General features: G+C 40.3%; 1 protein-coding gene and 1 non-coding gene across 2 annotated transcripts; both read left to right on the plus strand.

Moving 5' to 3' along the window:
* The first annotated feature begins 16,702 nt into the window (after nt 1-16,702).
* LOC131220930 (probable LRR receptor-like serine/threonine-protein kinase At1g56130) lies at nt 16,703-108,028 on the plus strand. Its single transcript, XM_058215878.1, has 27 exons — nt 16,703-16,880; nt 24,834-25,005; nt 25,212-25,283; nt 26,936-27,007; nt 28,607-28,678; nt 31,900-31,971; nt 32,417-32,488; nt 34,056-34,127; nt 38,615-38,686; nt 39,220-39,291; nt 39,630-39,698; nt 40,066-40,137; nt 40,462-40,533; nt 40,657-40,728; nt 47,565-47,636; nt 47,721-47,786; nt 68,459-68,524; nt 69,021-69,065; nt 69,905-69,969; nt 72,737-73,131; nt 74,119-74,317; nt 76,026-76,172; nt 76,767-76,885; nt 77,316-77,526; nt 105,120-105,351; nt 105,667-105,817; nt 107,536-108,028. The coding sequence occupies exons 1-27, from the start codon at nt 16,748-16,750 to the stop codon at nt 107,923-107,925; spliced, it is 3,324 nt and encodes a 1,107-aa protein (XP_058071861.1). The 5' UTR covers nt 16,703-16,747; the 3' UTR covers nt 107,926-108,028.
* On the plus strand, nt 100,357-100,463 carry LOC131222009 (small nucleolar RNA R71). Its single transcript, XR_009159719.1, has one exon. It is a non-coding gene; the product is annotated as a small nucleolar RNA R71 (small nucleolar RNA).
* Nucleotides 108,029-144,179: the final 36,151 nt, after the last annotated feature.

The following is a 144,179-nucleotide window of genomic DNA, read 5'->3' on the forward strand; positions in this document are numbered from 1 at the left end:
TCACGTAGTGGCCATGATGAGATGGGCGCCTTATTCTGGCGGGCTCGTGAGAGTTATAATTGTTCCCACCATGTAGAAGCACCAGATTTTAATTTAAACGCTACCAATTTTACTCTTTTATGATCTGGCACGTCCATATAATCAAAATATTTCTCTACTTCGGCTAGCCAATTGAGAAAATCTTCTATACGTAATAAACCGTTAAAACTAGGAAGTTCAGCCTTACCTCGATAGTCTCTTTCAACACGATCTAGATGATCACCTCCATGGATTGGTCGTCGGGCAAAACCCTCATTAAGGTCCTCGTCGCTAGAACTTGAATCATCTAGTGTAACCCTATGGTTTACTACTGGTAGTGCTCTACGAAAATCGGGATTGCGTCGTACAGCAACCATGGGTGGTGGAGCAATTAAAGGTGGTGGAGCACCGCCTAGGGCTCGGGGCGGAAGTAGCGCATCCGCAAGACAGTCGAGAGTTGCCTGCAGCCCTTGCATGGTCAACTGACTCTCTCGGTGGAAAGCTTCCATTCTTTCCGAAAGATAACGAATCTCTAGATCACCGTCCACAGGATTTTGATTCATACCTTCATTGTTTGCCATCGGCCCGAGGAGAATCCTCGTTTTGATACCAATTGACGCAGAGATGAATGTGATGAAGATAACTACTCCGAATCTAGGGAGCTTCTCTGGACTCCTCACAGAGACTTCTTGAATCCACGAGGAAAGAAAGCAGAAAATAGAAATAAATTCTAATAAATTCGAAATTGATTAATTCATCAATAAAAACGAGTTCACAAACCTTTAAATAGGGGTACCAAGCAATGTGAAAGAAATCAGAATCAAACTACAACTCAAACTCCTAGAATCCGCGACTTACTATAAATAGAAAACTTACTATTTATAGATAGTCGTGATGTCTACTAGTGCACAAGGTTTTTGGCCAAAAATAGTAAGTGTCCTATTTGGCTTCACCAAACCGTTCTCCTAATTATTCTAAGCTCTTTTCACGTTGGGCGCAACTCCTAAAGCCCGACGGATGAAGAGTTACAATCAAACTAAGACTTACTATTTATAGTAAAAGCGAAATTAAAACAGGGAAACGACCATCGATCCAGGGGTTTTTCGCAATTTCGGGCTGCGCAACCCGGCATAGCAGGGTTGGTTGATTAAAGTAGCTCGTTCTACCCCAAAATCATATATTTTACATCAGATAACTCATTCTGGATTGCGAGATACGCCCGATCTAAGGTCCAACGGTCCCGATCACTTCTGTCGTCCACCAGGCCTTTTCTTATCCATCTTGGCCATGAAACTGTCCGCGACCCGCTCTACATCAGGATCTTCTCTCCGGTCGACAGATGAGACCAGAATCACTTGTCAGACTGTGACACTCGTTTTACACAGCTTGTACAACACCCATGTGATTGATGTAATGAAGTGTGACTGTACAACCAGACTTTGATGACTTAGATAGGACAGTCTATCGTAAGGATACAAAGACAAAGCAAATGCCACTTTCTTTGCTTGCATGGAAAATGAGTATTTGATGACCTTTTTTTTTTTTTACAAAAGGTGGGGTCACGCCTATGTGATTCATGTAATGAAGTGTGACTATACAACCAGGCTTTGATGACTTACATAGGATAGTCTACCGTAAGGATACAAAGACAAAGCAAATGCCACTTTCTTTGCTTGCATGGCAAGTGAGTAGTTGATGACTTTTTTTTTTTTTTTTTTGTACAAAAGGTTGGGTCATGCCCATGTGATTTGACTGTACAACCAGGCTTTGATGACTTAGATAGGACAGTCTAACGTAAGGATACAAAGACAAAGCAAATGCCACTTTCTTTGTTTGCATGGAAAATGAGTATTTGATGACCTTTTTTTTTACAAAAGGTGGGGTCACGCCCATGTGATTCATGTAATGAAGTGTGACTATACAACCAGGCTTTGATGACTTACATAGGATAGTCTACCGTAAGGATACAAAGACAAAGCAAATGCCACTTTCTTTGCTTGCATGGCAAGTGAGTAGTTGATGACTTCTTCTTCTTTTTGTTTTCTTTTTTCTTTTTTTTTTTTATACAAAAGGTGGGGTCATGCCCATGTGATTCATGTAATGAAGTGTGAATGTACAACCAGGCTTTGATGACTTACATAGGACAGTCTATTGTAAGGATACAAAGACAAAGCAAATTCTTTGCTTGCATCGAAAGTGAGTAGTTATTTTTTTATTTTTTTTATTTTTATTTTTTATACAAAAGGTGGGGTCACGCCCATGTGATTCATGTAATGAAGTGAGACTGTACAACCAAGCTTTGATGACTCAGATAGGGCAGCCTATCATAAGGATAAAAAAACAAAGCAAATGCCATTTTCGTTGCTTGCATGGAAAGTGAGTATTTGATGACTTAGATACGACAGTCTAGCATAGGATACCTCCTCCGTAAGAAAAAAATTATCAGGCCTAGCCAATTTGAGTCAACCGAGACAAAGCAGTTGCCACAATTTTTTGACTAACCAAACTATCACGTGTGGAAAACTAACAGGTGTACAAGATCTAAGCTACTCATCAGGTAAGTCTATTGTGTGGATGTTGGGGATTCTAGGTGTACTTGCCCATCGCATGAGCCTGGTGCGAGGATCTTCTCTCCTGTCGACAGCCATGACGATGAGACCAGAATCACCTGTCAGACTGCGACACTAGTTTTACAGAGCTTGTACAACAACCAAGCTCCTTAGGCCCACTACGTTGTATATGCAACATGCACTCTGTCCATCAGATTCTATCCTCAATTATGGTCCATAGAGAAAGACATCAACTAGAACCACAGTTGGGCCACATCACAGAGAATAATGTGGATGGAATTTCAACCATAGGTTTGTGTTCGAGGCCACCATATTGCGTATCTTTCATCAAAACTGTCAATTAATTTTAAATCATGCGGATGCAGTTAAGATATGGAAGTAATGCTGATGGAATTCTCAGACAAGTCACACCTAATGAAATTATAAGTTTTAGGGGTGATTTTACATTGATTCCATTGGTGTGGCAATTATCAGTTTTCTATCGATCTGAGTATGTGCAGTTCCAAAAATATTGGTTCTCACCCGATGGACAGATTGGATTTACATATATGTATATTGGTAGCCCTAGGTATCCCATTGTTGTAAATGAATTTGGTCCATAACAACGGTCTTAGATATGCATATCTACGTTGAGGATTGCTAAAGTACATCACAACATGTTACAGTAGAATACACAGTGACTTTAGCATTTGGATCGTGGGTCCTCTTTCAATAATCAAAACCGTTAATGTTATGGATCTCACCTTGGATGAGTGATTCACAAATATCAAAAGCTCATGGATTAGTCCTTTGATCATTTGGGTCTTTCTTTTCAAAAGTGGACCATTACTTAACTTTTAAATAATCAAACAGTTTTACTGGCATGCCCTTTTGTTAACCTGAATCTGCATTATGGCCCATCATATAAACCGTTTGTAACAATTGAAAAGGACCCTGATTCAACTGATAAAGTCGCGATGTATCCTATTTTACTGCATTGGGCTGTCTACGAACGCACGCGAGGTAGAAAGTGCATGTAGCTATTTTGCTACAGGTGATATGATGAGCTTTGCTACGCACATGCCTGTGCGAAGGCAGGTCATGTGCACGGGAGCAGATTACGTCTGACCGGGGCTGAGTGAGCCCTGGAGATATCTAGGTGCCCTGGGCTGTGTGAGGCTCACAGAGATGTCCGTGAAAAATCCACTCTGCCCACCTGTTTTGAAAGGCTACAATAGAATAAGATTCTAAAATTCAGGTAGATCCAAAACTCATGTGGGCCATACCACACAAAACAGTGAGGATGTGGCGACAGAAGTTTCGTATCAGGATGATTTCTTTTCCTACAGTTTATCTGACTGGTAATAATTATATAAATGACTGAGATGGCATATAAACATCATGGTCAACTCCTGAAAGATTTCAACAGTGGACGTGGTCTAACTGAGTATTAGATCTGCCTGATTTTTAAAATCATCAATTTCGGTCTTTCAAAACATATGAACGGAATGTATTTTCCAGGGTCATTTCTCTGGACCCATAGAGCCCCGGGCATAAAGATATCTCTCCACTGGAAGACACGAGAAAATCCGTGTGCTGTGTGGGAACACACCATTCGGCCTGGCCTGTCCCTAGCTAGGAATAGGCGGAGGCTTTGAGGAGCCACCGTGATGTACGGGGTTTATCCTCAAAATCCATCCATTTTAGCGTATTATCTTAGAATACGAGCTAAAAAAGAAGCAAATCCGAAGGTCAAGTGGACCACACCACTGGATGAAATTGTGATAATGACACCCCAGTTGAAACTTTATTAGGGCAGTCTGTGATGGTTAGTTGCCGTCTAATCTATTCACAAGGTTATATAGACTTGGATGAAGGGAAAACATAAATATGGCATTCTAAAAGTTTTAATCCCTAGTATTATGTACTCTTTTTTACACCGGCACACACACCCCCACATCCCTAGTATTATGCAGTCTACTTGAGACTTAGAACTACTTAATTTTTGGGCTTCTACCCTAAAATGATTTGGCAAAATGGATGGACCATGTGGATAAAAGCCATACATCGTGGTAGCCCTGTAGATATCCCAGTGGCACGACATGGCTAAGCTGGCAAAATGGAAGGGTAGTGAAGTGCATGTTACTCTGCAACAATGGTGGTGAAATTATTAGGTGCAAGTTTTGATCGGCAACGTAAATTTCTTACGGTCTTTCTTTTGTTTTGGGGGAAATAAGAAAACTATGTATAAATTCAACTTAAATTGTTGTAAGCTTAAAGGAATCCCTCAATTAGCCTTAGATGCAAACACTAGATAGATTTTAATGTAGGAAACCTTATACATGAATCACGGCGTTGATCGAGTAAGAGGGAGAAACCATACGTGTGGAGAGTAAGAGAATGGATGAACATGCAAGCTCTCTCTCTCTCTCTCTCTCTCTCTCTCTCTCTCTCTCTCTCTCTCTCTACCATGAACGTTGGAAGGTGGGTTTTTGAGTAGAGAAGGGATGCATACACCCTTTTGTAAAGCGGTGGGCGTGAAAGGGGGTGTCACATCCCACTTGAATTGGGTTTCTTCAATTTGTCTCTTATGGCAATCTTTCTTTAAAGCTAATTTGTTCATGGTGATGGGGTCATTTTTGACACATTTTGGCAGCATTTTTGACATTCCATATAGCACTAATCAATCGATTGAATCTATGCTGAACTCCTGGTGGAACTCCTCCCTCTTGAGTGACCGTTCCTTCCCCCTCCTCAGGCTCACTCCCTGTTTAATTATGTAGGAAATCTGGAAATCTAGAATTTTCGCTAGATTTGACGGTAAGTTTGTTCAGGTGGCTGATATTCCGAGCAAGGTTAAAAGGTGGCTCTCCTCTCTATCTAACCAATCTTCAGAAATTCTTTGCCCTCCGCCAAGTCCATCGACCGCGTCCAAGCTGGGGTTGACTGCAACAACCTGTTCCTGAAATCCTCCCACATTCGTCAAATGGCAGAAACCACGATGGGTTGGGCCAAAATTAATGTTGACGGCTCGATAAGAGGTAATCCAGGCCCTTCAGGTGGAGGAGTCTGTAGAGGTGAAAATGGTGATTTCATTTTTTGCGTTTGTGGAAGGCTATGGAACAGTTTCCAACATTTATGCATAACTTTGCGCTATTCATGACGGGCTTTCCTTTTGCTTCCATTTTGGTTTAACTAGAGTTGTGGTCGAATCCGACTTTAAGCTCGCGATGGAATTTTTTAACTGGATTACCAGTCCAAGCTGGAAATGAGACTATTGGGTTGCCCGAATAAAAAGGTTTGGTACTCTTCTATAGCTGAAATTTGTCCACATCTTTAGAGAGGGAAATGGACCTGCAGATGGTATGGCCTGAATGGGCAGCAACACTCAACCCTCCTCCTTGATTCACCAGATTTCTCTACTCCCAAGACACGTCAGAGGAAGCCTTTTCCTAGATAACGTGGGCCTGGGGCCGCTTTGGATTAGCCCAGGAAAAGTTTTTCAGCACTTTCAGTATGCCATGTGAAGCTCGGTCTGGCAGTTGCTACTGAGGAGCTGCGGTCCTCTAGTTTTCTCCCTCTCTTCAGGCTCTCTGTCTGCTCGGATTCGGGGTGGTAGTGTGGAGGCATGTGTTGCTTTCGGGTGTTGCAGCTATGCATTGATTGGGCCTTTTTTGCAATGGGAAAGCCTTCTGGGCTTAGGTTCCTACTGTTTCTGCTGGTGTTGCTGTTATGTTTGAGGTGTCGCCAGTCTCATGCATATATTCGATCTATTTTCTCTTGTGTTTTCTCCTCTGTACATGTTCCTTTGTTGGGCTAAAAGATAGGTGAGGCATGATCCTTTTTGTAATGCTCGCCTGAAATACTTGTAACTTCCCCTTCTCATCAACAAAGTTGGGTGGTGAGCATTTGTGCTCCCACCTTTTGTAAAAAAATAAAAAAAAACGGAGTCATCGAATAGGGACATGCTATATAATTTTTCTGGTAATCCAAAATTTAGATTCGTTTATCTTAAAAATTCTCCTAGTGGATGTTAAAATGGACTTAATCTCAATTAAAGGTCCACGCTTAATGATCAGGGCCCAATTTTGTGGTTAAAATAGGCAACCGATTGAACAAAATTTGATGGTTGATCGATGGTGAAAAAGACTTAAATATGAAATTTCACCTGCTACGCCAAAAGGAAGAAATTGGCTTTAAGGCGGTCAACATTCAACGTTGTAGGATCATATATCGGGACTTAATTTTTTTTATGATCTTATAGTCACATGAGGCTAAAGTGTGGTCCAAATTTAAGTTGCAATTGACAGTATAAAGTGGGTTAATCAGAAGCTCCAGATTTAGAAAGAATTGGTAAGCTTAAAACGGCTAGCTTCGTGCCTAATAAAAGGCCTACTAAGGTGGAGTTCTTACATTTCACACTCGGTCCATATGATGGGCAATCTAAGTCATTCATATGAAGAGAAATATCCTATTATGAGTACCCACGAGCTTTCCTCCTTCAATTGACACCAAAATCAGCGGTTAATGGGTTGATTTGTCAATCGGGTCACTTTTACAATGATATAAGGGCTGAAATTCGACATATATAGTTAATTTATGATACATAATCATGGTATAAAATTTAACATCAAACAGATCATAAGAACTATGTGATCTAGAATTTAAGGATCTAAGTTAATGGTATTTTCGTAATTTTTCTGATTTGAGAAATTTAATGATTGTACATGATTGTACGTGATAATAGGAACGTTTCTAAGCAATTCTTATAAAAATAAGTCATATCCAAATCATTACAAATAAAAAGTTATTCACCAAATAATTTAAAATAATCATTAACTAAGGCAAGTGTTGAGGGTCAAATTTGCATATTAGACCCCAGTAATTACATGATTTTACGAACATTTTTATTCATCTTTTTTTTTTTTACGCGCGCACACACACACCCCACACGCGCATGCCATAGTGGAATTTCACCACCTATGGGTACTTGAACCCTTGATCCGGTGTTGAAACTCTAGAGAGTCTACCACCCGAGTAAGAGTAAGGACCCGTGATTTTACGAACATGATACTATTTAACGGCCTGTTTTAATTATGTTTATGTTGCAAGGTGGATTTATAAGCGTGGACTGAAAAAGATGCTAAATGCATGGAATTGATGCTCCACAATCATCAAGGCAAGAGACGAACTCCCAGGGGACCAAAATCGATGGATTTACATGCCAGAGATTTGAGAAAATCGAGAAACTGAAGCTCAAGTGGCCTAAAAAGTGAGCCAGAAGGCAAGATCACAGGGTTTCCACCATCCGTTCGGCTCGAAACTTCATATATGGCTTGAGGACCATAAATTAACCGTACACGTCAAATTTCAATCATTGGATCCTTGTGGAAGTGTCCCAACGACAGATCATTCCCTAGAATCCTGATTTGGGGGCTGTCTAGTATCTGGAAATGCTTCAATTTCGGTCTCAACACCTTAAATTATGCGGAGAAATGAATGGACGGAGCGGAGTTTTGATACACATCACAGTAGACCCCACCCGATATGGCATGTGCATAGTGCACATGTGCACTAGCCGTGCCCTGTAAATGCTATGTTGGTCAAACACCTTTGACCGACAGAATATAAAAAAAAAAAATTTAACAAGGAAACTTTCGGTTCTAGCGTTCACATCGAGATTTTCGGGTGAACATTGTGGGCCACCATTTTGATCCAGATGATGAATCTGGACCGTCCATTAGAATTCCACGGCCCATATTACCAAGACCTAGGTGACAAAATTTGAATAAATAAAAATGATGGGATCCCAGCCGCTCAAACGGAAGACGGACGGTGGCTTTACAGATTTTGTGGGCCGCATCAAAGGATGACCAAAAATATCCTTTACCAACTGAAATTTCGAGTATAAGACAATGGACGGTGTGGATTTCCTAAAAGACGTGGATCATGGGCCCCACCAACGTCACAGCGTAAGGCCTGTTACGCAGGCTCTGTTTCAACGTCCGAAACCGAAATTTTTTGGCCGATTGCACGATCATGGTCATTGATCAGATGGTAGATCTGATCCGTTAATCATGTATGCCACCCCAAAACGTCCCGGGGGACGTTATTCTTTTAGGGAAGAAAGCAAGGAAAATGGGCATTTTTGGCGCTGTCTTCGTGACTGCGTAACAGGATTTACGCAGGGGAGTTCACAGCTGCGTAAAGGATGATACGCATAGCCCAGCCGACCTCCCTTTTGCGTAAGGAGAGTTTTTTTTTCACTGACTCCATCAGCCTATAAAGGAAGAGAAGAGAGAGAGAGAGACGGGGATCCAATCTTGAGCCGTGAGCATCAAGCGGGCAGCCGTGGAGGCCATGCATGTGGAAAGAGAGAGAGAGTTAGGGGTTTTATTCTTCTTTTCTCCTACTTTTTATTAGTTTTTGAGAGTGATGCAGGGGAGGACGTGATGTCGAGAACCGTCTTCCTCAAGAGGATAACTATTCCGAATTGACGGAACTTCTCTGGACTCCTCACAGAGACTTCTCGAATCCACGAGGAAAGAAAGCAAGAAATAGAAAGAAATTCTAATAAATTCAAATTTGATTAATGAATCAATAAAAACAAGTTCAAAACCCTTTAAATAGGGGTACCAAGCAATGGGAAAGAAATCAGAATCAAACTACAACTAAAACTCCTAAAATTCATGACTTACTATAAATAGTAAACTTACTATTTATAGACGGTCATGATGTCTACTAGTGCGGAAGGTTTTCGGCCAAATATAGTAAGTGTCCTATTTGGCTTCACTAAACCATTCTCCTAATTATTCTAAGCTCTTTTCACGTTGGGTGCAACTCCTAAAGCCTGACGGATGAAGAGTTATAATCAAACTAAAACTTACTATTTATAGTAAAAACGAAATTAAAACAGGGAAATGACGGTCGATCCAGGGGTTTTTCGCAATTCCGTGCTGCGCAACCCGACATCGCGGGGTTGCTTGGCTAAGTAGCTCGTTCTACCCCAAAATCATATATTTTACGTTAGGTAACTCATTCCGGATTGCGAGATACGCCCGATCTAAGGTCCGACGGTCCGGATCACTTCTGTCGTCGACCGGGCCTTTTCTGATCCATCTTGGCCATGAAACTGTCTGCGACCTGCTCTATATTAGTCCCCTCCACTTCAAAAGAACTCGTCCTTGAGTTCTCATCCTGTACTGGTTCATGATACTCGGTCAGGTCCGCGACGTTGAAAGTCTGTGAGATCGCTGTCATCTGGAAGATCAACAATATAAGCGTTATCATTGATCTTTCGGATGATTGGTACCGGTCCAATCTTTTTATTCTTCAACTTGTTGTACGTTTCGGTCAAAAATCGTTCTTTGCGCAGATGGACCATTACTTGGTCGCCCACCTCGAATACTTTTTGTCGCCGATGCTTGTCCGCTTGCTCCTTATACTTTTCGTTCGAGGCATGTAGCTTGGTTTGTACCTCTGCATGAATGCCCATGATCTTGTCAGCCATATGTTCTGCTGCAATGCTCATGCTTGAGAGTTTGGGCAGAGGGACTAAGTCAAGTGTGTGGTGAGGTACTTGTCTGTAAATAATTTGGAACAGGAATTCCCTGTCAAGTGGTTCACCATATTGTTGAATGCAAACTCTACTTGAGACAAAACCAAATCCCACTGCTTCAGTTTTTCTCCTGAAATACATCGAAGGAGGTTTCCCAACGTGCGATTCACAACCTCAGTTTGACCGTCAGTTTGTGGGTGGTAGGCGCTGCTAAACTGAAATCGTGTATTGAATCAAGTCCACAAAGTCCGCCAAAAGTGGCTTATGAACTTCGTATTACGGTTAGAAGTAATAGTCTTGGGAACTCCGTGTAGCCGCATAATTTTTCTGAAGAATAGATTCGCCACGTGTGTTGCATCGAGAGTCTTCTTGCATAGAATAAAGTGCGCCATCTTGGAGAAACGATCTACTACCACGAACACCGAATCCATGCCGCATTGTGTTCGTAGGAAACTAAGTACGAAGTCCATAGATAAATCCTCCCAAGGGTCGTCAGGTACGGGTAACGGAGTGTAGAGGCCTGTATTATGAGATTGCCCCTTTGAGATCTGACAAATATAACAACGTTGGACTGCATTTCCCACATCACGTACCAATTGCAGCCAGTAATACCGTTCTTCCATAAGAGCTCGCGTCTTGTCTCGCCCAAGGTGTCCACTGAGGCCACCTCCATGTAGCTCTTGGATTATCTGTTCCCTTAGCGAACTGTTCGAGATGCATAATTGATTTTCCTTGAAAAGGAACCCATCTTGCATGTGTAAGTCGCTGGGGTGACCTTCTTGGCACCTAACCCATGCGTCCTTAAAGTTGTCGTCATCGGCTTATATGTCTTTGAGGCGCTTGAACCCGACAACCTCATTGCTCATAGTGACTAATAAAGTTGCATGGAGACTCAGTGCATTAGCTACTTTGTTCTATTGCCCTGACTTGTGTTTTAGTACGAACGTGAATTCCTGCAAAAATGAGATCCATCTAGCATGCACACGGTTAATGTTAGCTTGACTATTAATGAATTTGAGAGCTTGATGGTCCGTGAAAAGTATGAATTCCCTCTAAATCAAATAATGTCGCCAGTGTCGCAGTGCCTGGACCACCATGTATAACTCGATCTCATATGTAGACCACTTCTTGCGTGCATCGCTAAGTTTCTCACTGTAGAAGGCTACCAGCCTACCTTCTTGAGACAAAACTCCCCCAATTCCGACATATGAGGCATCACATTCGACTTCAAACAGTTTGTCGAAGTTGGGAAGTACAAGAATCGTGGTCGTGGATAACCTGTGCTTAATTTCAGCAAAGCTCCTGTCGGCTTCGTCAGTCCACTGAAACTATCATTTCTTCATGCAATTTATGATTGGTGACACAATGGTACTGAAATTTTTCATGAACTGACGATAGAATGTCGTCAGTCCATGAAAACTTCACACTTCGTGAATATTTGTGGGAACCGGCCATTCTCTGATTGCCTTTACCTTTTCCTCATCCACCCGAATGCCCGTGAATGTTACGACAAAACCCAGGAACAATAGGCTATCAGTCATGAAGCTGCACTTTTTCAAATTGAGATACAGTTTATTTTTAATGAGCACTTGAAGGACCTTCTTGAGGTGTTCCATATGAGTGGTTTCGTCTTGACTGTATATCAAAATATCATCGAAATAAAGCACAACAAACCGTCCAATGAAAGGTTTCAGAACTTAGTTCATCAATCTCATAAATGTGCTAGGCGTATTCGAAAGACCGAAGGGCATGACCATCCATTCGTATAATCCTTCCTTGGTCTTAAAGGCCATTTTTCACTCATCACCTGGCCGTATTCGAATCTGATGGTAGCCGCTCCTTAGGTCCAATTTAGAGTATTTTTGCACCCTATAGCATGTCCAGCATATCGTCCAACCGTGGTATAGAAAACCTGTATTTTATGATTATTTTGTTGATAGCTCGGCTGTCGACACACATGCGCCAACTCCCATCTTTCTTTGGAGTTAATAGAGTTGGTACAGCACATAGACTCATGCTTTCTCGATAAGACCCTTACGGATCAACTTCTCTACTTGTCTCTGCAGAATCTCGCACTCATTCGGACTCATTCGATAATGAGATCGATTAGGTAAACTGGACCCAGGGATAAAGTTGATATGATGTTGGATATCCTGCATGGGGGTTAACCCATCAGGAAGATCATTGAGCCAAATTTCTTTGAATTCATGTAGCAAGGGCTTTAGTTTTTCAGGGATGATGGTAGACTTGAGTTCTTTCCCTTTTACAATTAATGCATAAGTCTGTCATGTTTCTTTGGATTCTTCCACGAAGTCCCGTATGGTTAACAGAAAATGACCCTCCACTTTAGAAGTTTCAGGTGGTCCCCCTGGATCCATAGGGGCCAATATTGTCTTCCGGCCGTCCTTGACAAAGATATATATGTTATCTCGCCCTTTATGAGTGGCGTCATGGTCAGATTGTCAGAGTCGACCGAGTAGTATGTGACATACTTCCATGTCAACTACATTGCATACTACTTCATTCTTATAATGTTTGCCAATTGAAAAGGATATGGTGCACCGTTCAGTTACCTTTGTTTCGCAGACATTCTTAATCCAACCTATTGTATATAGAGAGGGATGACGCTCCGTTTTCAATTACATTTTTTCCACCATGACCTTAGAGACAATGTTCTCGCTGCTCCCATTGTCAATGATCACGTCACAAACCTTTTGATTCATCGTACACCTAGTGCGGAAGATGTTATGCCGCTGTGGATGCACTTCTTTTCTTGGCGCATATAATAGTCGCCTCACGACGAGCGACTCATTGTGATCTTGCTGAACCCAACCTGAATCATTTGCCTCATCCTCGGTGGTATGCTCCTGTTCTTCAATATCTAGATCTTCATAAGCATTATCAGCACTACCATCATTGATGGCGAGGTTTGCCACTTTTCTCTGGGGACAAGTATTTGATAGGTGGCCCGGTTGGTCACAACGATAGCAGTTATTGGGCCTTGGCCGAGCATAGGAGTTCGGGATTCTACTTGGACCAACAGCAGTCGATATGCCCCTTTGGGGTCTAGCTTGCCCGCTTCCCTAATCTCGGTTCTCAAACATAGGAGGTTGAGCGCGTGCTCCTATGGGCTCCTTCCCCTTCGGCTGTGAAGTTCCCTGGGGCGGACCTGCCACAGGAATCCTTACAGTAAGATAAGTCTGTGTGTTAGGACGTTCAAGTTGCGCTTCTGCCCGAGTAGCCAACTTAATCGCGTCATTCATCGTCTAGATGAAATGCATCTTGACTTGATCCTGGATAGCCATGTGTAATCCACCGTTGAATCGGGCGACTTGCTACAATTCAGTCTCGACCAAATCGTTATGCACCGCCAGGCGGTAAAATTCTTCTGAGTATTCTCTTACGGACCAACTATCCTGTCAACAATTTTGGTATTATTGGAATAGTAGCTGATCGTAATCGCTAGGGAGGAATCAGACACGTAGTAGTTGCTTCATCCGCTGCCAAGTGCAGATTGGTGCTTTCATCTACCTGGTTCGCGCGAGTTGCAATTGTTCCCACCAAGCTGAAGCTCCTCCTTTCAACTTATAGGTCACAAGCTTGACCTTCTTTGCTTCATGGATGTCCATATGTTGAAAAATCGCTCAACTTCAGAAAGCCAATCGAGAAAATCCTCAATGTGTAGTTGGTCATTGAAGCTAGGAATATTAACCTGCATCTTGAATTCTTGATCATTTGATTTACTTGATCGCCGCCATGTCTGGGGTGTTGGAAGATGATGTCGTCGATTTCCTCCTCACTGGAGCCCCATTCCTCAGGAATGACCCTTGGATGCACTGCCGGTACTATCTTGCGATCAGGGCGATTACGAGTTTCAGCACTTGGCGATGGAGGATTACCATCAGGAACATGGAGTTGCCTTAGGTTTTCTTTCAAGAGATCCGCTATGCGGTCGATGGAAGCCTGCAGCCCTTGCATGGCTTGCTGATTCTCTCGTTGCGCTCATTCGAAAGCTGCCGCCGTTAAAGGCAAATTTTGTGGAGCACCGCCCATGAGATTATTGTCCGACCCGTCGTCAGAAGCCATCAATCCGAGGGGAAACCTCGCTCTGATACCAAACTGACGCAGGGGAGGACGTGAGGTCGAGCACCGTCTTCCTCAAGAGGATAACTATTCCGAATCCACGGAACTTCTCTGGACTCCTCACAGAGACTTCTCGAATCCACGAGGAAAGAAAGCAGGAAATAGAAAGAAATTCTAATAAATTTGAATTTGATTAATGAATTAATAAAAACAAGTTCACAACCCTTTAAATAGGGGTACCAAGCAATGAGAAAGAAATCAGAATCAAACTACAACTAAAACTCCTAGAATTCACGACTTACTATAAATAGTAAACTTACTATTTATAGACGGTCATGATGTCTACTAGTGCGCAAGGTTTTCGGCCAAAAAAAGTGTCATGTTTGGCTTCACCAAACCGTTCTCCTAATTATTCTAAGTTCTTTTCATGTTGGGCACAACTCCTAAAGCCCGATGGATGAAGAGTTATAATCAAACTAAAACATACTATTTATAGTAAAAACGAAATTAAAACAGGGATATGACTGTCGATCCAGGGGTTTTTCTCAATTTTGGGCTGCGTAACCAGGCATAGCGGGGTTGGTTGGCTAAAGTAGCTCGTTCTACCCCAAAATCATATATTTTACATCAGGTAACTCATTCCGAATTGCGAGATACACCTGATTTAAGGTTTGACAGTCCGGATCACTTCTGTCGTCGACCGGGCCTTTTCTGATCCATATTAGCCATGAAACTATCCACGACCCGCTCTACATTAGAGAGGTTTTAGTTAATCAAAACTATGGTTTGCTAAACCTCTTAGCTAGGGTTAAGAGGTAAAGCTCGTAGCGTGATTAGAATGTTAGCTTTGCTTTGATTTATGTTTATTGAACTCTCATGGATTCTAGTTTGATTATAAGAAATATTTTTAGTTTTTAATGGTTTGTTGTGACTCAAATTACAATAGATTTGCGATAGCTTAAGATATTCTCTTTTTATGTATTGAGATTGTCAACTTGAGAACTCTGTTATTCACCATCGTCTCATGGGCATGGTTGGGTGATGGAACCCTTCCTAACTTTCACAATTCTCTCATGATTGGCTGCGAGATTGATAAATTGCATGTTGTTGTTTGCCATAGTCTCCTGGGCATGGTTAGGTGACGGAATCACTTCCAAATCTTCACCACTCTTATCTATTGATGATTAGATCTATGAGAAGTTCAGAGATCTGACAAATCTCTTCTTACCAATTGGATAGGATAAGACTCTGATTCCAGTTGTGTTCTTGAATCATTGCAAGGTAGCTTCTCAATTGCTACAAGTGGATCCTTGGCAAAATTCCAAAATCGGATCGAATTTACCTGGACTGCGTAACACCTCCGATGTCATCGAAGGGGTTTGAATCCGGAAGTCGCGCCTTTTCTTCTTTCGCACTACATAAGTCTCTATTTCATCGAGTCGTCCTTTGATGTCATCGAGCAAAGCTTCGATCCAGCGAACGTGTCTTCAAGTCATTGAAAATGGGTCTAAAACAGTCCAGCGAGTTACTTTAATTTCTTCACTAAATTCGATGTTATCGAGCACCTTCCTTCGAGTCATCGAACATGACTTCGATTAATTGGTAAAAGCACCCAATATGTCCAGCAACCAACTCAAATTTTCCTCATAAATTCCACGTCATCGACCAATGTTCGATGTCATCAAATGAAGCTTCGATGTCATCGAACGGTTCTCAATGACACAGTCTTTGTGATTCATGCGCTTGTTCTTTCGACCTCCTTCCTTCTCTACCTGGTTTTCTTGGATTCTAGGGTCTTGAAATCTTCAATCTTGGTCTCCACAGGTCCATTCTTTGCTTTGATGACTTTTGAGCACTAAATCCATACTTTTAGCATTCTTTTCAATCCAAGCTCTTAAATTCACCTTGCAACACAAACACATGTAAAATATACCATTAAGTCATATTATGTTTGTAAAACCAAGAAATAAATGGGGTCTAATATGCAATGTTTGACTTTCAACAGTTCACTTCTAGCAAACATAACAGCGAGCCTGGAAAGTTTTAATAGTGGGTGACATTATCACCATTATTTTCTATTATGTGGCCCACACGAGTTTTGGATCAGGATGATATTTGGGCCCTAGCCCTAAAATGACCTGGCAAAAAGGATAGGCGGCATGGATTATACACATATATCAATGTGGGCCCCATGTGTTGGGCCTTTCCCATGCCCAAAAAGGCTTCCGTCCACATCACTTTCCCAGCATTAAATACAATGTAACTTCTTATTCACTCAAAAACCATACAACTCCGAATCAATGACAAGGGTATTTTGGTCCGAAAGTTTTTCCAAAGTTTGTCAGAAGGCCACTGTCGGAATATGTGGAAGATAAAACCTCTTTCGAGAATTTGACCATACAACAATGCCAGCAAAGTCAAAATCCCTTTAAAAAAAGATATTACAGGGGGTGTCTCTTGTAATAAAAGGAAAAACGCATCTATCATAGGATTCTGGGATTTCAAATTCTATAGCTACGGTACGCCCGTGCCTAGAGTGATGAAAAGGTCCACGCTAAAATCTCCATCTCATATACTGCTTGCCTCTTGCTTCTGGTGCATACACCTCTTGTGTTTGGTGGAGAGATGCAAAGTTCATGCTCAAACTAATTTTACAACAGACCCAGATGAAGGTATGCATCCTTAGAATTTCAATCTCTATTATGAAAATTTAGAGTTTCATCTTAACATGAACTCTATTTTCTCTTGTTCTGTATCATTTAATTGAAACCAAGTGTCACATGGTTTTGATATATTTTCTTTTACTTAATGAAGTAGAAATGTGAATTATCTGAGAACTCAGCCACTGGGAGCCTTGGCTCTTAATGCTGGTTCCCAACCCCAGAAAAAGGACAAGGTTTCTGTTGGGTTGGCAGCTGGCATTTCTTATTAATCCTGTCCTGAACAGGATACCTCGTGTAGCCGACTTCAATTAATTGGAATGAGGCTTAGATGACAAGAAGGCAATCAAGTAAATTGATTTTTTCTTTTTATTTTTATTTTCCCCATGAGTCAAGGCATCATATGGAGCAAAATGCAATCATGACCATCCATCTTCTAGGCCATGGACCAAAAGTCGTCTCAATTGGACAACTGGAAGTACCAAGGGATTGCACTTCTACTCAGTTGCCTATTATTTTTCATCATTTTTTTGCCTGTGACAATTTGTTTGTAGATCAAGCGGGTGGTGTAATTTCTTGGGTTGAGCCCCATCGATGCTGTGGGCCACCCGATAGATGTTTTGTATCTTAGTTTCATACACCACATGCATAACAGTGGAATCTAAAATTTTATTTTTCACATATATATATTTTTAATATGAAAATGATGCTTAGGGCTTTTTTTTTTTGGTTAAATCTAAAGTTTGAAACCTGAATTTGAACTCTCAAAATTTATTTGGTAACTATTGGCAAAATGGGCTAAAGTCTAAAAATTAAGTATTGAATCTAGAACAATTTGTTTGTTAAGAAACGTGTGAAATATGTTAATGTGACACATTTGCCCATCTCCTGTTTGATGGATCCCTAACTGTGGGCCTACGACCATAATTTATTTTCCCTACATTCACACCGTTCATCCATTTTGACAACTCATTTTATGACATGACCCTAAAAAATGAAGCAGATCCAAATCTTAGGTAGACCAAACCACATGAAATAGAGGTGATTAACCATTAGAAACTTATTGTGGGCCACAAATGTTTTGGATCAAGCTGATATTTGTGTAATCCCTTCATCCAGGTCTATGTGACCTTACTAACAGGTTTGATGGAAAATAAATATTACTTCCCAAGATGTACTTAATGATCGGTATTCAATCACCACTCTTTCTTGTGATATGATCCACATAAGATCTGGATTTACTTCATTTGTTGGATCTAGGTATAAAATTCCTTAGGTGTGGTCCACGAAATAAACGCTCCTGACGACTTCACATGTGGGTCCATCATTTTATACCAATTTCAGCCCTTGGAGAGTGGTGACCCCACAACTTGGTGACGCCAACACATCACCGAGGTCGTATCTGACAAACCACAAAATCCGCTTCCACTAAAATCAGATGCGATTCCTGCCAAAGGATTCAACTGGAATTTCATGCCGGAAGCTAGGTGGGCCCCACCATAATGTTTGTGAGAAATCCACTCCATCCATCCATTTTTATAGATCATGTTATGACATGAGCCTAAAAACAAGGCAGATCTAAGACTAATGTGGGCTGTATGGTAGGAAACAGTGAAAATTGGCTGTTTACCATTGAAAACTTTTTGGCGCCAGATAAGGCTCTAATCAAGCTGATATTTGTGTCTTCCGTTTGTCTAAGTCTGTGTGACCTAGTCAACAAATGCTAAATAAACAGAATAGTGAGCCCCCGATGTTTTTTATGGTGGGCGTTCAATCACCACTATTTTCTTGTGGTATAGTCTACTTGACATGGAAAAATAAATGGACGGTATGAATAAAACACGTACATCGTGGTGGGCCCATTGGATATGCATATCAAATCCAGTCGATATGGTATATACAAACGTATATGTCTTTGGCATGTTTGGGTGTCCACGAAATTGCGAGTGATCACATCCATAGTATGGGGAAAGATGCTTAGGCTGCGTTTGAATGCATTATAGGATTGGATTGCAATAATTACTTGAACTGTCCCAATGATCCAATTGGTGGAAATCAAATGAATGAATGGAAATAAAACATCAACGGTCCAAATTGAACTAGAAAAACAAAATGATAAAGTTGGTTAGATCAGCTCTAATTTCGACCAATTTTAAATCTAAGTGGGACCAAGAATTGAATGGTCCAGATGGGAAAATATGGACACTTTGTACGGTGAATGAGATACCAAAACTTAAAAATGGTCAATTATCACGTGTCTGAGCGTGATTCGGCTTTTAAAATATACTTTCCATCATCTTAATCAAACAAATCGTGGGGCCTACCCGAGTCCAAAATAAAGCTGTGGACTGCATATCTTCCGAGTCTGTGATGCTGACCTGGTGCACTGGAACTGGTCAATTGGACTGTGGCCCACCTACATGACCATAGCTGATCTCGATGTTTTAAGAACGGGACGAGAGGATCAATGATCCACGCGCATGTGCAAGGAATCTCACCTACACGCAACCACATGAGCCAAAGTGGCACATGGACATGCTATCCTAGCCATCCATGGAATTGGATTACTATTTGGACGGTCTGGCGCGAATCTCATGCTATTCAGTTGATCAAGTTGACTACACTTAAAAAATGTATGGCTAAAAAACTTAAGCCTACTTTTACGGAAACAGCCTAATTTCTTCACCAGGGAAAATACATGTTGGGGCCCACATTATTTACGGCTTGGATCTTAAAATCTACACTGGAACATGCTGGTGCATGCACATCAACCTCAAGTGCATTTTACATGCGTGGCGGGCCAAGGATACTCGTGGAGTTGGAGAGAGGTCTGCTACACCACACCTCCACCACAACCCACACCATCGGGATATGATTAGTTGGGACTATAGCCTTTGAATCTTGGACATGTTCCGATTATCTAGACCGTTTATATCATAATTTTTTCTTTTTACTTTGAATGGATAAATCTGTTGTATTTTGTTTCAAAATTTATATATATTAAAAAAAATTCAAATATTTTGGTTTCCCACTAAATTTAAAATTCTCTTGCTTTTGAGTTGTAAGTTTAGTCCACATCATATTGCCTAAGAAAATTTTCTTATATAGGAGAAACGCTTTTTACCTCGGGACTTGGTCCTTATTCAGGGCTCATGTGAATTTGGTCCTATATGGGACCATGCCAATATATATAATCTATGTCATTGACTACGCGCGCGCGTGTGCCGAGTCGAACCGAGTCCAAGATCATACACATATGTGATGGGTCAAGTCGGGCTGTAGGTGTGTGCATGCGTGTGTGTAAGTACTCGCGGGACTTTATTTGTGTGAGCGTATACTCGCATTTGTGCCTTTTCGTTTTGAACCAGAGATATGTGACCAGTCGATTAGTCACACCTATTGAGTTTAAATCCAACGGACCAACTATATTGAAAGGGTACTTAATGCACCATTTCAGAGTCTATATAAGTACTTCCATTCTGTTTTCAAAATCACAAAAATCTCTCTAATCTTGTAAGAACTTAAAAATAATAATAATAATAAAAATTTATGAATTTTGGTTCCTGAGTTCTTTACTAAGTTAATTCAGCACTTTCGAGTTAAACTACAAGTGGTTTGAGCCTACACTATCGGGACCGGGTTATAGTTGTTGTATCTTGGAACTCAATTGCTCTGGAAACACGTTACATTTGAGACGCTAAGGGGAGCATATTTGATTTCAAGCCGAGTGACTCATGTCATGCTTCGACTCAACTCTATAAGTCATCTATCATAATTTTAATTTCTTTTTGGTTTTCAATTTTAAATAGTCTATTTGATTCAATCAAATATTTCAACAATTTTGAAATCGAATTTTTTGAATTAAATATAGTATGGCTACCATAACAGTTAATGCTTCCACTAAATTAGTCAAAATCAAACTATTCGTTAAACAACACTTTAAACGGTAAAAACAGAAGCTTATGTTTGCATTGACCACTCTTTAAGTTTCATACATATTGTTTGAATCATTTACTATAGATTTAGCAAATCAAACTGAAATAGTAGATAAAAATAATTACAAAAATTATATTTTAAACTCTTGTTCTAACGAATTATATGATGTGTATGCTTCTTATGACTCTGTTAAAGAAATATGGGCTGCTTTAAAAAAGAAGTACGTTTTAGAATATGCAGGTGCTAAGAAACATGCAATCGCTAATTTCCTTCACTGATGAACCAGACACAACTACTGTGGTCAAATTTGGTATAAACATTAATCAGTAATTACAAAATTAGTTTAATGATGTTTACATTTTCATAGAAATTGTTTATTTAAAAAAAATTTTAAATGATAGATATGGTAGTCATGACTAGGTTAGCTCTCCCAACACCTTTGTGGTCGAAGATTCAGCGCTTTTGTTTCTCTGGGAAACCCAAACGGGTTGCTTTCAAAAGTAGGATCATGACGGGGAGCAACTCATCTTTCAAGAAAATCTACACAATTCAAACTGTTTCAAGGGAGTTCCAGCATTTCACTCTATCAAGGATTGTATATTCAGTTAAATCATAGATCATTAAGTCTTTTCTTACCGTTTGAACTCATGTTTTTTTGGGTTGGCTTTCCTTCGTTCTTTTAGAAACTTCAACTTAAATTAACTCACTCTTAACTTTTGTAGTACTTTATTTTATTTTATTTTATTTTTATTTATTATTATTATTTTTTTACATATACCCACACCCGGGGCACTTACACACACCCACACCACATGCACTCAATCACATTATCACAGTATTGAAACACACTTTATCTACCACTAAGCCATAAAGCTGGACCCAACCGTTACAACACTTGTCTCTATTGAACGCTGCCAAACCATCTAACTCGATTTTCTATCCGTGTTAGGACATGAGCCTAAAAAGCCAAGCCAACCCAAAACTCAAGCAAGGGATCATTGAAACCTCCCGGGGCTCAGCTTGATGTTTATATTCAATTAGATCCATCATGTGATACTAAAAATCAGCCTGATACAAGACTTATGGCGGCCCTGAAAGGTTTCAGTGGCAGGCATCTTCATCCCCACCTTTTCTTTTGGTGTGGCCTACTTGAGTTTTGGATCGGTCTTATTTCGGCTGACTTCCAAACATGAGCTGTACAAATGATGGATGGAGTGGATGCCACACACGCAACCAAGTAGACCCCATGGAGCATTTTGGTGCACCCGCTTCCTACAACAGAAATTCATGTCCCATATTTTTTATAAGTTGGGGCCATCTTTGCCCCAATGAGAGGCCGAAGAAGGTTTCCATTTAAGAGAGCAACCATTGCGTTTTGTTTCTTGAGACATTTCGCATACAACCATTGGATGCAAACTTTATAATACAATGCTTCATTTTCTGCTAATGTGTCACTTGTTTGCCACATCTGAGCCGTGCAAATGGTGGGAGACATCGTAAAATCTTTAGAGGCTAAAAGAAGGATGGCCCATTCATCATGCAGGCTACACCATCAGAATCAGTGGAAAGCAAGTAGTCTGACCCAATGAACAAGTGTGACCTGCCTGATGAGTGGATTTTGCTTCAGTTACTTTGCATGACCCACCATTTTCACAGCTAAGATTTCCCATACCTTGTTAAAAACGATGTATGTTAAACGTTGTATGCGTACATTTCACTTGTTAATGGGGAGGGTTTGAATTATTTATTTTGTTTGCTTTTTTAACTTCCAAATATTTTGGCTTGAATATGAGGGTCTACTTAACTCGTACATTTGAAGACAATCAATAGAAGGGTTTGGATCTTACAATTTTAGAGATTTTTAGGACATCTCCCATCCACTGTTCATGATACTTGATGGACGGTCTTGATCATCCAACCATGGCTCAGCATTTATAGAATCATGCACGTGCTGTTGAGCAGGAGGTACCATGGGGTCTTTCTCATGAAATCGGACTGCGGACTGTTTTTTTGTTTTTTTTTGTTTTTTGGGTTAGCTTGTTAGTACACACCCATGTCATTACACACACTCCACGTTAGCCACGTAAGATCCTATGGTACTGAGTAAACTCATTTGGGCCCACCATGCATGTACGTGGTTTATCCACGTCGTCCATTAGTTTTTAGTTTTTTGTTTTTTTTTTAATAAATATCATTTTAGGGTTGACTCTAAAATTGAAGCATATCCAAAGTTCAAGTATACCACACCACAGGTAAGACTGGGAATAATGATTAAGACCGATGAAAACTTGCTCGGGCCCACAGTAATGTTTATTTGTCATCTCACCTGTTCATAATATCACAAAGACAGAAATGGATTGGCTACTCCCCTGCCACCAGCCAGGTGGCTGGTGGTCGGTGCTCTGTGAGCCCCACCATGAAGTATGTGTTTCATCCATTCCGTTCATCTATTTTTATAGATCATTTTAGGGCTTAATCTAAAAAATGAGAGGTATATAAATCTCAAGTGGACCACACTACAGGAAAGCAATAGTGATTGAATATCCACCATTAAAATCCTCCTAAGGCTCACTGTAATGTTTATTTGACATCCAATCTGTTGATTAGTTCATACATACCCAGATGAAGAGAAAAAACAAAGATCAGCTTGATACAAAACTTTTATGGCCCGCAAAAAGTTTTTAATGGTCGGTATTCATTCAACACTGTTTCCTGTAAGGTGGTCCAGTTAAGATTGGGATATACCTCATTTTTTATCTCATATGATAAAATAATCTATAAAAATAGATGGACGGCATGGATGAAACACATACATCATGGTGGGGCCCACAGAGCACCGACCACCAGCCATTGGCTGGTGGCAGGGGAGTAGCCAATCCGTTTCCCACACAGACATGGACCCACGGAGTTTTTGCAGTAGTTACTCAGTACGCAATCCGCTTCCCTTACTCATCAGCAACCGTACCAGCAGGGAAAATATACACACCGTACATATGAAGGCCCGCCATTGATGGGGAAAAAAACACAACATTATAGCATGTGGACCTGATTAGAATTTAGTTGTGTTCCGGAAATGATATCATGCGGTGGAATGTTAGTTACCATGAGTTCCAGATGGTGGGACTCACTATTATGTGCGAGTTCCATCCAACCAGTCCATTATATGCAGCCCCCAACTGTAGGCTTGGTCACAAAATTCAGCCTGATCCATGACTCAAGTGGGCCACAACAAAGGGGAAAAGTGGGGGATGATGGGGATGCCTGCCAAATGGAATGTGGGGTGGAGGATGTTGTTTATATGTCATCCAACCCAGTCATCATGTGAATCCTACTAAGATAAGAGCCCGTTTGGCCGGTCGGATTGGAAGGGATTGGAAGTTAAGCCCAGTGTGCCAAACAGAGTCGGTGATCTTATCCCAGTCCCATGGATCTTAAGACAATCCACTGACAACACCATTATTACCTTCAAATCCCATCCAATTCACCCTAATCCATTCAAATTTACCCGGGACGTGTTTGGTTCGAGGGATTGGAAGGGATGGAAAGGTTTAATCCTGAAATTAGCCAGGCGTGCCAAACAGACTTAATGTAGCAATTAAGAGATATAGCAATAGCATGGATCTCAACACAATCCGCTGACAACACCATCATTACCTAGAAATCCATGCCAACAACCCTAGTACCATTCAATCCCTTCCAATCCACTCAGCCAAACAGGCCATAAAGGGATAATACGGATACCAACCTATTCTTAAATTTAGATGGGCTGCAATAGGTGAATAGATATGTTTTAAGGGGTGATTGTACATTCCTCTTTTAGCATATCCCACCTGAGTTCTTGTCGTAGATGATTCTTGGGATGTATAGTGTCCACAAGGAGGTACACCGGATTCACTTTCTCTATCCCACATGCACATCACAGGTGGGCCGGAACATACGGCTGTTTATAACTCCTTTCTGGAATTTTTGCCCCTGGGCTTATTATAACATTTATTTATTATTATTATTATTTTTTGTGTGCATGGACAGCTAGAGCTCTTAATGCCATTTTCCAACGTTGGGGTTTTTCTGTTACTGGTGAATGGAACATAAGTGGAGACCCATGTAGTGGGACTGCCGTTAATTCATCAACAATCAGCAACCCTGGGATCAAATGTGATTGCCAATCCAACGGTGGAGGCACCTGCCACATAATCGAAATGTACGTACACACTCAAGTGGATCATCTGGTGGGTTTTGCCTGTTTAGGATTTCGTGATCGATTTGATGGTTCATCCATAGAGCGAACCACCATCGGATGAATGGCTTGGATCATTGAGGATATATGCCATGTGTACATAAAGGGCAAGGGACTACCAATTCAGGTATTCCTTCGCCCCTACTTATATTTGCTCTCCTTAATTTCAGGAAAGTGTATAATCAGGGGGTGCAAGGGGCAATTCCAGAAGAGCTCTCGAACCTGATATCGCTGACAAAACTGTACGGATCCTCATCTCTTTTCCCGTTGTCATTACTGGAGTACTAGTATGAGAAACGGTTTCATGGCAGAACGCTGTAGTTTAAACTCAGGCATTAAGATTTTTGTAAAACTGGGGTATGAGTAATTAAGATCAACCGCCCAAATGTTGGGATCCAGTTTAAATACATTTTAGATTAAAACATTAGGCTTATTTAGCTTCTTGAGTGGCCGCTTGGTGGATATCTGATGTAGTGCTGAAATGAAAGCCATTCAATGGTCTGAATTTCATGGAAAAGTATTCATTAATCAAAGGTTATGATCATTCAATTAATCCAATTTTGGAGGAGAAATTATCTTCAACTGGGTATTTATTTCTGGGCCATTTTCATTGAGTTAATACATTCCAAGTATACACATTCTAGGTGCCTGAGTATGGGTGGTCACAATGTCGTAGAGTGAAGTATCGGACGGGACGACTGTGCCATCCAGCCACGAGTCCAATCGCGACTCTCCTAAGTATTGAGTGAATAGGCCTGACTCGCGCTAGTGAGGGGCGACTCATGGTGTGGAGCAGGATGGGTCGGACCGAATCCAAATCAAACGAGACCCATTTATCTCATCTGATTCATTTAAAGATTGAGCCTGGTTGGTTATTGGACTGGGTAGGGTTAATCACATTGCTCTTAATATCTGAAAGGGTTGAGCCAGGGATGTTCACGGGTTGGTCTTGGGTTGACTTGGGCCCAGATTCTGAACTATTGTGGCAGGCCTGATAGTGGGCTCAGCCTATTAGTCAATCAGGCCCAGATTCTGCCCTAGGCTTTTTAAGCTTCTTGAGTGGCCGCTTGGTGGATATTTGATGCAGAGCTGAAATGAAAGTCATTCAATGGTCTGAATTCTAAGGAAAAGTATTCATTAATCAAAGGTTATGATCATTCAATAAATCCAACTTTAAAGAAGACGTTATCTTCACTGGGTCTTTGTTTTAGGGCGTTTTCTTTGAGTTATTACATGCCACATGTACACATTCTGGGTGCCTGAGTATGGGTGATCACAATGTCGCGGAGTAAAGTATTGGACCGGACTACTGTGCCATCCGGTCTCAAGTCGAGCCGTGACTCATTCAAAAAATGGAGTGAATAGGCCTGACTCGCGCCACTCATTCAAGTATGGAGTGAGTAAGCCTGACTCACGCCACTGAGGGGTGAGTCATGGTGTGGAACTGGATGGGTCAGACTGAATCCAAATCAACTCAGACGAGACGCGTTTATCTCATCTGATTTGTTTAAAAGATTGGGCGTGGTTAGTAATTGGACCGGTTAGGGTTAAGCTCATTGCTCTTAATACCTAAAAGGGTTGAGCTAGGGATGTTCAGGGGTGGGTCTTGGGTTGGTTTAGGCCCGGATTCTGAACTGTTCCGGTCAGGCCAGCCTATTACATGCAAACCCAGGCTAAAATTCTTAACCATCGCCTCCTGGGCCTAAGCTCACCCAATCAGGCCCACTATATTATTGGCCCAGAAATTCAATGGATCTACTCCTGGGGTGGCCCACACATGTAAAAAAGCTCTGTTAGTTTACCTAGGGAATCTACAAATTGGGCCCCCACCTGATGAATGGCTTTGGTCTTGTACACGTGTCATGCTTCACCAAGTGTTTTTTATGTATTGCAGGGATCTGTCATACAATAACATAGAGGGTTCCCTGCCAGCATTTATCGGCAGTTTTAGGCACCTGCGCTACCTGTAAGTATCCAATTTCTCTGGCACCAAAATATCTGCTGATTTTGTTAGGTGGACCACTGATCAGCTCTATTCTAGATATATGCTCCCATTTGATCAGCTCTCCCATTCAAAGTTTCCCCACAATTTGGATGGTCTGGATCGCTGCACACGAGTGCCACCGCCACTTTCCTAAGTTAATTTACTTGTAACCGTTCATCTGATAAAGCATCAATTGCACTGTTAGAATAACTTGATCAGCTCTATTTTAGATATATGCACCCATTCAAAGTTTCCTCACAATTTGGATGGTCTGGATAGCTGCACACGAGTGCCACATGGTAGGTGGATAAGTCACCACCACTTTCCTAATGGCGGATAGTTTGTATCTGGTGCAACCAGTTGTATCTTATAAAGATTTTCACTTTCATACGCGGTGATAAGTCCGATGGTTGATCTGTTGAGCCTGGCAGGGAATTTGCCGCACCAAAAAGTACTGCTCCTGTCCGGATAATCTTAGCCATCGATTTCAAGGACTTTTGAGGATGGTAATGAACAGTAATAAATAAAAGTCCACCAATGCCTTCAATTGGTGGCTAGGATGCACCCAATGCAACGTGTCTTTTACAAATAAATCATCTGCAGGCCGTTCTAAACATGGACCACTTCTGGATAGCTCATACGGTACCAAAACTCACCGTGGGGGAAATCATATCTAATTGTGCAACCGTTGAATATGGAAATCGGACCAGTTTCTTTCTAACCGTCAATTTGTAGCCTCCAGTTGGATGGTTAGGATTATCTGATCAGCATCATTTGGATATCACGATTGATCTCTATGGGACGTCAAATGAACAATACAAATCTTATCCATCTATATGCAATTGCATGTACCACAGAGGCATGCATTTCGTCCGCTGATGACTTTGTGTAGATCTTCTAGTCTAAAAATCAGGCCCTTTCACCGTTGGGGTAGTTACGCAACAAATGGATAGCAGGAAAAAAAATGCTTTAGCTATAAGTTCAAAAATCAGGCCCACCTTATGGAAAGCTCAGATCTGAGCACCTGTGCCATATTCAAAGCTCAGATCTGAGCACATCTTGTCGTGAAGCCACATCTTTCATCCCAAGATGCCATTTCTGTGGGGAATCCAAACCATTCAAACTTATAGGCTCCACCCTAGATACACCTAGCATGAAAATCAGGCCAAACCTTTCATTAGGTGGGTCGCACTGTTGGAATGAGTAGATAACGGACGGGCTAACTCAACATCCAGGCATGGCCAATTTAATGATCAGACCTGCATAAATTTCGAAGCTAGATGATCTTCATCATGGGACCTAACATTGGCATGGTACGGATTTTCTACACAAGTGGCATATTGATAGGAAAGGTTTCGCTGCACCACAAGTAAGCTTATTTCCAACTGCACCTTCGCTTCTCAGATGATAGAAAAATGACGAAGGCTATTGCAGTGCTTCCAATTATTCTTAGGATTAAATAAATAATTATTAACTTTTACGGCTATAAGCCAAATAACTACTCTAGTTTGCTCCAACTTGATAAATAACCACAAATTTTAGCCATTGATAAATAACATAATTAATTATTCATATTTACAGGGATATAAGGGACAATAACTTCAATGGTTCGCTCCCACCTGAGATAGGGACTTTGCCAAGTCTGGAGCACTTGTAAGTTCTGTTATTTATTTATTTAATCTTCTTTGGAAGTGCCATGGATATGTTTGGAGTTTTTAATTTTCCAACCAACTTCATAGTTATTAATAGGCATCAATTTTTATTTTCTTCTTTTCTTTTTGAGAAGGTTTTAGTCCTACCAGTTAGACAATAAGCTATTGTCTACGGACTGAATTATTTCCATCTCATCATGTCCTTATAACATCCAACCTTACTAAGAGGTTGGCTGGAGGATAGCCTTGTACGAAAATCATTCCCATTGATTCATTAGGTGGGCTAGAACAAAAACAATTTTTAGCGTTGGTAATAACAAAATATAATTAGTTAGTTATTTTCAAAAATATTAAAGCTACAATATGTTGAAAGGTTACCAACAACAGTTAGTTTTGGTCCTTTAAACAGTTAATAACAGCCATAAGTTCTTTTTATTTTTATTTTTATTTTATTTTAAATATATATATTCTTCTTCAAAATTGCCATATGATGTGTTGGTAATTTTTTATTTTCCACCCATTTTGTAATGATTAATATGCAGTAGGTTTTCTTTTTCTTTTTCTTTTTGAGAAGATTTCAAGTCCAGCCGGTTGGACCATAAGGTGGTCTCTAGTTTTTGTAAATAATAATAATAATAATAATAAAATTAATAAATAAATAACAATCTTTAGTTTTATTTGGTTTTCTATAAGCAAGTGGTACACAAATCACGGTGTATGTATATGTTAGACTGAACTTCTGTTGAGATGGTTTAAGCATTCCTCTAGCTTTTAATCACGCAAGAAATATCTACAATTGGATTGGTGATCTATGCCTGTTTTTCACATAAACATGAGGAGCAGCGGGCTAGGTGGCGAGATTCCTTCAACATTTGCTAAGTTGAGGAGCATGAAGATCTTGTAAGAACTTATGATTATACGAAGAATCATAGGCCCCCAACCTCGATTGCTCTTAATGGGCATTAAAATGGAAAAAACTTCATAATTGTCTTAATTAAACAGATCACTAATGCCCATTATCCAGAGCTTAGGATTGTTGGATCCATCTGATTTTGGGGTTATGACTCATTTACTGTGGGCCCCATAATTTCGGACAGTTCAATTTTAGTTACTTATATGGCATGTTTATCATTTCTGATCCCTTAATTTATTAATATTTATGGTGGAAAATCTAATTGGATTTCAAGTTGGCAACTGGTAGCCAGTTGACAAAGATACCTAATTTCATTGGGAATTGGAATCTTACCTATTTGTAAGCTATACTTACGAGTCCTGAACTCAACATAACTCATATGTTTTCATTGTGTATGCATGGGATTGACGATACACTGGTGGTGGACTTGAATTCTATCCACCTTCAAAGTAGGTTTCCTGCCGCATCCTGCTGTAAATGTGGATAGGGATTCCCGCAATGTTCAAAGCTTGGCCATCCAGTGGGCCACACATGTACGTCGAATGGAAATGGGATTGTGTACTGAGTTACTTGGTACTATTAATCATACTAAGTAAGCTCCGTTGGGCCTACCATGAATTTATGTGGTTTATCCATTTCCCTATCATCAATTTTTTCAGCTCATTTCAAGGGTGGAGCCTAAAATTGAAGCATATCCAAAGCTCAAGTGGACTACACTGGAAGAGATAGTAGAGTAATGATCTCCATTGTTGAAACTTTCTTAGGGCCTCCAATGAAGTTTATTTGTCATCCAACTTATTCATAAGATCACACAGACATGGATAAAGGGAAAACACACATATCAGTTTGATACAAAACTTCTATGGCCCTCAAGAATTTTTCAACGGTGGACGTTCAATTCACATTGTTTCTGGTGGAGTGATCCAATTAAGCTTTTGATATACATCATTTTTGGGCTCAAGCCCTAAATTTTTTAGATAAAATGGATGAACAAAAGGGATGAAATACATAAATCACATGGTGGTCCCGTAGGGTTTACTTAGTAGGCTTATCATACTCAGTTACTTAGTATGCAATCCGCTTCCTGTTAGTGTGGATAACTAGTCTTTTTTTTTTTTTTGGTTTTATTTATTTATTTATTTTTGTTTAGCTGCAAGTGGAACCTATCATATATATGAGTAGCTTGGCAGGTCCACTTAGCAGACCTCTTTTTACTTGATATGCCGTCGAATAACGTGAGTCAAATGTTTTGGACGGTCTGCTTTGAGTATGGATATTCCTTATTTATAGCTAGGGTTGTACAATTAACTGATTGAGTTGAGGTGGTCCAAGCTTGGCTTAACTCATCCGTGGTCTCTTTGAATCAAGCTCACCCCCAAGTTTACCATTAGAGCTTGTCTTGTTTGACAAACCTTTTGAGGCAAGCTTGAGACGAGCTAGTAAATCGAGTTAAGGCGAACTTGCTCCTGACCCAACCTAGCTCCGACCCAACCCTCAAATCAAATCTTCAAAATCTCAAATCTCAATTTTGATATTTGTAATTTTTCTATTTTCAAACAATTATATAAAAATAAAAAATCAAAAATTAGATTTAGATAGAAGTACATTACCGTTGAAAGAGAGAGATAGGAGCTTAGGCGCGGTTGGTTGGATAAGAAAAGAAAAATGTAAGAAAGTGACTAAGAGAGTGTTTATATATATACCCATGTGGTATATGTGAAAAATGGTATAAAATCAATACTGGGCTAGACCACCATTCCAACTCATCTGCTTTTGAGTTGAGTCGTAAGTCACCTGAGTTGGAAGTGAATCAGCCTGACTCGCCCCAGTCCGGGGTGACTCATGGTGTCGAACTGGATGGGTTGGACTGAGTCTAAATAACTCAGACAAGTCGCATTTAACTCATCTGATTCATCTATCCATAGGCAGAGTGCAAGTGAGTCGGGACTCAGCACGTGTTTGAAAGATTGGGCCTGTTTAGTAAATGGGCTGGGTGGTCAAGCCTAATGTTCTTAATATCTGGCCGGGTCAGGTCGGGCTGTCAATGGGCCAGGCCTTGAGTTGGCTTCAGCCCGGGTTTTGCAATGTTTGGGCCAGGCCTGACCCTTGAGTCTATTACATGCAAAGCCAGGCTAAACTTATTAACCATAGTCCTACTGAGTCCTACGTTCACTCAATTGGGCCACATTTTGTTACCTGGCTCAGAAATCCAATGGATCAACTCATGTGGTGGGCCCCCACCTGATGAGCGGCTTTATCTTGTACACGTGTCACACGTGATCACCTAGTGTTTTCTATATTTATTGCAGGGATGTGTCAGATAATAACATAACGGGTCCCTTTCCAGCGTTCATCGGCAACATAACGAGCATGCTCCACTTGTAAGTATCTAAAATTTTACCACGGCGTGTTGCTGTTATTTATCACTCGTTAACAGTCCACGTGGCATGGCTGTAGGGTAATCCAGACCATCCAAATCTCTGAAACATTTGTGGATGCAGCATACACAAGGAAAAAGAAATTATACCATGAGCTTGATAGGAGTCATCTGACTTTTCCTTTAAATTTGGAACATCCATTAATTTACTTTTAATCGTTCATCCGGTGACCATCAATTGGATGGTTAGGATTACTTTATCAACTGGATTTTAGATATATGCTCCATCCACAGTTTCCTCACAATTTGGATGGTCCGGATAGCTGCACATGAGTGCCACATGGTATGTGAATGAGCCACCACCACTTAACTGTAACAGTGTTGACCCCTTGAAGTCGGTGAGATCTAATTTTCCGACCGTTAACAAGTGTTCTCTGTATATATTGCAGGAATGTCCAAGAAAATTACATGACGGGTCCCTTGCCAGCATCCATCGGCAATTTAAGGAACTTGAGCTTCCTGTAAGTATTGGAATTTCTCCCACAGTCTAATATCTGCTGTTGCTATTACTTATCACTTGTTAACCGTCCACGTGGCATGGTCGTAGGGCGATCCAGACCATCCAAATCTCTGAAACATTCATGGATGCAGCATACACGGGGGGAAAATTACACCAAGAGTTTGATAGGATCCATCTGACTTTTCCCTTTGAATTTGGAACACTCGTTAATTTAATTTTAATCGTTCACCCGGTGACCATCACTTGGACGGCTAGGATTACTTTATCATCTGGATTTTAGATATATACTCCATCCACAGTTTTCCCACAATTTGGATGGTCTGGATAGCTCCACATGAGTACCACATGGAATCCGAAGGAATCATCACCACTTTCAAAGGGGCGGTTAACTGTTACAGTAGTTTGAATCCGGTGCAATCAGTTGTATCTTAAAAAGCTTTACATTTTCATACATGATCTATCCTATCTGTTGGCCCTCGCATGAAATGTGCCGTGCCAAAACAAACCATAGCAGTCTGTATGATCGTAACCAACGATTTCAAGGACTTTTGAGGATGGGAATAGACGGTTATAAATAAAAGTACAATCAATGCCTCCAATTGGTGGCTAGGAACTGGTTAACCATCTGCTGACCGTCTTAATTATGGATTCCTGAAGTCGGTGAGAGGTAATTTTCCAACCGTTGAACTTTGAAAACTGAGCAGTTTCTTTCTAACCGTCCGTTGGAGGCCTCCAGTTGAATGGTTAGGATTATCTGATCAGCCTCATTTGGCCTGTCATAAACTGATCTCGAGGGCACAACAAACGAAGAATACAAATCTCATCCGTCTATATGCAATCACATGTCCCACAATGGCATACGTGTAGGATGGAAAGGCCTTTTACAGCTGGGGCCGACACACAACAAATGGATGGCTGGATAAAAATTGATTTAGCTAGAAGTTTGTTTTGTACACTGGCCACTTGAAGAGTAAAGGTACCTGATTTTTGATCCAGAAGATCTAATCAGTAAGGTCCACCTTATAGAAAGGTCGGATCTACGCACCTATGCAATGTTCAAAACTGTGCTTGTGTAGAGATGGACATGGCTCTATACACGTGTGGATGTTCAAAATTATGGTTTGGCAAGTCCAGCTAGGTATGAGGATAGTCAACCTTTCATTTTGTGGGTCCCACTATGGGCTGACAATCGATTTGATCATATGATTGGATAGTTGTATTTGTTAAATAGCAACTCTCACATAGTCTGAAACTATAGCGTGGGACCCTCACATGAAAGACAAGGATCATGCCCGCACCATTTTATTGGTGCAATCACCCTAGTATTTATCGATGAATTATAAGATAATCTACATCACATGGTAGGTTATATTTGCAACCAAATTCATCCCACACACACACACACACATATATATATACCTTATTCTGCACCATCAAATTTACATATAGCCTGATGGGGCACACTTTGGACTGTCCGGATTGAGATATATGGGTTTGATTTATGGTGCAACTTACTATGACTCTAACATTTGCTTTGAATTTTTATTTTTATTCTCTCTCTCTCTCAGTTCCGTTGGAATGAATGCCATATCAGGGAGCATCCCCAAAGAGCTGGGAAACCTTCGGAATCTAATCTCCTTGTAAGATATCCTTCATAATGAAGTGTGTGATGATCTGAACCACTTATTCATCGTAAGGCTCCATGAATGGACTATAGACGAAAAATTACAATGACAGGATGATCCTAACCATTTAAGGATGTAGTGCAGAAATCATTGATCAGATTTTAGTAAATTTTGTGCACCATTTTTTAGAAAGGGGAATGCCAGTATGTAGGACGTGGCAAAGATGTTGTGATCGGAACCATTGTCCTATCGGGCCATCCCATATATGGGGGAGCGGACTGTCTTAGCTGTCTGACTAGTGGCCTATAAAAGGAATGGTTAGCAGTCACGTTTAACCATTATGCAATCACTCTGAAATTTGGCTTATAGCTCATCCCCACGGATGCTTACATGATCAACAGTACTGATCACCACATGTTGGTCACGTGTACTCTAAAGAGAGAACCGTAGAGGCAGATAGTATACTGAGTAAACTATGTGGAGCCCACCATTATGTATATGTCTTATCCACAGCGGCCATCCATTTTATCATCTAAGTTTAGGGCAAGATCCCAAAATTTAAATATATCCAAAGCTCAAGTAGACAACACCACAGTAAACAGAGTGAATTGAACGCCGACCATTGAAAACTTCTGGGGAGCCATACAAATTTTAAATAAGTTGATATTTGTTTTTTCACTTTCATCCATGTCTCTCCCTGTGACCTCGTGGAAAGTTTGGATGAAAAATAAACATCCCTGTAGACCCTAAAAAGGTTTCAACAGTGGAAATGATTATACCCACCGTTTCATCTGGTGTGGTCCAATAGAACTTTGGATGTACTTCAATTTTGCATTGATATCCTAAAACGATTTGAAAATATGGATGAATTGCATGGATAAGACACATACATTGTTACAAAAATTTACAGAATAGTATTTTTTCTGTAAAATATGAAAACTGAAAATCCAAATGATATGAAATAAGGACATGATGAAGCACGTTTGGGACGTTGTCCTTAAAGCGTTATTTGCCCCTACTCAAGTGAATTGAGTATGTTGAAAGGTTACAAGCAAATCGCTTGTAGGATACGACGAGCCTGATGTGGGTCTGCGTTTAGAAAACACGAATGCCCACTACTGGAACTCTATTACAAAGTCTGGCAGAAATATAGAAAAAAAGAAAAATCCTAAAAAGAAAGAAGATAAGAAGATTTCTGAGTAAAACCACCGCACTGGTTTATTCTTCTAATTCTTCAGCCATTGGTTTAGTTGAACCGTTCTAAATCACACTATTGGTTTGTTTTTCAAGCAATGGTTTAACCTTACTATTGTTGTTGGAGTCACTGGAGTATACGAGAGGAGTGGCTATAGCTCAGTTCATATGGGTCTGCTGGAGTGGGTTGAGTGATGGTTTAGAAACCCATCCAAGCCCTGTTTATATAGGCTTTTGTGGGTGGGGGCTATGGTCTATGGAATTAACTCCCATTAAGCCAATTCTAGCTATTGAAAAACTAGTTGTTTTCTGACTGTTGTGCATAACTCATAACAGCAGCTGCATGCTGACCGTTGTGAGAGCTGGCTAGCCATTTTCTAGCTGTTGAGCTATCCATGCAGTAGTTATACCATGATTTCTGCACTTATGGAACAGCTGTTACACATCTACTGCAATAGTCATATTTCAACATTTATATATACTGAGGGACTCTCATTCAGTCCTTTAGTTTTTCTTCCAAACAGCCATCCGCCTTAGCGACTCGCACACGTCTCGCTCCGGTTCGCGTAAGGTCGCGAAGGAGCGACCCTCTGCGACACGATGCGGACGTGCGCCTCTACAGCCACACTGCCTCACTTGCCCATACCCACACCCTCACACCGAACCCGTGACTGAGCGCGAGTGCACGCACGCGGGTGTTCCAGACGCAAGTTCCATGGTCCATGGACTATGTAGGCAAATAATAAAGTATTCCATTGTTTTCATTTAAACTACAAAATCTTTTTTTCCCTTTCCCATGTGGGACTATTCTCAAAACCCCCAAAAAAACTTTTTTACAAAACTTTATAATATATTATATTATATTTTATTTGAAATATATTTTATAAAATCATTATTTTATTACATACATCCATAGTAGCCACACAGAGTTTACTCACTATGCCATAAGGCGTTTACTCTGCACGCAATCCGCTCCTGAGAACTGCATAGAACTCTTATACAGGAACGGTTAGGATTCATCCCATCACTATGATCTCTCGTCGGAGATGAAATTTTCATCGTCTCGGGTTTAATGAATCTCTTTCCATTTATCCATGCTAGAAAAATAAGTATACATGACTACTTAAAATTATACTAGATCACCATTAGTGATCGGAAGTTCATAAACATTCGTCCGTGCCTGAGACACTACAAGGGCCATCGATGCCTATGTTATTGACCTTACCAAACCGCTTGGAAGGACTTTCTCTATCTTCCTCAGGCATTGTGATGATCATATGCATACACACCACCATGGGACATGTGGCATAAATGTACGTCAAGCATCATGGGCCTGCTTTATATGGGTCATCGAAAACCCACATTGGACAGATGATTCTCACTGGCTGATTGATTGATGAACACTAGTAGATGGTTGAGATTGAGATGAAAAATAGTCAATAGTTTGAAATGAAAATACAAATTGATCAAAGGTCAGGATGATTTAATCAATCTGCTTAGAGGGATGTATCTTTCGTCAGTGGGTCTCACTGTTTGGACGGTTTGGATTGAGCTACCTGTAAGTTATGTTGTAGAGTTGCTGGGCGCATGCCCATAGCTCTCAAACTCTCTTCCCAGCTGTACCTTCTTTCTCCTCAGCACATGATGATCCAGAACGTTCATCTAGAATCTTTCATAGTATAAGCTGGTTATGAAAATAATTTCATTGGTTGGGGATCATCATTGCTGATATGAATGGGCGAGGACATATATATATATATATATTTTTTCTCCAGATGGGCCATCTACGGTGGGAGCTTCTAGATGAACGGTCTGAATCATTCAGGTGGTGTAGTACATCTTGTTATGAAGCCACGTCTTACCAGCCAACATATCACTGGGGAATCGACACCATTCAAAATGGTAGGCTCCACCATGAAGATACGTGGCACAGAAATCAGGCCAGACCTGTCAACAGGGACGCGGATTGCGTCCTACCCCGCCCGGACGATTATCCGTCCGGGCAGGGCTCTGTGGGGCCTACCTTGATGTAAGTGTTTTATCCACGCCGTTCAATGATTTTCTCAGATCATTTTAAGTTGTTATATTAAAAATGATACAGGTAAACAGCTCTAATGGACCACACCAAAGGAAGCTGCACTGATAATGACAACCACCGTTGAAACCTTTCCAAGGGCCAACGTGATGTTATTTTACCATCCAACCATTCATAAGGTCATTTAGATGCGGATGAAGTGAAAACACAAATATCAGCTTGATCCGAAACTTCTCCAGCTCTCAAGAAAATTTTAATGTGGACGTTAAATCCCCACTTTGTGGTCCATTTAAGCCTTGGACCGTCCTCATTTTTTGGTTCATGCCTTAAAATGAGCTGAGAAAATAGTTGAACGGCGTGGATAAAACACTTACATCACGGTGGGTCCCTCAGAACCCTGCCTGGCCGTCCGAGCGGCAATCCGTGTCCTGTCAACGGGTGGGCTGCACCGTTGGAATGAGTGGATAAGCGATGGCGACTCAACATCTAGGCATGGCCAACCTAATGACGGACCCATCTGATTGTTTGAGCTAGATGATCATCATCATCAAGGGGTGGATTAGGTGTGGCCCCAGCCTCACCCAGGACAGTGCGGCCCTTACCACAGGGCCCACCTTGATGTATGTAATCTATATCCACACCATCCATCTGCGGATTAGGATCATTTTAGTCATGAGCCTAAAATTGAAGAAGATCCAAATTTTCAAGCAGACCACACCGTAGGAAACAATGATGATTAAAGGCTCCACTATTAAGAACTTACTAGGGCCGCTATAATGTTTCCATAGTGTTCATTTTCCATGTAACCTGTTGATAAGGTCACATAAACCTGCTTGATCCAAAACTTATGCCGCCCATTAATGGTCAATCATAACCATTTCCTATAGTATGGTCCACCTCAGAATTGGATCTGCTTCATTTTTAGGTTCATGCCGTAAAATGATCTGTCAAACTGATGGATGGCATGGATGTAGAATACATACATCAATATGGCCTCAGGGTAAGGACCTCATCATCTTGGGTGGGGCAGGCCGCACCCAATCCGCTCCCCTTCATCATAGGACCTGACATTAGCATGGTACGGATGTTCTGCACAAACAACACGTTGGCGGGAAAGGTTTGGCTGCACCACAAGTTAGCATACTTCAATCTGTGTGTCCAGTTCTCAAATGACGGAAAATTGATGAAGATTATCGTTCTGATTTCAGGCCAAAACAGGGTGCTTTTGGTTATGAAATGATTAATTAATTAATTATTATTTTTTCATTTTCAGGAATATAGGCTCAAACAACTTCACTGGTTCGCTCCCACCTGAGCTGGGGAATTTGACAAGTCTGCAAATACTGTAACTTCTCTTATTATTATTATTATTATATTTAATTATTCTTCTTCAGAAATATCATATGATGCATTTGGAATTTCAAATTTGCCACCCAATTTATAGAGATTAATATGTAATTTTTTTTTTCCGTTTATTTTCTTTAAGTTTTCTTTCTGAGAAGCTTTTTAGTCCAACCAGCTGAATCATAAGTTACTGTCCACCCAGTGAATTACATCCAACCTTCTTACAGGTGGGATCCACCATGAGAATAGTGATTATTTATTATTATTATTATTATTATTATTATTATTATTATTATTAACGATGGTATGGTAGCAGCAAAATGTTAGCCTTGAGTGGTTGTTGGAATGAGTAATATTCCCTTCCCTGGACGCTTTGTTTGCATTTACATGGCTTTTCAAAGTACCCTTTCAGCCATTTTAACAGCTTTGACCATTTGAAAAATTCAACTCAATCGTCAGCTACTTTTTCCTCTAACTGATAATAGCATAAGAAATTGTACAACTGGATTCATGATCTATGCTTGATTTTCACAGATACATTGATAGCTGCGGGCTAAGCGGCCAGATTCCTTCAACATTTGCCCGCTTGAGAAATCTGAATGCCTTGTAAGAGCTCATGATTATAAGCCCCATGGAAGCCATCAAAATCGTAGGCCCCACCTTTGATTTCTCTTGAACTAACACTAGTACAACTTATGGTGTGCAATCCAATGGGCATTAAAATGGAAAAATTCACAATGGTCTGAATACAACAGATCCTAATGCCTATTATCCAGAGCTCAGGATCATTCGATTGATCTGATTTTTGGATTATGACCCATCTACTGTGGGGCCCATGATTTCGGATGGTTCAATTTTTGTTACTTGTATGCCATGTCTATCTTTTCTTATCCCTTGATTTAATAATATCCGCATTTGCGGTGGAAAATATGATTGGATTTCAGGTCGGCATCTGATAACAACTTCACAGGAATAATACCTGATTTCATTGGGAGTTGGGCTCTCACTTATTTGTAAGCTAGTACTTACGAGTTCTATACTGATAATAACTCCTATCTTTCTCATTTGGTACGCATGGGATTGCGTAACAAAGTCTCCCACCATCCATTGGTGGGTGGACAGGAATTCTATCCACACTCAAAGTAGGTTTGGTGCCACATGCTGTTCTGAATGTGGATAGGAATTTCCACCATGTTCAATGATCGGTCATCTAGTGGGACACGTGTACGTTAAATGTGGACAACTGGCCTTTTTTTTTACCTGCAAGTGGGACCTACTATGTGAGTAGCATAGTGAGTGCACTTAGCAGATCTCATTTTCTTGATATGCCATGGTATGCTTCTTTAAAGAGTATTTGTAATGCTGAAAATGTTGATGCAGGGGTATGCAAGGCAATGCTTTCGAGGGTCCCATACCATCCAGTTTTTCTAATTTGACCTCACTGAACTATTTGTGAGTGTCAGTGTTCATTAACTTGTAATAATCTTCTTATAGTCTTCCTTCACATTACTAAATTTTGATATTGGAATTTGTGCTCTAAGAGTGTGTTTGGTTGCACCAAACATTGTGAAATTTCATGACATTTGGCGAAACTAAACACACCCCAAGTAGAATTTCCAAAAATCACGGAGTGGGATCTCCTGTGTTCTACAGGAAAGAAGTAGCTCTTTTGTATCCAGGCAAATATCATTTTGATTTTTAAAGTAAAACTCTTGAAAATCGTGAATTGTTTTTCTCCAAACGTGGCCTTAACTAACCATGCATGTACTCGTACAGGAGCCTCAGTGACGTGTCTAATGGGAGCTCCTCGTTGAATTTTATTGTGAATATGACATCTTTACGCATCTTGTAAGGACATATGATCTCAGCATGTGTAGTAATACTAATCTGTTAGATTATATTTTTCTTTTTTCATTCATGCCTAGAAAGTTAAAATGACATACTCATATTACTTTTATGCTTTCTCTACAGAGTCCTAAAAAACAATATGCTTTTTGGCACTATCCCGTCCACCATTGAAAATCTTCAATCATTGAAGCATATGTGAGTTTTTCTAATTATGTTTGGTTCAATCATTAAACATTTGCAGTGTATATAACGGGAGTGGAACCAGTGCCTTTAGTCAATGGATTACATGGGGCATAAGTGAATGAGATCAAAACTGTTCATTTGGTAGTGAATTGTCCATAGTCCAATAATCACACTGCTTGCATCATCATAAGTTAGTAACTATTGACGTTTAGTGAGAAGAGGGTTCATTTTAAAGATGGTTAGGATAGCCCAATCACAACAATTTTGTGCAAGTGGCCCATCCATGGAAGAGCAGATGAGATGTTGGTCCGGTGTATGGTGCATGCTATACGGGCATGAAGTTCATAAATGCTTGATGTGTTGGACGTGGCCTATGGGGCCCACTAGTGATCAACCACTAATGGATGGGTCCCATATAAGTTTTCCTCATTTATCCTTTCTGATTTCCCTTTGCGGTTTAAAATTGAATTTCAAACTCTGAGGTTTAAATTGGACTTCAAACTAGAGATTGTGAGGTTCGGATGAGACTGGATAAATTTTCAGCCTTACCCAAACTCCAGCCATTCTCTTTAAATAGGGATGGGATGGTATCTTGTAACTCCAAGAGTTTTAGAGAGAGAAATGAAAAAATAATAAATTATAGATTATGTCCATCTGACCTATTCTTTATATGATCCAAACCATCGATCATGATTTAGGGCCATCTTAACCATAAAATCAGATGGGTGATAAGACCTCTCTACTCCGGTAATGGTTAGGAGGACCTTTGGACGTATATCGTAGATCTTTGGCTTTTGCAAAGGTCCTATATTATTTCCTCTTCCTTTTTTTATTTTTTATTTTTTTAATTTAACCCTTTATTTAGATCACTTTTTGTATTTATAGCATGCTGCAGACCATTAGACGTACATCGTAGATCTTTGGCTTTTGCAAATGTCCTATATAAATTTCATTTTTAATTTTTTTTAAATTTAATTTAATTTAATTAATTTATTATTATTATTATTATTATTTGTTTATTTTCACTCTTATTTGATTTGACCCTTTATTTTCACTCTTTATGACCATGATACTCACTTTGAAGTTTCTCTTTCGGACTCTCTTGTTGCAAGCCCAAATGATCTTTTTTCTGATAGCATTGGGAGTGACTTAGTGCACACATGTGCTTTTCGTCTGCAATGTACAATTGATCGTATTTGACTTGTTGCAACTCCCATTCCTCAACTCTACTTTCCAACAATACTCGTAGTGATGGAATTTCTATATCGACTGGTAGAACTACCTAGATTCCGTATATAAGCTTGAAAGGAGTTGCGCATGCAATAGATCATATAGTCATTTGATAGGCCAGAGTGCATATGGAAGTATCTCTGACCAGTCTCGATATGTTTTGACCATTTTCTTGAGTATTCTGACGAGTGTCTTCTTAGCTATTTTGACCCATCTGAGGACAATAAGGGCTAGATCGATGTCATTGAATCTTGAATTTATCGAGAAAATCATCCATCTTCTTATTGACGAAGGGTGTCCCATTGTCAGTGATAATGGTATGTAGAACTCCATATCAGTTGATGAGATTATTCTTCATGAACTTGTATGAGATGTTGTTATATTGGCATAAGATGTTGTTTCTACCCACTTGGTGAAGTAATCGACTGCCATGAGTCTATACTCATGGCCATTTGAAGCTTTCGAGTTCACCTTTCCAATGATATCGAGACCCCACATAGAGAAGGGCTAGGGTGTAGTCAGGTTGTATAATTCTGATGCCAAGACATGAATTTGGTTTGTATGTTTTTGACACTTAAAGCATTTCTTGACATGTTAATAGTAGTCTATCTCCATTGTCATCCATTAGTAGCCGAGACGTAAGATCTTCTTTGCCATCATATGCTTGTTCATATGTGGGTGACACACTTCGTCGTGGAGTTCTTCCATGATTCTTACAGCTTCGGTTTCTTCCATGCATCGAAGAAGGACTTAGTTGAAGGATCACTTATAGAGAACTTTGCCACTTATCGTAAACTGTCCCGCCAAACGTTAGATGGTTCGACAATCGGTTAATGTAGCTTCATTCGGATATTCCTGGCTTTTGATGTAACACTTAATATCGGTGTACTAGGGTTTACTACTTGGGGCAGCTTTAACTTCTTCTATTTGTAGGCAGAAGATTGGCTCTTCTTGGATCTCTATTGTGAGCTCCCATTCTGAAGCTCCTTTAGGAATGTCTAGCATTGATGCTAGGGTGGGGAGCGAATTGGTTATTCACTCTTGACATGTGTGAGAAGGTGATTTCTTCGAACTTCTTGACTAATTTTTCGAGATATATGTGATACAGTATAACTTCTCATCCTTGGTTTTTCTAATCATCATTGGTTTGGTTAATGATAAGATGTGAATCTTTGAATACTCGTAGCTTCTTTATACCTAAGATTGTGGCTTCCCTCATTTAGGAAAAAGGTCTTCAAAGGCTGGTAATCTAGTAACAAGTGGCCAGATACATAATTGACAAGAGTTTGTCCCTTAATTGCCTTCTGAGTGACATAGGTGATGTTAAACCTAGACAGAAGTCATATTCACTTTTCTATCCTTCCTGTGAGTGCCAAATTTTTGAATAAGTACTTGAATGGGTCCATACGAGTAAAGAGGATAGGATATGCAATCATGTATTGCCTAATTCACTAAGTTGCCTAGACTAGGGTGAGAAATGTTTTTCTTGAGTACTGAATATACCGAGTCTTGTAGTCGGTGAACCTATAACTAAAATAATATATTGCTTGTTCCTTTCTTCCCGTTTTGTCATATTGACTGAGGAATAGCTAATGGTGTATGTTGCTACTAATATGTATAACAATAGATGTCGTCCAGGAGTTGGTGGCACTAAAACTGGGGGATTCATTAGGTATTTCTTGATTTTATCAAAAGCAGATTGGCAATATTCATTCCATTCTTTCAGCAAATTCTTCCATAGGAGCTTGAATATTAGCTCATAGATGGGAGTGATCTGTGTGATGAAGCGACTGACGTACTGGATCCTTCTGAGAAAGCCTCAAATTTCTTTTTCATTCCTTAGAGGAGGCATTTCCATAATAGCCCTTGTCTTTCTCTCATCGACCCTAATGCCTTCCTTACTAACTATGAAGCTGAGAAGTTTACCTCTGCTCGCACCAAAGACATATTTTTTAGGGTTTAGACGGAGATTGACTTTTCTAACCTACTAAAAAGCTTCTTCAGGTCTACAAAGTATCCTTCAACCGTACGAAATATGACGATCATGTCATCTATGTACACTTCCATTTCCTTGTTCATCATGTCATGAAATAAGACCGTCATTGCTTGTTGATATGTAGCCCTGACATTCTTTAGATCAAACGACATAACCTTGTAACAGAATGGCCCCCATGGTATGATGAATGAAGTCTCCTTACAGTCTTCTACAACCATCTTGATTTGGTTCTAGCCCGAGAATCCATCCATGAATTTAAGAAGATCTTGTGCCTTATAGTGTTGTCAACCAGCATGTGGATATGTGGTAGGGGGAAGTCATCTTTAGGACTGGCTTTGTTGAGGTCTCGGAGGTTGATGCACATTCGAACCTTGCCATCCTTCTTTGGTACTGACACAATGTTGGCGAGCCATTCAAGTACTTGGAGTCTACAAAAAATCCCTCATTGTATTATTTGATGACTTCTTCTTGGACCTTAAGAGTCCATTCTGGCTTCGTTTTTCTCGGATTTTATTTAATTGTCTTCATTTTAGGCTTAGTAAACTGGTAATGCACTACAAGTTCTTTATCAAGTCCAAGCATGCCTTCATATGGGAACGCGACATTGGACAACCTCAGAGCCAGGAAGTCTACCATATTCTACCTGTATTATAGAGATAACAATTGTTCGACACGCACTTCCCGAGGAACTTCAGAAGTTCCCAAGTTTATAATCTTGAAGTCGTCTACGATAACGTTAGCCTTGGTTTCAAACTTTTTAAGGAGATCATCTAGCTCAGAAGTTGTGTCATCATCTTCCCCATCCTGGACTATGTCTAGAGCCATGAGTTCAAAGTCTAACTTGATGTTGAAATCGTATATATCAACCATGAATTCATGTGGCTCCATAGACGAACTAGCCAGATTATTGCATGTAGGTTTTGAAAGATTCATGGATGTTTTGATGTTTTGTAAAGCTGAAATATTAGATGTTTTTGGATTTTGAAAGTTATATATATATATATATATATATATATATATATATATATATATATATATATATATATTGAAATTTTAGCTCCAAGGGATTCAGAATAGGTCGGCATTGCAAACCAAGATTGAGGCTGACTTAGCTTTGGATCCCGAATGCTACTTAAATTGGCATTTTTTTTATCGCACTGATGCCCTTAGATGACTCACTGGCTGATTCAATTGTCATGGGTTCTAAAGTCCAACTAAGACTCCCAACCCTTCCGACTAAAGTTGATGAGATGGGTGGAGGATCATGGACTAAACTGATGACTATTTCCTTCGCCTAGTTGGGGTCAGGATCAGGGTTAGAGTTGTACTTTGTCCCTCCTGGGTCACTTACCATGCATTGGAGTTCTTTTAACTCCTCAGCTGGTTGTGACACTTGGATATCAAACAAATCTAGGACTGGTCATTTCCTTTTCATGGTCCAATGGATGGACTCCATTTGCTTATGGTTGGATGCATGATATCATTGCTCTTGGTGGTGGGCTACTGATGTGGACGTGTTGCATCCCTGGCTGGAAGGCTGAGCAGGCAAATCATGCCCTTGGATGGTGAGAGTGGGTAGGTTGTGCCCTTGGTTGACTACGGGTGAGATGGGGAAGTTGTCTTCTTGATTGGTTAAGGTGGGCAGGCTATGCCCTTGGTTGATTATGACTGAGATGGGGATGTTGTCCCCTTGACTAGCTAGAATGGGTAGGTTGTGCCTCCTAGTTGACTATGACTAAGATGGGGAGGTTGTCCCCACCAAGACCTAGGTAGTGACGAATGGTCAAGCCCATGGAGCCCACCATGATCTATATGTTTTATCAACACCTTCTATTTATTTTGAAAGATCATTTTAAGGTGTGATCCCAAAAAGGAGGTACATTGAAGGATCAAGTGGACCAACCACATGAAGCTGTGGGGATTGAACTCTCAACGTTAAAAACTTCCTAAGGCCTAGGGTGATGTTTATTTTCCATCCAACCTGTTCATAAGGTCATATAGACCTGTATGAACAGAAAACATAAATATCAAATTGATCCAAAACTTCTGTGGCCTGTAACAGTTCTCAACGGTAGGCTATAAATCCCTGTGGTGTGGTCCAATTGAGGATTTGATCTATCTCCTTTTTTTTAGCTCATGCAGTAAATTAATATGTCAAAACAAATGGACGACACAAATAAAACATATATATCACGGTGGGGCCCACAAAACCCTCTGACATGACTGACCATCTCTAGCGAGGTCCTAGTTGGGCAGTACCCAACCCGTGCCCGTGCTGCAGGCAGTTCCCTCCCAAAAATCTCATCAAACAATTGTGAGAGGGATGCAGACCAATTTTTTATGGGGCCCACCATGAAATCCATTGACCACAACCAGAAAATCAAGCTTACTGATTTAGATGCACCATATCAAAGAAAATAGTTGGGAGAAAGGCGTCCACCATTGATTTCTTAGGAAGCGTACCATGATTATTATGTGAAATTCACTCAAACCATTAGATGTTAAAATTACATTTAAAGCTTGGGGCTCAAAAGTCATGACAATATATAATTCAGGTGGAGCATATTGTGGGAAGTAGTTTGGAGGGTGAGCATTTCTTTATACACTATTTCTAATCATATGATCCACCTAAATTAGGGATGGGACTGGCTTTTGAGTAGGGCTGTACATGAGACAAGCTAGCTCGAAAAGCTCGCTCAACTCGGCTCAGCTCAGCTCGGATTGACTCTGCTCGAAAGGCCGACTCAAGGCAAGTCAAGCTTGTTTACTAAAGCTCGAGTTGAGTTCAAGCCAACTTCGATCGACCATGGTGTATTTTAACTCGACTCGACTCAAAGCTAGCTCGAGCTTGACTCGAGTATATATATATAAAAGAAGTTAAAACTTAAAAGTTTTTACTAAAAAACCCTACCCATCCCCATTCCCTCTTTTTCTTTCCCTTACCCTACCGAGGTAAACTCGACTTGACTCAAGATAAACTCGACTAGACTCGAACCACTAGCTCGACTCGAACTTGACTCGAAAGCTTTAGCAAACAAGCCAAGCTTCAATGATGAGCTCGAGGGCGAGCTCGAGCTTGAGCTCAAACTCGAGTATAACATGGACAAGTCAAGCCGAGCTTGGTCCACCTCGACTCAACTCGGCTCGATTTACAGCCCTACTTTTGAGTAATCGAATCGGTTTTCAGAAACATATCTAGTTAGGATAATTTTTGGTAGTTTTCATTATTCTCCGCACTATCTTTAATTTGTTCTCCTAATTCCATATAAGAGTAAATTAGACTTTTTACTCACCATTGGTATTGTCACAAGAATGCTTTGATAAATATTAAAAGTTAAAGGATGTTATTGGAATGTCATTAATTTGAATTTTTGGATAAAATTTAGTTTTTACTTTCAACTTTTGGGGAAGGCTTCAACTTAATTTTGGTAGCACTGCTCGCCATTTGTTGCTTTGCACACTCCTGCTCACGTCTTGTGCCTCACCACACTATAATCCGGTCCATTCATCTAGTAGGCCATGCAAAGGACTTGTCACATGCCTTTGATCTCTAAATCTTCTTCTTAACAATTCCATCTTACTTTTGTTTTTGTTTACCATATTAAGTTGTTTACTTTTGTAGGGATTTGAGCTTCAACAATTTAAGTGGCCCAATTCCAGCATCGCTCTTCAATATAAGTTCACTTGCTAACTTGTAAGAATCAAACGGTCTTTCCTCAATAAAATGTTCTTTACATAAGTCTCTTTGATGTATGTATTTCATCATCACAATTTTCAGGTTTCTTGGAAACAACAGCTTATCCGGTACATTGCCGTCCCAAAAAAGAAATACACTTCTTAATATGTATGTTCATCTAACTCATTTGTATTTAGCTTATAGCCTTAGGCATGTTTGGATACAGTATTGAGTTGAATTCCAATCCCTAGCTCTGATAGTAAAAGAGAGAAGAGAAAGAATAGAAGAATAAAACTAAGGTTAAAGCAAACTCTAACTCTGGTACCATGCAAAGGGGAGAAGAATTTTTGGGGAAATGTTGTGTTCGGGAGCAAATGATTCCCCAACACTTATTTTATGAAAAGAGTATTTGCAAAAGGTATGGTCTCGTGGGAGCATTGAAGTGTGTGTGAGTAATGGTCACATGGAACTAGTTGTATGCCCAAATAGTTTGCATGTGAGGCTCACCATGGAGTTTATACAACATCTTGCCCCTTCATTAAACTTTTTCCATCATGAAAATTAGATGCCCTAGAAATCAGGTTGATCCAACTATTAGGTAGGGTACACCATAGAAAACTATGAAACATCATATAAAAATTTCACATTCATGTGGAACATCCCATTTTCATGCTTAGATCATCTTGATTTTTGTGGCATCCTATTCTTATGGTGGGACAACCTTTCTGGATAGACGAGATGTCACACAAACATCATGGTGGCCCCCACAAGTCAACTAGTTTTTTTCTTTTTCTTTTTTCCAGAAAGACTGCCCATTTCATTCAGCATTCAAAATGTTCCAAAATATACATTCGGACTTCCTCGGGAGAAAAAGGACCTAGGGGAAGTCTATCCTAAGGAACTCAATGAAAAGGACAACCAGAAAAAAAGATAGGGACCAACAGGACATTAAGGCACCCTAAGTGCTCCTAGCCCCACCTTGTCTAGGAAGAGGAGCCCTCTAAGGTGGGGAGGGAGGTTAGTGATACAGATACAGAAAAAGGGGGATTGGCAATTGCTACCTAGGCACACTAAGGTATTAGCTGGGGCGTTTCCTTCCCTGAATATATGTTTAAACTCAACCTACCCTCTAAGCCGAAGCTTTCTATCTTGGTGAGCCAGTATTTCCATTTTCACCCCATATTTGCGCCATCATTCATGACTTTAACTGCAAGGAGAGAGTCTGATTTGACCACCACTTTGGAGTAACCCAGGGAGAAGCAGTGATAGAGACGTCTCTCTCTCTCTCTCTCTCTCTCTCTCTCTATATATATATATATATATATATATATATATATAGGGAAAAGGTACTATGCGCTCGACCTCATGATAAGCTCTCGTGAGGTCGAGCTGTGTGGGCCCCACCGTGATGCGTGTCGACCATCAACACCGTGCATTTGATGGGTCCCCTCTAAATTATGGGATATCCCAAAAATCAGCCGTATACGGAACTCAGGTGGGCCATACCATCTAAAATCATGTGAAGACATGCCAAAAACATATAAAAGCACTTGGTGGGGCCCACTGTAGTTTTGAATGCTGCTGAAACTTGGTGAACCCTCATCCAAGTGGGACACACATAATGGATGGGCTGGATTTGCAAACCACATCTCGGTGGGCCCAAAAAATGATTATGAATGTTTTAATGGTGGCACGGCCCCTCCCCACTTCTGTATGTGGTGTGGCCCACACAAGTCACGGATTGACTTGATTTTTGAGGCCTAGGTCCACGATGGAATGGTGCATCTGACAGATGTGGTAGATGTTCAAAACACATCACGGTGGGGCCCACACAACTCGACCTCATGGGACGGTCTTGTGAGGTCGAGCGCATAGTACCTTTTCCCATATATATATATATATATATATCTCAATAGAGGGTTCAACTGAATGTGCACGATTCTTTTTTAGGTGAGAAGAATCAGTTCCACAAATTAAAGAGGTCTCATTTCCTAGCCTAACATAAACTGTCAATTTTCCCAATTTAATATGTGATCCAGTTGGCATACTTAACAAGTATCAACTTGGGTGTGCCAACAAACATGGCCTAATAAAGGGAAATGAAATCAATTTTCATGGAAAAACTGCATTTTCTCCATTTAAAAGAATTAAAAAAAAAAATAGTTTTGAAAACCAGTCCCCATTTCCCACTTCATTTGGATCGTAGGTTACTTCACATAAGCTATTTACATCTCTAGTATCTTATCTTGGTTTCTATTTTTTTTTTTCAACAAATAAGTGTTGGGAATGGAAGCAACCTTAGAGATGAATTAAACACATAATAGAGAAGAAAAGAAACTCAAGTAAACACAGAGAACACACAAATTTTACATGAAAAACTCTTGCGGGAAAAAACCATGATGCAAAGTGATGAACAATCCAAAATAGTCAACAAGTTACAAGAGATGGAACCCATGTCATGAGACAACTCCCTTCAAAAGCCTCAAAAACGTTATGTTCATTGCCTTAATCGCAATTAGAGATATATATTTATACCCCTGTATAAATTTAGAAAACAAACCTACACTTACGCATTCCATCAATTTGTTTATCAATTGAATCGACAAGACTCGACGCATCATCGATCGAATCGATAACGTCCAAAAACATCCAACAAACAATCTAGAATTTCAAAGTTAATTCAAGGTTTTCTCGATTTGATCGATAGATCCTTCGATTAAATTGAAAGCACTGTTCTAGCATAGATTAAAGACACTCAATCAACAATCTCCACTGTGGCCTTTGCTCATTTTTTTGGTAGTGGGCTTTAATCCTCAAGTTCCACTGCTCTAAGCTTATACCATCTCTACTCATCTTCATAGTAACACCATCATTGCTTCTCTTACACACTCCATCTTCATTTCTTCTTCGTCAAGCCCAAAGAAATCAATAAAAACTTGAACTTCTCTACAAGAACAACTTCGTAAGCATGTTTGCGAGATTCTCATTTGTGTGAATCTTCTCGAGAGTAACACCATCTTCCTTAAGCATCCATTGGATAAAATGATAACAAATATTAATATGTTTAGTACAAAAATGATGCACCAAGTTTTTTTTTACTAAATTGACGGTTCCCTCGCTGTCACAATGCATAGTCACAACTTCCTTGAATACTTCCTTTACTGTAATATATTCAGCTTCAGTTGAGAAAATTACAACTACAGATTGAAGCTTTGACATCTAAATGATATATCCACCCACTGATACAAATGAGTAACCGAAAGTTAATCTTCTATTGTCCGCATTCCCCGCATAATCTGCATTCACATAACTTATAAGTTCTTCCTCATATTTTTCGAATGTCAAAATGTAGTCTATCATACCTTGTATATACCTAAATAATCATTTCACTACTTCTTAATCTTACTTGTCGGGGTTTGATATATATCTACTTACAATACTTAGCGCATGTGAAATATTTGGTCTTGTATAGATCTTGACATATATAAGATTGCCTGACATAGGATATAGCTCCAAAGAAAGTCAGAAATGGGTAGCATGGGGTGTGTTAACTGGTTTAGCATTTTTCAGTCTAAACTTGACCGAGACCTTCTTAAGATACTCCTCCTGAGATAACCATAACATGCCCCTTTTCCTGCCTATGTGTATATCGATGCCGAGAATCCTCTTTGCAGCCCACAAACCTTTCATCTCTACTGTCTTGGATAATTAAACCTTCAATATATTAATTTCAGACATGTTACTGCTAACAGTACGCATATTATTAACAAACAATACTAGAACAATGAATTCCCTATCACCCAGTGCTCTAACGTAGACACGATAATCAAATCCGCTCATGATAAATCATTAACTCAACATGAAAGAATCAAACTTCTTGTAGAACTTCTTAGGAGATTGTTTAAGGCCGTACAATGACCTCTTTAACTTGTAAATCATATTCTCATTTTCCTGTACCTCGAACTGTTAAGGTCGTTTTATGTAGATTTGCTCTTCTAGTTCTTTATGTAGAAACGTAATCTTCATATCTAACTGTTCTAGTTATAGATTGTATTGGGCAATCAAAACTAATATAAATATGATATATATTTATCTTACCACATGCACAAATATCTCATTGAAGTCGTCACCCTCCTTTCGAGCATAACCCTTTGCTACTAATCTAGCCTTGTATCTATCCAATTTCTTTTAGAAAATTAACTTACAACCATATAACCAATTGCTTTCCTCTTAATAGGCAGCTCTACCAACTCTCATGCTTTATTCTTGTATAGAGAGTCCATTTAAGCATGCATCGCTGCTATCTACTTCTCTACATCTCTTTCTTTTAATCATTCTTGAAAAGTAAATGGATCCCCCTCATCTGTAATGAGAGTAAATACAATATTTGAGTTATCCATGTATCTCAACGGTACTATAAGATTCCTTGGTGGATTTCTCCTGATAGGTGGTCCAACTACGTTTTTCTATACATCTATTTACAACTCAGGTTCTTTAAGTGCGCTACATTTGTATATTTCAGCATCAATAATTGATTTTTCTGTTTTCTTATCATCATCCTTTCGAAATAAGGAACCTTCATCAAATTTGACGTCCTGATTAAATATGATTTTTCATGAAACCCGATAGCCGATGAAAGTACACTTCTTAGCTATTTAGTCTAGTTTATCTCTATCAAATGATGGTACATGAGGGTAAGCATCACAACCAAGGATAAACAGCCACGAGTAATCAATTACTTGACTACTTCATATTTCTTCTGAAATTTTACAATCAATAGGTATATATCGAGATCGATTTATTAAATAGTAAGCCATTGAGACGGCCTCAGCCCATAGCCCATTGTCTAATTCAGAATTACTCAAACATACTAGGGCCATTTCCAAAAGTGTCCAGTTCATACATTCAGCTACACCATTTTGTTCTGGTGTATGCCCCACTATGTTATATCTCACTATCCCCTCACTCTTACAATATTGATTAAATTCCTTAGAAGTAAATTTTCCATAATTATGTCCTTAGAATTTTTACCTTTTACCCTTTTTACTTTTCAACCATCATTTTTCATGTCTTGAAAGTGGTGAAAACATTGGATTTATCCCTCATAATATAAACCAAGACCTTTCTAGAGAAATCATTAATGAATATGTAACAAAGTATGATGACCCTCGAAAAGCAACGGGTGAAGGCGCACACACATCCAAATGCACATAATCTAATTGACATTTACTAACATATTTTTCAATTTTAAAACTTAAAGTTGATTGTTTCCCATTTAAGAAATGCTCATATATATCTAAATGAATACTTTTAAAACTAGGACTTAAATTGCGATTAAGAAGTACATTCATACCGTGCTAGCTCATGTTGCCTAGCACGCATGCCACAAACGTGTTAATGTGGACTCCGCTATAGACGTTGTAACTCCACCTGATATAGTATTCATGATCAACCAATAAAAAATTTCGCTCCTATGTGCCTTCATAACTGTGAGTATCCATTTTGAAACCTCTTTGACACCTTCATAACTGGTGAACTTGCACTCGAGTTCATTTAGAGCTCGTAGAGAGATTAGACTCTTTTTCAAATTCATAACGTATCTCACATCGATCATAGTACACTCCACCCCATCAAACATTCTAATGTGAACTAAACTAATTCCTACCATCTTACAAGTATGTTCACTGCCCATAAGAACCAAGCCACCATCATACTCGCTATATGTGGTGAACTAATTCCAATGAAGACACATATGGTATGATACCCCTATATCTAAAATCCACTTATGATAGACCGATATTCGACATTGACAACACGTCACAACCACCTGAGCCTTCACTAGCTAGATTCCACTCAATTGGCCTCCTTCAATGAATCAACCGATTTCTCCTCCTTTTGTGTTTCGGTATATGTACAATCATTTTTCGTATGTCTCATCCTTTGACGTTTTAACACTTCAACTTTTCTTTGCCTTTTGACTTGTACCTATATCATAACTTCTCCTTCTCTCACTCAAATGATCTTCCCCGAGCAAATAGTACTGCACCTGTAGAAGTACTTTCGCCTTCATTATTCCTTCTTAACTGCTTCGATTGAAGGGCTGAGATTACGGTCTCAATAGTTAAGGTATTCCTACCATATCATATAGTATCCACTAAATACTCGTATGACTCTAGAGAGATGTCAACAAAATTCAGGCTTTGTCTTCTTCATCGATCCTTACCTCCACACTTATCAATTTGTAAACCAGTTTGTTGAATGCATATGTGCTCAGAGAGATCAGATCTTTTAGCCATTTTCAAAGTATAGAAATGTCTCTTTAGATATAGACAATTAGTGAGCAATTTCGTTATATAGATGATCTCTAACTTCACCCATAATCCTGTGATAGTGGTTTCATCAATGACATTGTAAAAGACTTCATCGGCCAAGCACAATTGGATTGTGCTAATCTTTCTCTGATCCAGTTGATGCTAATCCTCTTCCTTCATTGATTCATGATGTTTTACTTTTCCAAGGAGTGAGTGTTATTACCCTTGCTAAATTAGGAGGGCTTTGATCTTCAACCTCCATAGTTCAAAATTGATTTTACCTATGAACTTCTTTGTCTTGAATTTTACATTTGATCTCCTCGATGTCATGTTCTTAGATTCATTATGATAATCCAACCTATGCTTTAATACCGCTTGTTAGGCGCAGAAGCAACCTTAGAAATGAATTAAAGACATAATAGAGAAAGAAAAAAATCAAGAATATACAATACATGAATTTCACGTGGAAAACCCTTATGGAAAAACCATGACAGAAAGTGATAAACAATCCACTATAATAAGAAAGTTATAAGAGATGGAATAACTTATAGATGGAACCCACGTCTTTACAGACAAACCCCCTTCAAAACCATAAAAATGTTCTGCTCATTTCCCCTAATCACAATTAGAGATACATATTTATACCCCATATAAGATTAGGAAACAAAACCCTCACACATTCCAACAATATGTCTATCAATTTTATTTTTTATTTTTATTTTTTTAAATGGATCCTATTTTCATTAATAGAAGGAGAGATGTACATCCATTTGGGCGGGGCCCAACCCGAATAAGAAAGAGCCCGCCTATCATATCGACAAAAGGAAAAGACAACCCGGGAAAGACACCAACGGGAAACCCCTGCAGCTCCACAACCACCAAAAAACTGACCAGGTGCCCCTACTAGAAGAAGACCTAGGTAAGCTCCCCTATACAAAGAAACCAAAAAGCCTATTAGATAGGCATCGACACAACCCGAGTGGACCCCATGCCAATCCTATCAGGGAACACCAAGCCTCTAATCGACCCAAGGACAACACACACCCGATCAAAAACTTGCGAGGATTAGCTGCCACTACCCATTCGGGCCAGCCCATTTGCTGACCCAGTTCCTTCTCTCGAGATGAGCTTGATCAAAACTGAGCCTCACCTCCTAAGGGATTTAATCCTGGACACCTAGTACCTCCAATGCCAAGAGCAAGACATTTTCCCCAGGATTGTATCCACCACAAATTTGGAGTTTGACTCTATCTTGATGCGGCTGTGCCCCTTACTCAAAGCATGACTAAGCCCATCGTGGACAGCCCTCATCTCAGCCTTGTTGTTGGGGGTAGACCCGTAACATGCCACAAAAGCGAACAGAAACTCCCTCGTGTGGCTTTTAGCAATACCTCCCTCACCTGCTAGGCCAGGATTCCCCAAGGAGGAGCCATCAACATTAATTTTCACCCAGTCCCTGGCGGGAGTAGACCACCTGACCGATTCCACTTTATTCCTAGCACACGAAGGAGGGGAAAGCCCTAGAATTTTCTAAACTCGGGCCCTAGCGGGAGAAGGCTAAGAACAGGGCCTGGGAGATGAGAACAAGGAGAGCAACCCTCCCTTGGTTTTTGCTATACACGTAGCAGCTGAAACAACTATCTGGTTGAATTTGGTAGAATTCCTCGCACGCCAAATCTCCCACACGATCAAGCAGGGAGTGACCTTACATAGGGAGATGGGGAGGGAACCACCAGCCGTGACTGTCCACCACTATTTGATCCTATCTTCAACAGATTGGTCGGACATAAACAAGATACCAAAAATGGCGCCGAAATGGTCCTAGACAGACTTCGCCAGAGCTCCATTCAGGAGGACATGGGGGATCGATTCTGAGTTGGGCCTAATCCCATGCTCCTCCACACAACAATAACACCTGGATACAGTAGGAATACCCTTCGCCTGGATGCCCACATCAACTGGGACGACATCCTGGATCAATTGAATTGACAAGACTTGATGCATCATTAATCAAATCAACAAGACCATTGATCAAATCGATAATGTCAAAAACGTCCAAAGAGCAATCTAGAATTTCTAAGTTAATTCAAGGTTTTCTCGATTTGATCAAAAGATCCTTCGATTGAATCAAAAGCTTTGTTTTAGCATAGAATAAATGCACTCGATCAACAATATGTATATTTCATAACATATTTATTAGCGAAAGAGTAATAAAATCACATAAGAACTTATCCCTCAAGTTTGTTTGATCCACCCTTAATATCCACCATCTATATATCATGTGGAGGTAACATTTGATATGGAATGTTCATTATGTTGGGCCCACCTTGGCCCTATCTTCAATGTGAACCATCCATCATGAAGGGCCTACCTATAATGTGGACCATCCACCATGTGAGTCCCTCTTTAGGTGTGGGCTATCCATCATGTGGGCCCCACCTTGGACATGGACAATCCATCATATTAGACATTGTATGTGGACCATCCATCATGAGGGGCTTGGATGTGGCCCATTCATCATTAGGGGCTGAACTTCTATGTGGATTGTTCCTCATGTGTGGCCCATTCATCATTAGGGGCTGAACTTCTATGTGGATTGTTCCTCATGTGGGGCCCATCTTGATATGAGTCATCCATCATGTGGGGCCTACCTTTAATATCCACCGCCCATCGTATGGATCCCACTTTTGATGTGGATCGTCCCTCATGTGGACCCACCTTCATTGTTGGTCACCCATCATGCGAGCACCTTGGGTGTGGGCCATTATCATTAGGGGGCGTCCTTTGATGTTGATTATCCATTATGTGTGGCCCACCTTATTGTGGGTAATCCGTCATGTGGGGCCCACCTTCAATGTCCATTGCCCATCTTATGGAATCCACCTTTGATGTGGACTGTCCATCATGTGGGGCCCACCTTTAATGTGAGTCATCCATCATATGAGGCTTGCGTTTGATGTGGACCATTCATCATTACGGCTATAGAGTGCCCATTATGTGAGGCCCACCTTGACGTGGATCATCCATTATATGGGTCTGCCTTCGATGTTAATTGTCCCTCATATGGCCTTAACTTCAATGTCCACTGCCCATCATGTGGAGCCCACTTTGATATGAGCCATCTATCATGCAGGACCACCTTTGACATGGATTATCCACTATGCAAAGAAATGAAAAAGAAGAAGGAGAGAAAAAACAAAAAGTTGAAAAGTAATTTTTTGATACCAATGAAGTTGAGTAATTTTGAGTGTTTAAGTTACTTTTGAAAAAGAAGAAAAATAATACTTTTGAAAATGTACTTATCAAGTTAATTTAACTTTAAAAAGCAACTTTTTTACTGTTAAAAAATAATAATTAAAAAAAAATGGTTACCTATGGGATGGTATCCAAATAAGCCTTAAATCTTCATAATGTCATTGTTCGAGGTGATCATACATGGAATCCATATAAAATTGCAATCCCAAGCATACAAATGAAGGGAAATTGGAATCCATGGTTTTCCATTTTCTAAGGATTCTAGTTTACTTTTCCACATCCACCTCTTGGTTTTAAACCATCCAAATACCCCTTACTTTCTATGGTATCTATGACGAATAACTAGTTTTTGGCCCCACATTGAAATTACATTATAACTATAATTCAATGTTGAAATTTTGATTTAAGAAAAAAATCACAAATTCAGAATTTTTGTTTTGATGCCAAAACATTGTTGTAAATTTTCAAATAACAAAGTGCAGTTTTACTTTAGTCCTACATCTGAAATTAGAAAACGTGTTTTGAGGTTTATTATGGAGATGTGTGTAGTATTCTTACTTGGAGTCTTGGAGGTTGAGATCTGCTTGGGCTCGGGCATAGGCAATGTGGCTATATTCTGGTACAATAGAAACCTTTAAGGCAATATTAGTTGCTAAGGGTTTCCGATAGAAAGAATGAATCGATAATTTTAACACATATTCACCAGTGGTTAGAATTACTTCGAATATGATTTTTTTTGCTTTAGAATCCATGCATCATCTTCATATCCATCAAATGGACGTGAAGACCATATTCCTGAATAGTGACCTTAATGAGGAGGTATACATGGAGCAACTGGAAGGGTTTTGTTGCGCAGCACGCCAATAATGCAGTGAACCAAGATCCAATCTCCGGTCTCACCCACAAATGATAAACAAGAAGAAATATAAACTAGAAGAAGAATCAAAACATTCCAAATAAACCAAAAACAAGATATACGTGGAAAAATCCCAACAATGGTAAAAAACCATGGATGCAAACTTCCACTATGAAGAAAAACGAAAATTACAAGGCAATATAAATATACTAACCTTTCCCTTAGAAGTATAGAGAAAACTCGTTGCCCATACCTTAAAATTATTTCTCATACTCTTGAAAAGCCCTAGGGACCCCTATTTATAATTTAGGCAACTTCCCTTTCACACCCTTGCGAAAACTGACTCAAAAAATCTACAGTCTGCATCAAATCTGGAAATGAATCTGCATAACCTCGACTGGTTGAGTACCAAGGAACCAAAAAACCTATGCTCCCTGGACTTTGAGTCGAGCCAGTCCATGACTAGTCGAGTGGGCCACTCAACCGGTCGAGCAGGGCACTCGACGCGGCCCCCAGATGTGGCTCAACATCTCAATAGTATCCCACTTGGAGACACATCATCACAAACTTTCATCTTCTACATTCGGAGTGCACCACCTCCCCGTCTTCAAGCTTGAAGACCAATCAAAGCTGAACAGAACTTTAGCTTCTTCTGTGTGACCGCCTTGGTCAGCATATCTGCAGGATTCTAACTTGTATGAATCTTCTCTAGAGCAATCGATCCATTTTCCAGTAACGAACGTATGAAGTGATATCTGATGTCAATATGCTTAGTCCTTGAATGAAATGCTAAATTTTTAGCCAAGTGTATTGCACTCTGACTGTCACTGTATAGCTTGCAATCTGTTGGCTTCTTACCCAACTCTTCCATAAAACCTTGCATCCACACCATCTCCTTACATGCTTCTGTAGCTGCAACATATTTTGTTTTTGTGATACTGATAGGTACTATCTTTTGTAACTGAGAGACCTAATTGACTGCCACACTTCCCAGAGTAAAGACATAACCTGTAGTGCTTCTTCTGTTTTTAATATCTCCTGCTAAATCTGAATCCACATAGCTTTGTAGCTTGATTTCCGATCCACCATAGCACAACCCTACATCCTTAGTACTTACCAGGTATCTAAGAATCCACTTCACAACTTCCCAATGTTCCTTTCCGAGGTTGTTCATGAACCTGCTAACAACTTCTACTACTTGAGCAATGTCTGGCCTCGTGCTCACCATAGCATACATGAGACTCCCAATAGCTGAAGCGTATGAGACTTTAACCATGTAGTCCTGTTCCTCCTGCGTCTTTGCACCTTGCTCCTTAGATAGCTTGAAGTGGTTGGTTAATGGAGTGCTAACCGGCTTAACACCTCCTATATTGAATCGATTAAGTACCTTGGCTATGTACTCTGCATATAACAAAACCAGTTTCTTGTTTTCCTTATCACGCTTTATCCTCATGCCTAGGATTTGTTTTGTAGCTCCTAAATTCTTCATTAAAAATTTTCTCGATGGTTGTCTTTTGAGATACATCTAACTGCTTTATATATAAGTCCTCTATAGCCACTATACTCAAGACCATGCGAATCGTAGACATTTCACCATAGGTGAAAATATTTCAATGAAATCGATATCTGCATTTTTGTTGAAACCCTTTCTCAACCAATCTAGCCTTGTATCATTTTGAACCATCATGCTCCTCCTTAAGTCTGTAAATGTAACGCCCTGAAAAAATCGAGTTTCTCAGGGATGAGTGAAGAAAGCAAGCGGAAGACTTATAGAAACATATGTGTACAAGTGTAAATGTACATTCACCAACTAGGTCGTATGAAAGTGTTACTTAACAAAATTACAAGTATCAAGATTTGCATATAAGAGAAAGCGGCCTCATCATCATCCATCCTGCCTCCGAAGTCGCATCCACATCTGCAACATCGGAACCTACGAAAGAGTCTAGTGGGTGTTTAGCGTGGGAGTGAGTGATCAACTCAGTGGAACAATAAGGCACTGGTTAACATGTTATCAGTTCAATCAAACAGTAATGATAAAACAGAACAATTAAATAAATCCTAAGTACTCTTGTTAATGCAAGGATGTATGTAAAATGATACGTGCCCTCACGTGTACACCCTCAGTGTCTTCATCTTACGACTTCATACAGCAGGATTGAGAAGCTAAGATACCTTCCTCATGTCACCATCCAAACAGTGATTCATTCTAGGGTCGTCAATCCTAGTCGTCTCATACAATCATATATTTGAGGTCATAGCAAAGGGCTCGTCACCAATTAATGCATGCCTTTCATACCTTCGTTACTACACTAAGGCTCGTCACCTCAATGCGGTATCCAGGTATGCTCGAGGTCACTACAAAGGGCGGGGAGGCTCGTCACCCCAGCGTAGGCCAGCAGCTCGACCCCGGTGTCCCATACCACCATGTCCGGCTCATGAGTCTTAGCGGATCAAACTACCTTAGGTTCAAGCGTAGCGTCCATACATGGTGAACATACATCGACAATCGGGTTACTTGACGAACGTACGTTGAGCTGAACGACATAGAGTGCGCAAACCTCTGCGTGACCAACCGACAACTCTAAAACGACTCGGGTTCATCTAATACGTCCTACGTGGCTAAAGCAACCTCGATCCGACATGAAAGCTGTTCAACTTCTTGAACCAACCTGCTTGCCTTGATGCACATCTTGCTCTAAGCCATATAGATCATTCATTTTCTCTTAGTCTACACATTGTTTTCCTTTTCTGGTACTGTACTTTATACATACACATATAATACATATCAAGAACGCAAAGAAAACACAACATTTGGCATGTGAAATCTCATCCATAACAAGAATAAATCACTCACTGGCATACACTTAAAGTCGGCACCTTAAGCCAAAAAGAAACACCAAACTGATTTCAAACAAGGATAGACATGAGATACAACAACACCAAGACTAATCTAAGCTCTAATGCAGGTTAGGGTTAGGTTAACTCTTATCTCTCTTTTCCACTCTCTATCCAAGCTAGGGTTAGAGAAAATATATATGAGGGGAGTAAAATAGATATTTCGGTGGGCCTAAAACCACGAAAGGTCGGACTTAAGCGAGTTTTCAAGAAAATTCACCGATCATAGGTGAAAATTGACTCAGATTTCATAAAACCTTATTAAATATCCAACCATTCTCACACTCTTCACTTCATACAGAAATCACATGGACTTGATTTTCAAGGTGATAGTCAATTTTGACTTTCGACGCGCGGTCCAGTTCCGATCCAGAACTTTCAAAACTACCAATCTAGCCTTGTACCAATTAAATTTCTTTCAAAAAATACACTTACATCCAAAAACACTACTAAGGAAAGATTAGCACAAAATTTCCAAGGTCGTTACAGTAAACCCACTTATTATAAAGAGCTTTTTTATCCTTGGGTAGAGTCACTAGCTCCCATGTACGATTAGACTCGAGAGAGTCCATCTCATCATTCATGACCTGCTCCCACTTAACCCATGTATCCGACTGTAATGCCTCTTTAAAACACTCTGGTTCACCATTATCTGCCAGCAGTAGATAATGTAAGGTGGGAGAGTATCGGACTGTGGGTCTCTTCCCCCGAGTAGACCTCCTCACAACCGGTGTATGTGGCTCTATCTCATAATGCTCCTGTGCATGATCATCCTATGGCGCTGTAACACCCGTGTCCGGTAACTCTCCCAACTTTACGAATTCTTTCTCCCTGGCCTTATTTTCCTGCACAGTCCTTATACATCACTTTTTCATTGAAGACTACGTCCTTGCTTCTGAAGATTTTCCTGTTTTCTGCATCCCAAAACCTATAGCCAAAATCTTACTGCCCGTAGCCTATAAACGTGCACCTCTTGAACTTCGCATCCAGTTTGTTACTGTGCTTTACATCAATGTGAACATATGAAGTGCAACCGAATACTCTGAGATGTGCAAGGTTCACTTCTTTCTCAATCCACGTTTCTTTTGATAGCCCACCATTCAATGGTGCTAAGGGACTTCTATTAATGAGATATGCGGCAGTATTCACAGCATCTGTCCAAAACGTCTTGAGCAACCCTACATGTAACCTTATACTCCTAGCGCGCTCAAGGATGGTCCTGTTAATGCGCTTAGCTACACCATTCTGTTGCGGTGTCCTTGGAATCATTTTCTGATGTTTGATTCCATTTGCTTCACAATACTCCTTAAATTTTTTATCACAGTACTCTCCCCCATTATCAGATCTGAGACATTTTACTATTTTACCTGTCTCATTTTCTACTATAACTTTTCACTTCTTAAATACATTAAATGCATCAGATTTGTGCTTTAAGAAATAAACCCACAATTTTCTACTAGCATCATCATTAAAGGAAACAAAATAACGTGAACTACCAAGAGATGATACTTGTTCCGGTCCCCACACATCAGTGTGTACAAGCTTCAATAGATGCGTCTTTGGAGCGCATCCTGTCTTCTTGAAACTTACCCTCTTCTTCTTGTCATACACGCAGTCCTCGCAAAATTCCAAGTCAATAGACTTCAGCCCTGGTAGCTTCCCTTTTGACAATATCACTTTCATCCCCTTCTCACTCATATGTCCCAACCTCTGATGTCATAACTGCCCATTCACTCCAGTTGATGCGACGACGAGTGAACTATACATTCCTGAAGTCATATACAAGGTACCTTCCTTCTTGCCTCAAGATACCAGTGAGGCACCTTTTGTGATCTTTTAAGAATCACTGGTGAATGTTGTCACATAACCGGTCGGCCAACTGCCCCACTAAGATCAAGTTCCATTTCAAACTCGGTACATGTCTGACATCCTTCAATTTCAAAGTCGTTCCGTCTTTCTGATTTATATGAACGTCTCCCTTTCCAACAATACTGTACGGCTCATCATCACCGAGGTAGAATTTTCCAAAGTCACCTAATACATAATTACATAGAACTTTCTTACATGAAGTGGTATGAAACGAAGCACCCGAGTCTATAACCCAAGACTCATTCCTCGCATCAAGAGACAAGATTAACACCTTTGTGTCTCTCTCCTCAGATAGATTCACTTAATCCTTCCTGCTTTAAGAGCTTCCTTCTAATTTCTTGAGCGCCCTGCAATCACATTTCATATGCTCCTTCTTCTCGCAATGCCAACACCCATTTTTGTCTTTCAGTCCTTTGGACTTCTTCTTCGACTTAAAACGTTCATGTTTATTGCCTCCTTTGTTCAGCGATTTTCCTCTTCCTTAAACATTTAGAGCATTCTCTGAATCTCCTGAAACTCCTAATGCCTTTCTTCTAGATTCTTCGCTAAGAATTAGACCGGCCACATCATCAAATTTCAGCTTTATCGACTCTGAAGAATTGCTCACAACAATCACCAAACCATCCCAACTGTCTAGTAAACTGGATAAGATCAATAACGCACTGACCTCGTCCTAAAAAATAATGCAAACGGATTCCAACTGACTCGTGACTGTATTGAACTCGTTTAGATGTTTAGCCATGCTCCCACCATCTGACATCTTCATATTGAATAGCTGTTTCATAATATGTACCTTGTTAGACACTGAGGGTTTTTCATACATGGTAGCTAGGGTTTCCATTAATTCTTTGGTGGTTTTCATCTTCGATATATTGAAGGTGATGCTCTTAGATAAAGAGAGTCGGATCGTTCCTAAAGCCTTCCGATCCAATAAAAACCATTCATCATCTGTCATCTTTTCTGGTTTCTTCTCTTTTCCTCCAATAGGAATATGGAGGTCCTTTTGATACAGATAATCCTCTATCTGCATCTTCCAGAAGGTAAAGTTTGAACCATCAAACTTCTCAATTCTAATCTTCCCTTCTTCCGTCATCGCTCCTAATAGAACTAAACCAATAGCTCTGATACCAGTTGTTGCGCAGCACGCCAACAACGCAATAAACTGAAATCCAATCTCCGGTCTCACTCACAAACGATAAACAAGAAGAAATATAAACTAGAAGAAGAATCAAAGCATTCCAAACAAACTACAAGACAAGATATACGTGGAAAAACCCCAACAAGGGTAAAAAACCGTGGATGCAAACTTCCACTATGCTAGAAGAGGATTATAAACTAGAAGAAAAATGAAGATTATAAGGCAATATAAATATACTAACCTCTCCCTTAGAAGTACATAGAAAATCCTTTGCCCACACCTTAGAATTATTTTTCATACCCTAGGAAAGCCCTAGGGACCCCTATTGATAGTTTAGGAAACTTCCCTTTCGCACCCATACGAAAACCGACTCAAAAATTTACAGTCCGCATCAAATTCAGAAACGAATCTGCGTAACCTCGACTGGTCGAGTGGACCCCTCAACTGGTCGAGCAAGGGCCTTGACTAGTCGAGTATTGCTGAACTAAAAAACCTATGCTCACTGGACTTTGAGTCGAGCCAGTCCACGACCGGTCGAGTAGGGCACTCAACTGGTCGAGCGGCCCCCAGATGTGGCTCCACATCTCAACAGGTTTGTTCCACTAGGAAATGATAGAAAAGTGTGTAGACTTGTCAAGTCTTTATATGAATTAAAATAAGTACTAAAACAGTAGTATGATAAATTTGATTCTAAAGTATTGTCTGATGGTTTTGCACATAACATTGCTGATAAATGCATATACTCAAAATTTTGTAATAATTATATTGTAATCATATATTTATATGTGAATGATATGTTAATAATCAGCAACAAAATGGAAGGTGTAACTAAAACAAATAGGTTTCTCTCCTATGTTTTCAAAATGAATGATCTTGGACAAGTGGATACTATATTAGGTATCGATCGAAATTAAAAAGCATAGTGGGGGTTATTCATTGTGTCAGTCTCATTATATTGAAAAGATATTGAACAAGTTTAATCACTTGAAAATCAAAGAGGCAAAAACCCTATTTGATCTAAGTATCAAATTAAAGGAAAATAATGAAAGAGCAGTTGCATAATAGAGTATACTAGTGCTATAGGCAGTCTTATGTACGCTATTCAATGCACAAGACTAGATATAACATACACTATGAGTAAACCAAGTAAGTTTATTAGTAATCTAACTATAGAACACTGGAAAGATATAAGTAGAGTTCTAGTTTAACTAAAATAAACCAAATAACTAGGGCTATTTTACTCAGAATTTTTGACCGTGTTAGAAGGATATACTGATGTAAGTTGGATATGGAGTGCAGGTGACAACAAGTCCACTACAGGGTAACAGAAGCTCAGGCCATGCTTGATGGCCTGAACATTTACTCAAACTTGGGCCTTGTCAATGTCATAGTTGGCACTGACTCTAAAGTCATTGCAAATATGGCGGAGGATCCGTTAGTCTCTAACCCCTGGAACATTTGGTACACGTTGGGAGATATTCAGTCCAAAAGGCAGAGCCTAAATCTAATTTGCAATCACATCTTCTGCAAGGGGAATACGGTGGTTGATGCTTTAACAAGAATGGCGAATGATGGGTGCCCAGACAGAATATACAGGCACAACTCTGATCTTTCGATGTTAGTTAGAGGAACGTTATAGTGTTGGATAACGCAGGTAATGCAGGCCTAGGTAAGATTAGATGTCCTTAATTAGGGATCTCTCTTCTTAGCTGTCCTTTCTTTTACTCGGCGATTTTGTTTGGTTTGTATATGGTTGAGATGAGGACCTCTTGGGGGTTCTCTTCTGTCTTAGTGTCTAGTTTTCTTATGGAGATATGATAGGTGTGGTATGTAGTCTTTTTGTTGGGACCCACCCGAATGTCTGTATATTTCGCAGATTAATGATATTCTTGTGGCATGCGTCCACTTTCTAGGAAAAAAAAGTCCACTACAGGGTGGCTATTTACCTTAAGAGGTGCAACTGTATCTTTGGGATCCAAGAAACAAACTTGCACGACACACTCAATAATAGAATCTGAGCTCATAGCATTGGCTATAACTAGAAAGAAGGATAAGTGGCTGAGGGATCTTCTGATAAAAATGACATTCTATGCGAAGCCTATACCAGCTATCTCACTTCATTGCGATAATAAAGCCACGTTAGTGAGAGCCTACAATGATACATATAATGGTAAGTCCAGATACATAAGTTTGAGACATGATTATGTTAGGCAATTGATTCAAAATAGAATCATTGCGATCTCATTTATGATGTCAAGTAATAATTTGACCAATCCCTTTACTAAACCTCTGACGAGAGAGGTAGTACAGACAACATCTAGAGAGATGGGGTTGAAACTCTTCAATCAAAGTTCCACCAGTGATAGAAACTCAATCTAAAGTTAGAAAATTTCTAAAAATTGGGTTTAATGGGTAATAAAAAATCACTGATATGTGGAAAGTTTCGGCACTAAATTTAAAACATAACCTCATCTTAGATGGAAAGTGCTGGCTGTTATATCGAGAGGGCTAAGTCTTAGAACTCTTAATGAAATCCAGTCAAATAGGACAAGCGTGTTGAGTAACGGAAACACTAGAAGGATTTTACCTACGTGAACATAAAAGTGGTGTTGTTTCTCATGAGAATTAGAGTTATCTTGGGATTGTTCATGAAACAGGATAAGCACATGGCCCTTAAAAGTACTAAGCGAGTAATGTAAAGGAATTCACATAATGCAGAAACTATTATGTGTGTAGTATTTTTGGTTATGTCATTATAGAATAACTGGTTCAATTCTACGGCAACCAGGAATTTTGACAAAAGTTTAAAATACTTACACTAAAGAAAGATTCAACTCGTGAGATATATTTCTTTATGCATAATAGTTATATTTTTATCTCTAGTAGAATTTTTACAGTTTTTTTTCTAAAACTAAGTGGGGAATTGTTGAAATTTTGATTTCGAAAAAAACATAAATTTAGAATTTTCTTTTTGCTGCCAAAACGATGTTGAAAATTTTCAAATGAAAAAGTACGGTTTTTCTTTAGTCCTACATTAGAAATGAGAGAAAAAGTTTTGAGGTTTATATGTGGAGGTGTGTATAGTCTTCTTACTTAGAGTCTTGTAGGTTGAGATGCTTGAGTTGCGTGTTCTAGTGCATAGCATTGGAATGCACGCACACATGCGTGCATGCGCTCAGGTGTGGGCAGTGTCGTTGTAGTAGCGCTAGTTGGTGCACTTTGTACTTTGCACGTACACAATGCGAGTGGTCTGATATGAGCCTGGGTGCGAGTGGTCTGATATGGGCCTGGGTTTTATAGGCTTCATAAAACGGTCAGATTATTAATCTGGTCAGCCGTTTTGAGAAGGACTATCAACCTTTAAAGCCACAATGGCCCGAAAATGGACGGGTCTTGAACATCCAATGGTCGGATCTTTCTATCCAACGATCTGAAATGACCCAAATTAATGACCAATGGTCAGAAACATTTTTCAAATGTTCTGAACCATTGATGGCCACCTAGCAACAATCCACTGCCCTGGTGCCTATATAAACTGGACCAATCCGGTCCAAAATTTAATCGACTCCAATAGATTTCTCCTCATCCATTAGATCTTATGGAAAACATCTTTCTCTAAGAATATTGCAAATACGTCCACTGTTTGAGTCTACCAGAAGATCAGTTGCATTGAATAGTTCCTAAGTGAACTCTTCGTGATTGTTGCATGCAGGATCTAGATATGCTTGTCTTATCCTAGAAGCAATTCACCTATAACCCATCAATTATTGATAAGGAGGTGAATCACACTTTAAGGACAACATAATTTTTTTACGTGATTCAGCCTAATGAAGCAAAGGAAATAATTTTACTTTTATTTTTTTAATTTTTTTTTGGTATTTCCAACATTTCTCTCAACACTTGAGGTCTTATTGTGTTACTAGAGAGGAGCATGGGAAAGGAATTTGGGAAAATCGATAGTTAGGAAACACTAAAAATTAAATATACAATATTTTCTTCTCTCCGACGCTATAAATTTGAAGGTTACTACAATTTGGTTATTTCCCTTCTATTGAACTAGTAACTTGAATTGAACTCGTTTTTTCATTTACATGCAACCTTAGATTTCATTGGTTCATTTTGTTACCGTCAAGCACCATGATTTCACAGAGGAACCCATTTTAATTTTGAACATCAACAGGCTACTGCTAATTCTGGCCCATGGCTCCACATCATCATAGTTGTGGCCTTATGGGGACGAGATCCCACGAACAAGATTTATTTTGCTTTAGTGCATGTTGTGGCAGGTACCGTGTCATCACAAACTTTTTGCAATCAAAATCAAACTAGCTTTCTCTGGAAAGACAGGCATTATGGTAGTTAAATTTCCATTGTTCTTCAACAACAGGGATAATGTGTTATGTATGGCAAAGATAGGCATTTTAATGATCACAATCATATAACGTAGTGCCTGTTTTTCTGATAAATGCTATCTTACATAATCTCTGATATATATATATTTTTAAATTTGCAGAGATTTATCATACAATTATTTATCAGGAAGCTTTCCATCTTGGGTTTCAGAAGAAGTCTCAAGCTTGTATGTCTGAGCAAGCACAAACCTCCCTCCTTTAACAACCATTTTTTGTACTTGTAAAACCATGTTTTACACTTAAATGTTGACCGCGTAACATTTCCGGGGCTAGGATGGAAGTCTTTCTTTCTTGTCATAATATAAAAATGGTTTTAAAGTTTTGATGTCCAAAATATTCAAAAAAATCTCTAGGGTACATTTGGAATGTGTGTACACCAATCAGGACTGATGATTTGGTGGGCCCCCCAAATGATAAAGTGACTGGATTGTGGTCTCAAAAGGGATGATCTGTCAGAAGGTAATTGTTAGGAAAAATGAAAAATGTAGAGCTGTCGGATAGTCAGAGCTATCCAATTACTGTAATTTTGGTGCATGACCCATTCGCATGATGGCCCACTGGATCAACAATCTTGATTAGGACATACATTTTCAAATGCACATAATAAGAGCACTTCTCTTTCTACTTTGTCGATGATACTAACACTGTGCTCCTTGTTTGCAGGAACTTGGTATTTAATAATTTCATATTCAATGATTTTAACAGCAGGTGATTATCAATGTCATTAATTTTTTTTTTTAAATGAGTCAAGACAATAAAAGCATAGTGATGTAGGATCAGTCAACCTTTGTGATTGACAGGTCAAAATTCTGTCAGAAATTCTAAATTATTTGCTGGTTGATTTCTGTCAGTTTAAACATGTCGAAATAGCATTCAATAGGTTGAAATATTATTCCAGATTGCTTGCTCGCCGATTTTTGCCAGTTTAGAAAAATTAACAGATCTTGTTGACTGGAATTGAAATCCAAGTCGACAGGTTGATAGATCAGGTCGACAGGTAGAAAATCACAGAATTTATGATTTAAATTTCTTGACTCTTTTTGGTGGACAAACAGCGGAAATTACATGTTTTTCGGAAATAGTTTCCTTATTTAATTAGGAATCTCTTCTTTACGATTTTATGATTGGTTTAGGATTATTTAAGGCATGTTAAACTCATTTTTTAATCTATCAATCAATCATTCAATAAATTAATTCCTTAGAAATGTTTTTCCTTCTTCTCATGGATTCAAGAAAGCTCTAGTGGATTCAAGAGAGCCATGTGGATTCAATGCATATATCAATTGAGGAAAACATTGATCAACCTGATCACTTCCTCCCATGTGTCACATGGGTTTACTAAAAACAAGCATTGGTACACTAAGAAAAAGCATTGGTACACAACATTATATACCCAGCCACCTGAATAATGCCTATTCCTGCATTGATTTTATCCATGCTGCATTTTGGCTTCTCGGTTAAACAAACTAAATATCCTCTGTAATTAATGGCTGTCGTTCCATCAGATAATGGCCATTATTTAACAGTCATTTTTCTTGTGCATTCAGTGGTTTGCCCTTAAGCTTGAATTGCCTTCAGCGAAGCTTTCCATGCAGTCAGAAATCTCCAATCCGTAAGCCATCCATTCCATTTTTATCGATAGATAATCTTCTTCTTCTTTTTTTAATTCAACATACATAATAATAAAATGGGGTAGTGGTCCTATGCCCCTATGTGCATTGGAGCTATCCTTTGTCCATTATCTGTACTGACGTGTGGCATGTGTGCATGGTTATCTGATACATCCATTATTTAGTTGTTGAAGGTTTAGCATTTTTATTTTTTTTTTGCTTTTGTTTTTTTTTTTTTAAAGAAAAACTTTTCATTAAAGGTTACTGTGCTGTACAGCCCAAAAGGAACCTTCGGGGAACCCCTCTGCAGCAAAAAAATAGAGGGGCTCCTATCATAACGGCAGCCGAGGTTGACCAACCCTATCAACAAAAAAAACCTAGGGTCCCATAGGGACAACTCTGATGGATCCTAGGCCCACTTTATCTAGAAACCATACCCTGAATCTGACTCGGGAGATCTCGCTCATGGAGGAAGAGGAAAGACGATTGGCGCTCTTTTCCCATGCGGGCCAGGCCATCAGCCGAGCTATTACCCTCTCGACGGATGAGACGGATTGACACCCTGCTTCTGGTCATAAGATTCCTAATCCTGGAAACCCAGGGTCTCGACTGCCAGAAGAGAGACGCCCTCCCTGAAAGCATGTCAGCCACTACTTTCGAATGAGATTCAATTTCGATGTTAGAGAGACCTCTGTTCAGCGACAGCAAGATCCCATCATGCACTGCCCTCGATCCTGTTGCCCCTTTTCCTTTCCATATTGGTTCACCGTAAAGTTAGTCGTTTAATATCATCCAATCAATGTGAAGCAGATCTAATACTCAATAGGGCCTTCCCAACAGAAACGGGGGGACCGAATGCCCAGCATTGTGACCTTGATGAGTCCCACAAAAGTTTTGGATCAGGCTGGTGTTTGTTTTTGGCCTTCATCCTGGTTAGAATCACCTTATGAATGGGTTGGATGGCATATAAATATCACGGTGAGCCCCGGAAAGGTTTCAATGGTGGGCGTTCTTATCCCCGCTGTTTTCTTTTTTTATTCTTTTTTATTTTTTTAATTTTTTATTTTTTGGGTTAGCTTGTTAGTACACACCCATGTCAGTACACACACTCTAAGTTAGCCACCCCCACTAGGGATCGATACCAAGACCTCAAGCGTTGAAACGAGGTATCTCCACTCAGTCTGCCAGTTGAGCTATGGATCTGGGTGTGGCTAACTCGGAGGTTTCCTTTGGTGTGACCCATCTGGGTCTTTTATTCACCTCATCTAGGGCTCTTGTTGCGGTTGTCTACAGGGCTTGGTGTTGCAGGAAACTGGCGTCTATATTTCTGTACTTGACAGTAGTGTAATATCAGTATCTTCCGTAAATTTTAAAAATAAATAAATAAATCAATGTCATGCTTGGTCCATGCCACATTCACTACTGCAACAGCTGAACCAACAGTTCAGATCTCATCCACATTCGCCACATGTGCACTGTACAGTGGCCCCCACGGCATGACATGGCTGTCCTGTCAAAAGTGGGAGCTTTCTGCTCTTATTGTTTCTTTACATGTATATTGTTTCAAAGCGGTTAGCCTGTAAACCTGGGCACAGAGAAAGACCATAATAGGACAGGAAAAAAAATAATCTAGCGGATCAAAGTCTCAGGTGGGCCACACCAAAAGAAAGTGGGAATGGAAATGTCCGCCACTGTAATATTCCTTGAGCTGACCATAATGTTTCTATTCCATCCAAACCATTCATGGAGTTATTACCACTCAGATAAACTGTAGACACAAATATCACCCGATACAAACCTTCTGTCACCCCAGGCATCCAATCCTTACTGTTTCGTGCGGTATTGTCCCCATGAGCTTTTGATCTGCTTGATTTTTTAAATTCATGTGCTAATGTGGTATTAAAAAAAAGGTTGACGGAGTGGATTTGTAACCAACATTCCTGTGGGCCCCACACAACCCAGGAACAAGAATATCTCCATGCCCCGAGTCACAGGCAATCCACTTCAACTTGATTTATCTAAAATTATAATATAACACTAAAATCAATCGGATGTTTATTTATTTATCAATTTATTTTTTAGAAAGATAAAAGCACACCACATGTAACGTTTTAATTTAAGAAGAAGAATAAAAAATCCACGGTTATCGAATAAAGCAACCTACCCTCTTAGGTACAATCTGGGGCTGAACCGGCGAAAACACAAAACTCTAGACTGAAAGCTAAGAGCTCAATTGGGAAATTCAACAGAGAAGCATGAACTATGACATCCAAGTCATGTATCAAGTTGGCACGTGTATGACATTCAACGTCAACCTGGTTTGACGTGTCAATTTGGCACATGTTTATGACATCCAAGCCATGTATCAAGTTGAACCCACCATATAGATCATCATGTGTTACTCACCATAGATGGGCAATAGCCTCAAAATAACACCAGTTGGATGATCCTAATTGCTCGAATGGAGGACATTCTTATCATTATGTTTTTCTGTTCAAATGAATCTTAAATGGTATTGTTATTGGGTTATGGCCCACACGTTATAGGGTCCATGTTGGACAATTAATCACGTGTAGTGTTATGTAAACACATTAAGTTTCAGTTTAATGATATCAAATTTTCATTTTTCTGCATTGGATCTTCCATGTTCATTGAAAAGATCTCTGCAGATCATAATCTAACAGTGACCATCCAATGAGGCGATGATCCCCACGATCCTTCAAACATGCTATGCACTGATCAATGTTCCATTGTTCCATTGATCCACAGAGTCTTCATTCGCGATAAGGTGTGGTGGACCCCCATTGAAAACTAACGACACAGGGTATGAGGGGGACAATGAACCTCTGGGCCCATCAACCTTTAAGGCCAGCACAGATAAGTGGGCCGTCAGCAATGTAGGAATATTTGCTGCACGCACCAACGGAGATGACATTATAGGCAACAGCAGCGAATATAACAGGCACACTGAGGTTGTATTTCGGAATACAACAGACTCGAAGCTATTCCAATACGCAAGGCTATCACCAGGATCGCTGAGATATTATGGTCTGGGGCTTGAAAACGGGAACTACACTGTAAATCTGAAATTCGCAGAAACGGAATTTCCAGATTCAGAAACTTGGAAGAGAGTTGGAAAGCGTGTTTTCGATATTTATCTTCAGGTATGTGTATTAAGACATTTTCCTGAGTTTGTAAGTTCCTGTTTTATACTCAAAATCCCATATGTTTGATCGACCCACAAAAAGTACTTCTACATGCAAACACGTGCCAGTATGGCATGTGTAGGACATTCGATGCGTCCATCAGGCGGGACTCAAGGTGTAGATCATCTGGCCCAAATTTGGAATGCCAAACATTTAAGAAGAGTGAAATGATTGATAGGTTTCTGAAAATTGGCAACAGCTCACGTTCGAAGGATGGGCTGGATCATCTAAGAAGCAGGGCCTACTTGTTTCATGTCTTAAATGGATGGGAATTGCCTGTGCCTCAGCCTAAAACAACTTCCGGGAGGCAGAAGCTACGTGGGCCCACTGCAATGCCCATGAGAAATCCACTCCGCCCATTGGTTTTGCCCACTCACGTTGCTTACAAATGAAGTAGATCCAAAACTGAAGTGAGGCATGCACACCACATGAAACAGTGGGGATTGGAAGTCCACCATTTAAACCGTCATGGGGCAACATAAGTTTTAGATGATCAAGGCATAGAAGTTTTCTTGAATTACATGTAACTTCAAAGAATTCTAAACATAACGAATTACCATCTGCTACAATCAAAATTCTGTTTTTCAAAATTTGATTTTTTTTTTATTTTTTTATTTTTGATTTTTTTGATTTATTATTATTATTATTATTATTTATTTATTATTTTTTATAAACCCCGCACACACACCCTCACACACTCACACCGTAGTGGGTTTTCACCACCTATGGATACTTGAACCCTTGACCGGGTGTTGAAACTCTAGAGAGTCTTCCACCTGAGCAAGAGTAAGGATCCTTCAAAGGCATTGAGAAGACACGGTGGGTTATGGTATATGAACATATTCTTGAAATTCATCTTCTTTGGGCTGGAAAGAAGATCCTTCAAATTTTGATTTCATTGTGACAACCATTTCGATTAGTTTTGAAGGTAAGTTAATGGTGCAGGGCAATCTGGCATGGAAAGACTTTGATATAAAAAAAGAAGCAGGTATTGCCTTCAAAGGCATTGAGAAGACACAATGGGTTATGGTATATGAACATATTCTTGAAATTCATCTTCTTTGGGCTGGAAAGGGGACTTTCTGTATACCTTCTGGGAGCACTACTTATGGACCCGCCATCTCAGCCATCCATGTTACTCCTAGTAAGATTTAAAGATTTTTTTATTTTTATTTTTATTTATTTATTTATTTATTTTTAATTGAAGTTTGATTCTAAATAGGCCTAATAGAAATGCTGTTATTGCCCAATGCTCTTCATAGAAGTTCTATGTGGTGTGATCCCAATAATAAATGTGGCGATTGTGGGTGGTAATTGCAACTGGTTGTTTTGTGGCTGTCGCAAAGATGGATCATTGGCCAAAAATCACCGTCATCATCTAAGCCCTTTTTTTTTTTTTCCATCTAAGCCTTATTCCAACTAATTGCGGCCGGATGCATGAATCCTTTTCCACCATTCCACTTCATCAATGGCCATAACATTGATCACGTAAAATTCTAGTGGCATATCCTTTCATATTTCCTCCAGCCTATAGGTTGTCTAGTCTTTTCTTTACTCCATCTACCCACATACTTTTAGGCATTTTACTTTCCCTTTTAGAGACTCTTAACTTGTACCGACTCACTTCATGCAATTTTTTTGTTTCCATTGCACGGAACCAAATCATTTAAATCTATTTTTCTCATCTTATTACCAATTGCTGCTACTCCTAAATTCCAATGTATGCATTCATTTCTAATTCTATCAATCATTGTCTTGCCACTTATCCATCTCAACATCCCTTTTTAAGCTACACTCGCTTTGAACATGTTTGGTGAAGTATGGCTGATCTTATAATTATGATGTAAATTTTACCCTTTTAGTTCACTGGTACACAACTATAATATAAAACTCTAGAGGCACATTTCCATTTCTTCTACCATATTCTTGAATTCTAAGGGTAGCATTCTTCTAAATCTCTCCACTCTCATGAATTATCAACTTAAGTATCAAAAGTGGTCATTTTGAAAGATATTTTGGTCAGCAATCTTAATTAATTTCTACTTCTCACTCCTATTGTTGTCAAAATTACACTCCATATATTTTGTGTTAGTCCAACTAATTCTAAATTCTTTACATTCTAAAGCACCTCATAAATTTAATTAGCTTTTGTTTACACCCTATCTCATATCTCAGCTTGTCAATCATGACGGTCATTTGCAAACAACATACACCATGGGAATATTTGCTTGCAAATGTGTTGTTAACTTGTCTATAACGAAGGCAAAGAGATATGAGCTTAATGCCAACCTGTGGAGCAAGCCTATAGTAATAGGGAACTCGCTTGTCTCTCCATTGGTGGTCCTCACACTTGTGGCTGCTCCCTCATGCATATCCTTGATCAGGACAATATACCCTCTTGAAATTCTTTTATTTTCTAGCACCCATGAGATTAACTATCCAGGGACCCTATTGTAAGAATTCTCTAAGTCAATGTATAAAGACCATGGGAGATCCTTCTTCTTCTTCCTATGTTTCTCAACTGATTGTCTAACTAGGCAAATAACTTCTATGATAGACTTCTCTGCCATGAAACCAAACTGATTTTTTTGATACACTCGTGCTTTACTTATTGCTCAATGGCTCTTTCCAAAAGTTTCATAGCATGGTTCGGAAGTCATGGTGAATTAGTGAATCGACCACTACTACTTGGATGGCTACAAGAGTCCTATATTTGGACTATCAATGTGATGATTTACCAAATCAACAGTACTAATAACCCCTTGCAAGTCCATTTGTAGCATTCCTCTAAAAGTACATTTTATCACATGTACAAGTTCAACATTGACTAATCATATTGAGTTCTTGTCCAGATTTCGAACCGGTTGTCGGGACTCGACGAAAGAAGAACAAGATTGCTTTGGCTGCTGAAATTTTGGCTTCTGTTGTTCTAAGCATTGTATCTGTTTCTGTATTTTTGATTTGGAAAAGGAGTAAAAGGTCGAGTGTTGATGAAGGAGGTAATTCCAATGTTTGTAAATAACTAAAAGATAACAAAAATGAAATTTCAGAAATGTTCAAGTAACATAGTACAGTTCAAGAGTACATTAAAAGTTGTGTTTGGAAGTACCACTGAATCATAGTTGGGTGTTTTTCCAAACCACAAGATTTGGTGCTAGCCTATCAAATCGTCTTCGGTAAGTGGGGAAATCCAAATGTGGCCTAATTCGGTGTTTGGATGCACAAGTCAACTGTTGCAAGAGTTCCATCTTATCAAGAGGAAATGAGAATTCAAAGCCCAGATCCTCAACATGAATGTTAAGGAAACTAAAATATGATGCTTTCCACTTTATTAGATGATCGATGGCAATTCAAATTGATAATGCATCCAAACACAAGCTAAATGTGCCAATCCTATTCATTGGGTTCAACATTTTTCAACTGGATTTATTTTTATTTTCTTAATTTTTTCTGTGATTGCTAAAAAAGACATTCAAATCCAATGAACAATTAAAATAAATAAAACATGGACCGCCAAATGGTACAAATGTTTCTAAGCCCATGTATGGTATTGAAGTGAACGTATAAAGTTGCCATTTTATGTGTATCTGCAGAGCTTTTAAGAATGGGTCCCAGACCAAACACTTTCAGTCACCGAGAACTGAAGACCGCTACCGAAGACTTCAGTCCGGCAAATAAGCTGGGACAGGGAGGATTTGGGCCCGTTTTTAAGGTCAGTTTTCTTTTATTATATGTAAACTACAAAGATCAGAAGATTTGAATGGTCCTTGGCCTTTGTGGGGCCAAGCTGCGGATGAGGGACCCACTCCCTGATGGAACAAGCCTTTGATTGGTAACCTACGAAAAGACGGTATGGAGAAAACACAACTATTGTTCACATTCAATGGAACAAAAGCCAATGATCAAATGGCTGGGATCTTCTAATTTGAGAGATATTTGAGTCATCAACCATGTTTAATGCTGCACATGAAATAAATGGTCTGGATTACATCCAAATCATTCATTCCTTAAGTTGAGACCCATTTTCCTTTTCATTTTCTCCTCCTTGTTTTTTTGGCAAAGTTTCATACATTTTTATACTACTACAATTCCCAAATTGAAAATGCTTTTAAGAAAACTAATAGATCTCATTTGCACTGCAGGGCACATTACTCGATGGGCGGATGGTGGCTGTAAAGCGACTCTCGGTAACATCTCGGCAAGGAAAGAGTCAGTTTCTAGCAGAGATTGCCGCTATATCTGCCGTCCAACATCGAAACCTGGTGAAATTGTATGGATGCTGCATCAAGGGAGCTAATCGGCTCCTTGTTTATGAGTATCTAGAAAACAAGAGCCTGGATCAAGCACTCATCGGTGCGTTGCTACCTTCTCCCTTCTCCATCAAACTATACTTGAAAACCAACAGTAGCCTTATTATATCACATATGATTTTGGGGTGCGTTTGGTTGCACTATTTGTTAGAATTTAAAAAATTACGGGTGTTGGGCTCTCACCTTTCTAGAAAAAACATCAATCAGGATTTTTAGAGTGCAGAAGAATTTAAGATTTTTCAAAATCTAGATTTAATGTTATTTTGCCTAAGGATGCCCATTTGATATTTGTCAAACTTTTTATAACAAAAAATATAATTTGAAGAACTAAAATTACCTTAAATTAATGAGTCAATTTGCTAATTGATGTGGAGTGGGTGGCGGACACTTTTGTGGCCAAGATGGACCAGAGAAGGCCCGATTGGAGTTGGAAGTGATCAGGACCGTCAAAACCTTAAAAAAGGCATATTCTGCAAAATAGAATGAGTTATTCGACATACCATATATAATTTTGGGGTAGGAGAAGCTACTTTAGCCAACCAACCCGTTATGTTGGATTGCCCATGTCGAATTTGTGAATTCCATCGGATCAACGGTTGAAAGTCCTTTTTAATTTCGTTTTTACTATTTATAGTAAGTTTTAGTTTGATCATTACTCTTGATTCTTTGAGATTTAAGAGTCGTGCCCAACATGCAAAGGGCTTAGAAAAATTATGATAATAACATGGTTAGGCCAAATTGGATAGTTACTATTTTTGGCCGAAAATCATGAAGTCTAGTAGAAAACATGACCGTCTATAAATAGTAAGTTTACTATTTATAGTAAGTGATGTTTTTAGGGAGTTTGAGTTGGAGTTTGATTATAAAACTTCTTCCTAGATTTGTATCACTATTTGAAGGATTGAAAATTGGTTTTTATCATCAATCAATTTATTTTCAAATTTATTAGAATATATTTCTATTTTCTATTTTTCCTCGTGGATTCAAGGAATCTTTATGAGGAGTCCAGAGAAGCTCCATGGATTCAGAGTAATTATCCCTTGAGGAAGACAGTGATTGACCTAATCATGTCCATCCCCGCATCAATTAGTATTAGAGCAAGGACTCCCCTTCGGATGATGTCAAATAATGAAAAAATTGCCAAAATCCCGTGAACGCTGATCCAGGGGTTCATTACCTCTCGGATAGAAAAGAAGTTTTCTAGTAGGAAAGTCAGTTGACCATGTAAAAGCTGCAGGCAAACCTCGACTGTCTTGCAGATATGCTAATTCCGTCCTGAGCCCAAGGCAATGTTCAACTACCCATGGTTGTTGTACGGTGCACAACCCTGATTTCTGTAGGGCACTTCCAAAGGTGAATCGTAGGGCTACCTTAGGTAAGTCAAGCTTTAGCGATGAGGACATCAATGACGGCTTTGCTCGCTGGCCAGTTTATGGAGGCGACCGACTACATCATGTTAAAAGAGATTACAAAGGTAAGGCCGAACTTCTCTGTTTTAATGACTTATTGTATATAAACGATTTTCTCGATTGATTAGTCGAAGTAGAGCAATATTTTAATTACATAGGCATGTCAGAACATAAAAATGTGAAATTAGTAGCATTTAAATTAAAATTCAGTGCTTCTGCATGTTGGGAGCGATTACAACTCTCACGTGCCTGATAGAACAAAGTGCCAATCCGATCATGACCACGGATGAGACGACTTCTTCGATCAGGATTCCTCCCTAGTGACTATGAGCAGGTATTGTTCCAGGAATACCAAAATTACCGATAGGAAAATCAAATCATCACAGATTACATCGAAGAATTCCAGTGGTTGGCAACGAGGAATAACCTGTTAGAAACCGAATCGCAGAAGGTAGCACAATTTATCAGCGGGTTACAATCAAACATCCCACACCTAGTTCAAATGCATCGACATGTGTGGGACATTTCTCCTGATCCGAGGGTGTATTTGGGTTAGATTCTGATGGTCTGAATCCTTATATTTGGCCCACAAGCGACACGACTCAGATTACTTAAATTCGAATTTTATTCTTAAATATTTTTACGTTTCTCACCCTCTTCTCTCCGGGCTCAAGTTGTGCATTTCTAGACACAATTAGGACTTGATTTCTGAGGCGGTTATCAAGTACAGTAATGCGGTCATATCCATATAGTTTTGGGGTAATCAGACTTTCGACGTGCGGTCCAGGTCCGATACGGAGTTTCGGTGTGCTCCCGAGAGCATACAGATTTAAGGATGGATTCTAGATTTCAGGGTAATGTAGCGTCAATGATTCTACACGTTTTGGGTCTTGCAGATTATATTTAAAGTGATTAGTGCTAATTTCATAAGTACTCTAGTTTAGCACTTGCTAATATTAACCTAATTTCTAAAGGATTTGGTCCTGGGTGATTTCTGCCTGAGGTGGTACTCTGGTCCTTGTACGGATTTTTCCGAGACGTTACACTGATCTGGGACTTATCCTCATCCGGTGAGTTCTCCATTAAATCAACGTGGAATGTCATCAGACGGCAGCATGAAAAGACCCCCTGGACTGCATGGATTTGGAACAAATTCCTCCCCCCTAAGCTGGCTATCTTCGCGTGGAAATCAGTAAAAAGGGCGGTCCCTGTTGACACTACTGTCAAGAGGTTTGGAGTGTCTTTAGCCTCGAAGTGTGAATGTTGTAGGTTTTCTCAATCAGCCAATTCAACGCAAGCCCCTTCGGATCCAGCAGATCAGCGCCTGCATCAGCCTCAACCGGTGCTCTCCCCTCCCTGGTCAGCGGCTCGTTTGGAACTCTGTTTTCCATTACTCATCAGCCTGTTTCCGTTACTCTCATCACTCAGGGAGCTGAGGAAAGTGTTGACCACCTGTTCTGTCAAGGCCAGATGGCCAGCCAGGCCTGGGATTTCTTCTGTAAACTATTTGATATCCCCTTAATCCAAGGTCAGCCCATTCTACATCGATTGAAGTTTTGAACAGCATCAGCTAGCCACCATTCTTGTTATGCTATTCTAACAGGCCTCCTTCCTAGTATCCTCATCTGGGAGCTCTAGATCAGCAGGAACGCTGCCAGATTTGAGGGTCTCAAAATGTTCGTCTCCTAAATCATCTCTCGAGTTTCCTATTGGCTGTGGGAGATTGGCTCCTCCGTTCCAATCTCAGCCAATCAGTCCTTCTCTGAGAACGCCTTTCTCAACTCTCTTCAGATATCAAATCCTACTACTCATGCAGCTATTCCAATTATAGTTCGATGGTCCAAACTGCCAAAGGGCTAGCTGAAGCTTAACATTGATGGTTCTTCAAGAGGTAATCTAGGAGAGAGTGGAGGAGTTTGTAGGGATCACTCAGGTAACCTCATTTTTGCGTTTCATATATACTACGGCCATGCTTCCAACACGGTAGCTGAAGCTCAGGCCATGCTTGATGGTTTGAACATTTGCTCCAATCTGGGCCTAGCCAACATTGTGGTGGAGTCTGACTCCAAGCTTATTGTGGTCACAGCGGAGGACCTATCATCATCCTTTCCCTGGAAAATATGGTATATTATTGGAGAAATTCAGTTTAAAAAATCAAGCCTCAATCTGTCTTTCTCCCACATCTTCCGTGAGGGGAACTCCATGGCGGATGCCCTAGCTAGGCTAGCAAGTGACGTGTGCCCAGATAGAATTTTTAGATGTCGTTCCTCTCTCCCGCAGCGCGTGAGAGGGGAGCTTGTGCTGGACAATGTTGGCTTGGGCGTAGTTAGATCCCCCTGACCGATCACCCTCCTTTGCCTCGGCGTTGAAGGCTTTTCTTTTTTTTGGTTCTTGTGCAGTGTCCCCTGTGGACCCGCTTTGGTCTTTTCCATTCTCGTTTGTGGATACACGAAAGGTGTGGTCCCCTCTATTTTTGTACCCGAAATGGCTGTAAATCTTGCTGATCAATGAAAAAAATTCCTGATTCTTCCAAAAAAAAAAAAAGACGTCAACAATGCCTTCCTCCATAGAGACCTTCACAAGGCAGTATATATGATGATCCCCTTGGATTCTCTAGAACTAGGAAGCAATGTGTTTCCTGTTTCAGTAAATCCATATATGATTTTTAAAAAAGCATAAAAAAAAATAATTTAAGAAATTATCCTCTACAGTGAAAGAAGGAAACTATCCTCAATTATTAGCAAATTATTTACTATTCACTCATTCAGATGGCCCTCACTTTACAACAGTCATTGTCTATGTTGACAATATTATCTTGATAGGAAGTGACTCCATTGTCATCACTGCTTTAGAGACATTTATTAATAATAAGTTTCATGGTAAAGAACTCGGCCTCACTTGCAGAAAGACATTTTACTAAATCAGAGAAAGTATACTTTTCATATCCTTAAAGATAGTGGCTATGTTGGGGCTCGACCAGCCACTTTCCCCATAGAGCAAAATTTGCACTTAATTGAAGACCATGGCACACCTCTTCCAGATCCCACTACATATCATCAACTCATTGGACATCTCATTTAACCATCACTCGCCCTGACATCATTTCTGTGGTCAATATCCTAAGTTTTTTATTTTATTTTATTTTAGTATAAAGAATGTCCCTTTTTTTTTTTTTTTAATTTTATTTATGAACTGCTAAATTTCCATATATCACATCAAAATTTACAATTCGGGCTCTCCAAGAGAAAAATGGACCTGGGAGAGCCTATTGTAACTACAAACAAAGGTCGGCCCTAGTTTGGACCTATGGGAGAACTACCCACAAGGCAACGACCACATCCGACCAAACCAAAAAACCACAGCCCAGGAGAAGCTCAAAGGTGGGCTGCAAGAGAAACCCATAACACCATGTTAGACCATTCTGACGGCTCCCAATCCCACCTTGTCAAGGAAGAGCTGGCCTCTGACCACATCCTAAGTTAGTTCATGCACAATACACACAAACTTTTTATCACACGGTGTTCACTCCCCAAGTATAGGGTTGTGATGTAGTAATAAACTCGGTAAGACCGAGGTCGAATCCACAGGGACTGATACCTGTACGTTATCTGGAACCAAGTAGAACTAGAACTAGACTAAGATGCGATCTAAACAAAATAGAATTTAAGAAATAATTGTGGAATAATTATCTAAAACTTTAAGGAATTCTGAGGAAGGAAACTAGGGATTCAGAAGATCCACTTGTAGAGATCAGGGAGATCTTATGCCTGAATCAATGAGTATGGAATTCAAACTGAACTTATTTGATCTGATTTTCAAGAGATGAAAGGTATATGAATTAGAATGGATTCCATCATCTAACCATGCCCAAGAGACAAAGCAAACAATAGGATTAAACTAATTACCAACCAACCAACAATGTATGAGGATCAGGAAGGGTACTATCATCCTACCATGCCCATGGGACAATGATGAACAACAGGGCTTCCTGTCTTCATAAATATAAAAGGGGAAAAAGAGATATTCAAGGGCATTGCAGATCCATTGTAATTTCAGTCACAACAGACCATTAAAGACAAGAAACATTCCTTTAATTAACTAAAAGCAACATCAGTTCAGTTTAAACCAAAAGAAGGCATAAGTAAAGACTCCCATCACTTTACAAGCTTCACCTCTTAGCCCTAGCTAAGAGGTTTAGCCTAGCGTGATCATGCTAGAATCAGAGGAGAAAAACATCAAAAGAAATAAATAAATAAAAGGAAAAGGAAAAGGAAACAAAGACCGGATGTCTTTTGCTCTTGCAATCGTCAGTCACATCCCTGCCACGAATTTCTTCTTCCTCCCTCTTATTTTCCTCCCCACGTTCAAGCCTTCAAAATCGAGCCCCTCATGCTCACGTCCAAAACTGTCAGCCAACGTGCCAGCAGCCAGACTACCTGCACTTTCAACCTCAAGAAAACAAAATCCAAAAAAAAACTCTTCCCAGCTTTGCAGCCCCTCTCGTGCACAGCAGCTACGTCCAGCTTTTCACCCTGCCAAAAAAAACTCCCCCCCTCGCCAGCAGAAAACCCACCTTCCTTTATAGGTAGGGAGTGCGTTCTGCGGTATAGCAGCCGTCCGGAAATCTGCTGCGGAACTTTTACGCAGCCAAGAACGCAGTTTTCTGAACTTTGCTGTGGCTGGCATTCTTGCGCACCAAAACAGCAATTTCCCCTGATTCGTCCACCCACTCTGCAGCGTATAGATGTTCCACCCATACTGATGTGTATCTGCATCCCTGACACACGAAACGGACCGTTCAGATCCTCATATGTGGCCCATCAAGAAAGGATGAATCACTGATTCAATCCAGAAAAATGGTACAGTGAATCATGGTAGATTTTTGGCCACAGGGCTTCTCCTCGTTCTGATGCTTAGGGACGGCTTGGATGGGTCACGGAGAGCTTGTGGGCCATCGAAATCAGATGCTCGGATGGTGGGCAGAAACGCAACTTGCTTACCCGTCCGGAAATCCCGAGACTTTCGGCGCAAGGAAGTCTCCTCTCCGCTTTTCCTTCTCCTTTCGCATCACAAGGTCGGTCGGATGTGTCATATCCCCTCAATAGATGGATCTGTTCATCATATCTGATCAGCACGTAGTGGTGGTGGCCCCACTACCGTCTGAAATCTATTTCTTATTTTGAAGGGTAACAGCAGAGGATGTGGACAGCGATTCTTGGCTTCATTTGCAGCGCTCTGATCTTTGGGGTGACCGAAACTTGCCTGTGGTCATGATGAACAGATCCGATCGTCATGAATGATGATGGAAGTGGGCCTGATCATGTCCCAATGGACGGTCCTGCGCTCAACAACGCCAGCGGCAAAAAAACAGGGGGCCCGTAGCTCTGTTTCCTTTTCTTCTTTTGGAAAGCACGGTCAAAACTCAGTTTGACCGTGCATACATTCCTGGTGCAATGCTGATTGCGCATGATGCTGTGCTCATTCATCATAGGTGGGGCCCCCACAGAGATGTTCGTGAGAAATCTGCTCCGTCCATCTATATTGTCAGCTCATTTAACGCGGTCTATAACAATTTTGAAGCATATCCGAATATCAGGCGGGCCCCACATAATGATTAAAGGGGCTGATCTATCCGTTGGGCCACTTCCACAGTGATCCAGGAGCTGAAATTTTATGTGTACGGTTCATTTATGGTCCTCAGGCCACGTATGGAGTTTTGAACTGATCGGATGGTGGGAACCCTATGATCTTGCATTCTGGACACTTTTCAGGCCACTTGAGCTTCAATTCCTCGATTTCCGCGGACCCCTGGTGTATAATTCCGTCGCTCTTGGTCTTCTAGAGTCCGTTCCTTGCCTTGGTGTCATTAGAGCGTTAAGTCCATGCTTTAAGCACCCATTTCGGTCCAGGCTCGTACATACACTCTGCATCACATACACAGTTAAACCAAGCCGTTAAACAGAGTCATGCTCATAAATCTAGGTAATAAATGGGGTCTGATATGCAATATTTGACCCTCAACACAACCCTCAACCAGCATTTTGCTAGTCCCAAGCAAAGTATGCGAAAAATAAATTGAGAATTATATCATAATTTTAAAAACTCGAATGATTTTGGGGAACAATCCAGATACTAGAAGTTTAAGATTCATGAATGTTGGATATTACTTTCTCCTAGACTCCAGTACATGGTAAACTTCATAATCAAGTTCAAAGTATTATTCCATTAATTAGAAAAATTCTAACCATTGAGATCTATGAATGCATAATCTAATCTCGACTTGTCAACATTAAGATTCACCTTGATATTTAAGGAAATCATTGGTAACAACTGAGAGAATTCACGATAACTCTTCTTGGCTTACACATTATCTTTTTATTCTTTTAATTATTATTATTATTATTTTTTTCATTAGAAGTAACGCCAAGAAGAGGGATCAGATCCTCACCTATAGGGAGCAAACCTAAGGTAAAGTCTGTACACCCAACTTTTTCACATATCATTCATGGGGAATTAAATTTATACCTATAAGGAGCAAACCTAAGGTGAAGACCATTTGCCCAATCCTTTCAATTTTCCAAGTTGGTTCCTTTCATGTTTAGTGATTACCAAGTTAATCCTTTAATATCGAACTGAAACCTTACTATGTAAGCGAGATGTGTCCTGCGAATTCATGACTCAACCAATATTTACAAATTCTAATAATGGATTAATAATTCAAACTTAGCTGTGAAATTTAATAGATAACTGAATCCAAGAGTCATAAAGTACCAATATCACGCATCTTGAAATTCTAAGTGCCCTAGATGGTCGTCAAAATCACTTCGACTTCAACAAAATGTCAGAAAGTTTTTTAAAATTTTCACAACTTTTGTTCAAGACCAAGAAAATGCTGATTAGGTGACATAATCTCCCACCCTCAACCTAAAATCTACATTGTACTCAATATAAAAGAAAGAAGCATGCGATGCACATGGGACAAAAAGTAGATGAGAAGTGATGGAAAGATAATACCTGGATGAAAGAATCAAGAGGCTTTCCAAAGATTTCTACGTAGGAGCGGTCAGCACAAGAGAGAAACCAATAGAAGTACAATAAAATAACAAAAATACAATCCTACCTATACCACTTTCGTAGGTGCTCTCGATTGCATTTAGCGTATGCAACAAGCCTTTAAACCCCTAGGTTGCCCCTAGTGGACGAGTTGTAGTCTCGTGAGGGTTTGCAGTAATGTTACCCACAAACATTGAACTAACTAACTAGGAAAAGCTGGGTTGCCTCCCAGGAGCGCTAAGTTTACCGTCTTCAGCCAGACAAATAAAGCAACTACTCTAGACCTAAGAAAACAAGAAACCTACCTATACCTCCATCAGAGTAGGAGATCAATCCTGGTAAACAGGATCAGTCAGAGGCATGGACATGTCCTCTGAATCAAATTTCTCGACAAATGGTTTCAATCGATGGCCATTGACTTTAAATTCCTTGCCATTGTCGGGATCTCTTATCTCAACGGCCCCATGAGGAAAAACAGTGACAACCATGTAAGGGCCGGTCCAACGAGATCGAAGCTTGCCCGGAAAGAGATGTAATCGAGAATTGTACAAAAGGACCTTCTGACCAGGCGTGAATGATTTTCGCAAAATGTGTTGGTCATGAAATGCTTTCATCTTGTCCTTGTAAATTCTCGAATTATCGTATGCATCTTTCCGGATTTCTTCAAGTTCATTCAATTGAAGTTTGCGTAGCGAGCCAGCGTTGTCCAGATTGAAATTAAGATTTTTGATCGCCCAGTACGTTTTATGTTCCAGCTCTACAGGCAAGTGACAAGCTTTCCCATAGACAAGTCTAAAGGGAGACATTCCAATAGGGGTTTTAAAGGTAGTACGGTATGCCCATAAGGCATCGGTCAGTCGGATTGACCAATCCTGACGATCAGGGTTAATCGTTTTCTCCAAAATGTGTTTAATCTCCCTATTGGAAATCTCAGCTTGTCCACTTGTCTGTGGATGGTATGGGGTGCTCACCTTATGAGAGATACCGTATTTCTTCATTAAGCTCTCGAATGGTTTATTACAAAAGTGTGAGCCCCCATCACTAATGATGGCTCGAGGCGTTCCGAATCGAGAAAGGATGTTCTCTTTTAGGAATTTAATGACCGTGCGATGGTCATTCTTTCGACACGGAATCGCTTCGACCCATTTAGTGACATAATCCACGGCGAGCAAAATATACAGATTCCCAAACGATTGGGGGAATGGTCCCATGAAATCGATGCCCCAGCAATCAAATGCTTCAATGATAAGAATGGGATTCAAAGGCATCATATTTCGACGGGACAATGCTCCCAATTTTTGACAACGCTCACAAGCTTTGCAAAACTCATGAGTATCCCTAAACATAGTGGGCCAGTAAAAGCCACACTGCAGAATCTTGGCCGTGGTCTTTTTAGCAGAAAAGTGACCACCACAAGCCTCTGAGTGACAGAAGGAGATGACGCTCTGATGCTCATTGTCTGGTACACATCTCCTTAGAATTTGATCTGGGCAATATTTAAATAAGTAAGGATCATCCCAGAAAAAGTTGCGCACCTCGGTGAAAAATTTCTTCTTATCTTGCGCAATCCACTGTGTTAGTATAGAACCTGTGATAAGAAAATTAGCAATATTAGCGAACCAAGGTGAATGGGAGACTCTAAACAATTGTTCCTCAGGGAACATGTCATTGATATGGGTTGTCTCAAGGGAATCGAGGTATTAAGGCGAGAAAGGTGATCGGCCACTACGTTCTCTACTCCCTTTTTATCTTTAATTTCCAAATCAAATTCTTGGAGTAGAAGGATCCATCGTATCAAGCGGGGCTTAGAATCATTCTTAGAAAGAAGATACTTCAGTGCCGCATGATCTGTATAGATAATGATCTTGGATCCGATCAAGTAGGACCTAAATTTGTCCAAGGCGAACACTACAGCTAAGAGTTCCTTTTCCGTAGTTGAGTAGTTCACCTGGGCAGGATTTAGAGTCCTACTCGCGTAATAAATGACGTAGGGCTTCTTATCTATTCTCTGGCCTAGGACCGCCCCAAGAGCATAATCAGAAGCGTCGCACATAAGCTCAAAAGGAAAACTCCAGTCGGGTGGCTGCATGATAGGTGCAGTGGTTAACGTGCCCTTAAGCTTGGTGAAAGCTTCCTGGCATTGCTCAGTCCACTCGTACGGAGCATCCTTTTGAAGAAGATTACATAAAGGACGAGAGAGAAGACTAAAGTCCTTTATGAATCTCCTGTAAAATCCTGCGTGTCCTAAGAAGGATCGCACGTCTCTGATGTTCTTGAGTGGAGGTAGGTTAGAGATAAGATCGATTTTTGCCTTATCTACCTCGATTCCTTTGGACGAGATGATATGCCCAAGGACAATTCCCTTCTGAACCATGAAATGACACTTCTCCCAATTAAGTATTAAGTTCTTTTCTTCACATCTTTTCAGCACACATTTAAGACTTTCCAAGCACTTGCTGAAAGATGGACCGTAAACAGAGAAATCATCCATGAAGACCTCTAGATATTGCCCCACCATGTCAGAAAAAATACTAAGCATACATCGCTGAAAAGTGGCAGGGGCATTACATAGTCCGAATGGCATCCTTCGATAAGCAAAGGTGCCGTAGGGACATGTAAATGTGGTCTTTTCCTGGTCTTCAGGGGCTATCTCTATTTGGTTGTAGCCCGAATACCCGTCAAGAAAACTGTAATAGGAATGACCAGCTAACCTTTCCAGGATTTGATCAATGAATGGTAAAGGAAAGTGGTCTTTCCTCGTGACGGTATTCAACTTCCTGTAGTCAATGCACATTCTCCAACCAGTAGTGACTCTAGTTGGCACGAGTTCATTATTAGCATTGGGTACGATGGTGATTCCGGACTTCTTAGGGACCACTTGAGTTGGACTCACCCACTGACTATCAGATATAGGGTATATAATACCCACGTCCAGTAGTTTAAGAACCTCGGCTTTAACCACTTCCTTCATGTTTGGATTTAGTCTACGTTGTGGTTGCCGAGCGGTTTTTGCATTATCCTCAAGATATATATAATGAGTACAAATCGAGGGATCGATTCCTTTGAGGTCCGCTATCGTCCATCCCAGGGCTCCTTTATGCTCAATGAGAGTAGATATAAGCATACTCTCCTGTTCTTTCTCTAGGTGGGCAGAGATCACCACCGGGTATGTCTCATCTTGACCCAAATATGCATATTTCAAATCAGAGGGCCAAGGTTTTAGGTCAAGCTTCGGCAGCTTGAGGTTAGACGGCACTACATCAGTTTGTAGTAATTCTTCAAATTGTGGCCTCCATCGGTTAACTTCAAGTACCGGTGCAGTATCAAGTAAGGCGCACGTCTCCCTAATCATGTCATCATCAAAATCATGGGAGTGGGACAGGCACGTCTCTAGATGGTCGGAGGATAAGGTCAGAGGTGTCGTATCTTCCACGAAAGAGTCAATCATGTTAATGTCGTGGAACTCGTCATCATCCTCTGAATTGCTGCCGTTATTGAAAAAAATGTTTGACTCCAATGTCAAATTTCTAAAAGACATAGTCATGATACCATTCCTGCAATTGATAATTGCGTTTGACGTGGCAAGGAATGGGCGACCAAGAATGACGGGAATCTGAGTGCTCATGTTATTGATGGGTTCGGTGTCCAGGATGATAAAATCTACAGGGTAGTAAAATCTATCGACCTGGACTAACACATCCTCAATTATCCCTCTTGGTACACGAACAGAGCGATCAGCAAGTTGTAGTGTGGTTAGGGTGGGTTTTAATTCACCCAAACCTAACTGTTTGTATACCGAGTAGGGAATCAGATTGACGCTCGCTCCTAAGTCAAGAAGTGCGTGATCAATTCGATGGTTCCCGATTACACATGATATGGTTGGGCTACCAGGATCCTTGAATTTCTGCGGCACGTCTTGCTTTATGATGGCACTCACTTTCTCAGTCAAGAAGATTTTCTTTTGAATAATTTTCCGTCTTTTGGTCGTGCATAAGTCTTTCAGGAATTTGGCATATGAAGGTATCTGTTTAACGACATCAAGTAGAGGAATGTTGACTTTCACCTGTTTCAACACCTCTAGAATATCCTGAGAGTTAGAGAGAGGTTTTGGTGAAACCAACCGTTGGGGGAATGAAGCAACTGGCTTCTCTAGAAGTTCCGGTTCTACTTTTTGTGGGGCATCACTGGATCCATCATTGTTATCCTCTTCTGGTTCTTGAGGCTTTTCGGGCCTAACCGGAAGAGTTTTATCAATGATCTTCCCACTCCTAAGAGTGGTGATGGATTTAGCATGTCCCATCTGATTTGAAGTGCTCGGATCATTATTCTCGTACTGCGGTTTAGGATTGGGGAGCAGTTGTGCAGGAAGCATCCCCTTTTCTATAACCGTCATACGAGAATCTATCTTTTGCATAAAATCTGTAATTCCCCGCATTGCCTGAGCCAACTCTTGTATGGGATTTTGAACCGGTTCCTCTTGAGGTTTCACTTGATTTGGATTTTGATTGAAGAAACCTGGAGGAGTCGCCGTTTGTCCATTCCTCCAACTAAAGTTTGGATGATTTTTCCTGAAAACACAGGACAAATTGGAGTTAGGTCCAGTAAAAGGTCTTTGATAATTATTTACGGCATTGGCTTGTTCATTCAACACTCCTCGAAAGGCAGGTATTGTAGGACAGTTTTCAGTTGTGTGAATGTTGCAATCACAGATGCCGCAAACAATTTCATTGACCTTATCCTTCTTTCCTTCCATGGCCTCAACTTTCCTTATGAGCGTAGTCACTTTACACTTGAGATCATCCTCTTCTTTCAAGAGATATAATCCACCTTTCTCCTTTAATTGAGTCGGCCTAGACGTGGTGTTCGACTTTGGGTAATAGTCCCATGATTGTGTTTTTTCAGCGAGACTATCGAGGTAATCCCATACCTCGTCAACATCTTTGTTGATGAACTCTCCATTACACATTGTCTCGACCATTTGGCGCATGGAAGATGTCACCATCATAGAAAAATTTGTAATGCGCCACGTTTCAAATCCGTGTTGTGGGCATGAATCGACCAAATCTTTGAACCTTTCCCAACATTGGAAGAATGTTTCATCTTCCTTTGGGCAAAGTTCATGATCGCTTTTGAGGGTAATCGTTTTATGATGTGGGAAGAATTTTTTATGAATTCCCTCTGCATTCGTTCCATGTACCAATGGATCTAGGACGCATGAATGTAACCACGTCTTAGCTTTCTCTTTTAAGGAAAAAGGAAAGAGTTTCAGCTAATTGTATCCTCAGGATACATTAGGAAAACATAATGTAGCTATTATCTCATCGAACTCTTTCAAATGTAAATATGGACTTTCGGATTCAAGTCCATGGAATTTGGGAAGGAGTTGGATAACTTCTAGCTTGATGTCCATTTGTCCTGTGTTTTCAGGAAAAATCATGCATGAGGGCGTACTCACTCCCGCCGGTTGTAGAAAATCTCGTAAAGTACGAGGCGGGGGTGCCTGTTGCACCTCATTCTCATCTTGGGTATCCTCCACCCTGGGTGGAAGTGGAGGAGGTTGGTCTTCAGCCATAACCTCAGTTAACTCGGGGATTTCGAGCGGTGTCTAGTCTGCGATGGATAGTCAACCCTCAACCAATCCTCCTTCAGTCAAGAGACGTCGAGTGTCGTCACGGGCCCACTTGGGCATGAAAACACTCGCAGCCCTCAGTTAAAAACTTAACCCTAGGAAAATCTATCAAGAAAGAAAGAGATGGAAAGAAATTACCAAATTGGAGTCCTGAGTTAAAACCTGCAGAATAAAATAAAAATAAGTTAGATTCTAAAAAGAGAAGAAAGAATTCCTAAAAGAAAGTGAAATTTTCTAAAATAAGTTAAGAGAGACCTAAACTAGAAAGTAGATTACTAAAAGAGAATTGAAAAATAGAAAGTAGGGAAGGAGTGTACCGAATTAGAGATTTCTATCTTAAAGGCCTACAAAATAGGAAGGTTAGTTTCTAAAGAATTCTAAAAATAAATTAAGAAACAAGATTAGATTCTAAAGGTGTCAGAATTAGAAAGTTACTAAAATAAAACAAAAATAGAAAGTTAATTTCTAAGAAGGGAAAGAAATAATCCTAAATTCTAAAAATATGAAAAAGTAGAGAGATTAGGAAGGAATTACCAATTTAGAAACTTATGTCCAGATCCTATAAAACAGGAAACAAGTTAAGTTCTAAAAATAGAATAAAATAAAATAAAAACTTCTATCCTAAAGTAAGTAAAATCCTAATCCTAACTTAATTCTAAAACTAATTAATTTCAGAAAAACGTAACCGTCAGTCCCCGGCAACGGCGCCAAAAACTTGTTCACTCCCCAAGTATAGGGTTGTGATGTAGTAATAAACTCGGTAAGACCGAGGTCGAATCCACAGGGACTGATACCTGTACGTTATCTGAAACCAAGTAGAACTAGAACTAGACTAAGATGCGATCTAAACAAAATAGAATTTAAGAAATAATTGTGGAATAATTATCTAAAACTTTAAGGAATTCAGAGGAAGGAAACTAGGGATTCAGAGGATCCACTTGTAGAGATCAGGGAGATCTTATGCCTGCATCAAGGATTATGGAATTCAAACTGAACTTACTTGATCTGATTCTCAAGAGATGAAAGGTATATGAATTAGAATGGATTCCATCATCTAACCATGCCCAAGAGACAAAGCAAACAATAGGATTAAACTAATTACCCACCAACTAACAATGTGTGAGGATCAGGAAGGGTACTGTCATCCTACCATGCCCATGGGACAATGATGAACAACAGGGCTTCCTGTCTTCATAAATATAAAAGGGGAAAAAGAGATATTCAAGGGCATTGCAGATCCATTGTAATTTCAGTCACAACAGACCATTAAAGACAAGAAACATTCCTTTAATTAACTAATAGCAACATCAGTTCAGTTTAAACCAATAGTAGGCATAAGTAAAGACTACCATCACTTTACAAGCTTCTCCTCTTAGCCCTAGCTAAGAGGTTTAGCCTAGCGTGATCATGCTAGAACCAAAAAAAAAAAATTGCTCTTGCAATCGTCAGTCACATCCCTGCCACGAATTTCTTCTTCCTCCCTCTTATTTTCCTCCCCACGTTCAAGCCTTCAAAATCGAGCCCCTCATGCTCACGTCCAAAACTGTCAGCCAACGTGCCAGCAGCCAGACTACCTGCACTCCAGCTTTTCACCCTGCCAAAAAAAACTCCCCCCCTCGCCAGCAGAAAACCCACCTTCCTTTATAGGTAGGGAGTGCGTTCTGCGGTATAGCAGCCGTCCGGAAATCTGCTGCGGAACTTTTACGCAGCCAAGAACGCAGTTTCCAGAACTTTGCTGTGGCTGGCATTCCTGCGCAGGATGAATCACTGATTCAATCCAGGAAAATGGTACAGTGAATCATGGCAGATTTTCGGCCACAGGGCTTCTCCTCGTTCTGATGCTTAGGGACGGCTTGGATGGGTCACGGAGAGCTTGTGGGCCATCGAAATCAGATGCTCGGATGGTAGTCTCCTCTCCGCTTTTCCTTCTCCTTTCGCATCACAAGGTCGGTCGGATGCGTCATATCCCCTCAATAGATGGATCTGTTCATCATATCTGATCAGCACGTAGTGGTGGTGGCCCCACTACCGTCTGAAATCTATTTCTTATTTTGAAGGGTAACAGCAGAGGATGTGGACAGCGATTCTTGGCTTCATTTGCAGTGCTCTGATCTTTGGGGTGACCGAAACTTACCTGTGGTCATGATGAACAGATCCGATCGTCATGAATGATGATGGAAGTGGGCCTGATCATGTCCCAATGGACATCAGCTCCATCCATCCAGTCTGTCATATCATTTAGACAGTTGAGACCAAAACTGGAGAATATCCAGATATCAGGTGGGCCCCACACAATGATTAAAGGGGCTGATCTATCCGTTGGGCCACTTCCACAGTGATCCAGGAGCTGAAATTTTATGTGTACGGTTCATTTATGGTCCTCAGGCCACGTATGGAGTTTTGAACTGATCGGATGGTGGGAAACCTATGATCTTGCATTCTGGACACTTTTCAGGCCACTTGAGCTTCAATTCCTCGATTTCCGCGGACCCCTGGTGTATAATTCCGTCGCTCTTGGTCTTCTAGAGTCTGTTCCTTGCCTTGGTGTCATTAGAGCGTTAAGTCCATGCTTTAAGCACCCATTTCGGTCCAGGCTCGTACATACACTCTGCATTATAAACACGATTAATCAGGCCATTAAGCGGTAGTACCATGTTCATAAATCTAGGCAACAACTAGGTCTGATATGCAATATTTGACCCTCAACACAACCCTCAACCAGCATTTTGCTAGTCCCGAGCAAAGTATGCGAAAAATAAATTGAGAATTATATCATAATTTTAAAAACTCGAATGATGTTGGGGAACAATCCAGATACTAGAAGTTTAAGATTCATGAATGTTGGATATTACTTTCTCCTAGACTCCAGTACATGGTAAACTTCATAATCAAGTTCAAAGTATTATTCCATTAATTAGAAAAATTCTAACCATTGAGATCTATGAATGCATAATCTAATCTCGACTTGTCAACATTAAGATTCACCTTGATATTTAAGGATATTATTGGTAACAACTGAGAGAATTCACGATAACTCTTCTTGGCTTACACATTATCTTTTTATTCTTTTAAAAATTTTTTTATTTTATTTTATTTTTTTTTTAAATTTTTAGAAGTAACGCCAAGAAGAGGGATCAGATCCTCACCTATAGGGAGCAAACCTAAGGTAAAGTCTGTACACCCAACTTTTTCACATATCATTTATGGAGAATTAAATTTACACCTATAGGGAGCAAACCTAAGGTGAAGACCATTTGCCCAATCCTTTCAATTTTCTAAGTTGGTTCCTTTCATGTTTAGTGATTACCAAGTTAATCCTTTAATATCGAACTGAAACCTTAATGTGCAAGCGAGATGTGTCCTGCGAATTCATGACTCAACCAATGTTTACAAATTCTAATAATGGATTAATAATTCAAACTTAGCTGTGAAATTTAATAGATAACTGAATCAAAGAGTCATAAAGTACCAACATCACGCATCTTGAAATTCTAAGTGCCCTAGATGGTCGTCAAAATCACTTCGACTTCAACAAAATGTCAGAAAGTTTTTTAAAATTTTCACAACTTTTGTTCAAGACCAAGAAAATGCTGATTAGGTGACATAATCTCCCACCCTCAACCTAAAATCTACATTGTCCTCAATATAAAAGAAAGAAGCATGCGATGCACATGGGACAAAAAGTAGATGAGAAGTGATGGAAAGATAATACCTGGATGAAAGAATCAAGAGGCTTTCCAAAGATTTCTACGTAGGAGCGGTCAGCACAAGAGAGAAACCAACAGAAGTACAATAAAATAACAAAAATACAATCCTACCTATACCACTTTCGTAGGTGCTCTCGATTGCATTTAGCGTATGCAACAAGCCTTTAAACCCCTAGGTTGCCCCTAGTGGACGAGTTGTAGTCTCGTGAGGGTTTGCAGTAATGTTACCCACAAACATTGAACTAACTAATGAGATGAAGAGCTGGGTTGCCTCCCAGGAGCGCTAAGTTTACCGTCTTCAGCCAGACAAATAAAGCAACTACTCTAGACCTAAGAAAACAAGAAACCTACCTATACCTCCATCAGACTAGAAGATCAATCCTGGTAAACAGAATCAGTCAGAGGCATGGACATGTCCTCTGAATCAAATTTCTCGACAAATGGTTTCAATCGATGGCCATTGACTTTAAATTCCTTGCCATTGTCGGGATCTCTTATCTCAACGGCCCCATGAGGAAAAACAGTGACAACCATGTAAGGGCCGGTCCAACGAGATCGAAGCTTGCCCGGAAAGAGATGTAATCGAGAATTGTACAAAAGGACCTTCTGACCAGGCGTGAATGATTTTCGCAAAATGTGTTGGTCATGAAATGCTTTCATCTTGTCCTTGTAAATTCTCGAATTATCGTACGCATCTTTCCGGATTTCTTCAAGTTCATTCAATTGAAGTTTGCGTAGCGAGCCAGCGTTGTCCAGATTGAAATTAAGATTTTTGATCGCCCAGTACGCTTTATGTTCCAGCTCCATAGGTAAGTGACAAGCTTTCCCATAGACAAGTCTAAAGGGAGACATTCCAATAGGGGTTTTAAAGGCAGTACGGTATGCCCATAAGGCATCGGTCAATTGGATTGACCAATCCTTACAATCAGGGTTAACCGTTTTCTCCAAAATATGTTTAATCTCCCTATTGGAAATCTCAACTTGTCCACTTGTCTGTGGATGGTATGGGGTGCTCACCTTATGAGAGATACCGTATTTCTTCATTAAGCTCTCGAATGGTCTATTACAAAAGTGTGAGCCCCCATCACTAATGATGGCTCGAGGCGTCCCGAATCGAGAAAGGATGTTCTCTTTCAGGAATTTAATGACCGTGCGATGGTCATTCTTTCGACACGGAATCGCTTCGACCCATTTAGTGACATAATCCACGGCGAGCAAAATATACAGATTCCCAAACGATTGGGGGAATGGTCCCATAAAATCGATGCCCCAGCAATCAAATGCTTCAATGATAAGAATGGGATTCAAAGGCATCATATTTCGACGGGACAATGCTCTCAATTTTTGACAACGCTCACAAGCTTTGCAAAACTCATGAGTATCCCTAAACATAGTGGGCCAGTAAAAGCCACACTGCAGAATCTTGGCCGTGGTCTTTTTAGCAGAAAAGTGACCACCACAAGCCTCTGAGTGACAGAAGGAGATGACGCTCTGATGCTCATTGTCTGGTACACATCTCCTTAGAATTTGGTCTGGGCAACATTTAAATAAGTAAGGATCATCTCAGAAAAAGTTGCGCACCTCGGTGAAAAATTTCTTCTTATCTTGCGCAATCCACTGTGTCGGTATGGCACCTGTAGCAAGATAATTAGCAATATCAGCGAACCAAGGTGAATGGGAGACTCTAAACAACTGTTCATCAGGGAACATGTCATTGATATGGGTCGCCTCAAGGGAATCAGAGGTATTAAGGCGAGAAAGGTGATCGGCCACTACGTTCTCTACTCCCTTTTTATCTTTAATTTCCAAATCAAATTCTTGGAGTAGAAGGATCCATCGTATCAAGCGGGGCTTAGAATCATTCTTAGAAAGAAGATACTTCAGTGCCGCATGATCTGTATAGATAATGATCTTGGATCCGATCAGGTAGGACCTAAATTTGTCCAAGGCGAACACTACGGCTAAGAGTTCCTTTTCCGTAGTCGAGTAGTTCACTTGGGCAGGATTTAGAGTCCTACTTGCGTAATGAATGACGTAGGGCTTCTTATCTTTTCTCTGGCCTAGGACCGCCCCAAGAGCATAATCAGAAGCGTCGCACATAAGCTCAAAAGGAAAGCTCCAGTCGGGTGGCTGCATGATAGGTGCAGTGGTTAACGTGCCCTTAAGCTTGGTGAAAGCTTCCTGGCATTGCTCAGTCCACTCGTACGGAGCATCCTTTTGAAGAAGATTACATAAAGGACGAGAGAGAAGACTAAAGTCCTTTATGAATCTCCTGTAAAATCCTGCGTGTCCTAAGAAGGATCGCACGTCTCTGATGTTCTTGGGTGGAGGTAGGTTAGAGATAAGATCGATTTTTGCCTTATCTACCTCGATTCCTTTGAACGAGATGATATGCCCAAGGACAATTCCCTTTTGAACCATGAAATGGCACTTCTCCCAATTAAGTACCAAGTTCTTTTTTTTACATCTTTTCAGCACACATTTAAGACTTTCCAAGCACTTGCTGAAAGATGGACCGTAAACAGAGAAATCATCCATGAAGACCTCTAGATATTGCCCCACCATGTCAGAAAAAATACTAAGCATACATCGCTGAAAAGTGGCAGGGGCATTACATAGTCCGAATGGCATCCTTCGATAGGCAAAGGTGCCGTAGGGACATGTAAATGTGGTCTTTTCCTGGTCTTCAGGGGCTATCTCTATTTGGTTGTAGCCCGAATACCCGTCAAGAAAACTGTAATAGGAATGACCAGCTAACCTTTCCAGGATCTGATCAATGAATGGTAAAGGAAAGTGGTCTTTCCTCGTGACGGTATTCAACTTCCTGTAGTCAATGCACATTCTCCAACCAGTAGTGACTCTAGTTGGCACGAGTTCATTATTAGCATTGGCTACGATGGTGACTTCTTAGGGACCACTTGAGTTGGACTCACCCATTGACTATCAGATATAGGGTATATAATACCCACATCCAATAGTTTAAGAACCTCGGCCTTAACCACTTCCTTCATGTTTGGATTTAGTCTACGTTGTGGTTGCCGAGCGGTCTTTGCATTATCCTCAAGATATATGTGGTGAGTACAAATCGATGGATCGATTCCTTTGAGGTCCGCTATCGTCCATCCCAGAGCTCATTTATGCTCAATGAGAATAGATATAAGCATACTCTCCTGTTCTTTCTCTAGGTGGGCAGAGATCACCACCGGGTATGTCTCATCTTGACCCAAATATGCATATTTCAAATCATAGGGCAAAGGTTTTAGGTCAAGCTTCGGCTTGAGGTTAGACGGTAGAGGCACTACATCGCTTGTAGTAATTCTTCAAATTGTGGCCTCCATCGGTTAACTTCAAGTACCGTCAAGTATCAAGCAAGGCGCACGTCTCCCTAATCATGTCATCATCAAAATCATGGGAGTGGGCCAGCACGTCTCTAGAGGATAAGAGGATAAGGTCCGAGGTGTCGTATCTTCCACGAAAGAGTCAATCATGTTAATGTCGTGGAAATCGTCATCATCCTCCAAGCCGCCGTTATTGAAAAAAATGTTTGACTCCAATGTCAAATTTCCAAAAGACATAGTCATGATACCATTCCCACAATTGATAATTGCATTTGACGTGGCGAAGGAATGGGCGACCAAGAATGACGGGAATCCGAGTGCTCATGTTATTGATGGGTTCGGTGTCCAGGATGATAAAATCTACAGGGTAGTAAAATCTATCGACATTAGACTAACACATCCTCAATTATCCCTCTTGGTACACAAACAGAGTGATCGGCAAGTTGTAGTGTGGTTAGGGTGGGTTTTAATTCACCCAAACCTAACTGTTTGTATACCGAGTAGGGAATCAGATTGACGCTCGTTCCTAAGTCAAGAAGTGCGTGATCAATTCGGTGGTTCCTGATTACACATGATATGGTTGGGCTACCGGGATCCTTGAATTTCTACGGCACGTCTTGCTTCAGGATGGCACTCACTTTCTCAGTCAAGTAGATTTTCTTTTGAATAATTTTCCGTCTTTTGGTCGTGCATAAGTCTTTCAGGAATTTGGCATATGAAGGTATCTGTTTAACGACATCAAGTAGAGGAATGTTGACTTTCACCTGTTTCAACACCTCTAGAATATCCTGAGAGTTAGAGAGAGGTTTTGGTGAAACCAACCGTTGGGGGAATGGAGCAACTGGCTTCTCTAGAAGTTCCGGTTCTACTTTTTGTGGGGCATCACTAGATCCATCATTGTTATCCTCTTCTGGTTCTTGAGGCTTTTCGGGCATAACCGGAAGAGTTTTATCAATGATCTTCCCACTCCTAAGAGTGGTGATGGATTTAGCATGTCCCATCTGATTTGAAGTGCTCGGATCATTATTCTCGTACTGCGGTTTAGGATTGGGGAGCGGTTGTGCAGGAAGCATCCCCTTTTCTATAACCGTCATACGAGAATCTATCTGTTGCATAAAATCTGTAATTCCCCGCATTGCCTGAGCCAACTCTTGTATGGGATTTTGAACCGGTTCCTCTTGAGGTTTCACTTGATTTGGATTTTGATTGAAGAAACCTGGAGGAGTCGCCGTTTGTCCATTCCTCCAACTAAAGTTTGGATGATTTTTCTAGCCAACATTGTATGTGTTGGAGTTAGGTCCAGTAAAAGGTCTTTGATAATTATTTACGGCATTGGCTTGTTCATTCAACACTCCTCGAAAGGTAGGTATTGTAGGACAGTTTTCAGTTGTGTGAATGTTGCAATCACAGATGCCGCAAACAATTTCATTGACCTTATCCTTCTTTCCTTCCATGGCCTCAACTTTCCTTATGAGCGTAGTCACTTTACACTTGAGATCATCCTCTTCTTTCAAGAGATATAATCCACCTTTCTCCTTTAATTGAGTCGGCCTAGACGTGGTGTTCGACTTTGGGTAATAGTCCCATGATTGTGTTTTTTCAGCGAGACTATCAAGGTAATCCCACACCTCATCAACATCTTTATTAATGAACTCTCCATTACACATTGTCTCGACCATTTGGTGCATGGAAGATGTCAATCCATCGTAGAAAAATTTTGTAATGCGCCACGTTTCAAATCCGTGTTGTGGGCATGAACTGACCAAATCTTTGAACCTTTCCCAACATTGGAAGAATGTTTCATCTTCCTTTTGGGCAAAGTTCATGATCGCTTTTTTGAGGGTAATCGTTTTATGATGTGGGAAGAATTTTTTTATTCCTCTGCATGTTGTTCCATGTGCCAATGGATCTAGGACGCAGTGAATGTAACCACGCCTTAGCTTTCTCTTTTAAGGAAAAAGGAAAGAGTTTCAGCCTGATCCTCAGATACATTAGGAAAACATAATGTAGCTATTATCTCATCGAACTCTTTCAAATGTAAATATGGACTTTCAGATTCAAGTCCATGGAATTTGGGAAGGAGTTAGATAACTCCTGGCTTGATGTCCATTTGTCCTGTGTTTTCAGGAAAAATCATGCATGAGGGCGTACTCACTCCCGCCGGTTGTAGAAAATCTCGTAAAGTACGAGGCGGGGGTGACTGTTGCACCTCATTCTCATCTTGGGTATCCTCCACCCTGGGTGGAAGTGGAGGAGGTTCGTCTTCAGCCATAACCTCAGTTAACTCAGGGGATTTCGAGCAGTGTCTAGTCCTGCGATGGATAGTCAACCCCTCAACCAATCCTCCTTCAGTCAAGAGACGTCGAGTGTCGTCACGGGCCCACTTGGGCATGAAAACACTCGCAGCCCTCAGTTAAAAACTTAACCCTAGGAAAATCTAGCAAGAAAGAAAGAGATGGAAAGAAATTACCAAATTGGAGTCCTGAGTTAAAACCTGCAGAATAAAATAAAAATAAGTTAGATTCTAAAAAGAGAAGAAAGAATTCCTAAAAGAAAGTGAAATTTTCTAAAATAAGTTAAGAGAGACCTAAACTAGAAAGTAGATTACTAAAAGAGAATTGAAAAATAGAAAGTAGGGAAGGAGTGTACCGAATTAGAGATTTCTATCTTAAAGGCCTACAAAATAGGAAGGTTAGTTTCTAAAGAATTCTAAAAATAAATTAAGAAACAAGATTAGATTCTAAAGGTGTCAGAATTAGAAAGTTACTAAAATAAAACAAAAATAGAAAGTTAATTTCTAAGAAGGGAAAGAAATAATCCTAAATTCTAAAAATATGAAAAAGTAGAGAGATTAGGAAGGAATTACCAATTTAGAAACTTATGTCCAGATCCTATAAAACAGGAAACAAGTTAAGCTCTAAAAATAGAATAAAATAAAATAAAAACTTCTATCCTAAAGTAAGTAAAATCCTAATCCTAACTTAATTCTAAAACTAATTAATTTCAGAAAAACGTAACCGTCAGTCCCCGGCAACGGCGCCAAAAACTTGTTCACTCCCCAAGTATAGGGTTGTGATGTAGTAATAAACTCGGTAAGACCGAGGTCGAATCCACAGGGACTGATACCTGTACGTTATCTGGAACCAAGTAGAACTAGAACTAGACTAAGATGCGATCTAAACAAAATAGAATTTAAGAAATAATTGTGGAATAATTATCTAAAACTTTAAGGAATTCTGAGGAAGGAAACTAGGGATTCAGAAGATCCACTTGTAGAGATCAGGGAGATCTTATGCCTGAATCAATGAGTATGGAATTCAAACTGAACTTATTTGATCTGATTTTCAAGAGATGAAAGGTATATGAATTAGAATGGATTCCATCATCTAACCATGCCCAAGAGACAAAGCAAACAATAGGATTAAACTAATTACCCACCAACTAACAATGTGTGAGGATCAGGAAGGGTACTGTCATCCTACCATGCCCATGGGACAATGATGAACAACAGGGCTTCCTGTCTTCATAAATATAAAAGGGGAAAAAGAGATATTCAAGGGCATTGCAGATCCATTGTAATTTCAGTCACAACAGACCATTAAAGACAAGAAACATTCCTTTAATTAACTAAAAGCAACATCAGTTCAGTTTAAACCAAAAGAAGGCATAAGTAAAGACTCCCATCACTTTACAAGCTTCACCTCTTAGCCCTAGCTAAGAGGTTTAGCCTAGCGTGATCATGCTAGAATCAGAGGAGAAAAACATCAAAAGAAATAAATAAATAAAAGGAAAAGGAAAAGGAAACAAAGACCGGATGTCTTTTGCTCTTGCAATCGTCAGTCACATCCCTGCCACGAATTTCTTCTTCCTCCCTCTTATTTTCCTCCCCACGTTCAAGCCTTCAAAATCGAGCCCCTCATGCTCACGTCCAAAACTGTCAGCCAACGTGCCAGCAGCCAGACTACCTGCACTTTCAACCTCAAGAAAACAAAATCCAAAAAAAAACTCTTCCCAGCTTTGCAGCCCCTCCTCTCGTGCACAGCAGCTACGTCCAGCTTTTCACCTTGCCAAAAAAAAACTCTCCCCCTCGCCAGCAGAAAACCCACCTTCCTTTATAGGTAGGGAGTGCGTTCTGCGGTATAGCAGCCGTCCGGAAATCTGCTGCGGAACTTTTACGCAGCCAAGAACGCAGTTTCCAGAACTTTGCTGTGGCTGGCATTCCTGCGCACCAAAACAGCAATTTCCCCTGACTCGTTCACCCACTCTGCAGCGTATAGATGTTCCACCCATACTGATGTGTATCTGCATCCCTGACGCACGAAACGGACCGTTCAGATCCTCATATGTGGCCCATCAAGAAAGGATGAATCACTGATTCAATCCAGGAAAATGGTACAATGAATCATGGCAGATTTTCGGCCACAGGGCTTCTCCTCGTTCTGATGCTTAGGGACGGCTTGGATGGGTCATGGAGAGCTTGTGGGCCATCGAAATCAGATGCTCGGATGGTGGGCAGAAACGCAACTTGCTTACCCGTCCGGAAATCCCGAGACTTTCGGCGCAAGGAAGTCTCCTCTCCGCTTTTCCTTCTCCTTTCGCATCACAAGGTCGGTCGGATGCGTCATATCCCCTCAATAGATGGATCTGTTCATCATATCTGATCAGCACGTAGTGGTGGTGGCCCCACTACCGTCTGAAATCTATTTCTTATTTTGAAGGGTAACAGCAGAGGATGTGGACAGCGATTCTTGGCTTCATTTGCATCGCTCTGATCTTTGGGGTGACCGAAACTTGCCTGTGGTCATGATGAACAGATCCGATCGTCATGAATGATGATGGAAGTGGGCCTGATCATGTCCCAATGGACGGTCCTGCGCTCAACAACGCCAGCGGCAGAAAAACAGGGGGCCCGTAGCTCTGTTTCCTTTTCTTCTTTTGGAAAGCACGGTCAAAACTCAGTTTGACCGTGCATACATTCCTGGTGCAATGCTGATTGCGCATGATGTTGTGCTCATTCATCATAGGTGGGGCCCCCACAGAGATTTTCGTGAGAAATCTGCTCCGTCCATCTGTATTGTCAGCTCATTTAACGCGGTCTATAACAATTTTGAAGCATATCCGGATATCAGGCGGGCCCCACATAATGATTAAAGGGGCTGATCTATCCGTTGGGCCACTTCCACAGTGATCCAGGAGCTGAAATTTTATGTGTACGGTTCATTTATGGTCCTCAGGCCACGTATGGAGTTTTGAACTGATCGGATGGTGGGAACCCTATGATCTTGCATTCTGGACACTTTTCAGGCCACTTGAACTTCAATTCCTCGATTTCCGCGGACCCCTGGTGTATAATTCCGTCGCTCTTGGTCTTCTAGAGTCCGTTCCTTGCCTTGGTGTCATTAGAGCGTTAAGTCCATGCTTTAAGCACCCATTTCGGTCCAGGCTCGTACATACACTCTGCATCACATACACAGTTAAACCAAGCCGTTAAACAGAGTCATGCTCATAAATCCAGGTAATAAATATGCACAATACACACAAACTTTTTATCACACGACCATACGAGTACTTCGAGATCTGAAATCCTCTCCTTCTAGCAAGAGAATCATTCTTCCTTCTAGCAATTCCCTCCAACTATACGTTTATTGTGACTTTAATCGGTCCAATTACTCGAAGCATGTCTATCCACAACAAGTTAATAATGCTTGGTCAATGCACTATTTATTGGAAACAAAACTAGCTGACAGTATTAAGATCATCCACTGAAGCTAAATATCATGCCATGGCCAATGCAACTTGTGAACTTATTAACTACTTTAAGATCTTGATGTCCACCACCCTCACCTATGTAGCTTTATTGTGACAATCAAGCTGCCTTTCATATTGCCACTAGTCTTGTTTTTCACAAATAGACTAAACATATCGAGATTGATTGTTATCGTCCTAAAAAAAGATTACTACCGTGATTCTCCCCACTTCTTACGTGCCCACCAATCAACAACTTGTAGAGATCTTTACCAAAGCCATTGGTCAAGACTCCGTCATCATCTTCTTCACAAATTGGGTGTTACAGATCTCCATGCTTGAACTCGAGGGGGGATATTATGAATGATTTAATCTCCCTCCATGTATATTAGGAAAGAATTAATCTTCCTCATGTATGTTAGGAAAGAATCAATATCCTTCCATATTATCTGAGATTTAATTCTTCCTCAATGTATTTCTTTCATATTGGGAGCCATTCCCTCTGTATTTATACACCATAATAAGTAATAGAAAAACAAAAAATTCCTCCGTCTCTAAATTTCACATTAAACCATGACTGTATAGTAGCCCATTTGATGATTAGACTGGCTTGTTTTCTGACCACTACACACACAAGATGGGCCGCAGTGGCACATGTGACGCAGAGTACATTTCAAAATCCCACCATCGCATGTATCTGTAGGAGACCGTAATTGTACTACGTTTCAATGCTAATGGCTGCCATTTTCTTGCAGGAGAGAGTAACTTGCATCTGGAATGGCATACGCGCTTCGAGATATGCTTGGGGACAGCAAGAGGTCTCGCTTACCTTCACGAGGAATCCAGGCCCCGCATTGTTCATAGGGATGTCAAAGCCAGTAATATTCTGCTTGATGCTAATCTCAATCCAAAGATATCAGATTTTGGTTTGGCCAAGCTCTACGATGACAAGATGTCCCACATCAGTACCGGTGTCGCAGGGACAATGTAAGCATTGTTGAAACCTCCCATTCGCCTTCATTTCTTAAGGTCATGTTTGGATGCTTCATTGAACAAAATTGCAATAATCCAACTCAATGTAGAGCCCAAGACTGAAGCAGAAGTTCCATTTCATGATTTCAATCTAGGGGTTGATTTGTCATTATGAATGGAGTGGGGTTGCACAGTTTGGTAATTTTCCAATATGATTTTTAATTGTTGCAATGCAAGTCAATTGAGCATCCAAACGCAGCCTAAATTTCTTATTACCAGATGTTGGTTTATATTGGAGTGCCTCAAACTGCTATCTTGTTATTCTGGAAGAGGCTACATCGCACCGGAGTACGCCATGCGTGGGCATCTGACGGAGAAGGCTGATATATTTGGATTTGGAGTCGTTGCTCTGGAGATTGTAAGCGGAAGGGCAAACCCATGTGAGAACGTGTATCCAGAGAATATGTATCTCGTCGAATGGGTATGACATTTAATTTTCCTACTAACATAAATCGGAAACGTAAAGGCTGAAACTCAATTCTTTCATTTTGGAAAATACTATTGAGAATCCGAAATTCTTTGGTAGTTAGAAAAATGAGACAAAAAACACTTATTTAAGAGCTCAATGTCAGCTAACTTTAGTAACGATTTAGTCGACTTTTGATGTTCTGCCTCCCAAACGAATATCCAAGAACAACGGTAATGTTGTGGCTGAATAGGTGACTGATCTCATTAGATCTTAGTCATACACTAAGTGTCTACCTATCTTGGTGCCTGGGGTCATTGTATTTTGGTTTGAATTGAAGCTACAATTTCAATTCTGGCACACCTACACACATATACAGCCGAAAATAGCAGCAACAGGGTGCATCCAAAAGTGACCTTAAATAACATGGGGCACACATGCATTCTAAACTACCAATGTGGGGCTCTTGAAGGTCACTGTATTGTTACTTCCGTAGGCTTGTGCTTCCTGTTGCTTTTGCATATGGTTTACATGATAGGTGGGCCCCCAACCTTTTTGTGGGGTCCTACCCGAATGCGTAATGATCCTTCCCTCATTTAATAAAATTTCATATATATGTGTGTGTGTGTGTGTGCTGTAAAATTCCAAAATCTTGAAATATAGAATAACGATTAGCAATCCATTAACAATTTCTACTAAGTTAAGCAATAGCCTTTTAAGGTGGAGAGTGGAACTCAAGCATTCCCAAATTAGCTTGTGAATTAGTAAATTTCTCTGTTGCAGAAGTTGGATCGATGGCCATGAAGCGCTCTTGAACCTAGCTGTCCATGGTGGAGATCCTAGTAATCATCAGATCGGCTTGTTAATCAAACTTCTAAAAACAGTTTGATTTGTATTAGTACTACTATTATTAATGTTACTTATTTTGTAAAACGGTTAGGAGTGTTGATCTGACAATTAGGATGGTCGGTTAGAGTCTTTCTAAAGGGTATTAGCAAACCCATCACTAGGAGTACAAGAAACAAGAGACAACACGAGAACCACCTAAAGTCAGGAATAGCACTCTCCCACTGCTATCCCCAGTCTCACGGCATTCTCCTCTTTTGGGTGACAATCAACAGTCCCGATCTCTGGATCATTCAGCGGGTAACATGTTTCGACTCTGTTCTCTTTTTGCACACTGAAATTCTTCATTTTTCATGTTTAAGCATCCACCTTATTGTTTTGTACCTAGCGGCAATCAATCTCGATTTGCTTGAGATTGATTCTGAAACGACCTTCAGAAATTCAGAAGCACGGGGTTGTTTCAGAACTTTCTAAATTGGTAATGGATTCTCAGTTGTTTTTCGGATTGTGAGAAGCACAAAATTGCATATCCATGCCAAAAGGGTGGCGCCTATGCAATATTCACACCATTCATCCGGCGGGTCTCATCACAAACTTCCCTGACCTGAATATGTGGTCTGTTCCCTCATCAGGTAAGCCACCCTTGTGCCCAGAAAGATAAAATGGACATTAATTAAAAGAAAACTACCAACAGGCTGTATTCAACATACAGGTTGGTCCACCTGATAGGCCGTCCAGCCAGATTTTTGGGTTAGATCATCTAAATTCTAAATGGTGGGGCATCAGCACAAGTGACCCACATCTCATTTCTCGTTTCTTTCTTCTTCTTCTTCTTCTTTTTTTTTTTTTTGTTAATGTTTTTGGTTGTATCCAATCCATTCTTGTAGGCTTGGCATCTCCATGAAAACAACCGCGCATTGGAACTGGTTGATCCAACGCTATCCAACTTCGATGCAGAAGAAGCAGCTCGGATGATCGGCATTGGTCTTCTATGTATCCAGGCATCACCATCACTACGGCCACCCATGTCACGGGTGGTGGCCATGCTGCAGGGAGACATTGAAGTGAGCACCGTCACGTCAAAGCCAGGCTACTTAACTGATTTGCCACCCAATTTTACAAGCAGTTTCATGAGTGACGGCACTTTGACAGCATCGACTAGTGTAACTTCCAGCAGCCAAAAGTTATCACCCGCGAATGAAAGCATCTCACCCTGTGAACCTTTGAGCTTATGCGTTTCGAGGTTGACCGCATCCGATCTCTCCATACATGCATAAATATATGTGCATGTATATAAGACAACATATTTAGACCCAGGCGGTTTGGTTGTTGGTATTTGATACATGTTTTGCATTTATTTAAGTCACGTTTGGATGATAAGTTACTTTAAATAAGTTACTTATTCCAACAGTAACTTACCTTGGCTTCAACTTAATTAGGAGATAAACATGTTTGGCAAGTATGTTCGGTAAAACACCTGACGTTGGGTTATTGAAACCCCCAATCCAGCAATGCGGTGAAAGTGGAGCCCACCATAATGTATGGGTTATATATCTACTCTGTCCATCCAATTTTCCAGATCATTTTATGTACTGGCCCAAAAATAAGCCAATCCAAATCTCAGGCGGCTCACCACAGGAAACAGTGGTCATTGAACGCCACGGTTGAAGATTTCCTAATGCCCACTGTAATGATTATTTTCCATCTAACATATTGCATTGATAGCATCAGGTAGACCAAAATGAAAGGAAAAATACAAATATCAGCTTGATCCAAAACTTTTGTGGCCCCCAAGAATTTTTTAATGGCAAGCGTTCAATTATCATGTTTCCTGTGGGGTGGTCAAATTCAGAGTTGGATCTGCATTATTTTTATGCTTATGCTCAGAAATGAGCTGGAAAAATGGATGGACGGCATGGATATAAAAAAGATGGACGGCATGGATATACAACACATCTATCCAAGTGGGTCTGCGGTAAGGGCTTGAGAAAACACGTTAGTACCCTGACCTTGCGGGACGTGGATTGTTGGTTAAACCTAACTCCACGTGCCCAGGGCCATCATGATGTTTCTTAGAAATCTCATATGTACATTTATTTTACCATGTCATGTGAGGAAGTGAACCCAAAGACGAGGTAAATCAAAGGCTTAACTGAGCTACATTGAAGGAAAAGATGGAGATTCAATGACCACCATTGAAATATTTCTAAGGCCCGCTATATATGATTATATGCCATCCAAACTGGTTATTAGGTAATTCCTACCTCATTAGATCATATGAAGAAACAGGTGTACAGGTGCACATTTCAAAAAGCAATTAAATGTGAACCTCATGACTATTTTAAAAGGGGAGGTTCAATACCACTGTTTCAATTAGCATGACCCACTTGAGTGGTGGATCTACCTTATATTTGGGACCACAGCTTAAAATGAGCCAATAAAAATGGTGGGTAGGGTGGATTTCTCGAAACATTATGGTGGGACACTTTGATTTTTTGAGCTCCTACCTTCCAACGTGGGGTTAACAATACTTTTTTCTAATTGTGTGGCCTACCTGAGTATTTGATCTTCACTGTATTTGGACACACTGATTAAAATGAGATGGAAAAACTGACGGAGGTAGTGGATTTCTCGAAAACATTACGGCGGGTCACATGACAATGGCATGGTGGTTTCAATAGTAGGTATTCAATATCATTCTCCAATCCACAAGGCAAAAAAATAAATAAAAATAAAAAGAAAAAAAGAAAAAAGAAGAAGACCGAGATAAAACTCAAATATTTTTATTGAATAATGTTTAATATGTATGATTTCTCCATTATAAATAAAAATAAAACCCTAATTTGTAACTACCAAAAATAGCAAAATTCTAGTCCTAACAGAAGTTACCCAAAATAGTAAAACTCATCTAAAACCTAATTTGCAAAAAATATAAAGTTCAGATAAACCTTATTAGAGGAGTCCTAGCATGATTACAAGTCATTTCTAAAAAAGATGAAAATCTAATACTTTAAAAATAAGGAAATATGACAAAAATTGAAATGATTAAAAATAAATTTTTTTTTCTAAAATTTTGTTTTTAAATTGGAATTGTTGTTTTCTCATGAAATGGATGCATGTGATCCACTTAATGGGTCGGTTAATTATGGATCACCCATTACGGTAAAGATTGATAGCTTGTGCATCCCGTAACGATAATTGAATCAAAAGTCATGGTTGATTTCCGGTTCACACTTCAAACGACAATTTCTTCATATCCGATCGAATTAAATTTCTTTGAACTGGATGCACCAAGGGCCCAATTACATTATGCCCTACATAGAACTAGCTCAGATTTGACGGACTACTTCCACTTCCATTTAGCCTTCTTATGGTCCAACCATGCTAGGAATGTATATTTACCACGTTCTATGTCAATAGTTGATTTCCATTTTGCAAATCAATGGTTGTGATGGGATGAAAGATTGTCCCAAGAAGATAGAGAGAGAGAGAGAGAGAGAGAGAGAGAGAGAGAGAGAGGGCAATTTGTTCAAGGAAACATGTTCTGGTCTACCATGTGTGAATGGAACCTAGGTCATGCTTTAACATGTCGAGCAGCGCCATGTCATCCATTAAGTGAGGGTGGTTGAGCGAAATTGGTCGATGTACCAAAGCAATTATCAAGACAAGTGACAAAGAAGGCAAGTAGTGATAAAATGGTTATGATAACCGTCAGGACGTATGTAACACTCCGTACTTTTCGATACTCAGGTGTTACCATTTAAATCGAATTTAGCAAGAGCATATGTGGGAACACACGTGGCTTATATTGCACGTCATCATTCAGCGATTCACAGTCCATGACGATGATGAACCCTTAAGAGTTGAGTTCAATCGGCCTAGGACTTTAATGGCTTTTAACATATGAATTTGGGCTAGAACAACCCACAATACATCTGTAAGGTCTAAAGTCATTCCACCTTGGGTTGAGCCTTGATTTATTGGGATAGGTTTGTGTCTCGTATAATCATCAACTTGCAATCTAAGCTAGCCATTGAAGCTTGTGACAGTACATAAGATCCACAACCTGAATAGGATGGATAGCCACTTGATTGCATAGGTTAGCCATCAGTTTATAAATGCAATTGTCAAAGGTTCCCTAAACTAGTACGGGAAACATTAGGTGCGCTTAAAATCAATTTTAGAATTATCAGATCACTAGGTTGGTCATCCAATTCAGGATATATAATATGTAATAATTATTAAATATATATAACTTATTTTATATATATATATAATGTAATCTAACTATTTAATGATCATTTATAATAAATAAAATAATACAACATGAATATATACGCTATGAATTGTTATTTATATACCTTATAAATATTTAAAATTTCTTATTAAAATGATATGTAACTATAATCTATATTATATTTATACACATATAACATCATTAATATAAATTACAAATTATAGAATTTATATTACATAAAAATAAAATACACTAGAAAATTTTATAATAAATAGCATATTTCAAACAATTTAACAATTTATATAAAATTAAAACATAACACATATATAACTATACAAATAATAATACAATAAAAGGGTAAATGAATAACAATGTATAGGTAATAATAATAATATCATTATTACCAAAATATTTAATGAACAACCCTAATCACTTTCAAAAAGGGGCCCACAATATGATTGAAATGAAATAAAATAATTTATAATAAGGTAACTAAAATTTATATTGTTCAAGTAGTAAAATTCACGGTAGGAACATGCAGACGACCCTTAGGACCTTTTCACCGTTGATGATAAGTTTGGATGTGATCTGACCATTAAATTAATGAAAATCCACCATTAGAACTAGAAACCAATTAGTATGGCCCATCTAAGTTTTAGATCAGCCTGATATATAGTCAGGGGCCTTACTTGGACCTGTGGAATCCAATGAACGGAGTGGATTTCATCCAAAAAAATTCCTGTGGGCCCCACCTAGTCACTCGTGTGTACACCAGCGTGTGCACCTGGTGTGCACTGAGCTGAGGAGCTCGGTCAACCTCCATTGATCCGAACTTCCTATTAAAAGAGAATCTCTGTCTTATCTGCCGCACCCTGACGAACGGACTGCTTTCGTTTGAGCTGATCTGTGGCCCATCATCATCATCCTCTAGGACGATCCAAACCGTCCATCCGATCAGGGAGGTGGATCTGACCAAAAATAAACCCATCTTGCATGCTGGAATGCATGCGCGTGATCACAATTTCCAGTGAAATCAGGGCATGCAAACACATGCTTTCCAAAAACGGAAATTCCATTCCTCTGTTGTCAGCTTGGCGATCCGCGTGATCTCCTTTCCCTGCATCTCGACCGTTCATACCAGAGAAATCCTAGCCCTACAAAGCTAGGGCTTCATACAAAGAAAGAGAGAGAAAAAGAACAGCCGCAAATCTCTCTTATTGCGTTGGCTCGAACCCACCGAGCTAACTCCTCCCAACCTCCATAGAGCTTAAATAAAACACGTCCCCAAGCTCCCTGGACTTGAGCCAGACCCTCCACAAGCAGCGGAATGAAGAAAAAGCATCGTCCTTCAGGCCGCCATTATCGCCCATGTCTTCTTCCCCGTTCGAGCCGCACCAGTTGCCTCAAGTTGGGGCAAGATCTGTTCGGTTTTGGATGCCCTGCTGATCATGGCCGAAGGAGAAAAGAAAGAGAGGTAGAGAGGACTGAAGGAGAGCAAAGAAAAAGGAGAGAGAGTAGGGGATGTTGCGCCTCACCGAGCTGCTGGGTGCCGCACTAACTGACCCGACCGAGTTCGGTTTGGGTCGGTGTTCTCGCTGACCAGGGATGAAGAAACGGAAAGAAGGAAAAGAGAAGAAGGAATAAGAAGAGAAGAAGGAGAAAGAGAAGGAGTGAGGAGGAAGAAAGGTAGATGCAGCGATGTCGGGTTGCTACTGAGTTCGCTCGGACAGTGCCACCAGGCTTGGTCACGAGTCAAGCTCGAGCTCTTCAAGCTGCTGTCGAGTTAACTCGATTAACCACTGGACTGAGCTTTCCCAGAATCTAAGTTGGGGCTGATCCAGTCCAGCCTCCCAACGACAGATGTTGTGGCTTGAGTTTTAACCAAATCGAGTCGGGTTCGAACTGGGCCTGCCTTAACTGAACGGGCACGTTGGCCATGGAGTCTGGGGCCGACTAGCTCTGATGGGCGAGCTAAATCACGTCCAGCAGAGCTTCTAGGATTTCAATAGAAAAAAAAAAACAAGAGGGTGAGAGAGAGAGAGAGAGAGAGAGAGAGAGAGAGAGAGAAGATGGGCGTTGCTGCACCGAGTTAACTCTAACTGAGTCGACTCAGTTGGGTGGAGTCCAGTGCTTTGCTGGCTTCAATCTAGTTGTTGGAAAAGAAGAAGAAGAGTGGAGGGCAAGAAGAAGAAAGAGGAGAAGGAAAGAAGAGGAAAGAAAAGAAAGTAGAGGAGATGACCGAGTCAACTCGGCTGGAACCTAGTCAACTCGGTTGGGATTGAGCCCAACTGGGCCGGGTCATGCTTGGGCCACGTCCAAGCTTTGCTGGGGTCGAGCTTGGGTTCTGAAATCAAGTCACGACAACTCCATACTAAGGTGAGTCCACCATTTCTCGCCATATTAAAATTCTCTTGATTACAATTAACATTATTACCACTTCTATCATTGTTAGGATTGTTAATGTTAGAAATGCATAGCCATTAGCAATTATCTATTCTAATAATAGTTATCATAGACAAGAAAATAAAATAATATCGTTATTAGATACTAGCGTATTGTTTTGTCACTCTTAAATATTATGATAGTAGATCATAATATTAATTATCACCACAATGAATACTATTAACGTATTACACTAATATTAGTTATCATAAATGAAACTACCATTAATGATATTAACATGGTATCCATCACTTGAAAATATTATCTTTCATAATAGATTATACTATTTTATTATAATTGTAGTATTAATTATTACCATGGTCACAAATATTAGTTGTATCATTAACGTTAAATTGTAACTAACTATATTATTATATTATATTTAAGCTACACATATATCATAGTTCAAATCCTAGAATCTAAGCATCTAACTAAACTCTAAGATGAAATCCTAATTCTACATCAAAACCCTAAGATAAGTAATTCAAGCCCTAGGCTATGATCTTAAACCTAGGTAGTGAGTATAACTTGGATTTAATTGTACAAGTTCATGATTTGTGGTATGATCCAATTCTAAGGGCGCAAGCACTTAGAGACACTGGAAGGTGATTCGGTTCATCAGGTGATGACTTTTCTCCTTAAGCTTTCCATTTCCAAATTAGTTTAAGTAATAGTCTTTAATTGATTTACAGATGTTATCTCATAGCATGCCGATCTTTTATCAATTCTTAATGCATGGCTTATACTTGGATTATATTGACAGTTGTCAACCATGATTTCATACAATAACTTCTTACATGATAGTTTTCATTTGAATTCCAATCGATAGTTCTTATCATGACTTATCGCGATTGTTATAAATCAACTTATGCCTAACGTGCCATAGATATATGCTTTCTCATGGATTGTTGTGAGTCACTTATGGATCTCTATTTGCTACACTTTCTTGTGGGTAATCCCACTTGTGTATGTGAACCCATACTTAAGATGTATCAAGTTGGAGTGTGGTAAGGAATGGCCTTCAATTGGAGCTTATGTGGAGCATGGAACATTAATATGGGATTTACCATCCATAGGTCATACAACATGAGTTACTTAGAATGACCGCTTTAACCGCTCTTATTTAACTTTACTTGACCCCTTTGCTATCTTAATTTAATGTTTCGACAATCTTTTACCGCTGTGATTTAATATTTGTCCCATGTTTTGATGGTTGTCTTGCGTGGCTTCGATGGCCTATAACCATGCGATGGCAATCCCTAATTATTGAATTTAATTAGCCACTGGTCGATGGACATCCATTAAGCATCATAAGATGGAAAAATCTCATGACCTAGGGATGGTGGCCATGGGACATTGTGCACGAGCTGTCAGCCTATGCTGGGTGACGAGCCCCCCGTAGTGACCATTGATTTACTCAAAGTGGCTGATTGTAATTGGAATAATAATGTTTTGGCTAATCATACATCCATAACATATTGATGATGACGGGTGGCTAATTCTGAATGCTATAGCACGTGCCCTTAGGTTTAGTGGGGTATCGTTTTGCTAGCTCCCAGATCACCGACTATCGACACTTGGTCACTATGTTGTACGAGTTATGCTACGCTAGTGACCTACGTACGAGATATGTACGATGACTTGGCACCATGCTGTACGAGATGTGCTAACTGGTGACCAGTCTTTTGCATGGGTGATGAGCCCAAGTCCGACTGGATGAGCATCCCCAGGTCAATGTGTATTTATGCATCTATGCATTTAAATAAGGCCGCATTCTGTTTTGTTTGAATGTCTTGTTGTTTTTAAGTATACTTAGCTAAGGCTACGGTGTGTAATCTTGAGGGGAATTCACACTGAGTTGGTCAGTCATCCATCAAATATTTAACCGTACAGGTAGAGCAGGTGGCCTAGATGATATTCATGTTCATGTTGATGAGGAGTGGGGTACCATTGTCAAAGATGCCTGATTGTGTTGTTAAGAGTTGCTACGTGCTTTTACAATTCAAGATTTGTTATGATTTACTTTGTTTAACATATATAGTTATTTCATTTTGTAATTACAAGTATTAGTACATTGGTTGGTATAAGTCATTATGGGCAGCTTTTTATATATGCTAAATATAATTGTAAATCTTCTTTTATGTTGATTTGCCCATTCTACTCTAAACTGTTAACTCTAATAAGATATATATATATATATATAGAATTTGGTTCTCCATAGGTTAACACTCGAGTTTTTGGGAAACGAGTCATATACTAGGGTCCTGAAAGCACGGAGCGTTACAACGTAGGAAGCATCTAGATGCATGATCGATTTAATGCTATAAATAATGAAATAAGTCAGTAAAAGAAGTTGTCTCATACCAACCAAACTAAATCAAATTTATTTTTCAATTATTTTGTGCTCCTTAATTAGCATTATCATTATCATTATCAGTCATTTACATTCCTTAGTATAATCGGTCGTAATAACAAGTATCAATAATCAAGTAGTTGTTAACTTTAGTTGTAATTTGGGTCTATGCTTATATATTGAATTCAATTTAAGTATCAAGTAAGCTCTCTACTCAGAAAGGCATTTTGCAGTTCTCGCGACCAACTGTAAGAATTTTTGTTATATTTTATCTATATTGAAAAATTCTTTCATACGGAAGGCAATGGTGCAACCCATCTTCAGAGGATGAACTGTACCATTTGATAATCACTTGATAATTTTAAACATGGTGCAAGTGCATGAATAGGCGACTAATTTTATTCGATCTCAGTCAAATACAGTTGATTTTGACATATTTGCCTATCTTAGCACTTGAGGCCATAGACGTTCGGTTTGAATTGAGCCACTTGTGAAATCAAGAGACAACGGGTGTATGGAAGAGTCAAGGAAGGGGAAATGGATGGTGAATAGTATTTTAGATGGGCGTAAAGGTGGTATAAAGGCATAGAGACAACAAAATGTCTCATTTATGAGATCTAGGCCACTTATCTATTGGGCCCTACCATAGATAGGACTTACCCAAATAACAAGAATCACTTGATTGGGCATTCCTAGCTATTGATATGAAGTCTCTTAAGGCTGTTTGATTGGTGACGTAAGGTGTTCTTGGCTTTGAATTCCTAAGTCTCACTGAAAAACATATTTGTTTTGTCTCATTAACTGTGTTATGTTATTCATTTGGAATCCCATTCTCTAACATATTTCCAAAATCCACGCCTTAGCTATTATCTAGAAATGATTCTCTCGAAAATATTGGGGAATGATTACCTAACCATTGCAAAAAGTGTCAGTTTTTAACCCATTGATTAGATGGTTATAATCATTCAATAAAAGTGAGTTTTAAAAGGGAAATCAAAGGTGGATCCTACATAATGTAAGATCCAAATCAACATCGATTGTCCATTTTTCAAGCCATTGCTCAGATGGTTAGCATAATTTGACTAAAGTAATTTTTAAGTGAGATGGACCAACGTGATGATTAATAAATATGACCATATTCTATATAATAAATATTGTCCCCCATTTTAAGCTGTTGATTGGATGGCTAAGATCCTCTATCAAAACAACATTTTGGTATGAATCTTCAATAGAGATGTGGCCCACATGATTTATGGTCTAGATTGCTGATCAGACCTTTTATACAATAATAAATAGGACCATCCATTCCTGTGTATTGATAAGATGGTTGGGATCATTAGATCAAGAGTGATTTTACAAGTAAAGGATAATCAAAGGTAGACCAACATCACGGATGATCTAAATCAATGGCTAGACCTGTTTTTAGTATAATCAATATGGACTGCCCATTTTCATAACCATTGATAATAGATTGGTTAGGATCATCCCATAACTTGACTTTTGAGATCGATGGGTGTAACGCCCTGAAAATCGGGGGTCAAGCAGGAGCCCAACTCCCGAGTTCCAACGCATCACTTATGCAACATAGATAATGATGATTAAATGTTGTTTGTATTAGTACATTAAACATGAATGAGATTATATTAAAACGGCATATAATACTCAAGAGATAGTTAAATTACATAAGCGGAAGACTGTGATAAGTATATAAAACATACGAAAGGTTGTAAGTCCTCAGAGTATGAACATGATACCAGGTTAAATAATTACATGTTTGGTTCTAAAATATACAAAATGATAAAGTGTAATGTCCTCTAATCCATATCCCTGTAGCCCCGGTGATGCAACTCCAGGTCTACATAGACCCGCCAGAGAGTTGCAAATAGAAGAACTCTTCCTCGTCGTCGTAGAAGTCAGGCTCCGCTTCGTAGGCCTCGACATCACCTGAAACTACAATAGAGTCTGGTTAGTGTTTTAAAACACCGTCCCAGCTTGGGAGTAAGTGATCAACTCAGTGGATCTATAAGGCAAAGGTTAACATATTATCAATTCAATCAAGCAGTAATGATAAAGCAATACAACAATCATGTCATAAGTACTCTTGTTAATGTAAAAATGGTATGTGATAATGATGTATGCCTTCACCTGCACTCCCTCAACGACATCATCTCACGATCGTGTATGCAACACTCCCAGTAAACGTGCGCTTCCTCGCCAAAGCACATGCAATGCGGTACATGCACGTGTTAGCCGAGTTCTTATTTAGGTTTATTTATACAGCAGGTTGAGAAGTTAAGGCGCCTCCCTTTATATCATTTACCCAAATAGTGATCCATCTAGGGTCATCAATCCTAGTTAATCTCATACGATAGCAGTTCTAGGTCGCTATGGAGAGGCTCATCACCTCAGCGCATGCCTAGCTTATACTTGAAGTCACTATGGAAAGGCTCATCACCTTAGCGTAGTCCTATTATACTCCAGGTCACTACGAGAGGCTTGTCACCTATTCGTAGGCTGACAGCTCGAATACAGTGTCTCATACCACCGTATTCGGCTCACGAGTTTGGTTTGCTCACTGGACACTACAGGGAGGCTCGTCACCCCAGCGTAGGCCGACAGCTCGACTACGGTGTCCCATACCACCATGCCCAGCTCATGAGTCTTAGCGGATCAATGTATCAAGGTTAAACGGGCTTTGCACTGGTAAGTTGGTACCTTACATTCAAGCAGTAGCGTCCATACATGGTGAACATACATTAGGCCAATCGGGTTACTTGACAAGCTCGACTGGTATCAGTGTACGTTGAATTGATCGACATGGAGCGCATATGCACTCCTTATGGCCTATCCACTGTCGATAATCACCGTACGACTCGGATTCATCGAACATATCGGACGTGGCTAAAACACTTCGGCCACCGCTTATAAACCATTACCGATTACTTGGACTACTTCGTAGCCCCAATCACACTCCAAACAATAGTATTCACATGTGATAGTCAAAGACAATATGTGACAACCAAGCTAAATGCAATTCTCATTTGAGCATTTCAACAAGTAAATAGTACACATGTTAACATACATGGGAATTTCATCCATAAATTACATAGCAGCAATATAGGTTACATAAAGGAAACTGTAACTATAGATAAGAGAATTGAGAATCCTATCTCAACACTCTCATTAAATACATTACAACAAGCATTTTCTCATTCAGGCATTTTATCAAACACTTAGACTACACATATCACATATATGTAATAAATTAGTTAAAACACATTATAGCAAATCCTTTCACATAGGAGTTGTCACACGTACAACAATCATGTATTCCTAAACAACAATCATGGCAAGCCCAAATCATAATTCCATATTCATACAAACATTTAAACAAACACATGGAATGCATTATTTTTAACATAGTTCATATGTATGTGTAATACGCGAAAACATCATATCTAAGCATATGTAATAGCAAACAAGTCAGTCATAAATCATTAACTGACATTGAAAGTCTTGAAAACCATAACCTAAACATTTATAGTCCGCACCTTTCGTCGAGAGACTCTTATCGAACTCAGTTCGAACACTACGTCTTTGTCTACAACACACGACAACCTATAGCATGAAATAGGTTAGCTATTTCACCATTTACTCTATTTGGATCCCTAAAATAGATTAGGATTAAGATCTCTTACCCAAGAACGGAATCGGAATCGCCGGAATAGCGATATGGGAAGGATGATTCGGCACGTGGGGTGGTGAATCGAAGCCCAGCAACAATCTCTCACTTTCTCTCTCTTCTCCTCACTCTTTCCTTCTCCTTTTTCTCTCTTCTCTCTCCTAGGGTTTAGAAATTCGTATGGAATAAGAGAGGGGTGGGTAAAGGGTCTTATATAGGCCCAGAACTGATCACAATGGCCCCATGGCCATGGTATACTTAGGTTATAGCCAAAAGTCGGCTGTTTCGGGCCAACGGAGCTCATCTGGAAGCCTATTTCCTGTGTATGGTTTGAAGAAAGTTCCCCGACATGAGATTTATGTCAGGTTAAGTTTTTGGTTCGATTGGATTTACGGATCGATCGTGGAGGACCAGTTTCAGTTCAGCGGTCAGCGGTACTCGATCAGGGCCACAAGTGCACTGACATGTGTTGAAAATTTTTCTTGATCCAAGGGTATAATTGAGTCAGAATCTAACAATCTGAAACCTTAAATTTGGCCTGCAAGTGAATGACCCAATTCACTTAAGTTTGAGCTCATTTTCTAAAGGTATTCACGTTTCTCACACACTTTGCTCTGAGCTCAAGTTGTGCATTTTTGGATACTATTAGGACTTGATTTCTGAGATGGTTGTCAAGCCTAGTAAGGCGATCATAACCGTATAGTTTCACGGTAATCGAACTTTCGACGCGCGGTCTACGTCTGATACAGAGTTTCAATGTGCTTTCGAGAGCAACTGGGTTTTAAGATTGATCCTAGGTTTTTAAGTAATGTAGCATTAGCGATTCTATTAGTTTTAGGTCTTGCAGTTTGTATAAACAGTGATTCGAGCTAATTCCCTGATTAATTCAGTTTAGTACTTAATTAATTTTTGTCTAATTTCTAAAGAATTCGGTCCATAATGATTTCTGCCTGAGGTGGTACTCGGGTCTTTGTACGGATTTTTCTGAGACGTTATAATCTATCCCCCTTAAAGAAAAATTTCATCCTCGAAATTAGTACCTTTTCGTACTCCTTGAGAATCTGAGAGTAGTTCTTTTGGACCTCAGCTTCTGTTTCCCAAGTAGCCTCTTCCTCAGTGTGGTGCATCTACAGTACCATCACAAGCGGGATAACTTTACTATGCAGCACATGTTCCTTCCTATCTAGGATATGTGTCTATCGCAGTATATAAGTAGCATCCTCACTCAACTATACCTACTCCCATCTGATAATGTGGGAAGGGTCAGGAACGTATTTTTTCAGCATAGATACGTGAAATACGTTGTATACGCCGGCGAGTGGTGTGGGCAAAGCAAGGTGGTACGTAACCACACCCACTTGGTCTAGTATCTGGAACGGACCAATAAATCATGGCGTGAGCTTCCCTTTTTTTCTAAACCAAAGGACTCCCTTCATGGGGGAAACTTTCAGGAACACATAGTCCCCAACCTCGAACTCTAGCGGTCGCTGCCTCATATCGGCGTAACTCTTCTATTTGCTCTGTACTGTAAGAAGTCGACGCCTGATAATGTCGATCTTCTCTGAGGTCGCCTGTACTAACTCTGGACCAATCAGACTCTTCTCACCAACCTCTGCCCAGTAATGTAGTGCTTTACCCGGATACCCATATATTGCCTCATAGGGGGCCATGCCAATTCTTGCCTGGAAGCTATTATTATAGGCGAACTAAGCATAAGGAAGATAGTTATCCCAACTGTCCTTGAAATCTAGAACACATGCTCGCAACATGTCTTCCAACACCTGATTCACCCGTTCCGTCTACCCGTCAGTCTGTGGGTGGAGCTCGGTTCTGAACTTTAGTTTCACACCTATTGCTTCCTGGATACGAGTCTAGAAGATAGACGTGAATCACATGTCTCAGTCTGATACGATCTCCATAGGAACTCCATGTAGACGTACTATCTCTTTGATGTACAGCTTGACCAAATCGTCTGTCGAGTTCGAAACTCTAATAGGGAGAAAATGAGCCAATTTCGTCAACCGGTCCATAATTACCGATATGGAGTCGTGTCCCTTCCTCATCTTCAGTAGCCCTGAGATAAAATCCATAAAGATGAAATCCCATTTCCATTCAACTATGGGCATGGGCTGAAGCAGTCCAGGAGGTCGGTAATGCTCTGCCTAGACCTATTGGCATATGAGACAGTGAGACACATAATCTTCTATGTAGGCCTTCATGTTCTCCCACCAGTACATCCTCTTCATGTCTCGATACATCTTCATACTAACGGGATGTATTGCCATCTTCAAATTGTGAGCAACTTCGAGAACTTCCTTTCTCAAATCATGAAAATTTGGGATGCATAGGCGGCCACGATAACGTAAACCCCCATCCTTACTAACTCTCCATTCCGAGTCTTCACCATCACTAACTCGCTTTCTCAGTTCTGCCAACTCTTCATCTTCCTTCTGAGCCACAATGATTCGGTCATCGATAAGTGACTGAATATGAATATGTGCGATGCTCTCGAATGGCTCTTCTACCGTAAGTTTCTGCTCAAAGTCTCGCACAAACTCTACCATATCTCATTCTGCTATCATCAGTGGATCCACAAATGCTATAGTCTTCTTGCAGCTCAACGCGTCTGCCACAAGGTTAGCCTTGCTAAGATGGTAGGAGACCTCGAACTTGAAGTCCTTCAAGGTCTCCATCCACCGTCGCTGCCTCATATTCAAGTCCCTTTGCGTGAATATGTACCTGAGGCTCTTGTGGTCATAAAAGAACTCAAACTCCTCTTCATAGAGGTAATATCTCCAGAGCTTCAATGCGAAGATGACGGCTGCTAACTCCAGGTCGTGCGTAGGGTAGTTTTTCTCATATTTCCTCAACTATCGTGATGCATAAGTAATCACCCTGTCCTTCTGCATCAGAACACAACCCAAACCAACACGAGACGGGTCGGTGTATATCGTATACTTGACCCCTTACTCTAGCAATACTGGCATAGGGGCGGATGTCAGCTTGTCCTTCAGTTCCTGAAAAGCTGCCTCTGCCTTCTCATTCCAGGAAAACTTAAGATCCTTCCTAGTCAGCTGTGACAATGGCCTGGCTATCTTGGAAAAGTCCCTAATGAATCCACGGTAGTGCCAGCGAGTCCCAGAAAACTCCTCACTTCTATAACCGAAACAGGCTGCTCCCAGTCCTGAACTGTGATCACCTTAACAAGGTCTACAGCTATCCCTTTCTTAGACACCACATGTCTCTGGAACTTGACTTTTCTTTCTAGAAGTCACACTTCTTGTACTGTGCAAACAACTGGTTCTTCCTGATAGTATATAAAACTGCTCGTAAGTGCTCCTTGTGATCTGCCCGACTCTTAGAGGATACTAATATGTCATCTATAAATACGATGACGAATTGGAACAGACACAGCCAAAACACCCGATTCATCAAGTCCATGAACACGGCTGGTATGTTTGTGAGTCCAAACGACATCACAAGGAACTCATAGTGCCCAAAACTGGTCCTGAAAGCTGTCTTTTGTACGTCCTCCTCCCTGATGCGCAACTGGTGATACCCTGACTGTAAGTCGATCTTCGAAAAATACTGCGCCCCTTACAACTGATCGAACAGATCATCTATCTTGGGCAAAAGATACTTGTTCGTCACCGTCGCTTGGTTCAATCTGCGATAATCAATACACAATCGTAGCGATTCATCCTTCTTCTTCACAAACAACACGGGTGCTCCTCAAGGAGATACACTCGGTTGTATGAAACCTGAGTCCAACAGGTCATCAATCTGTCTCCTCAATTCCTCCATTTCACATGGAGGCATGCGATACGTGGGTAATGAAATGAGTGTCGCACCAGGCACAAGGTTGATAGTAAAATCGATCTCACGCTAGGGAGGTAATCCAGGTATCGTCCTGAACTCGTCCTCAAAATCCTGAACTACTGGCGTGTTCCCTAAAGTCGGACCATCAACATGCTCTAACAAGGTAGCGTAGCAATTGATGCGGTAGTACCAACTGACCTGCACTGGTAATGTAAAGGTCGTGCCCTCAGGTCCATGGACTGTCGCCACCCTAGTATTACAATTGATCCCTGCCTTCATCTCCGTGAGCCAATTCATACCGAGAATGACGTCATAGTGACATAATAAGGCGACCATTAGGTCAACAAGCACTATTCTGCTCCCTAGGTCTATCGAACAACCCTTACACATCTTGATAGAGTCTGAGAAGGTCCTTATGGCAGTAAGGAGTCTCAACCCAACCATACGACTAGTTTCCAACCCTAGCCGCTTAACTGTTGCGAATGATATAATAGAGATAGTAGACCCGGTGTCCACCAATAAGAAGACTGGTGGACGTTGAACATGTGCGGTGACTTCGAAATCCAGTGGTGCTGTAACTACCGTCTCGGATGCCTCATCTGAAAGTGAGTGTACACGAGCCTGTTGAGAACGGTTTGGCTGCAGTGCCATAGGCCGTTGAGGTGGCCTAAATCAAGGTGCAGGTGGCCTGTAGGAAGGCTATGCAAGTAGTACTTGTCGTAGAGGTGGAGCTGAGATCGCTGGTGGCATCTGACGGTTGATCCTCTGAGGAGGCATAAAGCCATTGTCCCTCATCCAGGTGAAGCAGTGGGTGTCAACATGGCCCGACCTCTTGCAGTAGGTGCACCATACGTCAGGTCTTCTTGGCTATGTCAGTGGAGCCGCAAGCCAAGAAGGAGAATCTACTCGTGGCCTCTTACCGAGGAACAACCTGCTCGGCAAATTCAGTCGAGGCTTAGGAACCATAGGCACACGTGTACGAGACATCCTGTCCCCATCCTGCTCAGCTCGCAGAGACATGTCCACTAGCTCAGTATAGTTGGATATGTTAGCGCAACACATCTTCGAGCGTATCTCGGGTCGCAGACCCTCAGAAAACTACCTCATTTGCATCGGCTGGTCTGCTAATATCAGGGAAGCATATCTAGCCAGCTCCGTGAACATGTTCTCATACTAATGTCCATACATAGCCAGCAGCCACGGTCCGAAGGACACTGTCCAACCAGAGACTGGCTTCCTTCTCGAACATGTATGTGACCAGCTCAACCTGCTCTGCCTCAGTGCAGTGCAACAGCTTCAGCATCTTAGAGATACGGCCAAGCCAATACTCGGCCTCCTCAGGTCTGTGAGTACCCACAAAAGTAGGAGGTCAGAAGCACTGAAATCACTCGAATAAGCCGCTGGTACTCATATTCCCAGCAGGCTACACTACTGGTGTAAGCGGGACCGCGTGTATGTTCTAAACAATGGCCCCCGCAATGGTGGCTAAAAACTGTTACTACTGCTGTTGTTACTGCTACGTCAAGAGTATCATCTGCTCCAACCTATTAGGAGGAGGAGCTAATTGAGGCACATGTGGTGTCGAGGTAGATGCGCGGTTCTGCTTTAGAACTAGTGGTACAGAATGAGTTGGCCCATTAGTGGAGCCAGTGACCGGCTGAGAATCTGATATAGTCTCATGAATCAGGCCCAAACTGGGGTTCGTATGGCTATCGCTTAGGGGAGGTGCCCCGTCAATCAAGTCGCCAAGTGTGAGACATGTCGTACTCTGTGTGGCCTTAGGTGGCATTCCCTATATACAACATAAGGTGCAACCCAAGTGAGATTTAGCATATAATACTCAATTCTTCAAGCATTCTACACATTCCATAACAAAAGGAGCTGCATGCATTCCATTTAACAAAATTTTTCACAATACATGAGGTATAGCTTTACATAAATCATGACAAGAAACACATATGAGCTAATCTAATCAAAGCCTTAAGCAACAAACACACCATCAACCTACCCTACTACTAAGCCTATTAAGGCTATAACATAGGAAATAGGAAAGTAAAGAAAACTCAAGGACGACTACAACATAAGACTAGTCGTCAGAATCTGGCGATGGTGGCAGTGCACCCCTGTCCTGCATACAGCATAGGATAGCCCTCAAGGTGCGAGACACTTTACTAAACTTCTGCTTTACGAAGGCCTGATTCTCTTCAAGCTTGGCTCGGGTCTCTTTGACCTCTTGTCGCAGGGCAACTTGGCCCTCCTCGATCTGAGCCAAGTGGGCTTCTATAGCAGCCCAATCACTGTCACGCTCCTGTGTAGCAGGAGGAGAGCCCTCATCAGTGTCTTAGGCCTCCTTTTCTTCCTCTTCCTACCCTTCCTCTTCCTTGCCTTCTTCCTCTATCTCATCTCCACCTTCTTCATCGCTCTCTTCCTCCTCACTTTCCGTCTCATCATCACTCTCATCAAGTCGGGCTTGACGTTGTCGTAGCCCAATATTCATGTTGTTGAGAGTAGTGTCGTTAATGAAATGGATCAGTGTAGGAATTTCTGCGCCAAGTCTGTAGCCGAATTCACGAGCAAGCTTGCATATGAGTCGGCCAAATGAGAGTGAATTAGCCGTCCTTGCAGAACGGGCGGTTAGGACTATCTGACGTAGGACGAAAGTAGGCAAGCACAACTTGTCTCCCTGCCCAGCTCAGTATAAGAAATCTACCATCAGACGCGTGCACTCGCTGCGATTGCTCCATCTAGGATACACATTGTGGGTGAAGATGTGGTGGAGTAGGTGGAAGTCAGGAGTCATCCTGGATGCCAGGAGGCAATTTCCTGGATTTCAGTGGACCAGTCAGCCACAAAGAAATCACGTGCGGCGATCTTTTTTCACACGTACTCTTGAAACTCTTCTCACTAGCATGAACCTCCCCACGCGGCATCCCCATGACTCAGGCTATCAAGTCCACATTGACAACAGCTTCCCGCCTTCCCACGGGGATGGAAAACTATAGAGGCTCCAACAATGGATCACGTATGTGGGCGTAGAAGGCTCAGACAGTACCCTTATTCGCACAAGACTTGCCCTCAAATATGGGACCCCATCGGCATCCACCAGGAGGTCCATCACCAGATATAGCCCAAATAGCTTCTCGTCTACATGTGCTTCAAAAAGCACCCTACGGCCTTGAAATCTTTCGTGTGACATATCTGCCAGTAGAGCACTTTCGAGGGGAGCTTAGGGATCGAGATCCCGCTTTGTCCTTATCTCCCAATCGACGCTTGCGCTAGCCTCGGTGCCTTTCTGCCTCCATGAACGGGTAGGGCGGGTAGGCCCAGCCTCATCCATGGAAGCCCTCTTCTTCCCCATAAGAGAAAGAAGTTTAGAAATGGAGAAAATCACCGTTACGAGCTCGAAAAGAGCCATTTGAGCGAAACAAGATGGAGGGATAAAAGGGGTTGTTGAACTTGGAGGTTTTTTTTAGGCACAAAGAAATGTTTGTGTGCTCAAATGAGAGAGATTAACGGAGATAGGTAGTTGTAGAAGATGGGTTTAAGAGAGTGGTGGAGGTGGTGTAAGAAGAAGGAAGAAGATGAGATTGGAGGGGTGATTTGAGAGATAAAAATGAAAATTTTCAAAGTTTGGAAAGCTTGGAGGGTTGAAAATGAAGTAAAGGGAGAAAATGGGGAGGAAAAGGGGGTCCTCACACATTTTCATAGGCCCCACAGGTGTATACGTGCATCAGGCCGAAAGGCTCGGATCATCCAGGCAGCGAGGCCTCGCCGATTGGGCGATGCCATCGCCGGTCGTTGTACACTGGGGTGAGGGCTCACCCCAGGGGCAATGTTATCCACCCCCCAGGTGTCAAATATGTGTGGGGTCCACTTTGGTTCCCCCCGATTTTTACCGTTTAGCCCCCCGAGTCCGTTTGAGCCATTTTCGGTATCCATCTCCCGTATATTCACGCATTTCGGGTTGTTCGAGTGTGGAATAGGCTGAATTATAGACTAAACCCATTGATTGATAGTCTTGAAAAAGATTGGGGCCATCTCGTATAATCGCAGATGCCCATGAGTCGAATTCAACGGTCAATTTCACCTGTCGATGAAACTGGGAATCCTACGATCGTTTCTATATTTTCTCGCTCCCTCCTAAGTCAAAGTACATCAATGTGCATCATGTGTCCATAACCCAGACCCAGTTTAATCCAAATCATGCTCTGATACCAACTTGTAATGCCTTGAAAATTGGGGGTCGAGCAGGAGCCCAACTCCCGAGTTCCAACGCATCACTTATGCAACATAGATAATGATGATTAAATGTTGTTTGTATTAGTACATTAAACATGAATAGGATTATACTAAAATAGCATATCATACTCCATAGACAGTTAAATTACGCAAGCAGAAAACTGTGATAAGTATATAAAACATATAAGTGGTTGTAAGTCCTCAGATTATGAACATGATATCAGGTTAAATAATTACATGTTTGGTTCCAAAATATACAAAATAATAAAGTGTAATGTCCTCTAATCCATATCCTTGTAGCCCTGGTGACGCAACTCCAGGTCTACATAGATCCACTAGAGAGTTGTAAATAGGAGAACTCCTCGTCGTCGTAGAAGTCAGGCTCCGCCTCGTAGGCCTCGATATCACCTGAAACTACAACAGAGTCTGGTTGGTGTTTTAAAACACCGTTCCAATGTGGGAGTGAGTGATCAACTCAGTGGAGCTATAAGGCAAAGGTTAACATGTTATCAATTTAGTCAAATAGAAATGATAAAGCAGTACAACAATCATGTCCTAAGTAATCTTGTTAATGCAAGAATGGTATGCGACAATGATGTATACCCTCACTGCACTCCCATAACGAGATCATCTCAAGATTGCACATGCAACACTCCCGGTAAATGTGCGCTTCCTCGCCAAAGCACATGCAATGCGGTGCATGCTCGTGTTAGCTGATTTTTTATTTAGGTTTATTCATATAGGAGGTTGGGAAGCTAAGGCACCTCCCTTTATATTATTTACCCAAATAATGATCCATCTAGGGTCGTCAATCCTAGTTAATCTCATACGATAGCAGTTCTAGGTCGCTATGGAGAGGCTCGTCACCTCATCGCATGCCTAGTTTATACTCGAAGTCACAATGAAAAGGCTCGTCACCTTAGTGTAGTCCTAGTATATACTCGAGGTCACTATGAGAGGCTCGTCACCTGATCTTAGGTCGACAGCTCGAATAGAGTGTCCCATACCATCGTATTCGGCTCACGAGTTTAGTTTGATCATTGGACACTACAGGGAGGCTCGTTACCCCAGCGTAGGCCAACAGCTCGACCACAGTATCCCATACTACCATGCCCGGCTCATGAGTCTTAGCAGATTGAGGTACCAAGGTTAAACGGGCTTTGCACTGGTAAGTTGGTACCTTAGATTCAAGCAGTAACGTCCATACATGGTAAACATATATTAGGCCAATCGGGTTGCTTGACAAGCTCAACTGGTACGAGCATACATTGAATTGATCGACATGGAGCACAAATGCACTCCTTGTGGCCTAACTACTATCGATAATCACTGTACGACTCAGATTCATCGAACATATCTGACGTGGCTAAAACAGTTTGATCACCACTTGTAAACCATTACCAATTGCCTGGATTACTTCGTAGTGTCAATCACACTCCAAACAATAGTATTCACATGTGATAGTCAAAGATAGCATGTGACAACCATGCTAAATGTAATTCTCATTTGAGCATTTCAACAAATAAATAGTACTCATGTTAGCATACATGGGCATTTCATCTATAAATCACATAGCAATAAGATAGGTTACATAAAGGAAACTGTAACTATAGATAAGGGAATTGAGAATCCTATCTCAACACCCTCATTAAATATATTACAACAAGCATTTTCTCATTCAGGCATTTTATCAAACACTTAGACTACACATATCACATATATGTAATAAATTAGTTAAAACACATATTATAGCAAATCCTTTCACATATGAGTTGTCACACGTACAACAATCATGTGTTCCCAAACAACAATCATGGCAAGCCCGAATCATAAATCCATATTCATACAAACATTTAAACAAACACATGGAATGCATTATTTTCAACATAGTTCATATGTATGTGTAATACGCGGAAACATCGTATCTAAGCACATGTAATAGCAAACAAGTCAGTTATAAATCATTAATTGACATTGAAAGCCTTGAAAACCATAATCTAAATGTTTATAGTTCACACCTTTCGTCGATAGACTTGTATCGAACTCAGTTCGAACACTATGTCGTCGTCTATGACACACGGCAACCTATAGCATGAAATAGGTTAGGTATTTCACCATTTACTCTATTTGGATCCCTAAAAAAGATTATGGTTAGAATTTCTTACCCAAGAACGGAATCGGAATCGCCGGAATAGCGATATGGGAAGGATGATTCGGCACGTGGGGTGATGGGATCGAAGCCAAGCAACGATCTCTCACTTTCACTCTCTTCTCCTCACTAGTAAAGACAATTTTTTTCCCAGCTACATTGTCCATGACACAATAGGAACTGAAACTCTCCACAAAAACATCTTGCTTTTACTACAATTTCCTCCACCATGCCAAGCCCTTAGAATCCACCATGGATTGCAACATTACCCAATACTCCTCAAATAAGTGCAGAAACCTCCACCAATTATCTTGGAAAAAAGAATATTGCAAGAATAAATGGTCAACCAATTCCACATTCCTCAGGAACATTGGGTATTCATTTGGAATGAACATGTTCCTCTTGCTCATACCAGCCCCATGCTTAAGCCTCATAGTTCTCAGTTTGAGGCCCCACCTGAGTGTGTGTGGTTTATCTGTTGTTGGCTGGTGTCAGACTGTGAGCCCCCTCCCTATGGGGCCGATGGAAATACCCTCACTTCCTCGACTTTCTCTCTCTGTGGAGTTGCCATTAGCTCAAGATGCAGTTAATGGCGATAAAACACCGTCGGACTAAATCCTGCATTGAACATCATAGAATATTATGAGCCGTGAATTCTAATCAATAACGCATTTTGGACAGTTATAAATAGGAGTATCAATTCGATGGGGCTCATGCTAGTCTGGGCTAAGGTTAGCTTGAGCCCACTGGTTTAATCTTGGTTTGAAATTTAGGTACAGGCCAGATTAAATGGTCCTAGATATAGGCTCAAGATTGGCTTTGTATTGAAACCAAACATGTATATTTTCTCAAGCCCAAACATCAAATGGCCTAAAGGGTGAATTCGACCATAAGAGACTATAAAATGACTAGAAACATCAATTTCTGAAATATTTAGGCATTTTCTCTTGGCAATGAGATGGCCCAGTGATTGGTCGGTCTGGATGGATCAACAAGTGTGTGCCTCACCATCTACGTTATGCACAACATGAGTAACATTATGTAGAAAAAAAAAAGGCAGATCTAAGATTTGAGTGATTTTAGTTGCCCACATCACTCAAAAGCATGTGTAACAAAAGTTGTGTAGGGCCCATCATGAAATTCACTCCATATGTTTGTTGCACTAGCTCATTTTAAGGCAACAACAAAATGAGGCAGATCTAAACTCGAACGGGCTACATGTGGTAGGACAACAACAAACCCATTGTTATTCTTCTGCTGCTACAAAACTATCTAGACAGAGAGACCGTCTGGTCCACAGATCCTGATGTGGGGTCCATTGATTCTGAAATTCAAACCATCAGCGCATGGAATCATGGACCACCTCATGATGAATTCATTCCAATGTCATTTTATATGTGTACATGTAGCCGGATATTATATATATCGGTAAGAGATGCAACTTGCTTGGTTGGGGAAATCATGATGTAGTTGCTCGTGGTCAAGTACACGAAGTTAATCCAAATGCAGTTCTCCATTACGGACTGTTGGAGGAGGGAGCTTTTGTTATTATCCTGACTGAGATTATACATCCTGACACTCATTTGTGGAAAGAAGATGGGTTTACATCTACACTTGGAGAGGCCGGTCTGGGATCATTTGTGCAACGGGGGATCTTTGAGAATTAAATTTAAACAAATTTAGTACTCTATAATTGAACTTGGTGTGGATGATTTTTTTAGTTACTTTATATGATGTTTCGCTTGTTTTTTTCTTAATTTTGAACTAATTTGGCACTTTATAGTTCAACATATTGATGGTCTGCATGTTTTTTCTAGTTACTCTATATGTTATTTGGTTTGGTTTTTGTAATTTTGAATGAATTTTGTACTCTATCTTTAAACATATTAGACTTCATTTGGTCATCACAAACCAAATGGAGCCTAAGCCCCTTTTTAACTCTGCCAATGCAACTCCTTGCATTGCCGGTCCCAAGCCCAGGTAAAGGAGGAGGGAGAATGAGCATTAAGGTGAGTTGTGTACTTTTCATTCATTTTCTAAGAGACATTTTTAAAATGCTTGATGGTTAATTTCAAGAGTTTTCCTATAAAACATATTAGCAATGGCTTCTTCTACTATCATCTAAGGACCTCAAAGGCCCAACTAACTTGAGATTTTTATATCCGGGCTGATGTATTTTTAGTCCCACAGATCAATGTTGTCACTGCAAGGTTCAATATTGAAATGGTAAAGTTTTTAACTATTCATTTTATCTTTGTTTTATTCTGTTCTTCATAAATAATTTGATGTCTTAGCCTCCTGTCATTACCAACTAGTTTTGTCACTATTTGTACATATGTTAATCTCATGAGTCTTACTTTTTGTAATTTTCTTACCCCTGTAGTGATTATCAGAAGCAGTGGGCCATCATTGAAAGATTACCCTTGTAGTGAGTCCAATTAAGGTATGGATAATACATGGTTTTAGTTCATGGTAAATGGTACTTTTTATTGTGGATCACCCCTGGACCAAATACCTGGTACCTTTTATTGTTGTAAGTTCCTAATTAGTTTGTTTCTGTATTGTCTGCTTTATAGGCTGACATTATGTTTCTGGAACTAGCTCATTTTTCAGAGAGAAAATTACCCCAACCATTCAGGTCAGGTGTCCTAGTGCATCTGAATGGGTTTATAATGCCATGGATTTCTTACCCAAGTTGTAATGATAATAGTTTTTCCAAGCATTCATGTTTCCAGGATTCTACTTCTAACCTTTTGCTTCGTGATGTTCTATTAAGCATCTTGCATTGTTGTCATGTGACTTTTGGAAATATTTGGGGGAAGGTTTCCCATAAAAGTAATACATGTGCATGTTTAGTAGGGAACTAAGCTAAGAATTTTTCTCTATTGCAGACCTCTTATCTGTAATCGACGTATTTCATCTAGATTCAAGATGTCCTTTATGGGGTGAGAGGTGGAGTGAAATGGTTTTATATCTTAAAGCTTGTAGGATATAGAGGAGTCACCAGAAGATGTGGGGCCATTGGAGTCAGGGCCTTCTAATGCTAGTTGGTGACCCCTAGGTTTTATGGAAAAACTACAAACCGTTTCTCTAGTTTCTCAGGAAGAGACTTTGAGAGACTCTGTATGAAACCCTGAGCAAGAAGAATTGTCATGCCAGACAGCATCACAAACTCTATGGGCCACTGGATCATTTTCTGGACGGATTCCCAATGGTTTCTACTCTGTCATTCTAGTAAGTAATAGCTTTTATTTATCAGTTGGGATATGTGATTGTCATTGTTCCTTAGTTGTTTCTGGTTCATTTTTGGTAGAATCTTGAACCAACTTTCCACCGGATTGTCTACTATAAATGATTTAACTGCTGGTTAGTTGGAATTGGTTGTTCAGAAATTCCATAAACTCAAGTGGAGGTAACCTGATCATGTGAATGAACTATTTCTGGTAGGTTGTGGAGGACATTTGGTTGTTCAAAAATTTTTATCATGATGCTGAATTTTTTCATGACTGCTGAATTTTTTATCATCTAGTGCTATGTAATACATTGCTTTACACATAACATAGTGATGGCTTGTACAAATAGTCTTCATCAACTGTTTGATAAACCAAATCCATCAGCACCTGGTGAATTAGAAAGGTGAATTAGACTTAATTGTGGCCTGGCAACAATGGAGAAGAAGGGCTTCTCAGTTTTTTTTTTTTTGTTTTTTCAATATCATATTCACATTTTGGCCTGATTTTTCATGCTCCATTTGTTTGCATTCTTGTTTCTGAATGGGACGGAGGAACTATATCATCATATCTTGTTCATGGGGTTTTATAAGCATCTTAACCTCCTCTACTTGGGTTCCTCTTCTTATTCAGTTCTATAGATATGTACTAGTTTCTCTTTGTTATAATTTGGGATTGATTTTTTTTTTTCCCTTCATTTGGTGCATCATTTGCAGACATTGGTAGGACTTCTTAAATTGCCAGAGAATAAGGAATGTGCTAACTGCAAAAGCAAGTAGGTATCTTGGTTGAATTGTAATAATGAATGATCTTTTAAGAAGCTACTTGTAGCTCTTTTTGCATATACAATGTTTACATCATCAACCCTTGTTCCAACCTAATGAACAGCCCAAACTCCCACAAGCTTCTTTTTATTTTTTAACTAGTTCATGAATGAATCACCTGAAAATTTCTATTAAACGTAACAACCAACAGTAATAATCTGTTTTAAACCCAATCATCATCACAATAGCCACTCACATTCGGGTTGTCTGTTGCAGTTTTGGTAATGCTGTTGAAACTTCCCATAGAATGGTGTTGGAAGCTTTCTCTGGCTCCATATCCAGATACATGATCACTGAGTGCAAAATGTCCATATTTACATGATCCCTGAGTGCAAAATTATAACTGATCATTTGCATCATAATTAATATCTAACGCATATGACTTTTGCATAGCATGCTTGTTCATATAGGATGTCAAATTCTAGTTCTTGTTCAGCCCCAAATTTAACATTTTAAATAAAGCATTTCCCAACATATTCGGTATTTGCGCACGATCCTAAGCCAGGTCCCGCGCACCGACATCGACTTGGTCCGAAAGTTATATCATAGCGACCGCGTCGTCGCCGCGGTTCCAACGCCGTGACTTGCGCACCGAACCGATACCCAGGCAAGAAGATGCCGATCAGCGTTTATTCCGAAGAAACACCGCGCGTTGCGGATTTCGAGAGAATCTCTACAATTAGTCCCATCAATCAACCATTAAAGCATCCCATACCTCAAGTACATCAACCCATCTCCACCTTTTTCAAAAGTCCACCATTCTTTCCACCTCACCACTCCTCTTTTCCAAATTTCAACAACAACCATACACCTTTTTACAATTTTCAACCCAAACCATCCCCCATCACTCCATCACCCATCATTCTCTCTCTCTCTCTCCCTTTACAACTATCTCTCTTATTCATTTTTTTTCAAAAATCCAAATCCAAGAGAGAGCACCATACGTATGAGACCCTCTCCCATTTTCTCCCAAGTTTCAAGTGTGGCCCATCTCCTACCCCTTGATCTCTCATCTCAACCATCCATTTCTCATCTTCCACCATCAAAGAGGAGCTCAAGGAACTAAGGAAGCCAAGGGAGCAAGAAGATCAAGTGGTGGGTGTTTTATAGGGTAGATTTTGATGTTTTTAAGTTGGGCCAAGTGAGGCCAACCGATCAATGGTTTGGATCTCACTTTGGACCCTAAGATGTGGCCAATGGCCCACTTGGATCATCATGATCATTCCATGATGGGGCCATTCTCCATGGACCCCATCATGATGTTTATTTCTTTACATGCTTAGGGTCATCTAGACCATTTAATTTAGTGGAGAAGGGATCTCCACCGTTGGATCTAATTTTTATAGGCCCATGTGTAATGGGACCCACTTGATGTATGATTTAGTGCAAGGGAGGGCCCATAGTGCCGGGGTCCCTCCATCACACGGTCTCACTCTCTATCTCTCTCCCTTTTTATTTTATTTTTATTTCATTTTATTTTATTTTGTTGTATGATGATGAGGTTGTGTGGCCTACTTAAATGGACCCCACCATAGGGTATGTATTCCATCCAAATCACCTACAAGTGGGGCCCACTTTGTGTGTAGCATCCACACCATTTTCCATGAGGTGGCCCACCTAAGCAGGGCCCACCCTTAATATATTTACAAGGGTCCAGCGTTCAGGGACGCTGGACGTTTTGGGAAAAAAAAAAAAAAACATAAACATTAACTTGCCAATGGGGGTTGTCCACTCATATAGGCCCCACCTTGATGTATGTATTAAATCCACACCATCCATTCCTTCCCTAAGCCCTTTTTAGGCGTTGACCTAAAAGATGGGACCCATCAGACCTTCAGGCGGGCCATACCGTGGCAAATGGAGGTTTGCACCATTGAAACCTTTCCTAACCCTTTTATACGCTGAAACAGGCCCAATATTGGGCTTGTTTTGACTGTCGCAAGGCATGGAGAGCCATTAGACGGAGCAGATCTGCAAGAGGTGGACCCCACCTGCAAAATCCATAGAAAAACAAAAAAATCAAAAAAAAAATAAATAAGAAACAGCAGCAGCTGCTGCTGCTGCTGCGTCAGAGGTGCAGCAGCGCTGCCTGCGCACGCCAGCGTCCGGGCGGACGGACGTCCCAGCAGCCCAGCACGGCTGTAGCCGTGGGCCCCACCTTGATGTTTATATGCTATCTAAACCGTTCATATGGTGGGCCCCTACCTGACGTGGGCCCACCCCAAAAATCAGCTCGATCCAAGGCTCAGGTGGCCCACACCGTATGAAACAGCGGGATTTAACCCCTACCTTTGAAACCCTTTTGGGGCCCACAGAAGTTTAGGATCAAAATGAAATTTGTTTCTACCCTTCATCTAAGGCCCACTGGCCTTATCAAGGGGTTGGATGACATATAAACATTATGATGGGCCCCACATGGAGCCCACATAGATGTATGTGTTTGACCACCACCGTTCGCCTGGACGGTGGACGTGGAGCCCACTGTAAACATGGAGCCCACTGTGTGCGTGTGTGCGTGTGTTGCTGTGTGCGTGTGTGTGCGCATGTGTGGGTGGGTGCATGTGTGTGCTGGTGTGTGTATATATATATTTATATATAATATTATATTACATATAATATATGTTATATATATATATATATATATATATAATGTTATATTATATATATAATATCATATGTTATATATATATATATAATATTATATTATATATAATATATGTTATATGTATATATATAATGTTATATTAAATATAATATTATATGTTATATATATATATATATATATGTGTGTGTGTGTGTGTGTGTGTGTGTGTGTGTGTATATATTATATTATATATAATTTATTGATGGTGGGAGGCCCACCTCAGTACTTGTGACCCATGGTTGAGGCCCACTTTGATGTATATATAAGGCCCATGGGTCGAGGCCCATTTGATGTAATGGGGCCAATGAGTTGAGGCCCATTTGATGTGCACATGGGGCCCAATTGGTGAGGCCCATTTGATACATATAAGGCCCAGGTGAGTAGACCCATTTGATGTACATATGGAGCCCAACTGTCGAGGCCCATTTGACACGTGAAAGGCCCATAAGCTTAGGCCTATTTGATATGTTCTGAAGCCCCCGGGTTATAGCCCATTGCAATGTACATAAGGCCCATTGGTGTGGCCCACTTAATGAATATAAGGCCCATATGACTTGGCTAATTTGATGTATTTAAGGGCCCAATGGATGTACCTAAGGTCCATTGCAATGTATGATCCCAAAATAACTTATGAAATGATATTTGTGGCAGTCGTGCCTTGGGAGCAATGTTGGTTTGACGTCCACATTGTAAGTGTAGTGTGGTTAAATGTCCGCATTATGACTTTCCCTTGGGCCCACTGATAGGCCCATATGTGTAATATGTAGGCCGTCTAGGCCCGTCTTCATTATGAGCATCATCCACCCCATATGACATATTTAATTCCATGATTCATGATCATATGCATCATACGTATGCTTGATATGAGAAATGACTGATCATAGCATAGCCTTGGGCGGATTGTTTAGGGGCTCCGTACGGGAGGTGTTGCCCTACATGAGCGAGCGGTATGCGCAGGATTGCTGCATGACCGAATAGTGTGATTCATGCATTCGCATTGTGTGGTATAGTTCGTACGCCCTAGCGACATCGGGCCGTGGCCTCCATAGACGTATCGTGGTTGGCGGGATTGGATCGAAAATCTTGTTATACATGGGGTGCGATAGATATCCCTGGGTGAAAGTCCCTAAACCCTTATGGTACCAGGAGGTTGCTCCAACGTCTAGACCGAGTGGGTGCATGAGCGCTGGGTGCCGATTACCAGACGGTTGCGCTTTCCACTGTGTTGTGGTCGGTTGGAAGGGGGTGCGGCCTTACCCGCCCGAGAGTAGGGGGCAATGCTAGGCTGAGTTTGACCAGCTCGAGGAATGGGTCCGCTATTGACGAGCCGAGCCGATATTGGCAGGCGGATAGTGAGGTCTTTTCCACTCACCTTATTGCGCGCGATGGGGCGGCAATCTGGCTTGGAGTGTACTAGACCCCGGTGATATTCCAGATTTGAGCCGTATTGACATGTGGACTTAGATGAGGATTTGTATGCTTGACTTGCATTTCGCATTGCATGGCCTTGGTATGGCCGACATCATTCTTTTCACCGCATGGCCTTGGTACGACTAATGGGATTCTTAGCATTCATTAGCATTTTCCGCATTACTCTGATACTGCATGACTACATTATCACCTTGAGCATACACTTTCACCACCCTCTAAGCTTTCTATAAGCTTATGCACGACCGTTGCGTGCAGGTGACGTTATATTGCAGCAGCACTAAGGCTTGGATGCGTGGCTGATCTTCTTTTGGAGTTTTGGTCTATATTCATTGTATTTCCCTTATGTTCATTGTACTTATAAAGTTTTTGATTATAGTGGAAATGTGATGGAGTTTTTGGTTGTTGTTTGTGGGTTATGCCTTTGGTTATGCTTATTACGAATCAAACTGATGTTGAAAATCCTCCTTGTAGCATCCCAGGATCGGAACCTGGCGAATGGGCGCTGGGAGCCGAGAATGGGGTTCTACGGAGGCTGTCGGCGCCAGATTCGGCGATCGGGAATTTTGTGAGCCCGGTTTCCGAGTTTGGGGCGTGACAATGCTTGTTCATATAGGATGTCAAATTCTAGTTCTTGTTCAGCCCCAAATTTAACATTTTAAATAAAGCATTTCCCAACATGTTAGTTCCTTACAGCATGCCTATCTGAAAGGGCCTCTTTCTATTTGATCAATTATTTTCATTTTCTTTAATCAATTTCTGTCAGGTTAATGATGACCATCATGTTATAAGAGATTCTAGTAGCAATACCATTGAGGCATAGTATGTGGAGATGGATAATGCTACTATTAACTTAAGAAACTTTTACACTAAGGCCTACCTAGGAGTGTCAGCCAAAGAAATCCCAAAATATTGGCTCTTATTTCAAGTATCTGTGCCACTAGTTGGATGGAACACCTAGTTTATTTTTAAAGCTAGGGGACAAGGTGGATTTTCAATATTCTTCTCATCAAATACTTTTTGGCTTTTCTGGTCATTTGTTACATACTGCATTCAAAAGAAATCCATTTCATGGAACAAAAGCACCATGAGCAATAACAATATCACATATTGTAATTCTCCTTTAAACAATACAGGAGCAAGTAGTGGGCACATGTCAGTTACGGATACTTCACAAAATGAGACATTGGAGGTTGGACCTGAGAATTTGAAGATGTCCTTTTCATCAACATCTGGACAACTGAAACGTATGACGAATTATAGAACAAGGGTGAGTTGCATTCTCTTTCCTGATTACAAGCTCCTAGGTTAATTAGCTTCAAAGTTTCTTGTAAATTGGGCTTCTTTGACATATATAACTCCAGAATCCAGGCCTTGTAATTAATTAAACCTTTACATATGCTATCCATTGGATTCCAGGACCCCTTGCCATGTCATTCAAACCCTTTTACATGGTTATTACTGTGTTTATAACTCTCGTAAATGGTAACATGCCTACCCAGGTGAAAGATTTGGATGTGGAACTTGAAAGTACTAAGCAGAAAAGTAAACAAAACCTGCAACAAGCCATCTTAATTGAAAGGGAAAGAGTTACTCAAATGCAGTGGGATATGGAAGAACTTCGTAGGAAGTATTTGGAGATGGCGTCGAAGCTCAAGTTTGAACAGGTTCCTTTTTTGTAATTCTTTTGACAGGTTCCTTTTTACCTTCTATTCCTTCATGAAATGATCTCTTAAATCCTTTCTATTCGTTATTATCCCATGAATATGATTATCTATTTTAGGATGAAAGGATTCATTCGGAGTTGGTAAAAGTGTCTGCCATTCATGAGGAGCTATTGGTGCAGGAATTGGATGTTGCAAAAGAACAGCTTAATAACCTGCAGAAACATCAAGAAGAGCTGGAAATGAAATCAAAAGCGGATATTAAACTTCTTATCAAAGAAGTTAAACATGCTGGATTGGAAAGTTTTAGGAGAGGCTTGAGCAAAGTGAAGTATTGTTTATTTAGAAATGAGAATGTAGGATGCATTGTATGATTTGATTGTTATTTGTAATAAATACGTCATTTTTTTCCTGATTGCATTTTATGTACTATTCCTATCAGCATTAATTGTATTAGCTTAGATGAGTTGATCAATCACTGCAGGTTCTTGAAATGGTAACAGGCACCATTATTATATATTTTTTTTTAATTTTAAAATAGCTACGGATTTTAGCCGTAGCTTCTTTTCCAAAAACCGAAGCTATTGCTAACTGAGCATATTGCTACGGATTTCTTTTCACTTTCCACTACAGATATTATCCGTAGCTGTAGGTACATGTCGCTACAGAAAGTCTAGCTACGGCTTTTATCCGTAGCTATTAATACCTATTGCTACGGATTTAATCCGTAGCCATATGTTTTGACCTTTACTATGATTTTTTACACCACCAATTGCTATGGACGTGCTACAGACTAGAACCGTAGCAATAGCTATTTAGCTACAGTTTTTATCCATAGCCTTTGCCCCTTTTCCGGAGGTAGTCTATGTCGTTGATCCACACGCTCTTTACACACGCGTGTTGAGGCGAGCCCAAGTCCGCATGCGCGATGGGATAGGGCTGTGGGTATGTACTCATATGGGTATATATGTATATGGGTACTCACGAGACTTTATTTTTTGAAAGAGTGTACTAGCACTTGTACCTATTCATTTTGAAATACAAAGATGTGGCTGGTCGGTTAGTTGCACCGTTGTTTTTAAATCCAACGGACCATACCCTTTCAAAAGGGTGCGTAATGTACTACTTTAGAGTCTATATAAGGGCTTCCATTCCATTTTTTTTCAAAAAAAAAAGACAAGAAATTATTTATGCTCTCTTGTGAAAAACTCTCTTTATTCCTTTTCTATTTTACAAGTTTTTGGTTACTGATTTCGTCACTAAGTTAACTCAGCATTTTCGGGTTAAACTACAAGTGGTTTAAGCCCATGTATAGTGAGTGTACCACTAGGATCGGTTTATAGTCATTGTATCCTGGAGGTCGATTGCTCTGGAGACTTGTTGCACTTAGGACGCTATATAAAGGGAGCAAACTCAATCATTTTCACATCGAGTACCCATATCCAATTCTTGCTGAACTAATAGGCCAATCATTTTGACATTCCATAATTTAAAATTAAATTTCCCAGAATATTTCTCAAGAACATCAGCCAATCATCTTGCTAAACTAATAGCACCTGTTTGATGGCATTGAACAGTACTCGATGGCATCGACTGGTCTGTCAATGACATCAATAGACCCTATTGTTGAATTGATTTAAGACATCCAACAACAAATGTTTGCGTGAAATCTCCCCATCCATCCATTTTGCCAGATCATGTTAGGACATGGGCTGAAAAAAGAGGTAGATCCAAAACTCAAGTGGGCCACATGACAAGAAAAAAGTGAGGACTAAACCTCCACCATTGAGACGTTCACACTGCCACGGAAGTCTTGGATTAGGCTAAATTTCCAGTGCTTTCAATTCATCCCAGTAATAAAAAACATTCTGAACTATATGGATGGCATATGAACATCATAACGGACCTTTGGGGTTTTCAACCGTAGCATTTCCCTAGCACTTTTTCCTGTCATGCGGCTCACTTGAGTTTTGGATTGTCACTGCAAAAAAAAAAAAAAAAGTGTCAGTTTTTACCCCATTGACTAGATGGTTATAATCATGAGTAAAAGTGAGTTTTAAAAGGGAAATCAAAAGTTAATCCCAAATGATGTAAGGTCCAAAGCAGCATGGATCGTCCATTTTTCAAGCCCGAGTAATTCTTAAGCAGGATGGGTTAAGATGATTTTTAATAAATAGCACCATTTTCTATATAATAAATATTGTCATTCATTTTCTAGGTGGTGATCGGATGGCTAAGATCCTCTATCAAAGTGTGTGTGTGTGTGTGTGTGTGTGTGTGTGTGTGTGTGTGTGTGTGTGTGTGTGTGTATTTGTGATGAATCCTCAATTAGAGGTGTGGCCCATGTGATTTATTGTCCAAATTGCTGATTAAACCTTTTGTAATATAATAAATAGGACCATCCATTCCTGTCTATTAATTAGATGACTGGGATCATTAGATTAGGATGATTTTAGGAGCAAAGGGCAATCAATGGCAGACCAATAACATGGATGATCCAAATGAATGGCTTGACCCATTTTTAGTATTATCGATATGGCCTACCCATTTTCATAACCATTGATAATAGATTAATTATGATCATCCTATTGAATTGACTTTTGAGATGGATAGGAAATAAAACCTAAGCCCAACCCAGATAATGGATGGACCATATTAATAATCGGATTATCTCCATTGTAACCTATATGGATTTTTCATTTTTACAGACATTAATGAGATATGGATACTGCAGATTTATTTATTTATTTATTTATTTATTTATTATTATTATTATTATTATTACTATTATTAATTTTGGAAAGGTATGCAATCAAAGGTGGGATACATTGTCTAGAGTCCAAATCAATGATGTGACATTTTCCAATATGACAATCAAATTGGCCATTTTTTCCACTAACCAACAGTTGTGGTCATCTTGAAAGCGATTTTAAAGTCATGGTCGATTAAAGGTGGTCCATTTGTGATGTAGATACCATGACCCACAAATAATATAATAAAAAAGTAAGTTGACCCAACTCAACCCAGTCTTGATAAGGTAAAAGTTGATGGACGGACCCTGACCTGGCTAGACTCATTTTTTTTTCCGAATCTAAGAATCTAAGACCTGAACCAATTTGTTAACCGGTCCAAAAGGGGACCTCCCCTATTTGAAAAGATTGGGTCCATTATATTGCAAGGGCGGGTACCCCATTGACAACCCCACGACCAGCACTCAAGAATTAGAAATGGATAGCTAATCGAAGGTCCAAAAGATATAGGGGAACGTAGGCATCTGATCGACGGATAGGATCATCCCATTAGCAATATTTATTTTGGATAACTCAACCATAGTAACCTTACACCTACATAACATGTGTATGGAAGTGAGTGCTTGATGACTTCGATATGATTGTCTAGCATAGAATAGCTACTTCATAAGACAAAGGGATTTTGACTGTACTAGGATTGTGGTATGGTGGAATTCTCTAAATCAAAGGGAAGTTCCAAATATTCTCAAGGTCGTTATCTCATCCGACAGTTCTTGAAAAGTTTTTCAGACTAAATTGCGTTTATTCTTGGATCAATCATTGTACAATTTTTGAATGAATAAGAAGTTACGTGATATTCAATTCTGAGAAAGTGACATAGATGGAAGTTGATTCAATCTATTCAATTTCTTTGTAGCCTTTTATTTATATGGAAAGATGTTAACTTCTTGCTGACATTATCTCTATGACCCACAAAACTTGATAACTTATAATTGTATTAATTTGATACAAACTATTTTCTTGTGATGTAGTCAATGTCACTGGCGGATGTTAATCGTGCTTCCAATCATGACCTTCCATGAAATTCCGAAGTTAATGAACCAGGTGAATTCCGCACATATGCGATGGCAGACCCCACAGACGGTATCCTTATAGTGTTAAGGGTTAGGGTCGTGGTTGTCATGTGTTGAGGGTCGAGGTTATCATGTCATCAAACATATCTGAATCTTCATTGAATTGGTTCCCTTATAAAGTATCAGCGAATTAATAGTAGTTCATTCAAAGCATTTATCATATGCAAAGTCAATGATAGATAAATGAATTCTATGGATCAAAATCTCATAAGTAAGAAAGTATTCATAGTCTTCTAAGCATCCAATGTGTCCGAAGTCAAGAATGGACCAAAACAAACTAGAAGTGTAACATCTCGAACTTTTCAATACTCGAATATTGAAAGTTCTTGAGTATTACCATGAAATTTAACTTAATATGTACATGTGTACAATATCAATCTGGCTTTCCGAACCTTACATCTATTCTCCAACACGAATCTGACCGTTAAGAATGATATTTCTTAATATTTGTCTATAGATCAAGCCATCCGACCATTGATTTTAAGACAAGATCATCATATGTCCAAATATTCCCACTTGTCCATTATAACCAATCGTTTACCTAACTATCCACTGATAGGTAAAGATATCTGATTGTCCACTTTGAGTTTGGACCACCTGATCATAGTAAACTAACTACTTGATATCTACATCTGCTCGTACACATATCAAATTGAGATTATGATCCATTCATCTTGTTCACCACCTATAAATATGCTTAACTCACCATTAAAACTAAAATATAAGAAACTTACACATGTGAACAAATCACTTGAATATAATGGTATACATGTTCTGCCTCTTGATCACTTCAAGAACCCACTTATGATCATCTGGTTATAAAACTGACCGCATACCCATTTACATTTATGATTAAAATACTAACTATCATTTTTTTCTATTCTTAACCTGTCATCTGACCATCTATTATGTTGGTTGATATATGTACATTCACTTA

This window comes from Magnolia sinica, chromosome 12 (genome assembly GCF_029962835.1).
Source record: "Magnolia sinica isolate HGM2019 chromosome 12, MsV1, whole genome shotgun sequence".
In the NCBI taxonomy this organism is placed as follows: domain Eukaryota; kingdom Viridiplantae; phylum Streptophyta; class Magnoliopsida; order Magnoliales; family Magnoliaceae; genus Magnolia; species Magnolia sinica.

Coding starts and splice junctions, on each gene's coding strand:
- LOC131220930 (XM_058215878.1), top strand. CDS start 16,748: ATGAAAAGGTCCACGCTAAAATCTCCATCTCATATACTGCTTGCCTCT. Junction 28,679..31,899: donor TTGCCAAGTCTGGAGCACTT/GTAAGTTCTGTT, acceptor TATTTATTGCAG/GGATGTGTCAGATAATAACA. Junction 40,729..47,564: donor CTTCAATCATTGAAGCATAT/GTGAGTTTTTCT, acceptor TTACTTTTGTAG/GGATTTGAGCTTCAACAATT.